This window comes from Miniopterus schreibersii, assembly GCF_964146895.1.
Source record: "Miniopterus schreibersii genome assembly, chromosome: 5".
NCBI classification, from domain to species: Eukaryota; Metazoa; Chordata; class Mammalia; order Chiroptera; family Miniopteridae; genus Miniopterus; species Miniopterus schreibersii.
The window spans coordinates 1,257,719-1,373,271 of NC_138106.1; the positions used below are offsets into that span (position 1 = coordinate 1,257,719).

At 55.9% G+C, this 115,553-nt stretch overlaps 3 protein-coding genes across 5 annotated transcripts; 1 reads left to right on the forward strand and 2 right to left on the reverse strand.

Annotated features, from left to right (window-relative positions):
• Nucleotides 1-26,850: 26,850 nt before the first annotated feature.
• MIS18A (MIS18 kinetochore protein A) lies at nt 26,851-44,635 on the reverse strand. 2 transcript variants are annotated; one of them, XM_081138461.1, is made up of 6 exons: nt 44,327-44,635; nt 42,635-42,701; nt 40,417-40,539; nt 38,250-38,346; nt 37,556-37,677; nt 26,851-27,220 (listed from the first exon to the last, which is right to left on the reverse strand). In XM_081138461.1, exons 1-6 carry the CDS (start codon nt 44,619-44,621, stop codon nt 27,187-27,189), a joined length of 738 nt encoding a protein of 245 aa, XP_080994587.1. In that variant the 5' UTR covers nt 44,622-44,635; the 3' UTR covers nt 26,851-27,186. The 2 variants fall into 2 exon arrangements, with proteins under 2 accessions (XP_080994587.1, XP_080994586.1); XM_081138460.1 differs by lacking the exon at nt 26,851-27,220 and adding an exon at nt 30,266-31,293.
• Nucleotides 44,636-50,284: 5,649 nt separating this feature from the next.
• On the forward strand, nt 50,285-58,563 carry MRAP (melanocortin 2 receptor accessory protein). The gene is made up of 3 exons (XM_081138325.1): nt 50,285-50,709; nt 57,097-57,196; nt 58,037-58,563. Exons 1-3 carry the CDS (start codon nt 50,604-50,606, stop codon nt 58,281-58,283), a joined length of 453 nt encoding a protein of 150 aa, XP_080994451.1. The 5' UTR covers nt 50,285-50,603; the 3' UTR covers nt 58,284-58,563.
• A 921-nt stretch (nt 58,564-59,484) lies between these two features.
• On the reverse strand, nt 59,485-106,531 carry URB1 (URB1 ribosome biogenesis homolog). 2 transcript variants are annotated; one of them, XM_081138138.1, is made up of 39 exons: nt 106,311-106,531; nt 103,653-103,792; nt 102,522-102,673; nt 101,298-101,430; nt 96,611-96,707; nt 96,153-96,238; nt 95,474-95,599; nt 94,176-94,300; nt 92,274-92,469; nt 90,953-91,090; nt 90,078-90,251; nt 89,382-89,511; nt 88,675-88,791; nt 87,478-87,590; nt 86,779-86,898; nt 85,519-85,635; nt 84,941-85,079; nt 84,081-84,251; nt 83,032-83,216; nt 82,467-82,685; nt 81,646-81,825; nt 80,483-81,338; nt 79,006-79,207; nt 78,201-78,387; nt 75,558-75,616; nt 73,531-73,724; nt 72,518-72,628; nt 72,351-72,414; nt 71,498-71,669; nt 70,944-71,046; nt 67,693-67,853; nt 67,053-67,164; nt 66,355-66,461; nt 65,368-65,511; nt 64,889-64,998; nt 63,344-63,541; nt 61,995-62,236; nt 61,031-61,624; nt 59,485-60,078 (listed from the first exon to the last, which is right to left on the reverse strand). In XM_081138138.1, exons 1-39 carry the CDS (start codon nt 106,450-106,452, stop codon nt 59,897-59,899), a joined length of 6,798 nt encoding a protein of 2,265 aa, XP_080994264.1. In that variant the 5' UTR covers nt 106,453-106,531; the 3' UTR covers nt 59,485-59,896. The 2 variants fall into 2 exon arrangements, with proteins under 2 accessions (XP_080994264.1, XP_080994263.1); XM_081138137.1 differs by having other exon boundaries at nt 94,176-94,309.
• Between the last annotated feature and the right edge of the window lie 9,022 nt (nt 106,532-115,553).

Below are 115,553 nucleotides of genomic sequence, written 5' to 3' on the forward strand. Positions count from 1 at the left end.
GTTTAATAGGACTCGGCTTCTCATTGGGGGAGTTCAGAAGCTTCTCACACACAAAGGGGCCCTGCCAGAGCCAAACACCACGCCGGGGGCAGAGCTGGCACGAACCAGGGAAATGACGATGCTGAAGATCTGCTCATTGCTTAGAGGTGAAACCCTAAGGCTTAGACGCTGGGGGGGGGGGGGGCTCACCTCCCAGGAGAGGTGGAAGGTTCCGGAAAGTGTCCTCTGCGCAGTGTTTGCCCATCAGGAAGACCGAGGCCTCCTCTTCGAGAAGGAAAAGCCCCTGATGCGACGACGAGAAGAGGCCCCTGCCAGGAAGACATGCAAAATATTTCACAGCTTGTGTGGGATGAGCCCGGCCCCTGGAATGGGCCCCGGCGTTACCTGAGACCCGGGGTCCTGCGAATTTCCCCGCCCGTCACGCACAGCAGCCGCGTCCTTCCCGGTCGCCAGGGCTGCTGGCTTCTCCAAAGCGCCGAACCCGTGGGTCCGGGAGAGGAAGGGGGCCGCCAGGCCGCCCTCCTTTCTGCGCCCCCGCCCCCCGGCTCCCTTCTTCCTCTGGCTCCGCAGTCTCATCAGGCCCCTGCCCCGGGCCCACGCCTCCCGGACGCGATCCCCCTGCCAGCTCCTGAACCGGCGGAGTCCACGCGTCTTCCGGGCTGCGCCTGCGAAGCGAGCCCGCCTGCTGGAAACGAGTCCCGCACAGACACAGGCGGCCGGATGCGGGAACCGGGGAGAGTCACTGTTTACCGCAGAACTTCATGCGGGATCCTGATGGACACGCAGGAGAGCAGGAGGCCCCTGAACTGCACGGAAGGAATTGGAGGGGACAGTTCTGCAGCTTTTATAGGACAAAGCTGGCGAACGCGAGAGGGAAATTAGATTTCCTGTTCTAGGTCTCCAATAGTGATCCAATTAACACTTGAGATAAATGCCATTTACAACGGTATCTTATTTCTTTAAACCTCAGATTAAATGTTGGAGACAAGCAGCAAAACCCAATCATTCGGGTCAATGGGCAAAGAGCTCAGTATGAGTCCATGAAAGGTAGAATTACAGAATATAATGAAAGAAACATAATTATATACTTCTAAGTATCCACATAGAAAAATTTAAAAATAGTAACCAAGCAGAGGTCTTATGGGTCGATTGTGATAAGTAGGCAATTTGCAGGTGGCATTTCATGCTATATTCATCTAAATTGGTGTTACTCAAGTGCTTTAATAAGGTGGAAAATAGCCTTGGCCAGTTTGTCCCAGTGGTTAGAGCGTCGGCCTGTGGACCGAAGGGTCCCAGGTTCGATCCCAGCCAAGGGCACGTACCTCGATTGCAGGCTCGATCCCCGGCCCTCAAGGAGTTCGCAGTCTACAGGGGATTCAAAATGACTACAAATTGGGGTGATAAGTGGCCTCCTGGGGGCTCTCAGAGAGCACTGAGTGGGGACATTCCCCTCTTCCCTAGCGAGCGAGCGCGCAGCAGGTCTGTCCCAGCCTCCTTGGAGGTGACACGTGGTGACGGGACTCAGCTCTCTCGGCGGAATGCACGCCAAAGTCCCACTGCCCACAGCTGGGTCTAGGGCTTAGCGGATGGGCATGCCTCCCGCACTCCCTCTCCCTCGGCACCGGGACAGAGTGGCCCAGCTTTGGCCGCAGATAAGGATAACGTCCCTGAGTCTGGGGAATGACGGAGCAATGACTTGACAGCTTGAAAAAATAGAGTCCCTGCCCACAGCCTGGCACCCCTGGTGAGCAGATGGAACGGAACTGCCCACGAGCCTGGCACACGTGCTTCGAAGCTGTTGCTCAAGGGGCAGAAAGAAAAACAACTATAATTTCAAAACCACTTTATGATGGAAGCTTTTAATTTATGTTTACTTTGAAAATTTTCAAATCTAGCAAAGCTAAAATTGTGCAGTGGATGTCTGTATGACCAGTTTGAATTCTGCCATCAATATTTTACTACACTTTTTAAAATTATTACAAATCTATCCACTTTCCACCCATCGATTCGTTTATCAGTTCTTATTTTTTGGACACGATTCAAAGTCTATGCAGACACTTTCCTCTGAGAACTTTGGGGTGCATGGTACTAACCAGGCCTGAATGACTGTTTTCCTCTTGGTGAAATATTTATGCCTAAGAAAGGCACCGATCTTAAGTTGAGTTTTGATAAATATTACACCCACGTAGCCCAAGTCCCTATTAATTTTTTAAAAAAATATATCTTTATTGATTTCAGAGAGAGGAAAGGAGAAGGAGAGAGAGAGAGAAACATCAATGATGAGAGAGTCATTGATCGAGCCCACAACCCGGGCATGTGCCCTGACTGGGAATCAAACCCCAATCGCCTGGATCCCAGGTCGACCCTCAACCGCTGAGCCACGCCCGGCTGGGCCCAAGCCCCTATTAAGATAAAGATCAATCCATTTCCCCAGATTTTCTATTAGGATATTTTTGTTACAGTTATAACATACAATACGCTATATTATAATATGATATATTGTATATTCTATAATATAATACAGATACTATATAATAATAACACTATAATAACATACTATAATATAAAGTTACATTAGCTTTACCCCAACTGGCATACAGAGTATCAATTTTAATAACAGCTCATTGAGTTGACCCTCTATTATGTTTCAGGAATATATATGTAATATGCGTATCTTATTTAATTTTCACACTAATGTTATGACGTAGGTATGATTAGCTCTGTCCTATAGGCGAACAAAACATGAAGGTTAAGAAATTGCTCACCCACCTGGTAAGTGGCAGAGGTGGGGCCTGCGTGGACGGGGCGGGTGTGGCTCCAAGGCCTGCGACTCCCTCCTCCTGGTGGCGGACCTGCCCGGGAGCTTAGCTTCCCGAGCCTCAGCCTCGAAGGCTGAGCCGAATCCACTCGCCAGGACACAGTGGGCGGGACGGGCAGGGACACACAGGGCAGCGGAGCGCGAGGCTGGGCGGCCTGAGAGCTGCTCCCGTCTCCCTCTGCCTGGAGCTTCGGGGGGCAAGGCAGGGGCGGCGGAGGGTCAGGGTTAAACGCTGGCGGGGCTCCGGGGCTCTGCTGAGAGCACTGGGCTTGGTCCTTCAGCAGCAGGGAGCCCCCAGAGGGGTTTAAGCAGGGGAGCGACATGATTCGATGTGCATTTTAGACTGTCGGTGATGCAGAAAAGTATACGGGCCCCAGCCAGCCTGGCTCAGTGGTTAGAGGGTCCGCCCATGGACTGAAGGGTCCTGGGTTCGCTTCGGGCCAAGGGCACGTACCTCGGCCGCAGGCTCGATCCCCGGCCCCAGTCGGGGCGCGTGCGGGAGGCAACCAATCCATGTGTCTCTCATATCGACGCTTCTCTCTCTCTCTTCCTTCCACTCTCTCCAAAAAGCAATGGGAAAAATAATCTCGAGTGGGGATTAAAAAATTCTACAAAAGAAAAAAGAAAACTGTATGGGAAGGAAACTGGGGCTAAGACCGGTTCTGAGGCAGGTGAGACAGTCCAGAGGCCCAAGGCCCAAGGCCCCAGCCTCGGGCGGTCGCTGTGAGGGCCACGGGCGCAGCTGGGAGCAGGGCAGGGCCGGGCAGGGCCCGCGGGCCGGACAAGCTTCCAGCCCTCCTGCCGCGCTCCGACGAAAGACACCCCTCCGTGTGTTGGGGGGGTAACTGCTGTCGTCTCCCACAACATCTTTTACTCCCTGCGGTGGTAACTGACGTCTCCGCTGGGCTAACCCAGGTGAAGACTGCGTCCCCTGCCCAGCCTCCCCTGCCGCTCAACAGGCCAACTGCGCGGTCGGGTTCAGACCTCGGGCCGTGAACAGAAGCAGCGTGGACTCTGGGTGCTCCCGTGTCCCTTCCTCCCTCTCCCCCTTCTCAGGGGCTGGAGTGTGGAGGTGCTGCAGAGCCCCCGGCCGTGTTCGAGGAGAAGCCCCTGTGGGTGGTAAGGTGACAAGAGGGAAAGACATTTTCACGGCTGGCTTGCGAGAAGCAGAGAAGCCGACCGCCTGCCTCCTCCCTCGCCTTTCTTTTCAGAGGAGCCGCTGGCTCTTGGTGGGGGGACGTCCCTCGGGGCTGGAATGCAAGCCCCCCCATCTCCTTCGAGGAGAGGAAACTATACTTGAGAAGAGCCCTCCCTGCCCCAGGGAAGGCCCCGGCTCCTGTTTCGTTCCCCCTGTGGCCTTTGATTTACTCTCTGATTTTCAATGAACAATCAAAGATTTTTCCAGATCTGGTCACAAAACCATCTGTAGGGGGAGATGAGCGCTTTTACTAGAGGGGATGTGGGGGCAGGTGAAGGAGGCCAGGGTGCAGAGAGTTCAGGGGAGTCTGGACGCACAGCCACCCCAGAGGAACAGGAGGCACCGTCCGGGGGCCCAGGAGCTGCCAGTGTCCCGCCACCCGCTGTGTCCTTGCCCTGGGCCCTCACCTCTTCGGCCCCCCGCCCCCAACAGTGAGCTTTTCACCCAGGACCCTCTCTGAGGCCATGGCCACTCAGCCCCAGGGGTCCCTCCTCCTTGGACCAGGATCGGCCAGCTCCAGTGCGGCGTCACCTTCTTCAAGGGCCCGTAGCCTTCACCCCAGAACCTCCTGTCTTTGTCTCCTAGGGCGGCTGTGACCGAGTGCCGTGCACTGGGAGCTCAGGACGACAGACCTGTCTCCTCACGGCTCTGCAGGCCAGAGTCCAAGACCGAGCTGCGAGCGGGCTCGCTCCCTCTGACGCCCGCAGGGAAGGGGCCCTTCCTGCCTCCTCCGGCTTCCGGGGGCTCCAGACGTTGCTGGGTTGTGTCCGCATCACTCCAATCGCTGTCCCATCCTCACAAGGCTGCTCCCTCCGTCTCTGTGTCATTTTAAAAGAACACCAGTCACGGAGGAGGGTCCACCCTGCTCCGGGGTTCCCTCCTCTTACCGACATCGGCAAGAGTCCTTTTCCCAAATGAGTTCACATTCTAGGGTCTGGGGGTTTAGGACTTCGCCATACACTTTTGGGGTGAGGTGGGGGGTACAATTTAACCACAACGCCTGGGGCGAGGAGGAGTTTGAATGGGGAAAGCCTGAGCCGGGGGCTGAGCTCACAGGACAACCAACCGCCCCCTTCCCTCCCTCCTCTCTTCCCTCCACACCTTCCCTCGCCGCCTCCCTCCCTCTGTCCTTCCGCATCAGGTCCTGTCCGCTCTTCCTTCTTCCCACTGCCCTTGCGCCCACCCCTCCCCGCTCCATCTGTCCATCCGTCCATCGCCCGTCTCCTCAGGGGCCCCGGTGACAAGCACAGATGTGACTGTCGGGCTGCCTGGAACGGCCCCAGCTGGACGCAGCTCGCAGGCAGCTCCAGGCCCGGGGAGGGGGGGTGGCCAGTCCCAGCCCGAATGTCCTTCTGCTTTGCAAACCTTGTCTCTGCTGCTGTTTTTAGCAGCAGCTTAACTTGCAGGGACGCTGCCGGGCCCTGGCTGTCATCCCCTGCAGGCGGTGCCTGGCCCTCCCTCTGTCACAGGACCTGCCCCCCTGCCGACAGCCAGGCTGCCTCTCTGACATTGCCAGGCATCTGCCGGGCAGCTGGGGACAGAGGGGAGGTTACTGTGGAGACCTGCGTGCCCTTGGGGACACTAACTGGACTTTGATCAACCGCTAGAAAGGCCCTGGAAGACCTTAGGGACAGTGGCCAGCCTTCTGTGTTAGGTCCTCTCCGGGGCCCGAGGGTGTCACTCACTCACCCTCAGAGGCCCAGCTTGCTTTCCTGGCGATGAGTGACCACACCTCATGGCCAGGTGAGTGGCCACCTGCCTGAAATGGGACAAGGGCGACATACAGAGCACACACACAGTCTGACATCTAAACGGATTGTCCTGCCCATGGGGCGGGGGGGGGGGGGGGCGCCTGTTCTGTTCTCCGTGGGGATGGGGTTACACCTGCAGAAAGAGGGGTGGGGGGGCAGGGAGTGCCTGGTCCCTCTGTGGTGCAAGAGGAGCAGGAAGGAAGCCGAGGGTCAGTTTTGGTGAGGGGCACTGGGGGTCTTGCAGCCCCAGGGTGCCCCTTCCCTGGGGACCCAGAAAATGCAGCAGGGGGAGGCCCCATGTCACAGTCCCTCTGCTCGTAGCTCAGGACCTCTGAGGGCTTTGGCGGCCCTGCGGGGAGGACTCTGGGACCAGGCAACGTGTGGCTGAGGGGCCCATTCACCAAGCGCAGCTCCCTCCCGGATCTGCACGCTGGTGAGAGGCCATGAAGCCCTTGGAGGTGCCACAGGGGGACCCAGGGCTGAGGACTGTCAGTCAGTTCCTTTCCCTTTGAGAAACTGTCGCCGTGGTAGTCACTAGCCGTAGCATCCTATATAGGGACTTTCACACATACAATTTTTTTTTATTGATTCATAGGGATGTTATCATTTACTGTTTACTGAGCATGGCTCCCAGAGTGCACCCCCCTTCCTCCTGGCAGGTGTGGTGCAGAACTGCCCAGGGGGACTACATTTCCCAGCATCCCTTGCAGCCAGCGTGGCCACGTGACTAGGTTTTAGCTAATAGGATGCTGTGGAAGTGACGGGCGCCGCCCAGGGTCCCGCCCCTCGGGGAAGTGGCTTGTCCTTCGCACCTGTATCCAGGCTGGAAGGTGGCCCTGGGGATGGTGGGCCAGGTCCCATGGGGGTGACCCCACAGGGCGCAGGGCGCAGGGCGCAGGGAGGACCTGGATCCCTGGCTGACCTGGAGATCAAGCCTTCCCCACCCTTCAAACTGCCCGGGACAGCTAAGACTTTAGACAAGAGAGAAATGAACCTCCTGTCTCCTTTAAGTTGCTCTCTGTTAAATCAGCTGAACCAAAATTCCCTAAGTGAATCAATAAGCAATTAGCTTTTTAAAAAAAATCCTCACCCAAAGATATTTTCCCCATTGGTTTTCAGAGAGGAAGCGGAGGGGGGAGAGAGAGACACTGATGTGAGAGACACACTGACCTCCCGCACAGGCCCGACGGGGCCGCGCATGCTCAGGAAGTTGGCCCAGACCCTTTAAAATGTTCAGATCGCCCTGGCTGGTCTGGCTCCGTGGTTAGAGCGTCAGCCTGTGGACTGAAGGGTCCCGGGTTCGATTCCGGGCCAAGGGCACGTACCTCGGTTGCAGGCTCGATCCCCAGCCCTGGTCGGGGCGCCTGTGGGAGGCGGCCAATCGATGTGTCTCTCACATTAATGTTTCTCTCTCTCTCCCCCTTCCTCTCTCTCTGACAAGCAATGGGAAAAATATCCTGGGGTGGGGATTAAATAACAATAATAATAATTAATAAATAAATAAAAATGCTCAGATTCTCAAATAGCTCATGGAGAGATCAACCCAGACAGTTCCGGTCCAGAGAGGGGCCCTCAGAGCGAACCTTGTTCCTAAGACTTGTAGGGAGCCCTGTGGGCTCCGAGACCTCATAGCCCAGATTTTATGACGATTTTAGTTTAAAATATTCTGGCCCGGCTCACATAGTGTTTGTGAGTGTGCACTGTGGCGTCTGGTGAAGAAATGTCATCACAGCGCCTACGGCCCCCAGCTGAATGCCCTCCCTTCGTGTCCTTGGGCCCTTCTGGTCCTGTGACTGCCAACCCGGGAGGCAGGAGCGCAGCCGGTGAGGACAGTTCCCTCGGGCCACGCACCCCCCCACTACTTTTTCTATTCTGAGACTTGAACTGAGCTGCACTTGTCTGCAGAGAAAAAAATTAAGCTCCTCTGGAGATTAAAGTTTGGCTCCCCCAGCTTCGCTAAGAGCGCAGAGTTTTAAAACCGGGTCATAGAAAAATAGTTGCTCCATTTTCTCACCAGACAATCGTAGCCCTAGGCAGAGCCAGGTCCTCCTCCCACCTCCTGGACTGTCCTGGCTGCCACCCCGCTCCTCCTGGGCCAAGGGCACTCACCTGTCACTTACCAGCCCAAGCTGCTCTGTCCCCTCTCCCTTGTCAACACTAATCTATGCCACGGGCCTCCAGGGGCCCCTCTGCTCCCTCTTCCCTGCCGCTCCTCCCCCCAGGACACACCAGGATCAAGGGCAAGGACATTTTATGGGTCACGGTGCTTGGCGCTGGGGTGGAACTTCCTGTCTGTCCCCAGGGCTTAACTCTTTGAGACTGTCATTGATGGCACTACTCTCTGAATCCTTCCTGAAGGACGTGGTTCTCTGCTGTCCCCCTCCCTGTCCCCAGCACCAGGCCTGGCACTGCCACTTGCTCTTGCCAACGAATGCAAGCGAACGCCACACGACCCGTGTCATCTCCAGGCAGAGAACCAGCACGGGGCTGTGTGTCTTTGCCCAGAAGAAGGCGGCACGAGTAGGGACGAGCTCAACCCATGACAGGCAGGCAGCTTGGGCAGGAAATGAACGTGGCGGCTGTGTGGCACCGTGGTCGGGAGTGGCTGTCACGGCGGTGTCGCAGTCTCTTCTGAGCGTCACAGAGCATGTGTGGCAACGGGCTCAGGCCCTTCTCTCGAGGAAGCCCTGGCCGGGGGCGTGGATGAGGCGCCAGGAGACGGTGCGGGGGCAGGTCAGCCCCCCTCTGCCCCCCCCCCCCCCGTCACAGCCCTGGCGTGACCTGGGTGTCTCGGTTCCCACGTGACTCAGTTTTCACTGCTGGTCCCCTTAAGGCAAGACACGGCCCCTCTCCCCGGCCCCAGGAAGAGGCCCTTACACCAGGAGAACCAAAGTGCGGTGTTGACGTCACTGCAGAGTCCCTGGGGCCGGGAGGGGAGGTCCCTCATCTGTCCTCACGGTTCTGCAGGACACAGGGCTCTGGAGCCGCACTCGCTGACCTGGGGCAAGTCGCCCAACGTCTGCGGCAGTTTCTCTTCTGTAAACTGGGGACAAGGCTTCCAGCCTATTAAGGTCTCGGAGAAGCGTGGAAGTTAGGCCTGAACGGACCTGCTTTGGGCTGAGACCTGTTTCTCCTTTACCTGACTTTTCCGGTAACGGGAGCGCCACGTCCACGAGGCCGGGCGGGAGTCCGATGCGGGACCCGCACACAGCGATGTTCGTCATGGTTGTCATTCCCTCTTTGCCCCCGAGTCCCCCGCAGGCCCGCCGCTCTCCTCGGCCCTTCCTCCCAGCGCGGTGCTGGGAAACCCGCCTTCCCGTTTACCTCCGGCCGTGTCCGGCCTCCTGAGCTGGGTTTTCGGGCCTCGTCTGCCGCTGGCGGCCGCTGGGCCTGGAAGCAGCACCCCCAGCACCCGCCGGAGCCGCCAGCAAAGGGCCGGGTGCCCGCTGTAGCTGTTACCAGCTTACCAGCGAGTCCCATCCCGAGTCGTGCCTGTTCCCCTAAAAACCCCTTCCATCTTCTAGCGCATTCTCCGGAGAAACAAGATCGAGGCTGCGTCTTCCTCCGCACGGCAGCCTTTGGTATTTCAGGGCCGCTGCTCTTTTTTTCAGCCTCCAGCTCCCTGGCCGAATACGGTCCGTTCTTTCAGCCGTTACTTCCGCAGGGTGGGTCTGAGGTCCTCGCCACTCAGGCGTCCCGATCGGGGTGCCCTCAGGTCGCCAGTGCTCCCCTCGTTAGTATTATTATTTTTGCTAATCTTCACCTGAGGATATTTTTCCCATTGATTTTGAGAGCGAGTGGAAGGGGGGGGAGAGAGAGAAACATGGATGTGAGAGACACACATTGATCGGTTGCCTCCCGCACGCGCCCCGACCGGGGCCATGGATCGAACCTGCAACCCAGGTACATGCCTTTGACCGGGAATCGAACCCGAGACCCTTGGGTGCCAGGGGTGGGGAACATCCGGCCCACGGAGGCTATACGGCGAAATCATTTGGTCTGGCCCTGCCAAGGCCTCACCAAAGAGAAGACGTTCCAGCCATCTCATTAGGGGTGAGCTAATTAAACGTTTGACCAAATATAGAAAGCTAATTTTTAAGCTGATAATTTTGTATGGCCCGCGCACGATGCTATAAATATCCAAAAGGCCTTGGCAGAAAAAGGTTCCCCACCCCCGGCACAGGAATGTTTGGCTCCCTCGGGGGAGACTATCAATAACGGTGTCGAGCAAAAGTGTTGGGAAGGTCATACGTGATTTACATGTTCTACCATCATCTCACATTCGTCACGGCCAAGGCTCTCTCCTTAAAGCGCTTCCCGCTATTCTCAGCAATGCTTTCCAGACCTTCTTCTGATAAGCAACAAAACTTGTTTTTCTCAAATGAACTTGTATTCAGCCCCCCCCCCCATATATAAAACAGATAAAAGTGCAACTTAAACGGAGGTCGTCACAGTCACAGAGGAGACACTGGACGTGACAGATTCCACTTTGCCGAGGCTCTGCCAGAGCAAGGACCAAACCCAGGTGCCGATGGGGACGCTGAGCCGAGCCGAGCCTGGGGCTGGCCTGTGGAAGTGAGGGGAAGGCCCGAGGGCAGGAGGAAGGAGGTTGGGAGAAAGGCCAGGGCGTGCCAGCCACAGAGCCCCTGCTCCCAGCCCTGGAGGACACCCCCAATCCCCCAACCCAGAGGAGCCTCCATGAAACTACACCCCCGGTCCAGGCAGGGTCACCCTGCAGCGAGGTGGAGGGGCCCCCACACGTCACACATCTGGTTCTCAGGACGGGAGACCCCTGCAAGTCGGAGGGGGTTGAATTTCCCAGAACAGCTGCCACCTCCTCGGTTTTCTCTCCCGAAGCCCTTCTCGCCCTCCCACGAGGAAGGGAAGCAGGCCCGCTCTCCGTCGGAAATGTGCTCTCAGCGACGCTCGCCATAGAATGAAAGCACGGCCGTCCCCCTGTTCTCATTCCCTGTGAATGGGACCCGCTCCCAGTGGGGCTGCGACTCAGCTGAAACAGAGCATCTCCTTCCGCAGGGGCTGCCTTGACCGGTCATCCTGGAACCCGTCGCGCTAAGAAAGACAGGATGTCCCACTGGGAGCCCAGATTCGGCCACACGTTCGTGGTGGGACCTCTACAGAGTGGGCTAGATGCCCTGCCCCGGAGTCCTCTCACCGGGCAGCCGAGGGCCAGGGTGGGGCTCGAACCCTCCAGAGTTTCCGTAACAAGCCCAAGCTTCAGGCTGCAGATTCCACTCTCCTCAGAGCAAGGAGCTTCCAGGCTGTCCGAGGAGGAGCTGCCCAGCTGCAGGGACCCGAGGCCGCTGCCAGTCTCCATCCCAGAGCCTCCGTGTGACGGTCCCCGTGTGTGTCCACTTGGCTGGGCTACAACACCCAGTGGTTTAATCACACGCTAATCTAGGAGCTGCTGGGAGGGGACTGTGTGGATGTCGTTCACAGCTGCAATCAATTGACTGAGGGAGACGGGTGGGCCGCATCTAATCAGTTGAAGGCCTTAAGAGGAGGGGAAAACCCTGAGATTTCCCAAAAGAAGAAGACATTCTGTCTCAAGACTGTAAATGAGCTGCCCCAAACTCGGGGCGGGCTCCTGGGATCACTTCTCTGATCAATGAGCTGCCCCAAGTCTATGCCTCAGGCTCTGCTTTCAAGGAAACCCAAAGGAGACTCATCCCCCCCTTCGTACAAATGAGGAAACTGAAGACGGAGAGGGGACTTCACAAGACTAGTTAATCCAGAATCCGGACCCAGGTGACACGAGTCCTACCTTCTTTCCTCCGGCTTCCTCTGTAAGGTCCCCACTGGGTCATTTCATACAGACCAGCATTCGTCCCAAACACAGGCCACTCACCTTTGTCAACAGCTTCCCGGCAGCCTCAGCGAACGTGAAGCACTGTAAACTCTCTCCTTTCCTTCTTTTGAGCTGTTAACTTAATGGTGGGGTCTCCTGGCTCCTTTCAAAGTCATTTCTTCCAGAGGGTCCTTTAGCTCCTGGTTTGGCCCAAGATTTGAGATTCGCTGGTGAGAAAGGAGCCTCGGAGGCTTTGGGAAGCCAGGGGCCTCTCTGATGACACACAACTTCATTGCAGGGCCCAGGGGGGCTTAGAAAGCTCCTTCAGATCACCCAGATGATTTCCCCAGGTAGAGATCTGGCCCAAAACACCCCCAGACCGTTCCCTGGGCACTTCTCAAAGCTCAGCTGTGGCCGGGGCAGTGATCTTAATGGGAAACGCAGCTGATGCTACATAACAGGGCTGGTACTTTCCTGCCGTGTGGAGGAAACTACCCAGTTTGTTGGGGAAGGGAATCAAAACTCATCAAACTTATTCCCATGCTCAGCCCCGACACTGACACTTTTTGCCCCAAGAATTCTTCAAAGTTGAGATGCCCCCTTGTTTCTGTCTCGGGTAGAAAGTGAGCATTTGGGGCTAGGAGTCAGGAGACCCAGATGATGGGGAAACTGGCAGGTCCTGATTGTGGGATGTTGGGCGAGTCACACCATCCATTGCTTTTCAGAGAGCGTGGGGGGGGGGGGGAGAGAGAAACATCCCTGTGAGAGAGACATCGGCTGGTTGCCTCCTGCGGGTGCCCTGACCGGGGCTGGGGATCGAGCCTGCAACTGAGGTGCATGCCCTTGACCGAGATTGAACCTGGGACCCTTCAGTCCGCAGGGAGACGCTCTAACCACTGAGCAAACCGGCCAGGGTGCTGAGTTTTAGTAACAGGAGTCCTACCAGCCACAGCTAACAAGGAGCCCGAGGAGAGTTTGGTCAAGAAGAGAATCTCAGTCAAGACAAACATGAAATGCCTCCAGCGTGGTTGCTGGGAAAGGCTGATATGAATGGAGAAACTGAGGCACCAACACCTCCGGGATCCCGTCCAACACCGACGTCCCTGCCAGTCCCTCCTTGCCCAGCGTGACGTCCACGCAGCACAGCTCTTCTCGCTCGGGCCTCAGGTGCCCCGGGACGCGCCTGGGGACTTACGTGCTGCTTCCGGATTCTGCGCCTAAGGGAACGGCGGAGCAGTGAAGCAGCCGGGGAGCACGCGGACCCCCGGTGCCTCCCCACCTGGACCGCAGGAACGCGGGGTCCCTCCCAGGAGACCCCGCTGGATTCCCACGTCGTCCCTGGGCTCGGGATTTTGCATCGTTTTGACAGGCAGGTATGTTTTAGACACACGCCTTTTGAAAGGCGAGCTGGGAACCCATTCATTCACCAAGGACGGCAGAGGCGGACTCGAGGTAACGTATCAAAGGAAGTGGCGTTTCCTCCTTCCTTCACCCCTCAGGCCACAGCAAATATGTCATCAAAGATGTCAGATGAAAACGCAAAGGTTTTGCTAGGACGGAGCGGAACAACGCAGCTCACGTGCAGTGCCAGCTGAGCGCTCCCTTCCCACCGGTGGCCTGTGCTCCCCAGCGCCCCCCACTTAGAGCAGCCGGAGGGGCCTGGAGAATTCACCCCAAAGAGAAAAACACGAGAGTCAGGCCTAGGTGGGGTATGGGAGAATTCGGTTTTCAGAGCAGAAAGGCCTCTGACCAGAGCTGCCGGAACTGCAGGCTGCCAGCTGCCCCTCGCGGGCGGTGACCGTGGGCTGCTCGCCTGCTGAACCGTGAGTGGCCCGGGGCTGCTGGCAGCCGGTCCTGCAGGTTAGGCGGGAGCTTATCACTCCCCCTCCCTGGCTCGGCCTCCAAGGCCTCACTCTGAGCTGCAATTAAACTTTTCAACTTGGAAGATAAACATCGGGGACCCAAAGGGATTGAGTCGGAGGCCCACGGAGACGGCTACGAGGCGGGCCTGGCAGCAGCCCCGAGAGGGGAGCGGCCGGTGGGCTAGAGGAAGGGCCGGGGAGGGTCTCAGTGTTTGAGAAACAGGAGAGGGGGGAGAGGGAGAGAGGGGGAGAGGGGGAGAGACAGGCCATGGGGAGAGGGGCCAGAAAGACCGGAACACAGAGGAGGGGGGACGTGGAGGAATCATTTGAGTTGTAGGGGACTCGTGAAGCCCCGGCCACACACACCTGCCCCCAATTCTTATTCTCTGAAAGGAGCAGCAGGCTTTCAGAAGTGGCCTCGAGCACAGCTTTTCTGTCTTTCTATGCTCACCCGAGGATATTTTTCCTTTGCTTTTCAGAGAGAGTGGAAGGGGAGAGAGAGAGAGAAACATCGATGGGAGAGAGACACATTGATGGGCTGCCTCCCCATGCGCCCCGACCGACCAGGGTTGGGATGGAGCCTGCAACTGAGGTACATGCCCTTGGCCGGGATCGAACCCGGGACCCTTCAGTCTTCAGGCCGACGCTCTAACCACTGAACCAAACCGGCGAGGCCCTGAGCACAGCTTTAATGGACTCTGCATTTGACAGCTGTCCGAAGGGGGTTCCTCTGGGCCCCAGACTCCACCCCAAATCTCTGTGGCTCCCCTTCCCCCAAAGCTGCTTTACGTCTTTTTAGAATATTAGTGTTTGCTCCGTGTCATTGCTCTGTCTGGGCCTTTCCGAAGGCCGAGGAGCCGCTCTTGCGTGAGTCCTGGACACGCTCCAGGTTCAACCGCAATCTGAGGCCAGAATCTGATCTCGGGAAGGAGGAGGGCCCTTGCGTAGAGAAACCTAAGGCCAAGCTATTAGCATCCTTTACGCATGAAAATTTAAAGTATATCACTTTCAGCCGAAGGGCCAAGCTCGGGTCCTGCTCTGCTCAATAGTTCTGCCCCCTGGGGATTCTCTTGTGTTCCAAGCATTCTCTTACTTTTCACGAGCTTTATACCTTTAGCGGAAAATGTTGCCCCAAAGGTGCCGGCAGGATTAAATGACCGCTTGGCGTTTCAAAGGGACTCCCAGTAATCCTCGACTCCCAGAGGGGCCGACACTCGATCTCTGAAAGGCCTCAGGCGGGTCCCCTGCTTTGAGGCTGGAATGGGCACCTGCCCCCAAACCCTCATTCCACAGGTCTCCTCACCAGTTTAAGGGGAAGGTGGGTTAGGGTTTTCACCTGCGGCCTTCCCAGGTCTCTGGCATCTGATACAATTAAACGTGCACATACAGTCCCATCCCCGTCTCTGCTTTTTGGCTGGGTGGTGACAAGCAGCGAGAGCTCTAGAGCCAACTGACCTCCGGTTTCATCGCTACTCCCATTTTACAGAAAAGCAAACAACTGGCCCCGAAACACATGGTCAGCGCGGGATGGATGAGCCAGGGTAGGGCCCAGGCCACCTGGCTCCGGAGTCCCCGCTGAGCAGCACTGGAGGTCCACGCCCAGGGCGGTGGCCCCGGAGAGCAGGTCCAGCTGGGCACCTGCAGCTGGCTGGGGCCTGTTGAGAAAGCTCCAGGGCAGAGGGAGGAGGGGTCTTCAGTGTGACTGAGGCTGCAGGATGCAGGCCACCCGGAGCCTTGGGGTGAGAAGCCAGGCTCCCCAAGGCCCCCCCCCCCCCCCGTGTCATTTCCTTGAATACACTCAGGGGAGCAGAGGGGTGGCCCAACCAGGCTGGAGTGTCACAGGGATCAGTCCAGTTGCTGCCTGGAGGGGAGGTAGCAGGGGCTGAAGCCCGGGCTCCAGGCCAGTGGGAGGCAGGTGAGAAACGGGGGTGCTTTGGACGTGGTGCAGCAGCTCAGACGGGAGGAGCGAGCGGACGCCAAGGAGATGTGGGAGGTAGGAGTGGGTGCTGGGTTGGGGGCGGGCGGTGAGGGAGTGGGTGGTATTGAGAGAGGCCCTGGGTTTCTCCCGGGCACCACAGGCAGGATGGCAGAGCCAGCCCCATTGGGAACTCAAGAAGGACCTGGGTTTGGGGGAAGAGGAACCAGGGTTTTGTTTAAAGTGACCACACTTCTCAGTTCCCCCAGGACGCCCACATTATGTCTGTTACCACAAAGCCTTGTCCAGAATGTGTTCATCCCCCAAATGCCCCGGTTTGGACGCACACTGTGACCTGAAAGGCCTATGAGACACGCAAGTGGAGGTTTTGCAAATGTCCGGCGAGAAGGGGTGAGGGGTGGACTGTGGGGAGCTTGAACATTTGAGGACCGAGGACCAGAGGCAGGAGCCCAGCAGGTCGGGCCGAAGGGAGGGGCCACCAGGAGAGGGTGGGTCTGCAGCAGCTGGGTGTCCTGGCAGGGCGTCCCTTGGAGCAGAGGTCGGCGGCATCTGGCTCTCCAGGCCCCCGCGTTTCTGTCGCGGCTCCCCAGCTGCGCTGTTGGGCCCGACGGCAGCCACGACATGTGTGGAGGGAGGCGCGTGGCCCTGCGCCAGTGAAACTCAATTACAGCAGGCGGGCGGCCAGGTTCTGCCCCGGGGAGTAGTCCGCTGACCCTCACGTTAGAATAACACTCCGCCTCTCTCTCCCTGCTCCTTCCCCGGGGAGGCCAGGGGGTGTTTTGCTGGAGAACTCGGGCCAGCCCCTCTTTGGGGGGGGTCCTGCCTGACGGGGGTGTGGGCACGATGCAAGGAGTTGTGCGGGCAGGACACTCGGGACGGATGCAGGACACTCGGGACGATGCCTGGGATCAGCTCCGTGGCCCAGCCGGAGTCTGCGGCGAGCTCCACGTGGCCCACTTGGCTGAGAGCTCACCGGGTCTCCAGACCTGCCTTTGTCAGACGTGGGAGTGATGTCGCGACTCCACCTGCCTCTCACCTCAGCTGCTCAGGACTTGGGGTCACCTCCCTGCCAGCCCCACAGCAGAGGGCAGGTCTCCACCCGTCCAGTGGCCACTGGGTTAGCTCTCTCGGTGTTGAAGGGTTACAGCTCTGTCAGGAAACCTTGGAAACTGCGTGGCCCCCGTGGAGGCTGGCACCACGAGGGCCTTGTGGGAAAGTCACGTGTCTCACGCCTGCGACGTCCCTGGAGGTCGGAAGTGGAGTTGGGTGAGATGTGAATGGGGACACGGACCTCACGTCTTTGGAGATGCTAAGGGGCTGCATACACGTGTTCCTGCCTCGTTTTCAGACGTCCACCCCCTCTCAGCACCAGCCGTAGGTTTGTACCGATTACCAAGTACTAGGCGTTCTTTTATCATTGTTATTATTACCAGAAAATATACAGGGGGGAATAAAATTCCCTTTGATTCCCCACCCAGCAGGTCCTCGACAGGCGACAAGCCCCGTGATGAGGGTGAACTGTCTGCCCGGCTGAAGAGAAAAACAAGGTACAAGGAAACAGAACGGCAGCGAGAGGACTCGGGAGACACCAATCTGACTCGAGAGTCTTGGCATCAGGGGAGAACTTGAGCCCGGCCAGCGTGGCTCAGCGGCTGAGCACCGACCTATGAACCAGGAGGTCGCAGTTCGATTCCCGGTCGGGGCACATGCCCAGGTTGTGGGCTCGATCCCCAGCCGGGGGCGGGCAGGAGGCAGCCGATCGATGACTCTCATCATGGATGTTTCTGTCTCTCCCTCTCCATCTCCCTTCCTCTCTCTGAAATCAATAAAGACATATTTTTAAAAAGGAGAGAATCTGAACTAGTGTTTGTTTAGCTGTGAACAAAAGGTGAGAGGCCCGTCCTAGATTTCGGCTCCGGGGCCTGGAATTCCTGTCTGTCCCCGTGAGCTGTGCAAATCGCGTCAGGACGGAGCCGCCATGAGCATCATCTAAGCCCTCCCCGGCTGCTGCTGGACCAGCCTGGGCCTGCTCTGTGTCAGAGGCGGTCTCCCGATGTCCCGGGAGAGAGCGCGAGGCCCTGTCAGCATCATTCGCAGGTGGAGGCCGCCCTTTCCCACAGCCCGAGTCTGGTGGGCGTCCCGCGGGGCCTTTAGAAGTCGGCCGACGGAAGGAGGGAGGAGTTCAAAAGGAACCCGGAGCTTTGAACCTCACTGCACAAGGGTTTCCTCCTGCACACTCAGGATGGTCTCGTCTGGGTTCCAGGGAGGCCGATCCAGTTCCAAGTGGGGCTGAGAGTCAGGTCTTCACAGGGGGCTTTCGAGGTCTCCTGGAGCGTCGGCCGCTGCACGAATGAGCCCTGGCAACGCGAGCCCCTTCCTCCTAAGACCCCCTTACACGTCACCATCCTGGTCTCGGATTTTTTTAACTGGTCTCTTCTTGGAGCACTTCAGCTGGAAGGTTCTCTCCCCTGCCTCGGGAACTGACGACCTGCGGGGAGACGCGAGGTGCGCTGGGGGGCTCCGGTTAAAGGAGGCCGAGCCCTGGCCTTCTCCGGAACAATCGCCTTTTGACGACGCCCTGCTCACTCCGCCCCAGTCCGTCCGCTCTGCACGTTTGGGTTTCATGGATTCGAGTTTCTTAAAACAGGGCTCACGGTCGGACCTCATTCAGGCCCCGAGACGGAGCGTGAGCCGGGTCCGCAGGGAGCCCTGTGAGCGAGCGGTGCGTCCTGACGGCGGCCACAGCCTCACGCTGGGCCCTAAATCAGAGCTCAGCCCGCTCTGCACTTTCCGTTTAAAAGCCACGCTGTGTTTTTGTTTCCAATTATAGGAGGAGGGAAACAGAGGCATCTGGAACTCATTACTGTCCCTGGATTCCACCCCATGACTTTAAGCAAAATAATCTCCCCCTAAAACGCTCAGGCAGAGAGGAAGCAATGTCTGCAGCTCGGGGCCCTCGGCCCAGCCCCCGGCCCCAGGGGCATCTCCGCAGCCACATTGCAAACACATGGAGTGTGGGGCTTAGGATGGGAACCTCGAAAACACGTCAGCTCCCGCAGAGGGGTGCTCGAGGGAGCCCCAGAGGCACCAGCTCCCCAGGCTGCTGCTATTCCTCACGAGCAACACTGGCCCCCAGCCCGAGAACCCACACCCGCAGGCTGAGCTTTGTCCCAAGGCATCGGCATGGGCTGCAAGGACCCTGCTCCCAGGAGCTCAAGACTCCATGGATGTTAAGGAGAAACCGGCCTGGAGAGCGGGCAAGCCCGTGTCGCCTTCAATGCCACCAAGAAAGAGCTTTGACATGACTCCCTGTGGCCTCAAGACTCCAACCCAGCTCCGGGGTTCGCCACCCAAGGCCCCCCCGTCTGCTCCCACCGCCGCCCTGACTCGCTGGCACACATTCTCCCCGAGGTGATAACTACGTCTCCAAACACACCACAGACATCCACGTCGTGGCTCAAGCAGCTCCCCGACCTCGGAAGGCATCCCTCAGTCCAGGTCTGTGCCTAGTAACTGTCTCCCCATTTTTGACCCATCAGTTCAAAAGGTGGCTGCCTTTAAAACGCTCTCAAAATAGCCACTGACCCCCAGCTACACGCTAAACGAGTGTGGGCACTGGGTCTACAAGGCACTAAGAGATGAGGTCCTTGTCCCTACGGGACTTGGAGGGGAGACCCGTCCAGCATGATTTTCAGCCACTGCCTAAGACCCGCCTGGCACTGTGGGGTCGTTAGTGTCCCGTGGCTGCTATGACCAATGCTCACAGACTCGGCGACTTAAAACACACACACTGACCGTCTTGTAGCTGTGTAGGCCAGAAATCCAACTGGGTCTTACGGGCTAAAATCAAGGGGTTGGTAAGGCTGCATGACTTCCTCAGGGTGCAAGGGGGGCCTGTTTCTCGCTTTGCCAGCTCCTAGAGGCCACGTGCTCTCCTTGGCTTGCGGCCCCTCCCTCTGACTTTACACCAAGGGACAGCTGCGGGCAGAGCCTTTTCCATGCCAGTCACGTGACTCCCGTCTGCCTCCCTCCCCTGCTTCCAAGGTCCTCGTGATTTCACCGGGCTCCCCCCGATCACCCAGCATAACTCCTTCGTCCTAAAGCTGGCAGGTGAGCAACGGGAAGTCCACCTGCAACCCTGGTTCTCCACCACCTGTACTGTAATCCAGTCGTAGGGCCTGGCTAGGACCTGGACATGGTCGGGGGGCCTGGCTAGGACCTGGACATGGTCGGGGGGGCCCGGTTAGGACCTGGACATGGTCGGGGGGCCTGGCTAGGACCTGGACATGGTCGGGGGGGGCCCGGTTAGGACCTGGACATGGTCGGGGGGGCCCGGTTAGGACCTGGACATGGTCGGGGGGCCTGGCTAGGACCTGGACATGGTCGGGGGGGCCCGGTTAGGACCTGGACATGGTCGGGGGGCCTGGCTAGGACCTGGACATGGTCGGGGGGCCTGGCTAGGACCTGGACATGGTCGGGGGGGCCCGGTTAGGACCTGGACATGGTCGGGGGGCCTGGCTAGGACCTGGACATGGTTGGGGGGGCCCGGTTAGGACCTGGACATGGTCGGGGGGGGCCCGGTTAGGACCTGGACATGGTCGGGGGGGCCCGGTTAGGACCTGGACATGGTCGGGGGGCCTGGTTAGGACCTGGACATGGTTGGGGGGGCCCGGTTAGGACCTGGACATGGTCGGGGGGTCCGGTTAGGACCTGGACATCGTCGGGGGGCCCGGTTAGGACCTGGACATGGTCGGGGGGGCCTGGTTAGGACCTGGACATGGTCGGGGGGCCTGGTTAGGACCTGGACATCGTCGGGGGGGCCCGGTTAGAACCTGGACATGGTTGGGGGGCCCGGTTAGGACCTGGACATGGTCGGGGGGCCCGGTTAGGACCTGGACATGGTCGGGGGGGCCTGGTTAGGACCTGGGCATGGTCGGGGGGGCCTGGTTAGGACCTGGACATGGTTGGGGGGCCTGGTTAGGACCTGGACATGGTCGGGGGGCCTGGTTAGGACCTGGACATGGTTGGGGGGCCACTGACTACCACAGAGAATACAAATCGGAAGGGGACACTGTCCCTTCCCTCAGCGAGACTTTTCCTTGTAAACACAGGCATGTCAGGACTCCTCTACGTTCATTCCCAGTGGACTTCTACGCCTTATAAATGTCGCTTTTACCACATTGAACTCACTTCAAGCAGTTTCCCCGAGTGGGGGACGAGTACTACTTGGTAGTTTGCTTTTAGTTTTAATATTTTGCATTTTAATAATGATGCATTTATTTTAATGTGAATTTGAAAAGCATACGTAGCATAATCCAACCTGTGATATGATCTTTCCTTTTAAATGAAATGGATCCAAGCTTTTGAAGAGTGATACGTAAATAAAATGTGAATTAGCAGCACATTTTGTACAGGCCAAGGCAAAAAAAAACAAGTGAGGGTGGCCCTGGCTGGTGTGGCTCAGTTGGCTGGGCACTGAGAGGTCACAGGTTCAATCTCTGGTCAGGGCACATGCCCGGCTTTGCAGGCTTGATCCCCAGTAGGGGATGTGTAGGAGGCAGCCGATCCATGTTTCTCTCCCTCTCCCTTCCTCTCTAAAATCAATAAAAACATATTTATTTAAAAAAATGTGAGGGTGGTACTTGAATGACTGCAATGCAGGAAAACCTCTCTCAGTTAACGTTTTCCAAAGAAACTCTGAGTTCCCCGAGGACAGAGAATTGTCTGTCTTCTTGTTACTGTGTCCTTGGATCCTAACAGAACTCCCAGCACAAAATCGTGGCTCGATAAATATTTGTTGAGTCTGCAAATAACTGATTAAATGACTGACCTGCGTGTTCCTCTCACTCCTTCAGGACACGAACTGTGCCTGTTCATTTTTATATTTCTGGAACCAGCACCTGTGATAGCTCAGGTGCTCACGTGTTTATCGATTGAATGACTAAAGTAGGCTTGAGTTGTGGGCTTGGCTTGTGATTCAAATTTATCTCTTTTAGGTTTAATTCCACATGTGGCAATGAAGCTAAAGAAACGATTAGATAATCAGAACCTGTGGTTTTAATTATTTCATTATAATGGGATTTGCTACCACGTAGGAAATCTCTGAGGGGGTGAGTATTGAAGATTAAGTGTAGCTGAGGCCCAGATCTTGGCAGTGGGTTAACAACTGAAAATTACGCGAACCACAGGAAGGTGGAAACTGATAAACACACACTCCCAGCGTTTCCCTCCTGGTTCCTGCATCTCTTAGTCGCATTGCCCTAGTTTGGTGGATGTTTCCCGAGTCACGTGGTTCATTAACTCATTCGTGCATTCAGCGTGGTGGCAGGGCCATTGTGTGCAGTGCTGGGCTGTCGGCGTAGGACACAAAAGGAACAAAACCCAGGCGCCACCTTACACAAGCTGACGGTCGGGAGGGCAGAGACCCACACTTGAACCTACTGTTACCATCCAGTTCTTACCGCCCCACCCGTGACAACAGGGCTCTGAGCATCGACGGGGAATTTGTAGTTTGAGTTCAACCAAATTAATTAGATTCTAAAACAAAGAGAGCAAAAGTAAATCCACTCTTCTTGAAAGAATATAACAGAATCCAGCATTCTGCAATAAACTTTGTAACACCCAGGCTATCATCAAAAACCACTCGACGTACCAAGAACCAAGGAAATGTCAGCCAACCTCAAGAGAAAAGGCGATCGAAGGAGACCAGGCAGGTGCTGAAATGAGCAGACCTGGACTGTGAAGCAGCCGCTGAACTACATTCACTCACTCACAGGAAAAGAGAGAACAGGAAACTAGTAAAACTCTCCTGCACTAACCTTGTGTACAGTCACTTACAAGCTTGTCATTGACTCAAAACTTCCCGATAAGTCCGTTTTCTTATTCGCTCTTTAAAAAAAAAAAAAACTTTACTGATTTCAGAGAGAGGAAGGGAGAGGGAGAGAGAGAAACATCAGTGATGAGAGTCGTTGATCGGCTTCCTCCCGCACGCCCGACGGGGTCGAGCCCACAACCCGGGCCTGTGCCCTGACTGGGAATCGAACCCTGACCTCCTGGATCCTACGTTGAGGCTCAACCTCTGAGCCACACCGGCCAGGCTCTTATACCCACTTTAAATAGTTAATACAAATTCTCTGAGATCAGGAACCATGCCTTGTTTTAATGGATTTTATTTTTTTAGAGCATTCTTACATTTACAGAAAAATTGAGAAATTGTACAGTTTCCATATACCTACCCCCCTCACACACACACACACTTTCCTCTGTTATTGACATCTCACGTTACTGAGGTACACTTGTTACAATTAATGAATCAAGATCAATACATTATTATTATTAAAGTCAATTTTTTTCTTAAGATTTTCTTGACTCTCACCTGACGTCCTCTCTGCTATCCTGTCTCCCTAGGCTCCTTTTGGCTGCGATAGTTCCTTAGAATTTTCCTTGTTTTTCATGACACTGATGGCTTTGAGGAGCACTGGTCAGGTGTTTTATAGGCTGCCCCGCTGTTGGAATATTTCTGATTTTTCTCTCACATTAGACTGGACTCGTGGGTGTTGGGGAGACTGTCTGGCTGCTCACAGATATGACCCCGCTACTAGCACAGGGCTGCACACAGACCCCTGGATGAACGTTTACTGAATAAGTGAAAGTCTACTGGTAAGAAAATTAGTTGAGAGAGGTTTTAAATGCACCAAAAGATGCCCATCTGGGCAGCAGCGAAGCTACACCCAGAACCCGGGTCTCTGTCTCAGAAACGCTCCTGTTTCCCGAGACATTCGATTAGCCTCACAGTAGTTACAACAATTCCAGGCACTTTACACGTGTTGCTTCTAACTCTCTCAACAGCACTTCAAGGGATGTGCTATGATCCCGTTTCCTGAAGCTCAGTGGATCTGGAAACTGCAGGTCCCAGTGGACTTGAACCATCTCCGGCTGCCCCCGAGTCCCGCTCACCCTGCTACATTACGGGGGCCTTTCAGAGACGGCCAAGTGACTTTCCCTCCTTAAAACTCTCCAGACGGAGGGGCTGCCCACCTTACTGCCTGGACCCCACGCTCTGGGTGGCCACGGGCAGATTCCCTGAAGAGCACACGGCTCCACGGGTCCTCACGCGGGCTGTCAGCCTGCTTGGACCACCTGCTCCAGCCTCCACGCCTCCGGGGGGGATCTTATTTAGGTTTCATCTCTCGGTTTCAACTCCTAACTCTGTGAAACAGACGTTCTCCGGCCATTCAGGCCGACCCCGTCCTCCCCACTGCGTGTCCCCAGGGTTCACCGTGCACAGCTCTGCGACCGCAGTGGTCGCCACGGTAACATTAGTAACAGCAGCGCCCACTCTCCAGGCCTCCTTTCAGCTCCTGATTTGTACCTGCCACACCCAGTACAGGGCCCAGCACATCACCATAACTAATGATGATGATGAATGAACGAATGAATGAATGAATGAATGAATGAATGAATGAATGAATGAACGAACGAACACGGAAACGCACACGTTAACCTTCCACCAGGGACAGAAAACTCCTGAGGATGAGCTGGACACTGCCCCCACTCCCCTCTGCAAGGCCGGGGGCACATGCCATCGTCTCTAGGAGTTTCCCATCTTGTTAATAATGCACCTTGTTGGGTCCGTGGCTGGGTAACGTCTGGAACCAGAGAGAGAAGAACTGGCCTAATCTCAGTACCTGCGTCGGTTAATGGGCCGGAAATCCAGCTGAGCCTCTTCTGGTATTTTGCAAAGAAAACGCAAGAAAAGCCTCATCAGAAAGGACCCTGAAGGCAAAATCTCTGGCCCATGAAGACGCTCCCATCAGCTGTACGTAAGAGCATCGGACGCGTGACTTCCTCCCTTTCCTGTTGCTGTGTCTGAGCAATTCCAAGCGGCGCGGAGACCTGGCCGTTTCCCGGTGAACGTGACCAGAGTAAACGATGAACCAGACCGTCAACGACGTTTGCCAAATTTCCACTTAGCTTTTCTGCTGGGTAGACGGAGCCCTGAGGCTACAGATGCATTTACAACAAATTGCCGGGTTTTCGTGGTGGATCCCCCGCACCTTGCATCTCACGTCTTCCGACCCCCCCGGCTCCTCCGTCACCTTAGAGTATGAGTGTCACAGGAGGCTCCGGCCCCGGCCCCTGACCTCACGCCTGGTTCTGCAGGAACCCGGTGGCCTCGCGTTGGGCAGGTCAACCCGGGCCAAGGGACACTGCCTTGTCGGCATCCAAAAGTGGCTGCTCTGTCCACCCTTTGTCACAGGAGCCAGGAGAAGGTCCCTTCCCACAGGCCATGCTGAATGTGACTTGTGGGAGCGGACCCCCTTCCTCTCCGAGGGTCACCTGCTGCCATTCTGAGGGGCTGGGAGAGGCCACATGTACTGCTCCCCCAAAGGTTAACGTCATTGATAGTAAGACGCATTGATAGCGTGTACCCCGATGTAATGTGATTAGAAAGGCACTCGCTGTAGAGACGGACAAAAACAAGTAGAGCCATATGAAAAACATGAGGTGACCCCGCACTGAGGGGTTCTGCTGGGGGTCCCCGGACTCCCAGGGCACGAAGCCGCCTGAACCCCAGGAAGGACAGGAAGGAGCCCCCCCACTCTGCCTCCCAATCTGCCGGGGCCTCGGGGGGCCTTCCACGGTCCACCCCCTTGGCCTCCCACCCTGCCCCACCCCCAAAGAGGCAGCAAGCCACCCAATAGTGGGGAGTAGGGGACCCTTCACCCCCAACCGCTATCCCCCCCATCTCCGGTGCCTCCAAACTGCCCACAGGAACAGGCCCGGGAAGGGAGGGGCAGCCGCGGGCGGAGGCCCAGCGCCCCCATCGCCTCCGCCTGAGCCGGACGACATCACACCAGGGCTGCCGCGGGCGGGGACGGGCAAGCCGTGGCTGTGTGAAAAGTGAGGGGAGACGGCAGGGCTCCTGTGTCCAGAATCTGCCTCGGGCTTTTACTTTGTGTCGTTTTATTTTAACACGAGCTGAAAGGCCCCCTAGACATCTCTGCCCCGGGTCTCCACCAGGGCGGTCGGCACAGTAACGGGGGGCGGTCAGGCGTGCGGTCAGTCCTCCGGGGGGAGAGAAAAGGTCTCCCAGGCCCGGCAGCGTCCACGGCAGAGCCCTGCACTCGGGGCTTCCAGCCACTGCAGGCTGGCGTCAGAGGCCCAGCGCCAGATCCCGCACCGGCATGTGAGTAGAAACTCGCATGTTTTGGCCCAAAGGGGACAATCTCATCCCATTTTACCAAAGTTCAGCAATTTGTTCTTGACATGATGGCAGATGACAGGCGGGGGGGGGGGGAGACTGGGTGACAATTTCAGCATATGCCCTGTGGACCTTTTCAGGGATGGGTACCTGACCCAAATATATTTAATTTTTAAAAAAAGAGAGAGAGAGAGAGCAAATGGCAGGGGTGCCAGAGAAGTCCTGGGAGGGGCCACTGTCTGGTGGGTGTGTTGATCCCAGCCCAGCGCATGCTGGGAGGACGGCGGGGCTGCAAGGCCAGGCTCCCAGGCTCCGGGTCGCTGGCTAGGCCACGAGCATCACCCGAGCCCCACCTAGAGCCAATCCGGGGCCTGACCTTTCTTCTCAGGCGACGCACCGATAGCAGAACTGCTCAGTCCCCATACTGACAAGAAACCCAAGTTCCAACACCCAGGCACAGGCCCTTCACCCGCAGCTCCCGCCCCCACAGCCGTGAAGCCAGGTGTCACCAGGCCACGGAGCTTTCAGCTGTGGCCTTGTCTCTAAAACACAACGCTGAAAAATGACAATAAAATAAAACATTGAAAACTCAGGGGCTGAGCACTCTCACCCAACACTGCATTTTCCTTCTGTGGGTAAAAACAAGCCGCGCAGCTTTCAGGAGAGTGAGGACAGGAAGCCCTGGGTGAAAGAAGACGCTGACGTGACGATCTACAAACCCAACCTGCTCGGCCTCCTGCTCCCGTCCCACCAGCTCTCTCCTCCCCGTTTCTGACCCACGTGCGGGTGGTTGGCAGTTAGACAGGTGCTGTCCAGCTACAGGGACTGCAAGATGCCTGGATCTGAATCTCCGCGTCTGTCGGTCAGTTCCAGCCACTGCCAAACAGAGAGCCCGGCAGAAGGACCAGAGAAGGAAGGCGTTTTTAAAAAATATATGTTTTTATTGATTTTTAGAGAGAAAGGGAGAGAGAGATACAAACATCGATGAGAGAGAAACATCACCCTGAACACCCCCTACTGGGGACGAGCCCACAACCCCAGGCACATGCCCTGACTGGGGGTCGAACCGGTGACCTCTTGGTTAATGGGTCAACACTCAGCCGCCGAGCCACACCGGCTGGGCTGAGAAGAAAGATAAATGTTTTAAAATCGACTTCATGCTTCTGGTTCACTTGCAGCATCTGAAGAAAGGTCTCCGCATCCCTGAGGCTGAGGCTGCATATTCTGGGTGACTTCACCCAAAATGAGATAAATCACAATTAGAAACGTTTAGATCAGTTCCGTACCAACCACTGCCCAGCAGAGCAGGGCTCCCTTGCCAGCTCTGCCTTCTCGTTCTGAGGGTGGGAAGCTGCCTCGAGGAGTCGGGAGCTCCGAGCCCAGGCGGGGACATCCATCGTGCCTGGATTCCGGGGCCAGATCCAGCCGCACGGCCGCCTCCGCCACACCGCGTGGTTGGCCCGAATCAGGCCTCGGCTGCTTTCAGTCCCCTGCGCTTCCAATTCCAGGGAAACGGCTGTTTTGCTTGGCTCTCCTTCCTCGCTCACGCGGTGAGACACGTCTCCACAGCCGCACGGCCGGGAGGGCGCAACGGGAGAGATTAGAAGCAGATCAGTCCCCGAGCAGGTGCCGAGCTAAGGCTGAACTAAATATAAAGGGGGCTCGTTAGCATCCTGGCCTCTCGCCTGCTCTTGGCGTCAACGTGGTTTAACTCTTGACGTTGTTCCCAGAACCCACAGGAAAGGGGAAGCAGGATCCCACGCTCCCGTGTTCAGGGTGCGTGTGCACATGTACGTGTGTGTGTGTAAGGTGTAAGGGTGTGTGTAAGGTAAGGGTGTGTGTACTATGCGTGTGAGGTATGTGTGTAAGGTGTGTAGGGTGTGTGTAAAGTGTGTGTGTAAAGTGTGTGTGTACAAGGTGTGTGTGAGGTAAGTGTGGTGTATGTGTAAGGTGTGTAGTGTTTAAGATGTGTGTGAGGTGTGAGGTGTGTAAGGGTGTGTGAGGGTGTGTAAGGTGTGTAAGGGTGTGTGTGAGGTGTGTGAGGGTGTGTGAGGGTGTGTGAGGGTGTGTAAGGTGTGTAAGGGTGTGTGTGAGGTGTGTGAGGGTGTGTGAGGGGGTGTGTGAGGGTGTGTGAGGGTGTGTGAGGGGGTGTAAGGTGTGTAAGGGTGTGTGAGGGTGTGTGAGGGGGTGTGAGGGGGTGTGTGAGGGTGTGTGAGGGTGTGTGAGGGGGTGTGTGAGGTGTGAGGGTGTGTGAGGGGGTGTGTGAGGGTGTGTAAGGGTGTGTGAGGGTGTGTAAGGTGTGTAAGGGTGTGTGTGAGGTGTGAGGTGTGTGAGGGTGTGTGAGGGGGTGTAAGGTGTGTAAGGGTGTGTGAGGGTGTGTGTGAGGTGTGTGAGGGTGTGTGAGGTGTGTAAGGGTGTGTGAGGGGGTGTGAGGGGGTGTGTGAGGGTGTGTGAGGGTGTGTGAGGGGGTGTGTGAGGTGTGAGGGTGTGTGAGGGGGTGTGTGAGGTGTGTAAGGGTGTGTGTGAGGTGTGAGGTGTGTAAGGGTGTGTGAGGGTGTGTAAGGTGTGTAAGGGTGTGTGTGAGGTGTGTGAGGGTGTGTGAGGTGTGTAAGGGTGTGTGAGGGTGTGTGAGGGGGTGTGTGAGGTGTGAGGGTGTGTGAGGGTGTGTGAGGTGTGAGGTGTGTGAGGGTGTGTGAGGGTGTGTAAGGTGTGTAAGGTGTGTGAGGGTGTGTGAGGTGTGTGTGTGTGAGGTGTGTGTGTGTGAGGGAAGTTGTTTCTGTAATAGAATTGAAGAGTCTCCTCCCAGTGAAGACGGAGGCAACGTTAGGCCCTCAGAAGGCAGAGCAGGACTAGAAACGCCAGGGGGAAGGGCGGTGCTGGCGCCCATCACAGCGCCCCCGGGCCCACCCCTGCCAACACTGGGGCCGATCCGAGCAACGGTGATGAGGGACCAGGCGACCGGCCGCGGGTGAGACCACGGTTCCATCCCCGAGGGCACAAGCCAGGCTCCTGGCTGCAAACAGGCCCCCTCGGCTCGCTGAAGCAGCAGCGAGGCTGGCCAATCGGTGTCGCTCCGGACTCCCCGAGGACCCCGCTGAGACACCACGGGCTGTCCAGTGGGTGCCCCGCGTCTCCAGGGCCCGTCCCATGCTGCAGCCAGCTCAGGACGCCGCGGACACCCGGGACCAGGGATCCAGCCTCGGCCCCTGCGGCCTCACGAAAGCCAGACGCCTCGTCCCCTGGCGCCAGACGACGCCTCCCCCTGCACGTCCCTTTCCTCACGGGCTCGATTCAGAACCAAAGCTGGAGTGTGCATCTGACTGATGAACCCTAAATCCCACCCCTGCACCCCAGCTGTAGGGAGGCCGAGAGTGCAGGTTCCACGGCTCCTATCGTGGGAAACCAGGGAATGACCAGAATAGAGGGTGTTCCAAAAATACTGAGACTCCACAAATAATAAACGTCTACTTTCCGAAGTCAACAGATCATGAAGAAAACCCATACATCCAGAAAGCACAGATGAGCAATATTTTTTCCGATATGTCTCCTCGGGCAAGAGAAACAAAGAAAAAATAAACAAATGGGACCACATCAAACTAAAATGTTTTTGCGCAGCAAAGGAAACCACCAACAAATGAAAGACAACCCGCTGACCGGGAGAACATACCCGCCAATGATACATCTGACAAGGGGTTAATATCCGAAATTTATAAAGAACTTATATTCAACACAAAAAACGACACAGCCACCTGCCCTGGCCGGGTGGCCCAGCTGGTTGGAGCGTCCTCGTGACACCAAAAGGCTGCAGGTTCGATTCCCAATTAGGGCGAGCGTGGGAGTCAACTGATCGATGTTTCTCTCTCACACTGATGTTTCTATCTTTCTTCCTCTCCTTCTCCAATCTACTTTAAAAGTAACAAAACATATCCTCAGGTGAGGGTTAAAAACATCCAATTGAAAAATGGACAAAGGACCTGCACAGACACGTCTCCAAAGAGGACATTCAGATGGTCAATAGACATGTGAAAAGATGCTCAACGTCGCTAATCATCAGAGATGCAAATAAAAACCACACGTGCTGGCGAGGGTGTGGGGCAGGGGGTGGGAATGCAGACGGGGCAGTCACTGTGCAAAGTGGTGCAGAGTTTCCATGAAAATTAAAAATGGAGCTGCCTTATGACCCAGCGATCCTACTTCTGGGAATATATCCAAGGAAACCCAAAACACTGACTCAAAAGAATATATGCACCCCTATATCCATAGAAGCATTATTTACAGCCCAAGTGCCCACCAGTAGACAAGTGGATAGAAAAGCTGTGGGACACTGACACAGTGGAATACTACGCAGCTGTGAAAAAGGAGGAAATCTTACCTTTTGCAACAGCACAGATGGACCTGGAGGGTGTTATGCGGAGTGAAATACACTTTTTGTGTCAGAGAAGGACAAGTACCACATGATCTCACTTATATGTGGAATCTAATGAACAAAATAAACTAACAAACAAAATAGAAACAGACTCATAGACACAGAGAACAGACTGACAGCTGTCGGAAGGGAGGGTGGTTGGGGGCTGCGTGAAAAAAGTGAAGGGATTAAGCAAAAAAACCAACAAAACAAAAAAAACCTCACAGACACAGACGAGAGTATGGTGATTACCAGAGGGAAAAGGGGGCTGGGGGGGGTAGAAGAGGGTATGGGGGGACTTGACTTGGGGTGGTGAACACACAATACAATATAGATGATGTATTCTAGAACTGCACACCTGAAACCTATATAACTTTATTAACCAGTGTCACTCCAATAAACTCAATTAAAAAATAAAATATGATTTTGAGATTACCAAACGTTTCCCAAAGCTGGGTATTATATTTCACAAGGCTGTAGTTTCAAAAACAGACCAGAGGAGCCCACCAGGCCTTTGCCTCCTGTGCCCCAGGCCGGCTTCACGGGCGTGTGGCCCGAGGGAAGGACCTGGGTGTTTAAGGCTCTGCAATCGCTGTCTCTGAGTCTTAATAACTTCTGAGCATGGGCCCCGCATCTTCACGTGGCACTGAGCTCTGCTAACCCTGCAGCCAGCCCTGCACGGGCTGAGGGCCCAGGACCAAATTCAAGGCTTGAACACAGAAGACACCCTAGGCGAGGTCTCGGTAGATTTCTCTCCTCTCTCCTCTCTCTCAGCCTCTCTCCACCAGATTCCTAATCTGGGGGCCTGAAATTGCTCACAAACTTCTCTGTGCATGTGCATTTTTCTGGAGAGCTCTTAACTTTCATCAGGTTCTAGAAAGTGCTGTACCCCCAAGCGTCTAAGAACCATCATTTCACATGAGCTCCGGCCTAGTTGTTTTCACGACGCCATGTAAATGTGCATTTCGCTCCACGTCGCCTCCGAGTTTTGTTGGCGGAAGGGGGCTCTGTAAGTGATAACCACACCCTGTGTCCACCCTGCGGCTGAACCAGGGCCCACATTTCTCACCACCAGGCCTCTGTCCAGTGAGGAGACGGCCCAGCCGGAGGCAGACCCCTTGGCTGGAATGACTGCTGATGACAAGATGCTCCTCCGATCCTCGGCTTAGGCAAAAATGTAGCTGCTTAAAGGCCAGGTTCGTGCCAGGCTCTGTTTTATTTAGCAAGCAGCTCGTCTAAGGAACAGCCACTGGATACAGTGTAGCTTTAAGAGTCACCCGCCTTCAATGGAACCCTCTGGATAATAATAAACGCTGGAAAAACAGAATCAGAGCGTGTTACATCTGGACGGGTTCCTGGGGACGATGGGAACGGCTCTCGCAAAGCGCTTAGCACATGTTAGAGCATTTTAGGGACAATTTGCCGAAGTTTATTTAGTCTTGTGATTGTGACGGTTTAAATGGACCCTTGGAGGTCTTTCTCCTTCAAACACACGAGCCAACCACCGGGCAGGACGTTTGTGTGGAGAAATGAGGGGTTGGGCAGCTCTTCCACCCAATCACGCCTCTTCCTCGGTTTCAATCAGGAGGGACCCGCACCCCCCGGCTGGATTCTGTAGCTGACACCCCAGGCATCGGTGACCCCTGAACGACGGGTTGTTTCCCGGGTCGCCACCACCTCCCGATGAGCCTGCAAGGTGCCCAGCGGACAGGTGAACTCAGCGCCGTCCCACCTCTGAGCTGCACGCAGGGAGACCCCGGCAGGCAGCCCGCGGCGGGCGTCTTGGGACAGGGCCCCTTTGGAGAGAGGATTCGAAACTCCTCTGCGTTTCCCGTTTCTGTGGCGGACCAGACACTTTCCTGACGGACTTCATAACAGCAAACTGCATCAGCAAAGCACAGAGGGGAAAGGAGGGCCGGACGCTATGTCCAAAGGGTGTAGCCAAAGCATGTGGTCCCGCCCCATCTGCTCTGAGTCACTTGAAATTTTTCAGACTCAGTATCTGGGAAGACCCGAGGCTCCCGCTCTCCCTTCCCACTACCCACGAAGACTAGCGGGGAAGCCAGGCTCCTGCTCCCGCACCTCCGGGAGAGCGGAGGTCCCCTCCGCCAGCCAGAGCCGGCTGCAGACAGCGTGACAGCCAGGGGCCGAGCGGAAGTCCTTTCTCCAAGGCTCCCCAACACGTGTGCTGCTTTGGCTGTGAAGGGCAGAAGTTTTAGTTTGGGGTTTTTGTTTTTTTGGGGGGGTGGGGGGTGGCCAGAAGAAAAAGAGACGAGTTGCTTTTGATCAAAATAGCCAGCCAGCCCTGGCTCCAGCCCAAACAGAGATTATGGGAAACACCCCGATCTGAGCCAGCACGAAGCCTTTCCCATGGCTCCGGCCAGCGGCAGTTACGCCCCCTCCCTGGCGCTCTGCCCGCAGCCAGGGCAGGCTGGAGTCGGAGTCCCCGGACCTCCGAGCCCACTCACCCGCCCACCCTCCCGTGTCACACCTGAGAAACCGACTCAGAAGGCGACCCCGTACCCTCCTGGCGAGGACCCCAGCCCCCCGAGTCCTGTGCTGCCTCCCTGAGGGCCGGGCTGGAGGGAAACGACCCCTTGCCCTTTTCTCTGCAATTTGGCTCCTGCTAAATCAATCTTCCCCCATTTAGTGACAAAAGTTATTTTTCCTGTGAGAATCCCGACTCTTGCTTCCTAATCAGCGTTAGATCGCCAGTGATTCGCGGACTGGTGGGCTGTGTACGTTTAAATGCGCTACAACCGCCCACACAACAGCTCCGTTCAGGCCCTCGTTTCAGGGCAGGAGGAAATGTGGTTAGGCTGTGTCCTTAGGGAGAAAAGACAGTCTGGGACCCGCGAAGCCTCGGGCACAGCCTGGCTCGCCCCTCCCCGGTTCTCATCAGAGCCGCGTCAGAAGATTCTCCCAGGGTTCCCTTCACGTGGGAGCCAACAGCGGTTGCCTTGGAAACTGCCGGGGGTGGCATCACGCGATGCTGCTCGCCCTGCCTGGTGGCAGACGTCCAGCCCTGACTCACTGAAGTCCTGTTTGGTCAGGGCTTTGCTCGGGGTGCGGTGACTGGGGCAGGGCACGGGGAACAGGAGAAGGTGGATGCCCACAGCAGGGCACAGATCTTTCCCGCTGACAGTGACTCAAGCAGGGACAAGAAATCACTGATGAACTTAAGAATTAACATCCTCGGTGGGATGTGGGTGACCAGAGAGGCTGCTAAATACAGTGTTCGCGTACCCATGTGAACACAATCCCTCAGCTGATGCAAGACCTTCAAGATGCCCTGGCCGGGTGGCGCCTCTGGTTGGAGCACCGGCCTGTGCACCAAAAAGGCCGAGAGTTTAATTCCCGGGCAGGGCACATGCCTAGGTTTGGGTTGGATCCCCAGTCGGGGTGCATACAGGAGGCAACCGATCGATGCTTCTCTCACATCGATGTCTCCCTCTCCCTTTCTCTCTAAAAATCAATAAAAACATATCATGGGGTGAAGATTAAAGAAAGAATATCTTCAAGACGTGCCACCGGCCAGCCACCTACAACTGCCAACTTGCTGGTGAATGTCGGCGGTGCCTCCACTGAAGCCTCCTTTGTGGTCTGGGCTCTCCAAGGGCAGAATATCGTCAATGCCCATTAGATTACGGAGGCTCTGTGAGCCTGACTCCCTGTTGATCAAGTTTTCCATTTCTAATCAATGCTTAATTAAAGCAGAACACTTCTGGTTGCTGTCAGTAGATTAATCGACAGAGGAGCTTTAGCAGGTCATGAGTCCAGCCGGCTCATTGTAAGGATGAGGCTGGGCTGGGGGATGGGGGCCAAGGGCATGAACTGCCTGGCCGGTCAGAGGGGCAGCAGGGCCTGGGGTCCCACTCTGGCCGAGCTCAAAGCATCACCTCTGCCTCTATACTCTGCCAAGTTAAATTATTTAATACACAAGTATATTTTTTTAATCTTCTGTTTTAGTGAATGGAAGGCTGACTTAAAATGTAATTGTCTGAATATACAGTATTCCCCCCATGGGTTTCACTTCTCACGGTTTCAGGCTCCCACAGTCAACCACAGTCAGAAAATATTAAATGGGCAGCTCCAGAAATAAGCAATTCGTAAGTTTTATAGTGCACACTATTCTGAGCAGCGTGATGAAAACTCACACCACCCAGCTCCATCCCACCCGGGGTCGTGGATGGTCCCTCTGTCCAGCGTCCCCGAGCTGTGTCTGCTCCCTAACCAGTTATCGGATGGAGTGTCAGGCCATCGCAGGACTTGTGCTCAAGTGACCCGTCTCACCTAACAATGCCCTCAACATGCATGAGTGGCGATGTGGCAACTCGGACAAGCCAGAGAAGCCTGGAAGCACCTCCTGTAAGTGAAAAGGTCTGTATATTTGGGGGGGGGGGAGCAGGACACAGGGGTGGGCAAAATCAAGTTTACAGTTACGAGCACACGGAAGTTTTATTAAATATTGCATTATTTTCCATACCAACAACTGTAAACCTCCTTTTGCCTGCCCGTTTACGGGGTTTGGTTTCAGGCACCCACTCAAGTCTCAGAACATGTCCCTGGATGGTAAGGGGGCACTACTGTACTTCGAGGTTCCAGAAATATTTTACTTAGAAAGAAATGCTTCCGATGCCTCATCTCATAGACAGCGGTTCCTTAATCTTTCTAAAGGAATGAATGGCACTAATACAGGTGGGCATTCCTGGGAAGTTGTCTCCTGAGTCAGACGTGGACATGTTCAGGCAGCTGGCACCTCACTTGGCAGTTTCCCACCAGCTGCAGACACAGCACTGAGCCCTCACAAAGCCCTGGCGGAGGGGGCTGAGTAACGAGCTGTCTCGGCAGCTCGAGAAACGGCTGAAAGAGAAACATGACTAGCTCCCGGTGTAAACTGACCTCGCGGGGAGCACGCGGGTGGGTGTCGGTACACACCGCTGGATAACCGGAGCTGCTGGCAGCCCAGTGGGGGTGGGGAGGCCCTGACTGGTGCTTAGCTAAGGAGCCTGATTACGAGAGAGCCCAAGGGGGCAAACTACAGGCTGAGACGAGGCACCTGCCTGCGCTCCCCACTGGGGGCGGCAACAGGCGACACCACGAATGTTTATGTGGTGAAATGCGCCCCCTTGTGGTCTGACTGGGAAAACAACGCAACTCAGAGCCGGAGAGGAACACCAGCCTAACAGGACAGGGGTCCAACAGGCTCTGAAAAATGACTGGTGTTCAGAGACATCAATAATCAGGACAGCACAGATGAACCTAGGAAGGTGCGTTGTCACTGTCCTCTAATCAGTGCCTCTCCAATCTGACCGTGCGCAGGGACCAACTGAAGGTCTTGGTGAACTCAGGTTCTGGTCCACAGCTTGTGAAGCAGGGCCTGGGGGTCTGCGTTTCTACCCAGTTCACAGTGCCCACCTGTGAGTCATGAGGGGCCGAAGGAAGGGCCCTTCCCTGTGGGTGGGCCAGGGCTGCTCCCTCAGATCCCCATCCTGGGGTTACAGTTCCTTCCCACACCCAGCCAGAGAACCCAGATAACCACTCTTTTGCTTCAAGCTCAAGGGCCTGTGCCCCCCCCCCCCCCCCCCCCGGCCCCAGGAAAGAGTTCAGAAGGCAAGGCCCGCCTCCCTGACCCCCTCCTAGCCTATCGAGGACCTTCTCATCCTGGAGATAACCACTTAGGATCGCCACAGGGAGCCTCGTGGTTTTCCTTCACTGCTTTCCTGACCACTAAAATCGGCAGGTTGTCTCCAACGCCGTTTACTTCCGAGCGTCCCGTGATGTGCACACCTGAACGGGGCACGTGTCTGTCCACGAGGCCTCTCACCCACGCCACCAGCACGCACTCTCATTCCACATCTTGTTTCGAGCGGTGGAGCTGCATTTACAGCCCCCACTTCAAGAACTCAAATTGTATTTGGTTAGGAAAAATTGTTAAATACAAAATATTTTTAACTTGATGTGGGAGGAGAAAGAACAGAGAAGACGGTAGAATGATCACAGGTGGGTAATTACCCATGTAAACAAGTTCAGGTTGGTAACTTTCCCCTGAAGTCCTATTTACATGGCTAACCCTGATTTCTAACCCCACACCGCACTGCATTTCAGGGTAGTTTCTTTTTATCAGAATCTGTCGACTCTGAACATGTCGATTCAATTCAAAAATGACTGCAAAGGAAAGTTCTTGGCTTGCTCACAGGCTCGGAACTGCCCAGCTATTTAGCTTACTCAGGAAGAAGAAAAAAGATTTATGGACACCGGCTACTGATACACTATCGGGTACAGCCAGACCCGGAGGGACACGCTACATTGTGGCCGACGTGTACCGTGCAGTAAGGCCTACGAGGGCCAACCCTGTCCTGAACAGACACACTTCTTGTCTTTATTCCCTGAGCGCGGCATAGCAATGGTTTCCACAGCACCTCCCCTGCACCAGGTATTACACGCGCTCCAGAGGTGCCGTCCAGTGCACGGCAGGGCCCCGCACGAGCGGCTCACCTGAGCGGCTCACCTGGCTGGCGTGCACCGAAAGGTGGCCGGTGCCATTCCGTCAGGGCACATACCAGGGTGGTGTGCAGGTTTGATCCCCGGTTGGGGCATGTACGGGAGACAACCGATCGATGTTTCTCTCTCACATCCATGACTCTCTGTCTGTCTCTCTCCCTTCCTCTCTAAGCATGTCGTCCGGTGAGGATTTAAAATAAGATAAAATAAAAACAAAGTATACAGGAGGGTATGTGTAGGTGATATGCAAACAAGGCTTTGGTATCCGAGGGGGTCCTGGAACCAACCCCTTGTGGATATTGAGCGACGATTACCGCACTTTCCTTTCCTCCAGAAGAGGTACAGAATGTGGCTGTGATCACTAAGGTGTTAAGATACAGCTTTTCGCCCTGGCCGCAATTCAGTTTCATAAAAATCAATCTTAAAGCACCGTTTTAATCTTTACTCTCTTCCTGATTATAAAATAACACGTGCTCACTGCAAGTCTCACATTACAGAAAACTGGGAAACTGAACACTTCCCAGAATCCTACCCCCAGAGATAACTCACTACTTCTCTCTTTGGTAAATATTCTTACAGATTTGGGGACAAACAGTAGTCAGTAAACAGGAACAAGTGGAATTCTCTTATTACTAGAACAGTCCTGACAGATAACCCAGCTGACCGATTCCTCCAGCGAACAGCCTGTGTTTATTTCAAAGAAGACAACCACACAGTGGGCCCAAAACCGCCAAGATCCTCTTACCATTCAACATTAAATATTACTCGAAGTATTAAAGATGGAAGAAAGTTAAAAAAGTACAAAATGAAGAATGAACTTGATACAAAGGAGAAAACAGTTCAGAAAATCAGGGCAGTTTCTTACCAGAATATAAACTCCTAAGTTCTATTTCCAGCAACTATCATGAAATGGGTTCAAAATTCAAACTTGGAAAATAGTCGTCTCTACCATGAAATACAGCCACAAAAGTAATTCTACAATTATTCTTATCTGATCAATACTCAGTTTGCAACGCACACAGAGTCCAGGTGAGGTAAATTGTAACAAGAACTGCTACACATAAAAATTACCCATTGGCAGGGAAGTCAAGGGTGGGAGACTGGGAACAGATGTCAGCTTGGGAACTGGCGAAGGAAAACTTTGTTTCCATGTCCCGCAGCTTCGTTTGTAATATTTTCAAAACATCTTCCATCTATTGCAGTGAAAAAAGATTATTAAAAAATACACATGATTATGATTAAAATCATACATGGTTAAGTGATTAAAATATACATCATCAATACAATTTCTGAATATATTACCCATTATGCAAGATATTCGATGTGTATTTAACGAAATTACTTAAACTAAATTTTATTTAAATAACACACGTCTATTAACAGTAGTTCTCAGCCTGATCGGCAGCCTTTTTATTCAGTCATCACTGTCCTGCCTCTCCAGCCATGAGCAGATGTTAACACGCAAAGCAAGACTGCTTACGCCATGAGAACGGGATCAAAAGAACCAGTGATGTGACTTAAACATATGCTTCTACTAGTGTAATAGTTTCAGAATATATACTACTTTGATTTGGCATGAAATGGCTTTATTACTTTTTTTTTGATAGAGCTTTAGCTTAATTTGTAGTTTGTCCCCAAAACTCAACCTTACTGAAGACTGAGACGGACCAAGTGCGCCAGGGTGACAGTCCCCAAGCAAAGCAGATGCCACATGAGGATGCCTCACCGACAGGAGTCACACAGAGAGAGAGCAGAGCAAAATTACCTGCTTCAGAGAGTTTTCTATTTCAGTTCTGCTCTCAAGATTGAAAACCTCCTTATCGTCTGACACAATCTTCTTTTCAGAGGACCCTAAAACATAACTGGACAGTACAAAGTTAGATATAAAAAGTGAGCAAATATTAAATTTGTGTCTGTTAATAATATTAAACTTCTAAGTATATTACACTGTATGTCAGTACCAAGTAAACACATAAAACAACTATTTTTGTTAACAGCTCCCTATGTAGAAAGCTGTGCTACATATAATCGTGTCTTCCTCCATAAAGCTTTGTCCAGATATTCCTACACATTTCCCAATGCTATAATCTTTTGTTATTGGGAATAAGCTGGGTGGCAAAACATCAACACTGATAGTTCAAAATTTTATTTTAAAGTTTCCTTATATAACATTTCGGGAACATGTATACTTTCACAGTTGACCTTTAGTAAATAATAATTTGTAGAGTCAACTCTTGATTACCCAAACTTGGGCAACTTCAACAGTCATCCTCCAAACTGCATTTTGCTGGACTCTCTGGGGTTGAGATGCTGTGGTTCAGAAAATACTGATGAGCATAAAGACTGGCCTGGCCATGGGAGGAGAGCAGGCCAGCGCTGGGAACTGAATAATATCTAAACAGTATTTCTCAAAGGAAAACCGGACTCGGTTGCATTTATTTAGTAGATTCTGTTATCACGTAGCAACTTCACTATGTGACTTCTTTTATCAACTTAGAACAGTCTTGTCTTGAAAACCCTGCTGATTGTATATCTAAAAATAGCACTAGAGGCAAAACTGCAGAAGGCAATTAACAACCTGTTTAGAGGGAAAAGATAAGATGCAGTGGGAAAATTAAACAGCACTGAGTAATTTATGAAACGATAAATAAACATCACAGAGGGTGTCCACTCCTGGTTCCACTCCTGGTGTCCAAACCAGGTTCCTCAGCATTAAAATTCTGCCCAAGAACAGCTTCTGTGCTGTGATCCCCAGTGGCAAAAGCCTCCACTCCTATTCTTTTGCACAGATGCCTCACTTTTTAAATTCTGTATCAACCCCACCACATGAGAGTTCATATCTTTTAGTTTCCTCTCCTCACTTAATTTCCACAAATCTCTGTCAAAGTCTAGAGGAGACTAGGGAGCACCTGCTCTGCTGGGCCTTCTATTCACATATGAAACCAAAGCAGATCTGCGCCCCCCAGACAGACCTGCTTTACAACAATGAACCGCACGTGTAGTGTTCTGTCTTTTGTGTGAGAGCTGCAAAAAGTTTGGTTTTAAAATTTTGATCCAAACCTTTCCAGTTTCAAAGAAGGTGGAAAAACTGCACTTATCAAACAATAGTTAGAAGAGAAATCATAATTATAATAAAAACAGGGATTTAATTATTTTGAGAGAAAAACAATCTAAGAACTACAACAGGTGACAAAACCCTTGAGTAATCAAGGTAGAAGCACGTTCTTTTTTCACAGGCAGTTCTTCTGTCCTGATTCGCAGGGATGTTAGGCGTCTTTAAAGCCTTGAGGGTTACACCTTTTCCAGGTTAAGTGGAAATACAGTGGGGTCAATTGATTTACCTAATTCTGTGTTTCCTGTAAAACATGGCCAATGAATCGGAGGGGCATTAAGATGCCTGACCTCGTCACCAGACCCTAACCCTCCTTGCTGCCTAACCCCTTCTAGAGAGGTCGGCGGGCGAAGGCACCTCCCTGCGTCTCTCGAAAGAGCGGGAGGCAGTTCTTTGCTGAACTCAAGACAGAAGCAGCTGGACTGTGCATCTCTACTTTCCCAGAACACCGAAGGGATTTCTTTACTAACCAGTTTGAAATTGCTACTTCTTCAGAATATTCTAGGAGACCAAGAACTGAGGAGGAAATAAAGTGGACAAAATGTACTGATCCACACAACTGCTTTAGAAAATCCTATTAAATTAAATTTGATTTTTAAGAACCACCGAACATATTTTTATTCTGAAAAATGTTCTCACAGTGTTTTCTCCTTACAATGCAAATGTCTGACCTTCCCAATCTCTGGCGTCACTGTCAGAAATTATTACTTGAAAACACATACTAACTGAAGTGTGGATTTAGTTTTGCTGTTTTCCTACTAACTTCTCTGCAAACTTTCTGAGAACTATTATGAGGTGCTTGTTTATACGTCAAAATTACCTCTCAGTGGCTTCCACCTTGAGGCAGAACAAGTCCCTCTTGTAATCCAGGTGGTTGGGGGTGCACCTGTAGACGTAGCCGAGGGCGAGCGAGCATCCCGCGCAGTGCAGAGTCTCCAGGATGCTGCGCAGAGAGACCCACTGCTTTAGCAAACAGAGCAGCAACTTGTTACAGCAAAGCCGCACTGTTAACACCCACCGGCTGAAACGATGACTTGCTAAAGTCTGTAATTCCCACCCTACTAAACCACACGCATAAAGACGGGGAATGTTTATATGAGGGATGCAGACGGTCACTCCCAGGACACACTGCCGTAAGCACCTAGCGACAAGGGGCACATATGAGTGACAACAGAGGATACTAAGGTGGTGTTTGGGGGAATGTAAATGCCTCAATCTGGTAAACTTTTTTAAAACATATTTTTATTGATTTCAGAGAGGAAGGGAGGAGGAGAGAGAGAAACATCAATGATGAGAGAGTTAATTATCAGCTGCTTCCTGCACACTCCCTTCTGGGGATCGAGCCCACAACCCAGGCATGTGCCCTGACCAGGAATCGAAAGGTGACCTCCTGGTTCATAGGTTGATGCTCAACCACTGAGCCAAGCCGGCTGGGCTCAATCTGATAATTTTTAAAAAAGTATCTAGTTATGCCCTGGCTGATATGGCTCAACTGGATGGGCCTCATCCTGTGTACTGAAAGGTTCGATTCCCGGTCAGGGCACATGACCAGGTTTCCAGCTCAATCCCCAGTGGGGGGCATGCAGGGGGCAGCCGATCAATGTTTTGATATCATATCAATGTTTCTCTCTCTCTTCCTCCTCTCTCCCTCCCCCTCTCCCTTCCTCTCTCTAAAATCCAATAAAAAAATCTTTAAAAATAAAATAAAAACTACCTAGTTATAGCAAATGATACATTTATGGCAGTAATATAAAAATTCTGAGTCAATAAATGAAAAATATTAAGTACATGACACACGGCTGGTACACGCATTATGACAACAACGGTGAGGGTAATATCAAAACAACCAGAGCGGGGAAGCCCAGAAGAAAGAGCACTCTGCAGGAAACGAGGAGACTCAGGCACCATCCTGGCTCCTACGACTAAGTGGTCCTGTGGCCTCAGCTAAGTCCTGACCTCCCAGGCCTTGCCTCCTTCACCTGCAAAATGAGAGACACTCCAAGGCTGGGTTTCCCAGTGCCAATCACCTGCAGGCCAGAGCACTTTCTGTTACATCCACAGACTGCCTGTATCAGGAGTCTCATTCTCCTTAAATAGAGTAATTTTTAATTGGAATATACTTTGACTATGACAGTCTAGCATTATAAACATGAAAAACCAGTATTTTAAAATACACTTAGCCTGGCCGGGCGTGGCTCAGCGGTTGAGCGTCGACCTGGGATCCAGGCGATCGGGGTTCGATTCCCGGTCAGGGCACATGCCCGGGTTGCGGGCTCAGTCAATGACTCTCTCATCATTGATGTTTCTGTCTCTCTCTCTCCCTCTCCCTTCCTCTCTCTGAAATCAATAAAGATATATTTAAAATATATATATATTTATATAAAATACACTTAAAATATATATGATTATTTATTTGCTTCATTGTTTGTGCGCCACCTGAAGTTATTCCATACACGCCAGTAGGACATGCTCCGGGCAACAATGACTAAGGCGGAGCTGCCCGTTTGGTTTGCTGAGGATGCCACTCACAGCAGATGGAGGCAATGTGCCGAGGGGACGATCCCGGCAGCCTGTGGAGTGGCCCCGTGCTGCCATCGCTGGCCCCGTGTAGCCCTGTCTATTTACTGCAGCAGCCGTGTGCGTGTATGGACGTGACCATGTGATATTAGCACTTTCTACAGGTGCCAACACATGAAAAAGGTGGGGGCACTGGTCTAAGGCACCCTCTGGCCCTGAGAGCTCAAGATACAGACACTTTCTTTTTCTATATTTATTTTCGATTTTCTCCAGCACCATGCCCACCGACCTCAAAAGGGGATGTCATAATGTGCCTTTAGAAACTTACAGACTCTTCCACCTCAGTGCCTAAAGGAGGCCACCACCACCCCAGAACCGGTAAGTTACAAGGACTAATTTTATACTGATGACCAGGGAAAATGTTTTATCCCAAGTGCTCTTACTGGTAACGATCTTCTTGAACATTTTTATCTGAAAACTATCTCTCACATTCACACTCACACAGACGCGGCCTCACTCACCACCCGTCTTCATTTTCTCGTTTGGACAGTATCTGTTCCTCATCCACAGAAACATTGCAGGAGACGCCTGGAAAACAGGGCGCTGATTAGTGTGGTCAGTCAGAACTCGCAGGCAGACTCTGAAAGAGCTTCTCGTTCAACTTTTATTTTAGAACTCAAAGCACCAGAAAAAATAAGAGCCCAAAGTATCTCTCATGCACATGCACTCACACGCACACTCACACGCATACAAACACCCACACACGTGCATTCATGCACACACTCAACACACACACACGCACTAATATGGGAAAATATTCAGAATATATGTGTGGAATTTAAAAAGCATGCTTCACGTATAAATTATATAACCTCAAGTGTGTCTTTAAAATGTTACATGTTTAAATACGCTGATACACGCATGGAGCCTACTAGAGAAGTATAAATGAGAACAGGGCATGTTAACTCTGGGGCTGCAACAGGGTCAGGGGTAAGTCCTTCACTTTCACACCATCCAGCACTATTTGATTTCAGTAGATCGAAGGGTTAATCCAAATAAACTACTGCAGGAAACGTTCTTAGGCTTATGTTTGACAACTAAAAAGGCCTCAGCAATTACTGTTAATGAACTGATGTATCCTTACAGAAAACAGCAGGTATCCAAGTTTCAGGCAACGGTGGACACTGCTGTTCTCCTTTCTTCCCAATATTTTACTCCAGGAAACTTCAACTTGAAACCCACAAGCCCCAAAGAAAATAGCCATTTTTACACCAATTCAGAAAAAAATATACATAAACCACTCCCCTAAGCAAATATGGTAAAAACAACAAAACGAGGGAAGGGCAAGAAAACACACAGGTCACCGGTGGGGCCAAGATTAAAAGCTTGGCCTCCCGCCCTCTAACTCTTCTACTGGACCCTCCTTCCTCTCCAATGCTCCTGGGGTTATTGGTGCTCTCACTGCAAGTTCCCTTCCTAATATTTTTCTATTGTTACTGACTTTTGGTGAGAGAGGGACAGACAGAAACACCAAGGGTGAGAGTCACATCATGGATGGGCTGCCTCCCAGACGCCCCCTACTGGGGACCCAGCCGGCACCCCCCGCAGGTGCCAGGGCCAGAATTCGAACCGGCGACCTCCCGGTTCACGGGTCCACCCTCAACCGCTGAGCCGCACCTGCCGGGCGCAAGTTCCCTTTTTAAAAAAATTTTTGTAGCGTTGTGCTCTGTCTACTCTATGGTGGGAACACGAGGCTGTGAAGGCGGCGGCTGATACAGCGGATAAGGCGTGATAAAATCGATCCTGACATCAGCCTGCAGGACGCAGGCAGCCGACGGGCTTCAATTCCCCAAATAAACCACGTGCAATATTATTTGCCACTGAACGGCCTGCTGATTGCTGTGGGGGGGGGGGGGGCACAGAGCGGCCGCACCCCAAACGCTGGCAATTCGGTTGGTTATTTATTTTTTTTTTGATGCTCACAACTCGGCAGCTGCAGCATCTGCTGATGGATGGGGGACCGCGGGAAGGGCCTGTCGCTCGCGGGCCCACGGGGCGGGGAGGCGACCGGCGCCCCCTCTTTTCCCGGGACGGCTCCCGCGCCCCGATTTCTGCCCGTCAGGACCCCGCGCGGCCCCGGGGCCCCGCCCCCCCACCCGGCCGCCAGGCGCGCCCCCGGGGAGCGCAGCCCCGCCCGCCGCCCGGCCACTGACTTCGCAGCAGGATGCAGCCGGGGTCCGGGCCGCGCACCCAGCTCAGCGAGTCGCCCAGCGGCCGCCGGCAGCCGGCGCACAGGAACACGAGCGGCCGGGCCCCGCCGCGCGCGGGCGCCGCCCCGCTCAGGGAGCTGCAGGTGCCCGTCCACTCCTCCAGCAGCTGGTGTTGCACCGCGTCCTCCGACAGGCGCTGGCTCAGCAGCGAGGGCTCGCGCCACGTGCCCCCGTCGCCGCAGGCGCAGCTGGTGGCCGAGCAGCCGCGGCAGCTCCGCTGCGACGAAACTCCCGCCATCTCCGCGCCCGGGCCGCCGCGGGGCACCACGGGAGACACGCCGCCTCTGCGCCTGCGCGGGGCGGGGCGTGGGCGGGGCGAGGAGGCGTGAGGGGCGGGGCCTGGCTGACGCACGGCGGCGAGCAGCCAGCTGACGCCAGGCTCGCCGCGGGGCGGGGCCGGGCTGGAGGGCGCCGCCTGTGCGGGCGTGAGGCCGGCTGCGCTGCACCGGGGCTGGAGGGCGCCGCCTGTGCGGGGCGTGCGGTCCGCTGCGCTGCACCGGGGCTGGAGGGCGCCGCCTGTGCGGGGCGTGCGGTCCGCTGCGCTGCACCGGGGCTGGAGGGCGCCACCTGTGCGCGGCGTGCGGTCCGCTGCGCTGCACCGGGGCTGGAGGGCGCCATCTGTGCGGGGCGTGCGGCCGCCTGCGCTGCACGGGGGCTGGAGGGCGCCACCTGTGCGGGGCGTGCGGCCGCCTGCGCTGCACGGGGGCTGGAGGGCGCCACCTGTGCGGGGCGTGCGGCCCGCTGCGCTGCACCGGGGCTGGAGGGCGCCACCTGTGCGGGGCGTGCGGCCGCCTGCGCTGCACCGGGGCTGGAGGGCGCCATCTGTGCGGGGCGTGCGGCCCGCTGCGCTGCACCTGGGGTGGTCTGAGAAACTGACGCGCCTGCGCTGTCCGCAGCCCCTCCCGAGACCGCCACAGCGGTTCCAAAGCGGGTGTGCCGCTCCACGCAGCACGCGGAGGTGGAGGAGCTGGGGCACACCTGCCTTCCCCCCCCCCCGCCAGGTGCCTAAGTGACCTGCGAGCTGGTTAAAGCACCGACTGCTCGGCCCGCCGTCCCAGACGCGGTTCAGCGAGTCGGTGGGGGCTGAGAAGGAACAGGAAAAAGGGGAGAAGACAGGAATGAGACCTTGACAATTTTGCTGGAAGGATTGGTCGCTCTTTAAAAGTGCTCTGGCGGTTGGAGAGCTTGGGAAATTAATGGCTCTGATTACGCGGATTTGATTGTAATTGCACGCACTTCCTCGCACTTACCCACAGGGAGGACAGTGAGGTGTGCTTACAGGAGTGAGGCGTGTGTCCCCTTTAGCGTTGAGAGCGCTGGGTGCAGCTGCATTTGAGGACCATGTGGTCCAACTCTTACTGGAAGAGAGATGTCAGGGAGGCCTGGCACCCCCAGCTGCCTTCCCCTGCCAGCTGGCACCCAGAGGATGCTGCCCCCCACACTGAGGCCTCAGGGACCCACCACAGTCAGCCCTCCTCAGGGGTAGCATGTGCTGTGGGAAGAGTGTGGGTGGATATTTATATCTGTTCCAGGGGTGGATATTTATGCTGCACCTTTTTAAAAATCCTGAGGCAGGATGTCCTTTAAATAGTCTGTTTCCCTCTGCTGGTTAATGTGTGGAATCACGATTTTCCTGTCTTTAACAGGGATGTTTCATCCGCCTGCAAGTTGGAAAAGAGTAAAAACATGGGATTTTCAGAAAAACTGTAATACATTTGAGCTTGGAGGGAGTCATCGAGATGCTGAATCCACGAGTCTCACTCTGCAGATAGGAAAGCTGAGACCCAGTGTGGTTCAGAGGACATCGGTCCTGTTAGTTGCAGAGATGTGTGGACACCTGGTCTGCTACATACTCAGCACCCTTCCTCTCTTGTTGGGAAAAGGGTTCCACCCCCATCTCCAAGGCTGGCTCCTGGCATTGCTCACCAAGTGCACCTGAAACGACACAATGGGTCTGGGCTGCCTGTCACCACTTTAGCCAATTAAGCAGAGACAGGGTTGAATTGTATATGAGTGTTTGTTCCAATATTGCCTGCAGCATGGGCGAGCAGCAGGATCCGACTACATAAAAATTGTCCTACTGCCCCGCATAAGCCAGCTGCTTATATTGGGTAGATTACATGGGAAAGATTACATGGGAAAGTAGGAATTACAGGCATGGGGAAGTAGGCAAGGCAAAATGCTCACAGGTTACAGGCAGTGCGGGTTGGGGGTCACAAAGGGCAGGCACCTCTGGGACTCCATCATTTTGGCAGCAAGGTTGTTAATCTTCTCATGATGATGGGCATTTCTCAGATAAAGAGAATGGACCCCATACTAAAGATAATTCCCGTGTCCTGGGTGTACAACATTCAGCCAGGTCGGAGTGTGCTTTCTGAAATCAGAACAGAACAATCACGGTTAACAGAGCATGATTAGTATTGCTTATAACTACAGCTAGTCCCCACTATTCTATTTCTGCCCCAACACACCTGACACAGAGCTGGCCCTGGGCGCTGTTCACTAAGTGCATCTAACACAGGGCTGGCCCCGGGCACTGTTCACTAAGTGCATCTAACACAGGGCTGGCCCCGGGCACTGTTCACTAAGTGCATCTAACACAGGGCTGGCCCCGGGCACTGTTCACTAAGTGCATCTAACACAGGGCTGGCCCCGGGCACTGTTCACTAAGTGCATCTAACACAGGGCTGGCCCTGGGCACTGTTCCCAAAGCATTTGTTTTCCTCCCTTTCAGGTTTCTCCCCCCACCCCCACCCTCACCCCTGGCACCCCTGCAGTCAATCCACAGTCACCAGAACAGCTAAGAAGCACCCACACCCCCTGTAAAAGAAAGCACCCTAGAAAAACAACCTCACCTTCAAGCTTTGGGTTATAAATCAAAGTGGGAAGAAAAACAGTGCTCACGGTCAAGGTCTTCGAGGTATTTGTTCATATAAATGTGTCATTATTATCGAGACTTGGCCTTCACGGGGGTATTAGCTCATACTAATGTTGAAGAAGAACCTTTATTTTGTTTTTATTTATTTTTTTTAATCCTCATTAGAGGATATTTTTTCCATTGCTTTTCAGAGAGAGTGGAGGGAGAGAGGGAGAGAGAGAAACTTCAATGTGAGAGAGACACATGGATTGGTTGCCTCCTACACACCCCCCGACTGGGGCCAGGATCAAGCCTGCAACCGAATTATCAGGTACGTGCCCCTGGCTGGAATCAACCCACAGGACACTCTAACCACTGAGCCAAACCGGCAAGGCCTCAAAGGAGAATTTTTATTTATTTTATTTTATTATTATTTTAAAAATATATATATTTTGCCTGGCTGGGCACGGCTCAATGGTTGAGCGTCAACCTGGCATCTAGGAGATTGTGGTTTGATTTCAGAGAGAGGAAGGGAGAGGGAGAGAGAGAAACATCAATGATGAGAGAGTTGTCATTGATCGGCTGCCTCCTGCACGCCCCCCACTGGGGGTCAAGCTGCCAACCCAGGCATGTGCCCCAACCGGGAATCGAACCTCGATCTCCTGGATCCCAGTTGACACTCAACCGCTGAGCCATGCCAGCCGGGCAATGTCAAAGGAGAACTTTTAAATCTGTTTTCCTACCAGGGCACTTTCATGGGTATTTTAAAGTCAAGGTTATTATCAGAGTAATAAGTTCATTTTCACAATCAGTATTTTGTCAGGTAGAAGTGAAAATTCCAAACAAATGGAATTAAATTATGTTCTATTGGAAAATGCAGCAAGGAAGGAAGGGAGGGAGGAAGCAAGGGTTGGGGGAGGGAAGGATGAAGTAGAAAGGGCTGGGGGAGGGAGGAAGGTTAGCTTTACTGTCAACTTGACTGGGTCACGGGTGCCAGGTATCTGGCTGAGCACTGTTCCTGGGCATGCCTGTGAGGTGTTTCCGGAGGAGACGAGCATTTGAACCAGGGGCCTGAGTAAAGCAGGGGCCCTCCCCAGAGCGCATGGGCCTCACCAGTGTACTGAGGGCCTGACTAGAACAAGAAGGTTGACCCCTCTCTGCTGGACTTCCTGAGCTGGGACACGCGTTCTCCTGCCTGGCCTCAGCCTTCAGACTGGAGTGTACCCCTTGGGCTCTCTGGCTCCCAGGTCCTTAAACTACCCCCGGTGTTCCCAGGCCTCCGGCTTGCATTCTGTGAGTGCATTCCTGATAGTAATAGTCCTCTGTGTGTGCGTGCACGCGTGTGGGTGGGGGCGCCCGTGGGTGGGGGCGCAGGCTGCAGGAGGGCGGTGATGGTAGCTGGAGGTGGGACACTTTTCTCGAGGGGCTCTCCAAAAGGCCGGTGCAGGGAGCTGCAGAGCACGGAGAGCTGGAGGCAAGAAATGACATGTTCCTCTGCATCCACGGCTGGCACTGTCCCGGGAAGTGACGGATGGATTGAGAGGGCGGAAGTAACGCAGGAGAGGAGGGGAGCCAGATGGAGGGTGGGAAAGGGGAGCGGTGAGGTGGGAGGCAAGGCCACCTCGCTGGCAGGCGGCAGTGACAGCTTGTATTAATGGATGAGGTGCTGCTGTGCCTGGTTGTCCACCTGTGTCCTGCCAACCGCCCTGGGCGACCCCTGTGAGGGTCCTGCCATCTCACCATGAGGAGAACCCCGCTGCAGGGAGGAGGTGGGGTCACCTGTCCAGGCCACACAACTGCAGAAGGCGGAGCCAGCATCCAGGTCGGCTGTCTGGCTCCAGCTCCATGCGCTGTCCCCCCACTCTACTGCCCCTGACTGAGTATGCGGGGAGCGAGGCAGACGGGTGCGTGCAGGGTGCCGGGACTGTCTCCTCCTGGAGGCAGGGCTGGGTGTGCAGGCTCCACCCAGGGGAGGCCAGGTGACCTGGGCTGGCTGTCTACACTGTCAGTACCTAGCTCCACTCTGGCGGTGTAGACCCGTATCAGGGATGCTAGAAAGCTGGTGTATTGGAGGGAAAGTCCCCATAATTCTGAGTATTTTAACTTCCTGACTCTCAAAGGCTCGATTCCAGGGTTCCTCTCGCATTTATTCCTGCTCCTTCAAACATTTAAAATGCTCCTCTTGACTGCATCTGCGACTCCTAGAGCAGCGAGTGTGTAACTTGGAGACAGGCCCTAACGGAACCCAGAAGCACCCTTGTCACACTTGTCCTCACCCAAGAGCTGGGTCAACCATGGGGCCCTATTTCCCAAGATCTCGATCCACCCATGTGGGACCTCGGCCCAGACAAACAGCCTCGTCCGTCTAAACCCATGCAGCCCACTGGCTGGGTCTTGGGGGCTTAGATAAAAATGGGGGGAGGATACTCAACAGGGGTGGGGGTTCCTTTGGCATGAGAGAGGTTACATGCTCAGGGCCGACGTCACAGTTTCCACCCTCGGATGATGAATCTCAGCCAGTGATCTGTTGGTTGCTCAACGGCACCAAGTACTTACTGCCTGAATGTGGGCCAAGGGCACTGCTAGGCTTTCGTTTTGGTGTTATTAACCCTTTTATATACAGGGTGTCCCCCAAAAATGTATACACACTTTGCCTGGCCGATGTGGCTCAGTGGTTGAGCGTCAACCCATGAACCAGGAGGTCACCGTTCGATTCCTGGTCAGGGCACATGCCAGGTTGCAGGCCTGATCCCCAGTAGGGGGCATGCAGGAGGCAGCCGATCCAGGGCTCTCATCATTGATGTTTCTCTCTCTCCCTCTCCTTCTCCCTTCCCTCTAACAAAATCAATAAAGACATATTTAAAATGCAAACCAAAAAAAATTTTTTTTAAATTTTAAATGTATATACGTTAACAGCTGATAGCTCAATTTTGAAAATGGAATGTATTTAATAAACACTGCCTTCATAATTATTCAAAGTGTGTGTATACAGTTTTGGGGGACACCCTGTATTTAAGGCCTCGCTCAGCATCCCGTCTTCCCAGGGGCCCAGGATCTGTTGTCCCGGCCACACGGAGGGGCAACCCCAGGCTGCCCGGTGACCACCTCAGCCTCGCAGCTCCGCTTGTCTTGGAGGCTTGCCAGGAAGGGGCCGATGGACTGCTCCAGTGCGTGCCCAGCGGCTGAGGCACGTCCCCCGCCCAGCCCCCCACCCCGACCTTTCTCCAGCCAATGACTCCGGCCCGTGGGTGGCCTTGAGCCTGTAGACCCACAGACACACTTGGACGGCTTTACGGAGATCGTTGACCAATCTGCTCCGCGGGCGGCCAGTAGCTCGGATGTGCTGCTCCCGGCGCCGCAGACATGGCCAACGGGACCAACGCCTCCACCCCGCACTACAGCTACGAATACTACCTGGACTACCTGGACCTCATCCCTGTGGACGAAAAGAAGCTGAGAGCCCACAAATGTGAGTCCTGACCGGGGGAGCGGCCCCACAGAGGCTGGGGTGGCCTCATGACGGGTTTTCTGTTCACTCGACAGCTGTCCCGGGGGTGCCGGGACCTGACCCCACACCCCAGGGTGTGAGTGAGTGGGGGGACGGGGGGAGGCTGTCATTGTCTGTGAAAAGCTTGGACTCACCTCCTAAGAAACAGACACTCTGGGAGCAGAATATGCTTTTCAGAGAGATTTCTTGATACAGTTTCTTTGATCCGGGGTTCCAGTAAGTGAGGCGAATTTCTTCACGTTGTAGATTTTGGGTTTTCTGTTGTCTGGGTGCAGATTTGGGAGAGTTATTTTGTTTGTCCCCTAAGATTTATGACTTAATTTCTATTAAAATACCCATCAATGGCCCTGGCCGGTATGTTCAGTGGTTAGAGCGTTGGCCTTTGCACCGAAAAGGTCATAAGCTCGATTCCCGGTCAAGGGCACGTACCTGGGTTGCAGGTTCCATCCCCGGCCGGGTCGGGGCCAGTGTGAGAGGCAACCGACCGATGTGTCTCTCCCACATCGATGTTCTCTCTCTCTCTCTCCCCTTCCCTCCCTCCACTCTCTAAATAAATAAATAGAAAAAGTAGCCTCAAGTTAGGAACAATAAATAAATAAAATAAGATAAAATAAAATAAAATAAAATACCCACCGATGTTTAACCTCATGGTCTCCGGAAGGACAACCGGACCGAGTTCACGCCTCTTGCTCAGCTTCCTTCCAGTCTTAGTCTCTTGGGTAACTTGGCACTTTGTCAACAATCTCCTCTGACCATTCCAGCTACTCAGGCAAGACAAGAAGTTAGCTGAGGGGATGAACGAGCAGGACAAACAAAACAAAACCCCTCGGCCCTGGGAACCCACCCCCTGCCGTCTCTGAGGTCTCGGGTTCCTTGGGTGTTTGATCAAACGACAGTCACAATATCTGTTGAAAAGCAAATGCAGTCGCCAATGGTGCAGGAGCTTTCATATGAAGAGAAAGATGGTCTGTTACCCACCGGCTCAAACCAAAATCGTGTGGCGTCCTAATTTAACGATGGGGGGCCGGACCCCAGCGCAGCCCCGGGGGAGTGGGCCGGGGTGTCCTGCTAGGACGCCCTCCTGGCTCCAGGTCCCTTGACAACTCCCAAGAGCCAAACGCAGGCACCCATCCGTGTTTGCTGAGGACCTGCCGGGTCCCAGCACCTACGAAGGTTTCCGGAGCTCAGTAGGTGTCGAGTGTGTTTCCTGACGCAAGGCACATAATCATAAAACCGCAGTGCGGAGTTTTGCACATACAGCCCACAGTGAGGGAGGCGGGTGTAAGGAAGAGGGTGCCGGGTAGAAATAAACGCCTACTCGCATACATTGTCAAAGTCCAGACTTCGGGGCGCGCAATGCTCTGGACATGTGGATCTGCCTCCAGGAAAGCTTCTTTTAGAATGAACATAACTGAATAAAATTCTGGGTCCTGACATTGTGCTTCAACCCTACCTGGGACCCAAAGCTTCTCCCGCTGCCTTGGGTCGGTCTCAGGAACCCCCCCCCCCCGCCTCAACCTTTGCTCCCCTATGAAGAGTAACATCTATTGGTATTTTACGAGAAGTCATTCAAGTTATACATCCCGGGGGATGGACAAAATCACTCTCTTCCCAATCCTCACACAATCGGTGGAAAACATGGTCTATGATCTCACCCAGCACGTCGGAACCCCAAACAAATAGACTAAACTCTATCAAGAAACCCATCATAGAAGAATATGTGATTTCAGAAGCATCTTAGTTTCTTAGGAAATTCATTCTGAGTTTACGACAGAGGCTGTCGGATACTATTTTACATACAGACCCATAGGCGACACCCACAGCGACAGGTGTACCTGGGCCGCCTTTATTCCTGTTGTATCCCAGGTGCCCCAGGCTTCAAGTCTTACCTGAATTTAATTTCTACTTTCTCTGAAAAAAGTTTGGGGTTAGACAATACTGTGTCCCCAGGGTGTTTAAGCCCTGCGTAGGTAGTTGTCTACTTGTTCCCTGGGGGCCAGCCGGGAGGCAGCGCCCATGCAGGGGCCGGGCGCACACCTGAGCTCTGCCACTGACTGCACAGTGACCTTGAGCACGTAAGTTACCAAGGCCAGGCCACCATCAGGAGGAGGAGCACAGCCCAGAGAATTCAGTGTAAAGAATGAACAAAGAGCCCATATAACTCTCTCGCTCAGAGTAATCCATTTCCAGTTACAGCTTTAGCCATGACTTCTAATTCCCCAGCAAATGGTGCATCCTGTGGGCATTTCAGGGCAGTGACAGGAATTTCTAAAGACATAGGAGAGCGTTTACTTGGACCCAAGTTCCCGTCAAGGTGGCTCCATGTGGAGGTGTGACTCTCGATTGATTCTGCTGTTGCTCAAAACCTTGGGACTCTTCTTTCGGAACCGACTTTGCTGGCCACAGCTCATTCTATGACATATCTACGGTGATAAATTACGTATATTTTTTGAGGGTGAATTTGCTTTTGGGAAATAGTTAAGAATCATAAAGAAACCAATCAGGTGGATGAAATTAAGCCAGTACGACCGAGGGGGGAAAAATAAACTAGGAACCTTGTAACGTAGCAAAACTGGTGTGTGTCCCTGAAGGAAATTCCAAAAGGAGAATTTATAAATGTTTATGAGTGTTTGATCCATACATGCATTTTAGAAACATTGACATGATTCTAAGGTATAGAGAGAATGATTATTTTGAAGGTCAGAATTCATTTGGATTTGTAAGTTTGGGTACATTTATTTATTTTTACTGATTCACTAAAGAAAATTGGCCACAATTGACAGCACCGGGTGGAACAGAAGTTGATTTCTCCCTCATGTGAAAGTCTGCAGGGGGGGCGCTGGGTTGGCTCCATGAAATACTCAGGATCCCGCTTCATCCGGCTCACTGCTCTGCCATCCCTGGGACGGGTCCCTCATCCTCATGTTCCCAGCCACGCTCTGGGCAGAAAACGTGGTAAGAGAATAAGAAGGGATGGATACAAAGTAGCAGAAGTCCAGCAGTCTGCACAGAAAGACTCCAAGAAACTGCCCAGTAACAGTTCCGTTCACGTCTCATTGGCCGGAACCTTGTCACATGACTACACCTAGCTGCAAGGGAGGCTGGGAACTGTAGTCTTTCTCCCCGGCAGCCGCGTGCCCCTGAAGGCAGAGGTTATCTTACCAGGGGGTGCCTGGCAGCAGGCAGGATGGACACCCAGCCATCTGTGCTGCAGCTGCTCTCACCTTACAGTCGCGTGAGCTGGTGTGGTCACTCGCCGCAAACCCTCTAAACAGAAATAACGTAGTTCTACTTACGGGTGATTTCACGACCAGTAAACAAGGAACGGTGCCATATGCGTTATACATACATATTATCTTATTTAATCTGCGTGATAGTCTACATAACACATACCATCACCCCCATTTAACAGATGAGGAAACAGGTTTAGAGATGCAAAAACCCCAGACCGTCTGAGATCACATAGCTAGAAAACGGCGGAGTCAGAATTTGAACACAAAACCACCCACCTCTGGAGCCTCGGGCCTTAACCGCATTGTCAGTCCCCCGAGAAGGCAAAAGCCTTGGAGTGAATCTTCTACTAGGACCTGGGACTCCAATGTGAGTAGCATTTGGAGGAATGTTAAAACTGAGGCTTAGCAGTCTTCACGCAACAAAACTGGGGTGCCTACCATGAAGAGGAAGTATTTTAATTAATTTGCTACCTCCAAGCTCTGATGAGAAATCCCCCAGCATGACCTGCCTCCCAACCATGCCATCCAGGACCTTCTCTTGTCAACCCACTGTGGCCGCCTCACTCCCCTCAGTCAGCCAGCATGGCCCCAGAAGGGAAGGAAGGAAAGGGAAGGGAGGAAAGGGAAGGGAGGAAAGGGAAGGGAGGGTGTGGAGAAGAGGGAAGGGAGTCAGTGAGGGGGAGGGAGGGGGAAGTCCCCGTGGGCTGGACCAGTCCCTTCTCCAGCCCTCAGCTCCGGTCTCATTGTTGTGAAAACAAGCCCTGGGTGTGTGACCTTTCCCAGCACCCGGGGTGACAGATTTGTCCTGGGACAGAACGTTCTCTCCAGCGAGCGCAGAGCCCTGAGGCAGAACCTTCTGCAGGAAATGGAAAAGAACCCCGTTTTCTTGGCTGCCTTTCCCAGCAGAACACGTCCAAAGCATTTAATACAGGAAACAGCTACCGATCGCCCTTCTGGTGGGACAGAACTCACATTCACGTCCGCAGGGCTGTGCTCTGAGAGAGGTGTTGTCTCACGTCCTGCTCCGGGTGGGGGACAGTGGCCCAGGGCAGGAGCAGAAGGGGGGGGGCAGTTGAAGCCATTTCCTTAGAGGCACTGATCTAGGAGCTAAAGTCTCCAACCCTGTGTTGTTATTATTTATTTTTTTGTTAATCTTCACCTAAGGATATTTTTTCCATTGCTTTTCAGAGAGAGTGGAGAGGAGGGAGGGAGGGAGGGAGAAACCCTGATGTGAGAGAGACACAGCGACTGGTTGCCTCCTGCTGGTCGGCCTGGAAGGGAGATTGGGGGGGGGGGACTGGGGCGAGCCCAAAACCAAGGTACGTGCCCTTGACTGGGAATTGAACCCTCGACCCTTTGGTGCACGGCTGACGCTCTAACCACTGAGAACACCGGCCAGGGCGAACCCTGCATTACTTCTATGAAGGAAAAAGCACATTAGTGTCTGCAGAAATCTAACCCCCTTACAGAACCGAATCCCCACCCACATTTTCTGAACGCTTACAAACACTCGCCCTTCGAGGGTGTAAGTACGTTGTGCCTCTCAGGGACAGAGCTGAACCGAAGCAGGCCAGGCAGGCCCCGGAACGCACGTCACCCGGCATTCCTTGCCGAGGGTCAGAGAGGGAGCGTTTGAGAGCTCGCTCCCCGCATATGCTGTCAGTTCGGCTCAGATAAACTCATAAAAATTCTCAAAAGAAAAAAAAAGTGGACGTCTTTGCAAAGTCCTTAAGCTTAGGACAGACGGCAACAACCCCGTTCGCATTGCCCAGGAGCCCAGGAGGTCCCCTCAAACAGCTCAGTGCTCAGGGGCCACCGGGGTCCTCAGCCCAGGGACTGAGTGGAGGGGATGTGGGAGCAGCCAGGGTCTCCCCTGTCCTTGCCCCTCGGAGCCCGATGCCAAGCTGCGGCTGCGCAGGGGGCGGTGGGGACTCCGACCCCTTTCACAGGGCTGCGTCTTAGGGCAGAGGTGACACTACTCAAATGCCGTGAATCACCCCACAAGTGACCACGTATCCCTGACACCCCCTCATTTGCTCACTCATTTGTTGACTTCCTAAGCGTCTTCCATTTGGACAGAACACATGGGCGGCAGGGCAGGGGCGGCCCTGGAGGCATCGAGGGCTTCAGAGGGGGAGGCTGGCAGGACGCCAGCTCCCGAGGGCCAGGCTGGCCCCTCCGAATCCTAAGAGCTGCCAGCAGAGCCTGGCTCGGCAGGTGCTTAACACGCCTGTCGGTCACCATCCTTCAGCAGCCTCTTTGGTCACTTCTGTCGGTGTGCAGCGTTCCCCGGTTTGGGGCACCTTGTCCTGGCCCACGAGCGTGTCTGAGATGCGAAAGGTGCAGACACTAACTGCGAGCCCGGTGCTCTGTGCCCACAGCGCCAGCCACCCAATGGGAACCCTGCCACATGCAACGGTTCCCTGGCAACCTACCGAATGTTCCTGAACTGGAGCCCGAAGAAGGGCACTTCCCGACCTGCTGGTCTTCCCAGGGCCCAGGAGCATCCAGGCGTGTTTCCTGCCCCCTCCGCCCCCCCGGCCACAAACACAGCCATCATGGTCACTGCAAATGTGCCTTTTCCTCCTGCCACAGCCCCCAGCTGGCCTGTCCACCTGAAGGAGGGACAAGCTCTTTCCAAGTCCTCAGTCCTGGCCAGGGCAGGGCTCCGTTAACATCCCCCGGGGGAAGGGATTGCCCTGCCAGGGGCACGTGCTCCGGCCCAGGCTCTCACTCCTGGGCGCTGCTCACCAAAGCCCCCTGCAGCCCTCTTGGGGGGGGGGAGGCCGCCCTGCCACACGAGCTGCCCCAGGCCCGTCTTCTCCCTCCCAAGGAAAAAGGAAGGAGGGGAATCCATCTTCTGAGCAGCAGTAACAGCTAAAAAAAAGCGCATCCGCACCTGATTTTTACTGCTTCCCCTGAGCAGACAACCCCTCCACACCGACCCAGCGGCTGGGGGCTCTGGGAAAAGTCACTTTCCTCTGCCCTGTTCCTGCCCAGCAGCCGAGAGGCTGGGAAAGGGTGGAGCACCCACCCTGCCCTGTCCCGCAGCTCTGGGCCCCTCCCTGCGCCGGGTCCGAGTCACACGACACTGACACGCCTCTCGCTCCTGCAGACTCCGTGGTCATCGCCTTCTGGGTGAGCCTGGCGGCCTTCGTGGTTCTCCTGTTTCTCATCCTCCTCTACATGTCCTGGCCGAGCTCCCCACAGGCCAGGTGAGCGGGGCGGGCGTGGGGACGCGGGTGATGCATGCGGCTCAGTGGGGAGGAACCCATGCTCCTCCTGACTGGCGGTGCTCACGGAGGACACCGTTGCCCAAGCACTTGGTGCCCGACGTGAGACGCTCAGGACAGTACCAAGGGTCCTGAGTAAGACTCAGGAAAGAGAACTGTCCAGCTGCTCCCTGATGAGCTGCTCTTTCCATGCAAAAGAATAAATAAATAAGGTCAGCTAGCATCTTCTGCAAGGAGGGCTCTGGTCCCTGGGTCCTTCCCTGACCCTCCATACACACTAACGTTATAGTCACAGGGAAACGGTTCTCCAACTTAGCCACTTGTCAACAGGTCTCATGTCACCCTAGGATACCTGAGGTGACCATCACCTCGTCACTGGTGAGACAGAGGGCAGGCGGGGCATAGTGGCCGTCAGCCGGGCGGTGTCCACCTCCCCCAGCACCTGAGCACAGGAGGCCACCCAGGGCGGGCGGGCTGCTAAGACGCGGCCTGAGGTCTGAGTTCAAGATGAGCTCACTCTGATCTGTGGGCGGACGCTAGACCAACCTGTGCCCCACCCCCATGTCCCCAGCTGCTAATGGACACACAAGGAAAGCGACCTGGAGGGAAAGACCGAGGACCAGGTCGCCACCAAGCACCTCCTCTTGTCTCCATTTCTCCACCTGTTGGGCTGGGCTGGCCCTCAGGTGTCCGCTCTCTGCAGAGGTGCTGGAGCTCCGTGGGGCCTTCCCTGTGGGCTCGGACAAGCAGGAGGGTGGGACACAAAGCCCTGGAGGGACTGTCCTGGGGCAGCTTTGACGCCTGCCTCATCTTTTTCCATAGGAATGCCCAGCACCGCTCCACGTGCCCCTGGAGCCTCCACCTCGACCTCCCCCTCTGCGTCCGGAGGCACCTTCTGCTGCACAGGGCCTCCCAGGGGACCCCACAGGCCTCACTGAGCTCAGCTGGGGATGGGGAGCCAGGCAGCAGAGCATCCGACGCCTCCGCCTCAACCCCTACTGCCCCGGAGGCCCACCCTGCCCTCCTGTGGGACCAGGCCCTCGATGGGGACCCCCACAGCATCAGCTGACGTGGGCCACAGGCCCAGCCGGCCTCCAGCTGGAGACAGTACTGACAGTGCGACAAGCCACAGCCACTGTACGCAGCGGACGCGCAGCTGTGTCAAGGACCACCGCAAGGAGGCATGGTGACGTGTCCGTGACGTGATCCGAGGCCGCAACAGCCCACCCGGCAGGGGGAGCAGCCCAAGACTGCAGCTCTCGTGCACCCGGCCGCTTACCCACTGCCTGTGCTTGCTTTGGGAAGGGCAGGAAATAATATCCATAAATAAAGATTTGAAATAGTCACCCACTCATCTTTCCTATGCCACTTTTGAGCTTCAAGGTTGCTGCTGCAACATTGTATCGACCGTGAGTTCGCTTGGCTGCTCGCTTGGCTGCTCTGTACCTTTCTTGGACGCCCAGGTCCGAGTGTGGCCTTGCCAGGTGGGGGACAGCGGGTCATAAGGGAAGACAAGGGGAGACTGAGTTGGAGATGCAGGAAAGGGGGGAGGAAGGAACACGTCCTTTCCGACTCGGATCTGCATGTAGGACAGACTGCAGAATACTCTTGAAGGACATTGCTGTCGGTGTTTGGGGGGGACAGGAGAGGGGGTGACTGCTCTTTGCCTCCAGATGATGAGCCCTCTTTGTAGTTAAGAGGAACTAGATGCAGATAAACCCACTCTGTCTTGGTTAAAAATCTTATTAAGAAAAACAGGAGAACCTAGAGAACACTGGAGGTACAAGGGAGTAAACGTGAGGCTGAAACCGCTCTCAATGGGGTGTGTTACACAGGCAAACAAGCCGCCACCTCCCAGGTGACGGGCACGGGTGCCACTGAGCTGACGGTGACGATGGCCGAGAGCCCCGGGAGCCCTGGTGTGCGGGGTGTGGGAACACGCAGAGCTTTGGATGAACAGGCTAAAATTCTGTACCGTAAACTGCTACGTTTCACTGCCCACATTTGTCAACTATGACACCAATTAACGCAGGATCTTAAAAGTCAAACCCTGGCCTCCAACATGCAGGTCTTGGTGGAATAAAAATAGCCTTTAACATCAATTAAGTAAAACACAAAAACTTAACAAAATAGACATTTATTATCAAGTTATAAAATTCAAAATCCTGTCTTTGGAACACAATTTAAAAATTACAGGCCGCCTTCTCAGCAGAGGTCAAATTGATTTCATCCTGTAAAGATCTGCTGCAACACCCTTTTATTTAATAAAATAATTAAACTGGCAGGAGCGGATATATCTACAAAGTTACACAGAGCTGTTGCTTCTTACAGAGACAGCTTTAAACGCCTCTGTTCAGACTCTTTTATGTGCCATACTGGGGATGTTTCAGCTTTAACGTTAACACAGGAACCCCTCATGAGCTCAGTGTTACCTCTGAGGTGTTCCCTCTGAAGGACGGCCCCCCGAGAGGAAGGGTGGGCCCCACTCATTGCTGGATGGGCCTCATGGCCCTGAAGGACCCATGGCCACCATAACACCGACCACGTCACAGTCCCTTGAGTCTGTATATTGGTCAAATAAATAAAGTCAACCTTTCTTGCCAGGAAACTGAGCCCACACACTTGTCCCTCGCACAACTTCTATGGAAAGTGGCTCAAACGGAGGCGCCAGCTGGCAGGGTGTCACACGTCTGGGGCCAGGGCAGCGATGTCCTTGCAGAGCCCAACGATGGCCTCCTGGTCACCACCCGGAGCATCCTCCACAGCATCACACACCATCTGGACGTGGGTGAGGAGGGCGTCTGGCTGCTGGGCCCCCAGCCAGACGTCCTTGATGTACAGGGACAGCAGGAAGGCCGCGGAGGCTGAGGAAGAGGGGACAGCAGGGATGTCAGGACGCACGTCTACTCAGCCAGAGAGCATGTCATCCCTCCACACCCAGGGACACGGGCGTTGCAAAGCGCCAGTGAACTGGGCACACGCCTGCGGCCGCCGAGGCAAACAGGTGGGTAAAACAAACTAATTTTGTTCTTGCTTAACTTTTGGGTTAATCATTTTTGTACCCTGAAAAACCATCTTTTTATTTGATGAATGTAGAAAAACTCTTGGTCTGACTCCCCGCCCCAGACCCAGACTGAGGTCAAGGAATCACCCCCCACCCCGTCCTTCCCTCCAAGGCACGGGGGGGAGGGGGGCCTTCCAGGCACAGACTCAGTTCCCCAACTGCAGCCAGACGAGAGGACAGACCTGCTACCAGGTGGGTAGCGGCCCCTCGCTGCTCCCGGTGTCCTGGGAAAGGGCCCAGCCTCCCAGGTGGAGGGGCCACATGAGGATGCACACCGCTCCTCTTGGGCTCTTGCTCAGGCTTCAAAGCCTTTGCTGTTCATTCTTCATTCGTCCATCCAAACCCTTACTAGGCACCTGCTGATGCCAAGCACGTAAATGTGTGTATCTGTACTTGTGTGCATACCTGTACACACGTGTGCACACACGCACACGTTTGTACACTCGTGTGCACCTGACCACCATGTGGAATGTAATCCTTCGCTTAGGAAATGGTGGACACTTAGGAAAGCCACTGGCCTGCGGGAGGGACAGTCCCCGGTGGGTCAGGAGGTTCTGGGGTGAGCCCTCCCACACTGTGAAACGATGGTCACTAAAGGTCTCACCCACAGGCAAAGGCACTGGCTTCCCCACCCTTCACGTTCAGGGCCCAATGGGGACTTCACGGTCCCCGGAGCTGTGCTGAGAGGCTGCCCCCACCCCCGCCCAGGGCACCTCCTCAGCTTGACTCCCAAGCCGGCGTCCCAGCATCACCTCGCGTGGCTTCCTCCTCATGGTCCAGAGAAGAGAGGCGGAGGGTCTCCACGGCGGCGGGGAGAGGAGTCCCTGCAGGGCACAGGGCGACCACCAGCGGCAGCATGACCATGTTGAGCAGGGTGGGCACACCAGGCTCGGGCTCCCCCAGCCCTTCCTGGCCACAGAGCCGGCTGTACAGCTGAAAGAGGCCACTCCGCACTCTGCTGTCCCTCAGCAGCTCGGCCACCACTGCTGGCTGGGGCACAATGTGGCTCTGAAGCCAGCGGAGGAGGCCTGAGGCCTCAGCCCTGCTCAGCGGGTGCTGGGCTGCTGACCGCAGCACCCAGCTGACCACCAGGGTGGCGACGGCATACATGGGGCTGGCCTCATCACTCTGCGGGGTGGCTAGGTCCTCAGGGTCCTGATCGGGCGCAGGGCCGGGGAACACCGGCCCCCAGTGGGTCAGTATGGACCTCAGGAGGCCCCTGCACGTCTCCAAGCTGGACGCCTGCAGCTCGGGGCTGGCCGTCTCCTCCACCTCCCCAGGCTTCCTCTTCCGGCCCCGAGGGCCTCGGGCTGGCACAGTGGGCTTGTTCCTGTCCTTGAGCATTTCTGTCAGAGAGAGAAGATGGGTGAGACTGATGTCCCCACAGACTGGGCGGTGGGCGCGCGATGGGGGGGCGGGCGGAGAAGGCTCACAGGCACTGAGTGGCCGGCTCTGCCCCACAGGCCATGCTGCCTGGGGCACAGCGAGCGCGGGTACTGGACCGGGATTGGTGTCACTGCTATGACAGGGAGCTAGCTCCCTGGCGGGACAGAGCTGACACAGAGCCAGGCCCCCCAAGCCCCCCTCTAGGCAACAACGATGGAGAGGCACCTCTAAGTCTCGTCCGCCACGGGGACGCTGCTCAGAGGGAAGGACATGGCTGCTCAGGGAAACAGGGCAGCAGGGAACCGCGACCACACCGTGGGCCCCACGCACTCAGCAGCTCCCTGACGTGAAGCTTCTCCGCAGCGGCTCGCAGGGCCTCCTGCAGCTCGGCGTCTCTCTCGATGAGGCTCCACTTGTGCAGGAGAACAAGGGCGTCCCTGGTGGACAGCACCGTCTCGTTCACGGTGAAGCGGGCCATGTCCCTGAAGGCCTGCAGGACGGTGGCCCGGTACCTCAGCACGGACTCGAGCGCCCCGAAGAAGTCGGTCAGCTGGGCGGAGGCCAAGGTGGGCCTGTCGGGAGGACCGAATGAGCAGAGCTGCCTCCTTGTCCAGCCCCGGACGGGGCGCCAGTCATGCCGCAGAGCAGCGGCGCCCACAGGCCACCCCCCAGCTGCTTCCCTTCACAGCCAGGACGGCAAGAGCCGGGTGCTTGGGACGGCAGCAAGGGGGCCGGGCCGGACTCCATCCTGGGGGCACAGACGTCTCCAGAAACCACGGCTGATGGATAGCTGGGCAGAGCCTGAGGGCCAGGTGTGGGCTGCCGGACACTCATTCATGACTGCCCACTCCTGTCTCATCAACTCGGACTCAGTGGGAGGCCCAGAGCGCCTGGGACACACTGCCCACGGCCAGTGCTACCGGGGGTCGCCGGGAGGAATTTAAAATCCAACACTATCCACTCCCCGCCACCTTAAAACTACGTTATTTCTGAAAGCACAGTTCTGAGAGACCAGTGTCCTTCAATGACCCTAGGTAAGGATCACACGACCGGCACGGACGTCAGGACTAGTTCAGAGCATAAAACCAAGAGCCTGCCCTGATCAGTTTCCATTCTGAGACTCAGTCTGCTTGGCCGACCTCCTGGGTCCAACCGCACACCTGCCCCAGCTCAGACAGGCAGGCGCGCAGTACACTGCCTGACCCACAGGCCCGAGGGCTCGCGCTCCTGGGGGAGCCAAGAGCACTCCACGGGGCAGGTGGAAAATGCTCGTTTCCAAGGCAATTCATGGGTGAGGGGCCCGTGCGGGCTGAGGCAGGGGCAAGCCTGGGAACACCCGCCTTTCCCAGGTCAAGGTCACGGGAAACACAGTCTCTCTACAAAAGTCCTCTGTGTGCTTGAACGAGGACATCGAGGTGGACGGCTGCCTGCTAAGTGACCTGGGACACGCTTTCGGTTTCCAGGGCGTGGAAGGAACCCCACGAAGCTGAAGTGGAAAGGAGGAAGCAGCTGCACACAGAGGGTTCCCGACCTCGCCCACACTGGTGGCAGCTCTGGCCCAGCTCACACCAGGCTGACCACTGACAGGAGCTCGGGCCCAGAATGGAGTCGTGACCAAAGGGACAGAGAGAGGACAGCCGCAGTGGCCACCCAGGGGCCAGGCCGGGGGGCGGGCATACCTCAGGTGCTTGGCGAGCACTAGAAGGACATACAGGAACTCGTTGACCAGGTGCAGGGCCAGCAGCTTCGGGGGCTTCTGGGGCCCTGGTGGGCGTGGTGGCTGGCCGCCCCACTCTGCCCCTTTGTCCCCCAGGCTGGTCACCCACAGTGTGCGCAACAAGCAGGTGATGCTGGACAGCAGCTGTGTCTCCAGGAACCTGCGACGGAGCACAGGACCCTCCTGTCACAGCCCTCCTTCCGCCACTGGCATCGGCCAGGGGGTGGGCAGGAACCACAGGATGACTCCGATGCGGGGCGGGCCGGGCGGCGGCCACGCTTCCTCGCCCCTAACAGCTCCATCCACTTAGTCCCCCACTGCAGCTACCAGACAGGCACAGGCTCCGAGTAAGAGCGGGTGCTGCTACAGACCCAGCCTAACACACGAGGGGCCCACTCCTGTCTGACCGACGACCTCCAGGGGCCCCGGCCAGAGCAGCCCTGCAGCCGCTGCCGGGGCTTCAGGAGAACAAATCGACGCCAAACAGAAAGTTAACAGCCACCTACACCTTCTATGAATCAGAAACAGGCTGGGCGCCGATGCCCAAAGACACAGTCTAGATTCAGGATACTGCTTTCTCTTAGAGAAATTTTAAAAAATACTTTTTAAACATGCACAATGGGCCTGGGTACCCCTGGCTTCTTAGAATGTTTGTTCTTTGCAAGCAAGCCCCCCCCAGGAAGCGCTGTCTGCCGAGACAGGCTGTCGTCCTCCAGACAGCCGCAAGTTTAGATGATTAGGAATCAAAACAGATCATGCTATGGACGGAACTGCACTTCCCTCAGCCCCCGCAATTCGTCTCTGGAGGTCCTGACCCACAGCGAGGCTGTAGTTGGAGATGGAGCCTCTGGGAGGTGCTCAGCTCAGGGGAGGTCATGATGGTGGGGCCCCCGTGATGGGATTAGTGCCCTTCTAAGGACAGGAGGGCAGCAGAGTTCCCTCCCCTCCTCCCAGGGAGGACACAGCGAGAAGGCGGGGACGGAGCTCCCACCGGACCCCACCCACACTGCCCCCCTTGCCCCGACCTCAGGCTTGCAGCCCCAGGGCTGTGACACATTTAATGCTTGCTGTTTGAGCCCCTCCGTTCTGTGGTGAATCATCGCAGCCCCCCGAGGACTAAGACAGGCACCCCCTGGGGCACCGCACCCTGGCGGACGGGGGACGGCTGTCGCCCACCAGCACGTGAGGCCGCAGCCTCAAAGCCTTAGACGGTGGCGGCACTCCAGGGAAGGCCTGGACTGCGGGACAGGGCCAGCCGGTGGAGCTGCCCAGTGCAAGCAGCAGCTGCGCCCGTTGCCCACTCGGACACTCAGACGTACGGTGAGGGGAGCCACGTCGGCAGCACCAGGAGCTGGTTACCGACCTATGGTGGCGTTTAGGCGTGTGTTTCGGACCACGCGTGTCCTCCTGGGCACTTCCAGTGGGCGCTGCTGCTGCAGTGGACACCACGGTCCCCTTACACCCGCTCCCTGCCCGACGTACCCCCCACACGACACGAGGGGCTCACCTGCTCTCGAGGACGTGCAGGACCCACGTTAGGAGGCTGTAGTCCCGCAGGAGCTTGTAGGCAGACCTGGCATCCTGGGCAGCGTTCTGCAGAATTTCTAGAACCCAATTCTGAAAACCCAGAACAGAAAGTCAGTTTTGATGACTGGCAGCTCCCAGGCATTACTGGGAATCGGGGGGTTCGAGAGGGTCTCAGCCTGAGCACCTTGGTCGTTTGTGGGGTGATTTGTTTCTAACCCCTCAGCCAGTTCCGAGGCCCATGATTACCGATTAGCGCGAGTGCTGACACCCACTCACACCGCAAGCACCGCGCACACCTGTGAAGTCTCACTTTCCTGCCTTGAAGGTCAGGTTGATGCCAACCGAGCAGGTCGGTCACACCCAGGCTGGGTGGGAATTCAAATGAACGTTGACTTCCAGGTAAACCCTGAGAAAGCCTAGGCTTTCAGCCGTGCATGGGCCGGGGGGGCGGGTGCCTACCTGGGCTGTGGGGTCGCACAGTGGGCTGTGGAAGAAGGACAGGACAATGTGGAAGATGCCCCGCCTGGCGTACAGCTCGTAGCAGTGCTTGTCCCGCATCCCCTGCCGCAGGAGCTGGAACAGCCACTCCCGCTCGGTGCTTTGCTGGAACCAGGCAAACAAACAGCAAGCACTGTCAGTCAGAGCCCTGGCTGGCACCACCGTTTCCCGACATAAACACTGTCAGTCAGAGCCCCAGCTGGCACCACCGTTTCCGAGACAAACACTGTCAGTCAGAGCCCCGGCTGGCACCAGTTTCCCGAGACAAACACTGTCAGTCAGAGCCCCGGCTGGCACCACCGTTTCCCGACACAAACACTGTCAGTCAGAGCCCTGGCTGGCACCACCGTTTCCCGACACAAACACTGTCAGTCAGAGCCCCGGCTGGCACCACCGTTTCCCGACACAAACACTGTCAGTCAGAGCCCCAGCTGGCACCACCGTTTCCGAGACAAACACTGTCAGTCAGAGCCCCGGCTGGCACCAGTTTCCCGAGACAAACACTGTCAGTCAGAGCCCCGGCTGGCACCACCGTTTCCCACGGGGGCAGAGACCACAGCACGGCCTGATCGTTACTGAAAATCCTCACTATTATCTTCGACTTGGCCTCAAGTCACGTCTGAACACTGCGCTGTGTTGACTCAGGCAGGCGATTTATAAAATAGTGTGTAACCGCTACGCTGTGACTCAGGGAGGAGATGTAAGAACACTGCAAAACGCAGACCGTGAGGCGGGTATGTAAGTGGAGAAGCGGCCTGGAGGTGGACACATGAACGGACAGCACTCCCACACGCAGCCCACGCAAACCCACACCGTCCCGGCCTCCCCCACGGCGGGGCCGGTGAGTGGGCTCTGCAAACAGCACCGAGAGAACAGCCCAGTGCTGCATCACCGGTCGCAGGGCTGAGTCACCTCAGGAGGCCTCTGCCCGGGCCCCGGGAGCCTGACCTGGAAGTCCGAGCTGTAGAAGAACTGGTAGAAGCCGGGCACTTTGCTCATGTTCAGGTGCTCGTGGGACAGCAGGAACTTGTTGATCTTCAGGTACATGTGCTCCTCTGAGAAAGGCAGACAGTCACTTACAACAGGCACCACAGGACAGCCTGGCCTGGGGCAGCCGGGCAGTGTGGGTGCGGGGGTCAGACATGGGTCTCAGCCCTGTGGGGCTCTGCACTCATATCCTAGTTATTAGCTCTCGAGAACGGAGTACAGTTAGACGCTGGGTCTACACTGCACACAGGCTGTCTCGGGGCTCAGAAACCACCCCAGGGACACCCCCACCCATCATCAGCTACCGCAGAAGTGTGGATCCGCCCGGGGCCGAGTGAACTCAGGCCCCACACCCACACCCAAGGGCCTCTCACTGAAGGGACTGCCCACCAAAGGGCTCGAACGCTCTGGGTCACTTGGCTCTGGAAGGCAGCGGGGCCAATGAGGGCAGACTCTGCACCCGGCCTTTTCACTTAGTTTTTCCTGGATTTCGTCCCATAGGGGCCCCTAAAGCGCTTCTTCACAGCCACCAATTATTTACTGTCCGCCGCGGAGACCAGCCCTGGACACCCCGACCCGTCCTCTCCCACACGTGGCGGATCCCACCTGCTCAGCCCCCACATTTCCATCTCACCTCAACCTCGTCCCATCAGCAGTACCTGGTTTCAGAATCTGCAGGGCTGCTTTGGCAATGAAGAGCGCCAAGGTAAAGGTGAGCCTCATGTTCTGAGTCCGGATCCCGTTCCGGACTACATCCAACAGGTAAAGCACCTTAAGGCAGGAAGAGAAATGAGCACCTTCAGACCCGTCACCAGCCCTGCCTCACGCAGCCTCAGTCAGCCTTGCATGGTGCCTGCTCCACACGCCCCAGGGCCACCAAGGGTGATGCTCCTAAGAGTCACATCCTTGCTCTCGAGAGCACTTTCTGCCGTTCCTTGAAGAGCCAGGCATGTGGCCAAAGGCAAAGAGAACCCTGCACCCACAGCCTGACAATCCAACCTGCTCCTGTCCCTGCCTCCCCAGGGCACCGTGGCGGGGTGACATGGAGAACAGCCAACTTAACCATTAAATTTAAACCAAAGAAAGAGCGGGCAGAAATGAAACCGCTTTGCCCACCCACAACACGAGAGTGTGTAGGGGACCCCTCACTCAGCTGCCCCGGGGCTGGGGGACAGAGGCAGCCTCCAGCAACACCGGCAGGAGGGGACAGCGGGCTCCCAGCAGCTCGGAGACCCGTCCAGCAGGCCAGGCGGAGAGCAGAGCAGCCCCGCAGCCCCAGCGCACCCTCAGCCCACTTGCCTGGGGCTGCTCGCGGAACCGGGCCCCCTCCACGTGCGAGTAGTAGGCTGCCAGCACGGAGTACGCTGCGGCTCGCATCGGGGGGTCGTAGCTGCTGAGGGCCGTGACAGTCAGGCCCAGAGCATTTGAATCCAAAAATTTTCGACAATCCAACACAAATTCTATGAGAAATAAAATATAGCATTAAATACACACACACACACTCACACACACTCATGCACATACACATTGTAGCTAAAAGCCAAAGAAGATAAAATAATCGTATCAATAATCGCATTACATACATTCCAATTAAAAGGCACAGGTATTAGGTCAAATAAACAGAACCAAACCCATGTGCATCGTCCACAGGAAACCACTTTTAATGTCAAGATGCAGGTTAGAAGTAAAAGGATAACCGGACTTCTGAGCTCCAGAAGCTCAGGGGCTATGTTTTCTCATTTGTAACAAGAGACTTTTAAAAAGATATGTATTTTTATTGACCTTTAGAGAGAGAGGAAGGGAGAGGGAGAGAGAAACACACCCCCTACTGGGGAACTGAGGCTGAAACCTGGGCATGTGCCCCAACCGGGAATGGAACCGGGAACCTCCGGGCACAGGGGACGACACCCAACCACTGAGTCACACAAGCCAGGACAATGAGTGAGTTTCTGATGGGAGGGGAAACAAGTTGAAAGCTTTAGGAAGCATCAAACTGTGGAATAAAATGATGTTGCTTTGGAAAAGATGTGCTTAAGGTACACTGAGATACCTACCTAACAAATACACGTAAACGGGTACCTCTGGGAAAGAGAACAGTCCACACACTTACTGTCATACTCACTAAAAATAGTGCTCAGCTGGCTGGGGCAGTTTGTCACCACCGACATTCTCTAAGACAAATGGATTTTCCATGTGTCCACGAGGAAGTCAGTAATGTTTTGTGTTCACCCTGTTACTCTGTGAAGTCTTGGCTTTGAGACACTTAAGGAAAGAGCTGCCCTTGGGTGTTGAAAATATAAAGGCTGTTACAAAACAGCAACAAATGACATTCTCTTTGTTTCAGGACATCATAAATAGCAATTTGGCCTTCTAGCCAGGACAATGATCCAGGATTAAAATAAAAAGCACCCCATTTTATGGGCTTTCGTGGGAGCTGTGTGGCTGGAGCACTAAGGACCCTTCCTTGCGCCTCTGACAGTTTCCTCAGGCGGCCTGTGCTCTGCGGCAGGTGTGAATTACGAGGGGAAGGTTTCAGCCTGGTTCTGTTGAGAACAGAATTTGCTGTGGAAAACGCATCTGCCACGGGCACTGCCGACAGCCTCAGCTGCCCTGATCCTCAGCCAAGGACTCGAAGGGAAGTCGTAAGGAAGCAGGTTCGGTTTTCAGCAAAGGGCTGGGATGCAGCCCTGAGACTAGTTTCTCTGAAGACAGGCAACCACGCAAAAGTGAACCGTCCACCCGATTTCAAATGGTGAATGCTTCGCAACACTCAGGCCGGGTGCCGCCGCAGGACGTGAACACAGGCTGATGAACATGTCTGCGCACACGTCTCACACGTGTGATGTGGGATAAACGGGGCTGAAGCAGGTCCAACCACAGGACATGGTCCCTGCTGGGAGGGGGGACAGCCCAGGGAGGGCCTGGGGTGCTGAAGACCACGTTCTGTCCCTGATCCAGCTGGTGGTTTCTCCAAACTCAAGCCACACATACCAGATCTAAGTTTCTATACATCACACTTCAATAAAAAGTTGCTCAGTACACTGTCCACGCCGACTGCTTCACCAGGCAAAAGCCAAAGGAACAATACATTTAAAAATAATCCAAAAAACATTCACGATAACTTGGCACATAAACTGAGCCCACACTAGCATCACGCCGTTCAGAGGTCTGTGTGTTCAACTTATCATTTCACTGCCGTATTTCCCTCTCCCGGCACTGGCAGCTTCCTTTAACCAGACAAAACGTGTTTAAGACGCCACGCTTCCCTTTTTGTCTGGATGACAAGTGGCCCGGGGCAAAACCTAATAAATCTAGTTTTTCTTTTTCCCCCGTATCCACTTCCATGCTTTTAAAAATCTCCCACTTCAATGTGATTTCAGTGCAACTGGTGTTTTAAGCCACCACAAATCCTGTCTAAACATGCTCTGCAAATGCTTCCAGCTGCATTAGAGCAGCGAAACGCTTAAAGGGGGGCTGTACGTGGAGGTTTCCCTCACCCGAAAGACCATTTACTAGTCACCTCTTCATGAAGGCCTCCTGGGCCCTGTCCCTCTGCCCATAAAAAGCAATATTCAAGACTTTGAGAAAAACACCGTGTCCTGATTTTACTATTTTTCTATCAAGCGTTTTCCAAGCCTTTGCCTCGTTTCCTAAAAGCTCTATTGAGAGACTGGGCAGCTGACTAAAGATTTGTTATGACTCAGAGATCACCTCGTATTTTCAGACTGTGCAAAACCTATATTCAAGTTGAGGAGAAACAGACTTAGCCAGTGGCCAGGCCACGCGCAGCAGCAGAGCGTCCCGGCCACGCGCTGGGGCAGGCGCGACTCCACCGGTCTGCTGCCAACAGTCGCCAGGGCGACGCAGACACCGCCGGCGGACGACCTGCCAGCTGCGGAACTGCTCCTGGAGGGGCAGCTGTGGTGGGCGCCCCCTCGGCACCCCAGCCCTCGCGTTGGCAGGAATACGGGCAGTGGTGGGGCCAGTAAGTGTCACAAGGAGACGAGTTCGGGGTGGAAAGGGGAGAAAAAGGACAACGGGTGAGTCGGTCGCCCCAGGCAGCGCCGTGTGCACCGCTGAGCCCGGTGGGGGGGCCCTGGGAGCCCTCTCAGCACCTGCTGGCCCAGCGGTGACCAGGCAGAGCCCACTCCTATTCCTTCTTTCTCCACACCCAGCATCCCCAGGCCCCTGGACACAAAGTGCGACTTCAAACACACGCAGAACCAGAAAGGCCGAGCTCAGCGGCTCTCGCTCCTCAGGTAAGTCCGCCGGAAGCGACACCACCTGGCGAAGCCTCGGAAAAGCTCGCCACTGAGAACCAGGATGAACGTCAGGGAGAATGGCACGTCACAAACGTACAAATGGTTTTAAGAAAACCACCACTGTATCTTTGAAATGGCAACTGTTACTTTGCTGAAAGTCACTGGACTGACAGGTGAGAAGGCGGCTGAGGTCTTAGTAATAACCCTGCAGCAGCCACGGCTACGGTGAGAGCCCGACTCCGGGCCCAGCAGGAGCGGCTCTCCCACCCCGCCCGCGGCCGCAGCTACCTGGCCTGGTCAGCTCACTGAAGAGGTGAAGGAGGAAGCAGGGGTCATACAGGCCATCGAGGTCCGCTGGGCTCCCGTCTGTGAACAGTGGGTCCTGTGCCTCCTGCAAGAGCCCGAAACAGGAAACGTGCCAAATGCTCAGCCTCCAACATAGCATCAGGCAGACGCTCACCACTGAATCGGGTTCAAACTGCTCTGAAGACTCGAGAGCATTAGAAATGACTCTGTGAAGCACGGGGCTTGCACACGCACCACTGTGATCCCTGGGGACAAGTCACAAATGATACAAGTGCTGGTAACTGTTGGAGCCGAGTGGTGGGTATCAGGGTCCTACGTGGATGGGCACACGGGGTCCTGTGTGGGTATATGGGGGGCAGTGTTCTGTGTGGGTGGGTACATGGGGTCTTGTCCCTGGACCTCTGTGTGTGGATGTGACTTAGTAAGAAGTTAACAAGAAACACTGTGCCTGTACTTTAGTCCACGGAAGCCGATGGCGACCTTGGAGCCCCCCCGCGCTGTGTGCTCCCTGGTGGCTCCGCCCCGGCCTCCCGCACCTCGGGGGGCAGCAGCCTCCGGTTCTGGGGGAAGTGGAGGATGGTGGTCATCATCCGGTCGTGGTCCAGCAGGCGGAGGATGTCCCCGGCACTCGGCTGCTGCCACAGTGACTTGCCCAGGCTCCGGCACGTCTTGTGGTGCTCCACGGCGGCCGGGCCCCACAGCAGCACCCTGGGCGGGAGCAGGGAGAAGACGGGTCACAGGCACAGAACTGACGATGATGATGACGGTAACGACCGTCACAGGCAGCTCTGCCGAGCAGCTGGCACGGCCCAGGCACCGCTGAGCACGTGGCGTGTGTCCTGTCATTTCGTCTCCATCCTGATGTGGGGAGACGGGGAGGAGGGCGATGCCGACACTGTGAGGGTGGGATGGTGTCCGTGATGATGACAGAGGACAACACCCAACTGGGGCTTACGGCCTGCCAGGCACTGTCCTAGGCCCTGCACAAGTGTGAACTCACTGACCCGCACGACGGCTGGCTAGGCGCCGGGGGAGCGCAGCACCGCCAGCCGGCACTCCTCTCCTCCCCCAAACCCCCCCTCACAAGCCAGTCCTATCACAAGCAAAACGGTTTTCAGAAAAGGCCACTCCACTCGAGCGACACGGCAGCTGTGGGGAGTGTGGGGGCCGGTGCCTGACAGACACGCAGCCCCGGCCAGCAGGGCGGCGGCCCCCGCAGGCCCCGCACACAGAGCAGCCTGCGCGGCGCCCGGGAGACAGGGCGCTGCACCCGCCCCGCCCTGAGCACCGAAAGCAGCGGGAGGAACTCTCGGGGCTGCTGTGGGGACTGAGCCCGCCTCGGGTGGCACCCTCAGGGCCTGCCCCTCACACCCACGGCCCCGCACCCACCTGAAGCTGACGAGGCTGAGGCTGCTCTGCTCATACGCCCGCAGGAGAAGCAAAATCTTCTGGTCTGCGGGTCAGCGGAAGGTCAAGCTGGAGAACTGCCAACCCTTACATACCCCCAGCCCCGCCACACCGCTCGTCCCCACCCACACTCTCCGTCGCCCGCTCACCCAGGACGCTGAGCGAGGCCCCGTAGGCCCCCAGGAGCACGGCGAGGTGGCTGCTCTCGCAGACGGAGGGGCACATCCTCACCAGCCCCGACATCAGGTCCACCAGCGCCTCTGGGGGAAACAGCAGTGAGTGTCGGGGGGGGGGGCGTTCAGAATGAGAGAGGGGACGTTGCAGGGAACAATGAGAGTGACCGGTCTTCTCTGAGCAGGACTGGGCTCGGGACACACCCAGCTTCAGAGCCGTCCCCTCCTTGGTCTGTCTGACGAGGCTGCTCTCAGGCCCACTGCCCCTCCCAAGCTTCAAGCCACCAAGGAATTTACAGCTTAGTCACCCCCCCAGGGCCACGTTACCACCTCTAACATCGCTCCTCTGGCCTGACTAGGAGGCTGCAGCCTTTCCACTTCCACCCGGCACACCACTAATTGGGGTGTGTTTATTACACGCCCTCGTATGACCGCTCACGGTTTGGGGTGTCAATTCTGTCTCTAAACAGAACATGGTTTCAAGAGGGCAGGGCCTTCAGACCACCTCCTTGACGTCTCTACAGCCCACGCCAAAGCTGGGATCTCGGGTGCTGGAGTAAGTGCACCGACCCAGGGCCGGCCCTGAGACTTGAACCTTCCAAGTCCCAGCAGGGGCCTGTCTACAGGGAAGCCTGAACCCTTGGCTCCGACAAAAGTTTCCATCGTCCCATTGAGACATTTCATGCAACTAAACAATTTCTCTCGGGTCGGACGCCCCCTAACGCCCAGGTTTTAACATGTGCCCACAGCACGGTCATACGACCAGGAACACAACTCCCCTGAGCGAGAACGGGCTTTGAAGAGAGGCCTGCGCTGCCGCCTGACCCGACATCAGACCTCCGCGAGCTGCGATTCCACGGAAACGAAACGTTCCGCCCTGGGTGCAGCTCCCTCAGCCCTGCCGCTAGGGGGCGCTGAGCTTCCGCGCACAGCAGCCCCGAGAGTCAGGCACCAGGGGCTGCCCTGGACGGGAGGGTGGGGCAGGTCACCTTTCACTGGACCACAGGGGGCGTCCTCCCCTTCGGACGTCAGCAGGGTGGGCAGGAACAGCGAGTGCTGGGTGAGCATCATGTGGACCACCGGGAGCGGGACGAGCCCGGTGCGCACGGGGCTCTCGAGACGGTACAGGAGCTGCACGGCCGCGTCGAGCGCCTTCAAGAATGCGGGGTCCTGATACCGAAATCTAGGAGGTAAGAGCCAAAGGGGAAAGAGCTTCATAAAGGGGAATTTCATTTAACAGGAAAAACACTTTTTCTCGGCATTTTATTTTTTTAAATGTTTTTATTGATTTTAGAGAGAGAAGGGAGAGGGAGAGAGAGAAATGACCAATGAGAGAGAGTCACTGACAGGCTGCCTTCTGCACGGCCCCTACCGGAGACCGAGCCCAGCACCCGGGCATGTGCCCCGACCGGAAATCGAACCAGTGACCTCTTGGCTCACAGACTGATGCTCAACCACTGAGCAAAACAGCCAGGCTTGGCATTTTATTAAGAAACTCTTCCAATAGTGCACAACGTTGGGAAGGTTACAGAGCACACGGTGCACCCATCACCTTGCACTACCACCCACCTGACACCATCTCAGGAGGCACAAGAAAATGGGGGGGAGGGGTGCAGAGCGCCCGTGCCCTCGACAGCACAAACGCCAGGCTTCTTGCTGGCTGAAATGCCCGGAGGCGGAAAGGCGCCGTACTGAGATGACATCACCGCCCCGCCCGCCCGCCCGCCCGGTCAGCCTACCTCCTCCCCAACTTCAGCTACTCAACACCCCACCCCACGCTTCAGACCCCGTCTCTTAAATCCCTGCAGAACCCACTGAGGGAGCAAATGCTTCCTGTTCCAGAAAAAATAGTTTCAGCCATACGTGAATACTGTTAAGTCACGCGGCGCAGGGGACGTCCGAGAAACACAGATTACGCAAAGATGGGAAGCAGCGTCCCACTGCATGCTGGCCCTCACAGCTGTCCTGAGCCTGCAGCCCACCCTCACTCCTCTCTCTCCTCTTGGATGAAGTAACTTTTCCGTTTCAAGTTGAATGACCAGGGAAATGAAAACTACAGGCACAAGGCAACACTGCTCCCGACTGCCTGGCCGCCAGCAGGGGAGCCTGACCGTACGAGTGAGCGAGGAGGAGGGAGAGTGAGCTCCCCCCGCGAGCGCAGCTCAGCCCTGGAGGACGAGGCGAAGGTGCAGAAAGCGGAAGCTGCGTCCACACCAGCGGCCAGCCAGGGCCCCTCCCCGAGAAAACCCGGCGCCTGCAGCTTTCGCCACGGGGGTGGCAGGGGCGTGGGGGAGGAGGTGGCTGCCCGCCTGCAGGGCTGGCTCGGGCACTGACCCGGTGCAGGCAAGAGACAGGACACACACCGCAGTAAAAATGAATGACCGGCAGCTATGTGTATCCACAGGGGCGACCCAGCAACACCTGAGTGCAGCAGGATACACAGAGAACGAAACGCCTACGCACAGCTGCTATTGACAGGCCAAAGCTCGACCGCGACAGGGACGCTCTCGGGCAAGGCAGGGCAGGGAACGGAGCAGGACAACACGGGCCGCCGCCGGCATTTACTACACGTGAGGGCTGCCGCGTTAGTCTCGGCACATCTCTGGTTTTAAAAAATACTTCGCGTTTCTGAGGCTGCCTCTCATCATCGTCAGCGGTGCCCTGCGCCAGCGGGCGGGCCTGTAACCCCCGCCTCCCGCGCCTCGTGTCCCTGACGTGGGAACAGCACCGCCCGCTCCCCACGAGGGGCTCTGCATCGTCAGTGACGTCCGCGCTGAGAAAATAAAATGGCCCTGCCCAGTGTGGCTCAGCTGGCTGGAGCGTCACCCTGTGCCCCAAAGGGGCACACACCCAGGTTGTGGGTTGGACCCCCGCTCGGGGCACGTACAGGAGGAAACCAACTGACGTTTCTCTCTCACATCAATGCTCTCTCTCTCCCTGTCCCTTCTTCTCGCTCTAAAATCAATAAAAGCATATCCTCCTGTGAGAATTAAAAATAAAAACAATATTGACTTACTTGAGTCCAGTCTTCACAAACTTCTGCCAATCACCAGGATCCACGTCATTAAGTGAACTCTGTGAGTAAAGTAAGTGAGAAATACACATAAAACACCTCAATTTAGAAGAGAGAACGTGGAACTGAAATTAGAGCTGTTCCGTAAATGTGGAAGGCAGTTACCCAAACAGGCGAGAAAACACGCCCTTGCTTATTACTTTGGTTTTTAAAATTGTCTCACAGGCGTGCCTGCCGCCGTGTAACACACCCTGCTCGCCACGGGGGAAGGGGTCTCCCAGAGCCCTGGTGCGTCCCCGTCTGCCTTCCCAGCCAGCGCTCAGGTCTGGCCCACGGCTGTTTCCATCCGTGTGCCCGGGGAGGCCATGCCACCCCACAGGCCCCGTGTGGGTCACAGTCCCTGACGTGCATGAACCTCCAAATGTGCTCTGATGTTAGCCCGGGGGAGGGAGGGGACTGACGCGGACAGAGCACAGGGACTCTCCAGAGGACGAGGGTCTTGGGCAGAAGTGCGGGTGCCAGGGCAGGCGCCCCAGCACTGAGCTGTGCACCTAGGAGCTTATGTCACACAGGAAAGCACACGTCGGGCCCTGGCCGTGGGGCTCGGCTGGGTGCCGTCCTGACATACCGAGGACTGGGGCTCGATCCCCAGTCGGGGCACATACAAGAATCAACGACGATTGCACAAACGGGTGGAACAACAAGTCGACGTCTGTCTTTCTCTCCAAAGTCAATTTTTAAAAGAGAAAATATAATTCTATTACAAGAAAAGGGGTGGGGGGGTGTTGGTGGTGGGGGAGGCTGTGTGTGTTGGTGGGGTTGGGGCAGAGAGTAAATGGAAAATCTCTATACTTTACATTCAATTTTGCTGTGGACCTAAAACTGCTCTGGGAAGGGGGGTGGGGAGGCCTAATAAAAAGGAAAAAAAGGAGAGAAATAGAGTGGGGTGAGGAGGGAGGCAGGCCGGGAGCACACAGGCCGCTAAGAGCACAGCCTGTCCCTCGGCCGGCCGGCGGCTGAGGGCTGACGGAGGAGCCGCGGAGGGACGTTCGCTGTGACAGTGTCCGTGGGCCCCCTGCTCCTCCACAGCTCACATCTCCCCAGACTCGGGGACGCCCCTCCTCCTCCCAGTCGCCATGTGGGTGGTTGCGAGCCAGCCTTACATGCACGAGCCCGCAACCCACGAGTCGAGGCTGAAATACAGGCGATAACTCCTCTTATACCAATATGCAGACACACGGCTTCATCTGTAGCCTACGAATACGTTTACCCTCACTTAACTCACCCGGGTCATGTTCCTGAGGATCACCTTTTATGTCTTGGGTTCAGAGTTTAAACATAAGTCACAGATTTTATGACTTCTTTTTTTTAGATTTTATGACTTTTAACAGAATTTTCACTGTGCCCTGAGGTGTAACTCATGTTAGCTTTCAGAATGCTAATTATTTCCATGCAAAAATATAACATTAAAAAAAAACCCACTCCAATAGAAGGGTATATGGTCAAAAATAAATATTTCCACATTTTATGGAAACTCTAAATTCAGAGACAACAAGCTCGCTGAACCCAAAGCTCAGGAAACTTGAACTACACTAAGGCACATCATATTTAAATTGCTTTGACCACTATAAAATTCTAAAAGCCGCCAGAGAAAAAGGGCATAATATAGAGGAACAAAGAAAAGAATGATGGATTTCTCATCAAAAGCAATGCACACCAGACGACAACACAGCAACACCTTTAAAATGCTTACAGAAAACAGAAAACCTAGAATTTTATACCCGGTGAGACTCTTCCCAACACATTCTGAGGGCAGTGTTACCTGACCCTAAAACCAAACAAAGACGTTGCAAGAAGTTAAAATTAAAAGTATCCCTCATACACACGGACGCAAAAGTTCTTAATTAAACACTAGCACATCAAGTCCAACAATATCTAAAAACAGTAATTCCCCAGGACCCCAGGAATGCAAGGTTGGTTTAACATTTAAAGATCAATTGGTATAATTCACCTTACTGACAGACTAAGCAAAAAGAATAAACCAAATAACCATCTCAGGAGATGCACCAAAGTGACCACGTCAACATCCAGTCCTGAGGACTCCTGGCCGCAGGGGTTGCCCCACCGGCCACCGGGCCTCCCAGACACAGTGCCTCTTATTCTCCACCAGCCACAGTCATGGCCCCTGGTTACAGTATATCTGTCAGCCTCCCAGACACAGTGCCTCTTATTCTCCACCAGCCTCACTCATGGCCCCTGGTTACAGTGTATCTGTCAGCCTCCCAGACACAGTGCCTCTTATTCTCCACCAGCCACACTCATGGCCCCTGGTTACAGTGTATCTGTCAGCCTTGGTCTGTCTTTCTCTGTCCCTTAAATATTTAACCAGGCCCGGCCGGGTGTGGCTCACGGCTGAGCATCGACCTGGGATCCAGGAGACTGAGGTCTGATTCCGGGTCAGGGCACAGGCCCGGGTTGCAGACTCGATCCCCAGCAGGGGGCGTGCAGGAGGCAGCCGGTCTATGACTCTCATCATTGATGTTTCTCTCTCTCCCTCTCCCTTCCTCTCACCGAAATCAATAAAGGTATATTAGAAAAAAAAAAAATTTAACCAAGACTCTAAGGAAAGGCAGGAAGGACACCTACCAACAGCTGGTTTAGCCTCAGCAGCATCTGCTCCTCCTGACTCTGGGCACCGTCTTGGTCTCGCTGACGGCCACTGAAGGACCCAACCAGCCACTTCATACAGGACTCCAGCAGCGTCTCCTTCCAGACGTGCAGCTCTTCTGCCGACCCCTCCAGGGCGGCTGAGACAGAGTCGGCCAGGATCCAACTGCAGCAGAAGACGAGTCTCAGAGTCAAAGAAGGTGGCCCATACCTCTAGCTTTAAGTATAACCCACGTGACAATGGGCTGGACGCCCGCGTCCTGCTCCCTGTGCTACCCAAGCGCAGGGCTAGGTCTTCCCCTGCCCCTTGTCAAATATCACAGATGGGCCAGAGCTCACAGCCGGGGGAGCGATACGAGCCCACCAGAGAAAGGACAGTGTCCAGACTCTGTCTAAGTCAGGCTGACTCAGCCTCAGCACTCCTGACACCTAGAGACAGGTCATTCCTTCTTGCAGGGGGAGGGAGGGTAAGTGGGGCTGTCCGACGCATTATGGGACATTCGGCAGCACCTTTGGCTTCCACCCTCCTGATGTCAGAAGCAACACCCCCACCTGTGGTAATAAAACACGTCAGACATTGCCCACTTGCCCCTGGAGGGGCCGAAACCACCCCTGGCTGAGAACCACTATTCCCAGGGAATCTGGAAGATTCCTGGGATGGCTGGAAGGTTCCTCAGGAACTGGCGTCTCCCAGGCCAGCACCACAACGACCTCTCACCAGCTCACACGTGCCACAGGGCAAAGGCAGCTGGGGAGTGGCCCCCAAACACCCTGAGCCCTGTACCTCCTGGGACTGTCTGGAGTCTGAAGTAAGCTGGGCAAACGGTCCCTGAGTACACCAAGGTCCTTGGCTCTTGCAAATGGGACCAGCTGGGCCAGGATTTCCGGATGCAGCCCAGACTCTGGGGGCCCATCGGCACTGAGGAGCCTCGTCTGCAGCGGCCTCCACAGGGCCTTCCTCAGGATCAGGAGGACAGCCGAGGGCACTGGCAGACACAGGGAGAGACTGTCACACGGGGTGTGCGGAGACAGGGTGCAACGGCTCTGAGAGCCCACGGTTAGGCCCCAGGAATCTCGTGACTTGGCAGATGTCACACGGTAGCCTGAGACCGGCCGTGGCAGGAGGGGTGGCCGTGGAGACTGGCAGATGCTACGTGTTGGTGCCCCCACCCCCCACCCCGGGAGCCAGCTCTAAGGCGTTAGCAGCACCACTGTCCAGCCCTCTGACAGGGACTCTTCAACCCAGGGGCCGCGGTGTCACCCCAGCTCAAAGCCCACAGTCAGGCTGGGAGCACGAACGCTCTGGGCTCACACAGACCCACTGGGCAGAGCACAGGGATGGGGGCTACGTGACGGGTGCATAAAGAACCACCGACTGGACAGCCCGTTCTCGGGGCCCGAACCTTAAAAACACCTGTCGTCGCTGATACGAAATTACTGAAGACAGAAGCAGCGCAGTGAGTGAAAACCACCCACTCGTACAAAGGAATTAACTCTGAGGTGATCAAAAGGTGCCTCCATTTACACAGCGGAATACTATGCAGCTGTGAAAAAGATTTCTTACTCTTCGCAACAGTATGAAAAACCTACAGATTATTATGCTGCGTGAAATAAGCCAGTCAGAAAAAGACAAACATCACGTGACCTCATTTATACGTGGAATCTAACAAACAAAATAAACTGATCAACAGAACAGGTCCAGAGGCACGGAAGCACGGAACAGGCTGAGGGATCTCAGGAAAGGGGGCGTGGGGGTGGGAAGAGATGAACAAAGAACCTGTCTGTATATTCACAAACCCATGAACCGACAACATGTGAGGAAGGCCCGGGGGGGGGGGGTAACACCTATAATACCCTCAACAGCAACAAAAAGTGCCCTGACCTGGAACCCAAGCCGGTGGAGAAAGGAGAGCTGGGCCCGAAATGCCTCGACTCAGTACCACCCACAGTCCTGATGGTAGGGACGGCGGGACAGGACAGGGACCATCACCCGAGTGACGCCTTAGCCTAACAAGACCCAGCCCGCGTACTGGTCCTCCGGATGGGCCCCAGCTACTGCCCACACCTCAGGCCACAGGTCAAAAGTCAGGGACGGTGGTGCTGAGCACAAATTTCTCACTTTCCTGCATCTGCAAAGCTGAGTCAGACGCTGGAAGAGAGAACTGAACCACCCCCAGCACACCCAGGGTTCCAGGGTCTAGAACTGGACAGGCCCATCCTGGCATCAGGTTCCCAGCCGCCCAGAGCGCCCTCTCCCATACCTGCTGCTGGGCGGGTGAAGTGCCCCCGGGTCCGGCGCTGGAGGTACACGTGCACAAGGGGGAGGAAGTCCTCGAGGCCCTCCTGCAGGCGGAGCCCCGCGCCCGGCTGTCGGCACCACAGCTCCAGCCGCAGCAGGTGGGTCCAGCTCTGCTGCACCAGCAGGGCGGCAATGCCCAGGGCTGCCTGTGTGCGCCGGGCCAGGCAGTAGTCGAGCAGACTGACCCGGACCACGGGGGCCAGCTCCGGCTCTCTCTGCAGTGACTGCAGGAACACGGTGTCCAGCTCATCCACCGCCAACGTGGGCAGCAGAGCCCCCAAGCCTTTCACGTACTCAGAGGCCCAGAGGAGCTCGCTGCTCAGCAGTGGACCCTGGGGGCTGCTCGTCAACAGCTGGACCAGGGTCTTGCCGAGAGTGCTCAAACGTCTCTCCTTCCCGGGGGATGTCGTGGGGCGCTGGGCCACCAGGTGGGCCTCGGGCAGGCTCAGCAGGGCCAGGGTGACCTCTCGGAGCTGGGCGCCCTCCATGTACAAGTGCAGCCCCTGCAGGGCCTCCAGCTGTGGGAAGGCCTTTGGTGGCGACGTGGCCAGGCCCTCCTTTCTCTTCCGCAGCTCTTTCAACACACTCTGGGTGATGGCGTCCGAGTACCGGGCCAGGAGGCCCAGCTGGCCGAGGCTCTGAAGGATGGGGGCGCTAACCATCAGCAGAGGCAGGAGCCCCGCACTGAGTTGGGCCGCCAGCAGCTTCACGAGGACAGGGCTAAGCGAGTGCGGGGGAAGGGCCTGCTGCTCCAGGGCCAGGTACCAGCCCTCCAGCGTGGGGTGTCGGAGGGTGGCCACCAGCACCTCCTCCAGGGTCTGAAAGACAGAGACAGGCAGACCTCACAGGCAACCCAGGGCCAGCGGAGCTTCTCGGAGCACCCACAGCGCTCGGTGGGGGACTGCTTGCAGGCAGGGTGACTGTGAGCACAGAGGTGACTGGGAAGACGACGCCCGAGGTCACCATGCTTGCCTCTGGGGGAGGGTCGGGGTGGCTTTACGTCTCCTACATTCCCTGCACATCCCTGTTTCCCTGCAGGGGACACACATTTGCTTTAATCGGGAGTGAGGGGCCGCAGGTGACGGACTTCCCAGGAAAGGCCAACGGGCAGGAGACACACGGTACCTTGTCGTCGGCCAGCTCCAGCAAGGCCATGGACTCCATGTCCAGGAAGAGGTCGGACTCAGCCTGCACGGCTGCGTATTTCTGCCGGTTCTGGGTGTCCAGCTGCTTGCAGTGCAGGACCAGGTGCCGCAGGAGGTCCAGGAACAGCTGCAGGAGGGGTGGCCCTGTGCCTCTGCCCAGCTGTGGGATGAGCCACACAACCCTCAGACCGGGGAGGGGCTGCAGGTCACCAGTCAGTGCCAGGCCCCTCTATGACCAGAAGGTGCGATGTCACCACTAACAAGGGCCAAGGACAGAGTGGCAACTGCTCAAAAAACGCTGAAAACCAAAAATTCGTTTCCCAATAAGACTTGGCCCCTACATCCTGGTGAAACGCACAGGTTTATTTTACCAAACGAGAAGGCCCACCGGAAACCTAAGCTAGAGCTCTGTGACCCACATCGGGGAAGAAAGCTCACTGACAAACTACTGAAGGGGAACTTCTAACAGAGGGAACCCTGGCAGTGCCTCGGGCCCACCCCAGGGAGGAAGGGCCTGTCCTGCCCAGCAGCTGCCCAGGGACAAGGCTCAGCGGCATGTGGCTCCTGTCTGCAGCTGACGAGGGGCTCGCTGGGTTTGCAAGTGAGGCCTGGAGAAAAAGTGCACAACCCGTGTCTGTGTCACTACACGTCTGCCCAGGGGAAGAGGCAGCTGGGACGGGCGCTGAACCAGCTCCCCAGGCCTCGAGGGGCGGCCTGACCCGCAGCCCTGCGTGGACGGGGCGGCGTGTGGCCCCAGGGCTCCCCGGGGCTGCCAGTGGGGGCCCGCCGGAGGGAGCTCACCTGGCCGAAGCGCTCCACGGTGCTCCGCAGGCACAGCAGCACGTGCGTCACCGCGCGCAGGACGCGGTGCAGGGGGAGGCGGGGGACGGCGGCCCGCAGCTCTGCCTGCACCCCCGCGTCCAGCAGCGCACCCTCGCGCCGGAAGGCCGCCTGCAGCAGGGCCCCAAAGGAGCAGGCGGAGGGGGCCTGGGGCGCAGGGCTGCCCGGCGTCCGAGGCGGCTTGGGGGAGAGGAGAGACGAGTGAGCACAGAGCCAGGGGTGCACAGCCCGGGGAACAGGTGCGGGCGACGCCGGTGACAAGGGACGCCCCGGCAACCACGCCCTCCTGCTAGAGCACACGACCGCGCGGCACGTAAGCACGGCGAGTCCGCGCTTGGTCACAGGGACTTCCCTGGGGCGCGCTGGTGCGGAGGCCCGCGTCGGAAGGTGCCCGACACTGAGAACTGACGCTGCCTAGGACGGGGCGACGGCTCCCCAGCAGTCACTGCGCCTGCTCTCCGACAGGAGGCACATCCGCAGGGCGCCGGCTGAGGGCAGTGAGGTGAGGCGGCGGCTGGGCACTCACCACGGCCCCCCGGGCGGGCTCTGGGATCCAGAGGCTGTAGTAGCTGCTGAAGCAGGACAGCTGCTGGCAGCAAGGCAGGACCACCTTGTCATAGGACTGAAGCAGGAGGCACAGGGCCAGTGGGTCCCTCTGGCTGTGCAACAGGTCTGTGAGCACGGCCACCAGGTACGCCAAGATGCTGTCCCCTGCGAGCAACCGAGATGCGTGCGCAGGGCTCACTGGACGGCCCGTGACCCACCAGCGCAACTCCCATGTTCAAACCAGGGAGATTCACACCAGCTCCACCAGGGGTCACCAACTGCACTGGAAGGCAGATGCCACCACGGGTGCAAGGGCTGCTTCATTACAGCCGGACGCCAGGCTCCGAGGCCAGACATACAGACCCAGGCAAGAGGTGAGGCAAGGCCGCCCATCCCCTTCCTCCTCGGCACGCGAGCCTCCCTGGCACTTAGCCGGGACCACGTGACAGGAATACCCCCCACGCCCGGCAGAGGCCCTGTTGACCACACCCTCTCTTCTGCCAGCGTGCCCTGGGAGGTCATACGTGGAGATGAAAGCAGCCTGGATCCAGGCACCATCCCCTGGGGGACAGCTGTCCAGAGCCACCTGCCTGACCTGGACCATCACAAGGTCAAGAAAGAGACCTTTGCTCCTTAAACCGCTGACCTGCTGGGGCTTACTCATTCCTGAAGCAAAGCCTAAGCAATCCTGACTGATGACACATGGTGACCTGTGAGCACCCAGCAAATACAAAGAACTCACACCTTGGCATCAAGGGGCCAAGAAACAAATACTGACGAGATCGGTGTCACGGCAGGGGTCTGTGCAGCCAGGCAAACGTGTGACTTCAGATTCACCCTCCCAACAACCCCTCCCCCAGCAGCCCTGCCAGCCCCTAGATTCCTCCCCCGCACGCTGGGCTCTCCGCTGGGGAGCGCTCACATGGGGGGCTTTCACCAATGATTTCCAGAGCCCCTGGGATCCCACCTCCCACCCTGCACAGACCCAGCTGGCCTGATGCCCCCACCACACCTGCCCACACAAGGCACCTGCTTCGCTTTCTGTCCCCAAGAGCAGCTTGTTCCTGGCTTCCAGGGCCGCGGGGACGATGGGGCTGAACGGGAACGTGGGCAGGACCATGTCCTCGCTCAGTGGGCACCCAATTTCCTCATCGAGGCCTTCGCTGCCCTCCACCAGCACGTCCACCATGTCCAGCACGTCTGAGGCAGAGGGGTTGAGCCCAGGCAAGAGCCACCAGAGGGAGGAAGGGCAAAAAGACAGGGAGACACAGGCAGAGACAGAATCAACACTCAGCTTCTCGGGGGAAAACGCTTAACATAAAGCTCAAATCTGAACAGACAAGGACATTCCCAGCTCAGGTGGTAACAGGCTGGAGTTTCCTCGGGGGCAACGAGCAGCCCGGAAACCTTCCCCTGGACACTCAGACAAACAAGCCAAGACCTGGGCAGCTGAAGAGTGGGAGCGCCGGAGCAAGGAGCGGGGCCAGAGCCCCTGGGTTCGAGTCCTGACTCTGCTGAGGATCGGCTGAGCGAGGCTGCCCAGGTCCCTTACCCTCTGTGCCCCTGTGGCCTCACTAATTCACAAAGTGAGGCTAATGACACTCCTCTAGGGTCGTCTATGAGGTTATCTACTTAAGGTTTGTGAAGAGCTCAGGTTAGCACCTGGTAAAGCAAACACTGCACAGGCACAAACAGCGCAGCCAACAAGCTCCACACACATCCCCGTTACGTAAACAAACAGGATTTTCGTCTCATGGTAGGCTGGCCTCTGATGCCCAGTCATGGGACGTTTGCACTCGGCAGAGCCTTGAATGCAGCTCCTGCTCTGTCTCTAACAGGCCGCCACAGCTCATCTCAAACCCAGGGACCACGGCAGGGAGGGCACTGACCGTCGATGTGGGAGATCGGGATGCTGATGTCGTCCGCGTCCCGCTTGGTGGCGGTGGCCTGCAGTGTGCTGGCCTCCTGGACAAAGTCAGATGCTTTGTCTGTGTATGAATAGGGACTGGCCACCAACGTCAGTAAGACCTGGGCATTAAGGAGCCAAGCGGAAAACAGTTACGTGGTCACAAATGAAATGGAAAAAAAAATGCCCCAAAACATCACTGGTAAATAAAATAAGGGGAAGGGCTAAAATGCTAAGAGGGCTTCATAAGAACAATTTTTCTGCAAAAGTTTTAAAAATTTTTTGTTGTAGAATTTAAAAAGAACTCCTTTTAGCATATATAGTCACTTGCGATAACATCACTTAATATACCAGTATTCTGTGCAAAAATAATTCCTAAAAGGAAACTGAAGAGCACACGGTAGCCTATTCCTGCCTCACAGACTCCCAGTGTGGGCAGGAATCAGGACGTAGGCCAGGAAGAGGCCTGCGGGCGCTGGGGCATCGGAAACGCCTGGCTTGGCTCAGGATCCCTCAGCGGGATTCTCCGCAACATGCTCTTTACACGGGGACGGTGCTCACTCGTTCCAGAAACTGGAGGACGGCCTCCTGTTGGTCTTCCCCAGGGTCATGCAGGTGCTCCAGCCACAGCTCCAGCTCCTTCCACGTGTACTCGAACACACCCGTGTCCCGCAGGATCTGTCCAAGCAGACGGTGGGCCAGTCAGCGGGACCTCGAATTGTGGGGCTGCCCGGGGAGACGGGGCCCTGACGGGATGCGGACACCCAGGGACACCCAGGGACACCCAGGGTCCAAGTTTCACCTACAGCTTCACTCTAAACGCTTTCTCTCAAACATCCCCACTGCCGAGGGGACAGAAGAGCATCCTGACCTCTGGGAGAGAGAACATGACCCCGTCTTGCTGCTGTTACTCCTTCCTTTTAACTCCTCACAGTAAACGGGGAAACGTCCACCTGCGACTCAGGCATCCGACTCTCCACCTGGATCCTCACAGGGTCCCAGGTACTTGTGCTCGACTTGGCCCCTCACAGTTGCTCAGCTCCCAGCCTGACATTCTTTCGGATGGGACATGTCACATGCTCTCGGGGCGGCCCCTCGAGACTCAGACCTGGGGCGAGGAGCACTCACCATGTCTAAGAGAACCGGATCTGCCATGAGGCAGGACCTGAACCTGGGGTGAGTCAACGACATCCCCAAAGGGCCTGACGACAGAGACCAGGGTCTAAGCAGCCCCACAGCATGGGCCCGGCAGTGAGTGCACCCCTGGGGAGCCTGACTGTCCCAGTTTCACACACGTGCAGTGATGCTGACACCTGGCTGGGGCCAAGCTCACACCTGCACGACCTGTAAGGAACCGTTCACGTCCCTTAAGCAGCCTAGGTGAGGCTAAAGGGCAGCAGGATCACCAGCTCTTCAAAGAAAGATAAAATCCCTGCACCCTGAAGGTGAGGGAGGAGGCACCGCCCATCACAGCCCCAAAAGCCAGAAACCTGCGTCTACTGCGCCCAGAGGCACAGCCTGCACCTTCTCACACGTCCTCTCCCCCTTTAGCCTACACCTGTTCCCCCCCACTCACTGGGAAACCAGCTCAGAGAGGTTAGGTAACCTGCGCAGGGCGCCCAGGAGGTGAGAGCAGGACCCAAACCCAGGAGCCGATTCAAGCTCAGCTGCTTTCCCCACCGCAGGCTGGTCTAGGGGACGCGTTCACGGTTAAGAACCACCCACTGACACCCGAGACACCCTTAATTCCGCAGCTGCTGACGAGGCACCTGCTGTGAGGCCCGCGCACAGCGTGAGAGCTGGGAGCTGGGAGTCGCTCACCTTCATGATGAGCAGCTTGGTGGACGACTTAAGCTGGGAGTGGGTGCTGGTCACAAACATCTTCATCAGCAGGTAAAACACGGACCGCTCCCCTCCGATGATCTCCGCCTCGGGGCCCTCCTGGGTGTGGGCAGAGCAACGTCAACGTAAACGCCCCCCCCCCCCCCCGCGCCTGTCTTCCCCATGGGTCCTGGCAGTGACCTCATGGTGGGGAACAAAGGTGGGGAGCTGGAGTTTTCCTCATGAGTCAACATCACATTCTCCACGAAGTCCCACAAGACATTACTAAAGTCACAGAAAAAATGCCAGCGATCTGCTGACTTTCCACCAGCTCAACCTCCTGCTGGCTTGGTACCCATTCCTCTCTCTGTTTTAAGTTCTTTCAGGGTGCAAAGGAGAAGGCATATATTTTATTTTGTTTTCAAAAGGTTTTAAAATGAGCAAAAAAAAAAAAAAGTCAAGATGAGAACTCCCAGCATCCAATAAAAACACATTTTCACTTAAGCACCTCACTTTGCGAAAGCCGAGTGGCGGGCCTCCCGGTTCACAAACCAGGATCCGCCTTGCTCTGGGCGCGTCTCCCTAAAATGAGGATCCTCACGTCACGCTCGGGCCCCCCGTCAGGGTCGCGACCCAGTTAGAAAGCCCAGCAAGCCCGCAGGTGCCCTAGGAACAAGAGCAGAGCCCTCTGTGTCCCACCTGCCCCTTCAGCCAGGAGAACTTGCAGGCGGGCAGCTCCAGGGCCACCTGCAGGATGTGGTGCTGCAGGATGGGAGGCACCTCCTCCCGAAGGCCCTGCTCCGAGATGACACCTGCGGCAGAGACGGAAACAGTCACGTCACGAGGAGGCGGGCGCCCAGCACTGCTGTCCTGGCCAAAGGACCAGACAGGGGGCTCTGTGTCCAGAGACTAGGGCAAACGCAGGGTCCCACAGCCGGTCCTGAGTCCTCCTCACACAGGCCGTGCCCACTGCTCGGCGCAGTCACCCCTCACCTGACTCGTGTGCCCCTCCCGAGGCCTACCCTGCACAATTCTGAGCTGCCACTAGGCCTGCTGACCTCCCCCTTCAGCTCGATGCCACGTCACCCTGCTCCTCTCCAGCAGCGGCCTCCCACCAGCGTCAGCCCTGGCGTGGGCACAGGCCTTGCTCCCCAGATAGACCACAAGCGTTTTGTGTGCAGGCAGTGGCCACGGAGTCTAGGTCCTTTCCCTCTGGCCTGATTCCCAGGTTTCTCTTTGCTTGGGAAGAACACAGCCACTAAATACAAATGGCCACATTCTAGAAAATTTTCTATTCTCACAGCAAAGAGAACCTCTCACCTCCAACAACTGGAAAGTTAACTGCAGCGTGGACCAGGATACCCTCACAGCTTATACAAATCCAGGAACCGTATTTCTGCCAGGCTCGCTCCACAGGCCCAGGGAGAGTCAATTTCATTAGGCAAACTTTCCATCAAGGAAACGTGACCAGACAGGCGAATTATTTACAAGAAGTGGTTTGGCGCAGCCTGGCCAGGTAAATGAGCCGCGATGTATGGGTGCCTCTGCGTGGGCGGGGCGTGGACGGGGCGTGGGCGGGGCGTGAACGGACGGCCTCCGCACCCTCAGAAAGACGCTTTGGAGTGAACGTCACGTGATCACTCGCTGACCGTCTACGGCAGGCAGCGCAGGCTGGCTTCCCCGTCTCCTCTCGCTGCGGCTGTGTCCACCTAACGCTTACTTAAGGGGGATGGCTACTGAAACGATATTGGTCCAAATAAGAGCCAGTGGGCTGGAGGAGCACACGTCGGCCCAGCTGCCCCCTGCCTTCCCTGGCTCCGGGCAGGGCCCTGCTCGGTCTACCCACGTCCTTCACCCGCTGGCACACAGCTGGGGGGGCTACGTCCTGAGACGCACCTTTCAGGAGCTTGCTGAAGTCGAAGCTGCACTGTGTGACCACGTGGGGGACCACCCTCTGGTACAGGCAGATGACCTGGAGCAGGACGGCCTTCAGAAGGATGGTTTCTGCATCGTCTGAACCAAACGAAACAGCTTCTATTAGGAAACACTGCTCTTTGTCTTCCATCAGCAACCGCTGGGCGGTCGGGCCTCGGTGACACATCACAGCCAACTGCACGCGGAGCCCAAGGCTTCAGCAGACACCCACAGACAGACAGAAGGACCCATGTGGTAAATGTCACGGCTGTTCACACAGCAGGACTCACATCCCCATTCCAGTGCTGTGACCTAGGAGAGGTCAGTGCTGCCGTCCTGTGCCTCAGTGTCCTCAAACGGTGGGCACACAGCAGGCCGACCCTCCTAGGGACGCCGTGAGGGTGAACAGGACACAGACCTGAGATTAACCACCGCCCGGCTAACGAGGACTGAGTCACCAGGGTCTGTGCAGCCACCTCCACCTGTATAGCACAGGGGAGGCGCCCGTCCCACCCCACTGACCGGGCGCCCACTGCTCAAGTCTTCAGGCAGAGCCTGGCACACCTGTGACGCACGCCCAGAATCCGATGCACAACCCCCAACTCCTCCCTCTGAGCAAGGACACGGATCCCTCACGGCCTGTCCACGTGGCTCTGTCTGCAGGCAGCAGACGCCCCTCGAGCCCTCACCGCAAAGGGGAGCCTCGCAGGCCGCAGGAGTCCCATTGCCCCTCTTCTTTCCCTCCTCGGCATCCTGTTTGGTGTCTTGCTTTTTAAGTGACTGCCAGACCCACACGACGGTGTTCAAATCTGGTACGATCTGAAGGGAAAACAAAAGAAAGGAGGAGTCGTGTAGGAAAGGGAAACGAGTGAACTGAATCCGACAAGAAGCACAAAACAGGGAAGGGGGCAAGTGCGCCATGCGTGGAGACGGGAGGGCGGGACCAGGCCCCAGCCTTGGCCGGCTCCGTCCTGAGGAACAGTTCCCAGAACCGTGCAAACGGATTTGGTGGAAAACCAGAGCCGGTGATTAAAACAAGCCCCTTAAGATTCATTCTGAGCAAGACACATCCTTACGACCGTCTAGGGGACCCATCCAGGTTGACCTTGGCTCCTTCAGGGCAGCCGGCCAGTCTGCAGACGACGGGCCTTCCTGACTCACGAGAACCACCCTCAGGGGGATGAGGGGCTTCCCAGCGGCCCCCCCCAAGTGCGGCCCGTCCAGTGTGCGTGCAGCGTGGGGCAGGGGCGGGCACAGCAGTTCCTGACGGGACGCAGGCCCCGTGCGTCCCGAGACGGCCTCTTCCAGCCAGTGCGCTGACTGGGACACCGTATGGAGAGCCCTGGAAGCTTCTCCGGGGGGCCACGCCTGGCCTCGGCGCCTACCTTGCTCAGGGCTTCTCTGAAGAGCCGCACGAAGTCCTCCATCATCGGGGCGGTGTACACGCCGGGCTCCTGCCACACCCCCCCGCTCAGGCAGTAGTCGACGGTTTTTAACGCTCTCTTCAGGATGACGGAGAGAAGGGACAGGGCCGTGTGCTTCACTGACTTGCTGTCCAACTGGGAAGAAAAGTTAAACCCACCGCTGTCCTTAGACTGCACTGCGGGCGCACCGACCTCCAAGGCCGGGCTTGGCCGGCGCCAGCCCCTTCTGGGGCCACCCCAGGGAAAGCCACGAGACGGTGGCTGAGAGAGGAGGTGCCCGGGGATCTGCCCGCTCTGACCTCCTGCAAATCCGACCTCAGCAGTTGCCAGGAGACAGTTATTAAAAAAAGAGCCTGAGTTACTTTTTATTTGTTTCACTGTCTGCTTTTCTAAGTCTCCTCTGGTAACAACTCAGCTTGTTGGGATCATCTAGGTCAACAAAAGCTAAGGTGTCAGCAGCCCCCAGCTGTCCCGAGGAAGCCACCCCGGCAGGACTCCGCGGGGGCGATGGCAGGAAAGGGAAGCAGGTGCTCCAGCAGGAGGAACCGGCTCTGTGCCGGGTTAGTGAACAGCCCCGATCGCAGGCAGGGTCTTTGCTGTGCTCAGAGTAACCACAGAAGGCGTCCAAGTCCTCAGTCACTGCAGGGAGCGCCATGCGCCACCTCAGGCCCCAACAGCGTGGGGGGACCAGGGCCCTGCTCGTGCTGGGGCAGGGCACTCATCGCCCCCCCGGCAAGGATGTCCCTTCACAGGCGAGTGGACACAGAAAGCCTCCGAGGCTCCCTGACAAATTGCACTCCAATACATCCTGCATGGCCAGGGAGGCGAGCACTCACATTCAACGCCTGGGTGAACATGCTCTTATTGCACACCAGGGGCACAGTGGTCACCATCACTATCGCCAGGAGCCGGGGCAGGGGGATGAACTCTCTGGTCTGGAACGCCCGGGAAATGTCCGGCTGGGCCTCATAGATCTATGGAGAGGAGAGAGAGAGTGAGCTGGTGCTGGAGGTTGAGTTTTACACCTGAGGCTGACTGTCGGCACCCAACAGGGCTCCCGGGCCAATGACACAGTAAAAGTGCTAAATGTCCCAGGCTCGGGAGATCAGCCCCCAGACCCATGTGTTAGAGGTCAGGTCAGAAGGCCGGCCGTCACTGGGGTAGTGATCTGCAGAACTGAGCTCGGACTGTGGTCTGGGAGCCTCTTAAAACCTCCGGTGGCAGATAAGTTGCGGCCAGAATTAACGATATCACCCCTCAGGTGCCATGCTTGGTGGGCACCTGACAAATAATGTCACCTTTCAGTGCTTCATGACAATCCTACGGGGTGGGGATATTTTATGTTAAAATAAAAAACATTTACAGGTGACAGAATTAGACTCCCGTGAAGTTAAGGAATTTCCTTCAGGACACACGGAAAGTGCGCCAAGCAGTGAGGACCCACGTCTCGGCCTACAAGGGCCGGGAGCCACACCAGAGCAGCGTCCGGCAGGGTGCTGGCCACAGGGCTTCCTTCTCAGAATGGAGGAGCAGACACACAGACACTCAAGGAAAATGCACAGACAACAAGGACAGAGGCTTGTTTTACAGAAAAGCCTGCTGAGGTCGGGGCAGAAGAAAACCCTCCCAGGCGTTTCAGCAGCAGGCAGGCCGTCCTGAGGGAGGGAGGGAGGGAGAGAGGGAGGGAGGGAGGGAGGGAGGGAGGGAGGGAGGGGGACCTGCGGACGGGCTTGCTGTGGGCCGTCACTGACAGATGAGGGCACGTTAACGGCTTCGATCGGAAGGGTGTTAATACACATCCTCCCAACGCAGCAGGCCACCCCACAGCTAGATTCCAGTCGGTGTAAGTACCTGAAGCAGCAGCGTTTGAAAACTACCCTACAGTGAAGAAATCTCCCTAATTCCAGCCTAACTCTGCCGAACTCATGAAGCTCAGTCTGCAAACCCGGGAGAAAGATTAGATGGGCTCAACCACTCAGAAGGCTCATTTAACCTCCCAGTGCAGCCCCGTGAACAGCAGGCGCCCAGCCAAGAGGGCAGCAGTCACGGACCCACAGTACCCCCAAGGACGGGGAAAGTCCCCACGTCACAGGCCGCCACAGGTCACCCCCTCCCCGCCCGCCCATCCGTCAGACCCTGAGGTTCCCAGGTGTCCACCTTGTTCAGCAGCCTGATGTTGTTTGACCACGTGGACTTGGCTCGCGGGAGGAAGGAGAAGGTGACCTCCCTGAAGTACTTGTTCAGCAGGTCGGGGCACACCCTGAGGATGCTCACCACCAGCTCAGCCACCAGCTCGTCCTCAGCGGCTGTTTTCAAGCCCAACAGGAAGTGCAGCAGCGTCAGGTTCCCCCCTCTGCAGAGAAGGGGGGCCGGGGGAACGGTCACAGCGCAGAGCCAGGTGATGACACATCCCCCTCGTGGCATAAAACGGTGTCCTCACGGCACAGGGGGTGCCACTACCGGGCGTGAACTTCACTTCACTCTGTCCTTCCCCGTCGCCCCTCCCTCCCTTGAGTTCAACCTGACCTGAAAGGAAGAGGGAGAGACCCCGTCTACCGGGCCTACCTGTCTGCCCCAAAGTCAGGCCGGTGTAAGGAAAGGGCCAAACCCCAAGTCAGCGAGAGGGCCCCACTGCCGACCGCGGCCGGCGCTACAAGGCCTCGCTGTCACCAAGCACCTACCACACACCAGGCTCTGTTCTCATTCTCGCCCATCAGGTAACAGACAAGCAAACAAACCAACATGCAGAGCCCCGGCCAGAAGCAGAGCCAGGCAAAAGGACACGGATGCTGGGCTTTCCCAGAGAGGCCACTGGGGAAGGCTCCCTGAGGGGACGTCGGCATGGACACCTCACGAATCAAGAAAGGGAGACTCTGAACTGTTAGGACATGAATTTCAACTTCCTCCAAGCTTTCCATCAACGTCCCCACACGCAAAACTCCCTTCCTTTCCCCGAAGCATAAACATTCCTCTTTTGCTCACAGCTTCAAAAAAGGTAAAGCACAGCTCATTTGAACAGACCCACAAGCTGATTCAATATGCTCACTTAATGATCACCTAGTTTACGGATCTACTTAGGGGGAAATGCGTGTGATCTAAGCACGGAATTACATCATATTAGACTATAAAAGTCTGCTTCAACACTGTAGCAGGAAATTACACTTGTTCTAACTGATGAGAAAAAGAAATGCTGTGGCAACTTAATCCTAACAATCTCAGAACCAACCCACAGCCCATCACAAGCAGGGAGGAAAATCCCCACCGTGCCATCCCACCTCCTGACTGGTAAAAACCAAATCACACGATCTTCATTCCTATAATGAAATGCCAAGGGGGGAAACTAGGAGCCACCCACAATGACCATACGTCCAACACTCTCACTGTCAACTAGAAACGAGCAAGTTGAAGAACAGTGTATCTAATCATAGGCCACTTTGGTTGTTACAAAATAACATGGATGTGCGTTACAGTTACAGAACTGCAAAGAGAAAGTCTAAAGGAGCACAGTCTAAACTGTTAGCTCTGGGCTGTATATGAAATATTATCAAAATTGTGAAATATGAAACAAAGTGGACAAATAAAATTCTGAAACCCTAACTGTTCAGTAGCCAACTGTTGAGCTGATATGAGGCTGAATGTGGAACCAGACATCCTGGGGTCAAATCTGAGCCCTGCCTCGCACACGGGGGAGTGACCCGGCCTCTACACAAAACCGAGCAGCAATGACCCCCCCGGGACGGTGCTAAGGCCCACTGCAGGCAGCCTCTGTGGGAAGGCAAATCAAGACCTATCCTCAGGTCCGGCCTCCGAGGAAACACGCAGCGCCTCCCTGGTGACATGTCCTGGCTCCGTGTTCACATCGGCAGCTGCCCCGAGACCTTCTCCCCAAGAGCCCACGACTGGGAGCTGTCTGGGCTCTAACGCTCGTCCCGGAAACAGGTCAGACAGCGTCTGTTTCCAGTTCTAACCCACGACTCCACCCTGCAACAGGCTCACTGCACAGCATGGAGGAGGCGGCTTCCGAGGACACCGCTGCGCTCATGGGAGCGCGACCCTCACCTGCCGGAGGTTCCCAGAGACGGGTCGTAAAAGTTAATCCCGTGCTTGAGCGAACAGCAGAGGTCCAGCAGGAAGCGATGGACGAGCTCCCGCACCATGGTTTTCCCCGCGTCCTCGGCAGGCGCCTGGGAGGGCTTCAGAGAAGTCAGAGAGAATTCGGAGGTGACAAACCTTAGTAACAGCTACAGAGTACACGTGACAGTGCCACATGCCAGATGACAACGCAGAAGACATTTCCAATTAAACACTTGGTACCGTTTAAAAAAAAATTAACAAAAAACCAGAAACACCAATTGAGAATAAAAAATTATTCCTAAGAGAGACATGTTTAAACTTGAATTTTTAAACAATTTAAGAATGGCTTGATTTCGCTTGCTCTTTTCAATAAAATTCCATGTTTGGGAGTGTTCTTATTAAGCCCCCGAGGTTCCCTGGTAATAGAGGGCAGAAAACATGTTCAAAAACAGAGGAGACGGGCACGTCGGGGAGACAAAAGGAAATACAACAGCGGCTCGAAGGGGTAATTACTGTTAACAGGAAGTCTGAGCCACCACGACTCTGGCCACATCCACGTTTGGAAACACCCCGAGGAATTTCAGAGAGGGGGAGGTAAGAGACACCGGCCGTGGGTGAAGGTGAGCGACTGTTCGAGTTAGGACGTCAGTGACTACGACCGAGCCAGCTGTCCATGTCAGCAGGAGAGGAAACGGGTGCCCCAGGTGCTGGGGGTCCTGAATTAAAAGCAAGGAGCCCGGAAACTCCAAAAGCCAGATTTGAAAAAACGGAAGAAAGGGAAAGAGGCGAATGGGAGGAGGCAGAGCCTGGAGCAGCCCTGTCCCTCCCCTGCAAGCGCTCAGCTAAAGGGAACAGTTTTCTTATTAAACAAAAAGTTTAGCCTCAGCCAGAGTGGCTCGGTTGGCCGAGTGCTGTCCTGTCCACTGACAGGTCGCCGGTTCGAGTCCCGGTCAGGGCACCGCCCGGGGGTGGGCTCACCCCCAGCAGGGGCGTGCGGGAGGCAGCCGGCCGGTGATTCTCTCTCATCATGGATGTTTCTCTCTCCCCCCTTCTCCTCTCTATAAAAAACTTTAAAAAAAAGTCTAGTATCCTGATACCACAGAGTATCTTACTGTAAAGTAACATTTTTAAAACATACTGAATCTAAGGGGAAAACTAATATAACCACAAGCCAGAAGACACTGGCCAAACGGGGAGACGCTGTGAAGGCGGGTGCATGCGCCCGTCTGGGTCCGGCTGTGGGGCTCCCACAGGGACCACGAGGCCGCTCACGGCCACCGTACCTCGGCGTTCCCCAGGTCCACGTCCACGACCCCGTTCCAGCTGTACAGAGACGCTATGTGGGTCAGCAGCTGCCCCGTGAAGAATCGCACCTTCTGGGTTTTTGTGATATTTTTATTGTGAACCACCTGAAAACAATGAAACAAAGCAATTGCAAGGAATTCCATTTTAAATATAGCGTTTATTTTTGTCAAATTACAAAAATAATGTAGATTTAAGACAAAACATTTTGACCAAAAAAGGGAAACAATATGAAGAAAAACCAAAATTCACCAACATTCCCACCACCCGAGGCTACCTACTTAGCAGGCATTTGGTACATTTCCCTCAAGGTGCATCTGGATTAAAGGCAGAGAGCCTCGGAGGAGGTCTCACAATTCCCGTCAGGTGCTCGTGGCAGACAGAACACGCGAGAGGACACAAACCACATGCCCTCGGTCGTAGGTGAAGCCGACTGGTCACTCACAGCCCACAGCGACCGCAACGCTCCCAGGGAAGGGGACGCCGCGGCTGCAGGGCCGCTCGCCCCCAACACCACCCTCCTGGGAAACAGCTCTCATTCCGACCCGCGTGACGACCGGCGCAGCGAGCGGTCGGCCTCAGCCAGCGCGGCACAGCCGGCCCCACGTCCTGCGCGACGCCTGGGAAGGCGGAGGGAGGACACCAGGAGCAGACACGTACCTTTGTTTTCAGCGTGGATAACAAAATATTGACGGTAGAAATCCTATCCTCCTTGACTCCCGAGGCAAAAATGCACGGAATAAACTCTGCAAGTAGAAGTTCAGAGCATTACACGCAGCATAAGCTGCCTCCTAAACCCGACAGCACAGGAGGCCCCGCCTGCTGGTTTAAAGTTCTGTCTATTTAATGATACGATGGCGCCACTTTTGTGCGCAGGGAAATAACTATTAATGAAGCCCCGCTGCTCTTTAGCTCTGTTTTACTTTTCATTTCTCACGGTCACTTCGGTGAAATTAACTTAACATTGAGTGTTTCAGAGAGAATATGTTATGATCATAGTTTTCCAAACTTTCTCTGCTCAGACTTGCTCAGAGATGTATTTAAAGCGACGGTGGCCATTCACTGACGCGGACCTTCGGAGCAGACGCGGACGGTGCTGCTCCGCAGGGCACACCCACCTTTCAGCTCCAGCACTTGCGCCACGGTGCTGTCGTCGCCGGCGATCAGAAAGGAGAGCGCAAACTGGATGTAGGCCAGCCGGACGTCGTGCACGCCCTGGGGAGAGGGAGACTAGGGTCATCCGCGCACCCACACATGCCGAGGAAGCAGTGCCACGCATGCCCCTCCCGTCCTAACGTCAGAGGCCTCCTGAGCTTATCTAAAACCCATGGCATCGCTCTGGTTTTTAAAAAAAATATATGTCTTTATTGATTTCAGAGAGACAAAGGGAGAGGGAGAGAGAGAGAAACATCAATGATGAGAGCCATTGATCGGCTGCCTCCTGCACGCCCGACTGGGGATCGAGCCCACACCCCGGGCCTGTGCCCTGACCGGGAATCGAACCCCGATCTCCTGGATCCTAGATCAACACTCAGCCAACCCCTGAGCCACGCCAGCGGGCCCCGTGGCATCTTTTTATGCAAAGGTGTCCCCTTTGCTCTTCCCCTCAGTCCTCTACACGCCCTTCTTTCGAGCGCTTTCTGAATCCAAAAGCATGGACAATACCGTGTCCCCGCTTCCCAGACTGTGACAGAGGCGTTTTTAGTTTCTTAGCTGCCTAGACACCGGCCACTCCCCCTGGCCAATGACATCATGTCCCTACGTGTTTGAAAACCCAGAGATAACGGGAGGGCGGGTGCCGCTTTTGCTGAGACGCCAACGAGGTGACGTCTGGTTTGTATCAGATTATAAACTCACACCAGACACCAACGCACAGAGGTGGCCCTGTCCCAGCCCAGCACGGCCCCCCAGGACTGTGCTCGGACCCGGCCCAGGCGTCAGCCATGACCGGGGACAGTGAACATCCCCGACCGGGGCCATCTGATGGGTGGTCCCTCTCGGGAACTTCAAGACAGACCCTGACTCGCCATCCTGTTTACATCCACACGCGTGGTCACACAGGTCCCCGTGGGCCGTCCCAGAACGAGCACAAACGCTCAGACCCTCCACCCAAGATGGAAAACTTTCCTACTCCAGTTATCCCAGGTGCCTTAATTAGCCACCAAGAAACCAGCGAGCACCATGGAGAATCACCGCCCTCGGTGCCTGCCACGATCTCGGAGTCTCCGCCTTCCAGACGGCTCCGGCCTCTCAGTGACGGTGACGTCCAGTGACGTTTCCTGAGCACTCACCGCGCCAGACACCATGACAAATGCTGCCCAGCTGCCATCGTGCTGACTCCTCACAGCCGCCTGGGGCAGAGACGCCCACCGCACCCATTTCACAGAGGGGGAAGCTGAGGCTGCGAAGAGCTCGCTCAAGGTCACACAGCTGCTCAGTGAGTAAGCCCTGGAACGGGCTGGGAATGACCGTACGACACGGGCTTCACGGGCGGCTTCCCGTTTGACTGGAGTCTTTCCTCCCGGGCTCCTGGAGCGTTTCCCCGTCTCAGTTCTCAAGGTGCCCCCGAGGCCTCTATGTGGGTGTTTGATGGATCCTGCCTCGTCTTGTTGGGGACACACCTCCCCTGGAGGGACATCTGAGCTGGGCCTGGGTGTCTGCATGGCGGGTGTGCCCATCACGTGTCTGTGGGGCCGTCTCTCCGCCTCGGTGAGACCTGATCAGACCACAGCTGGTTCCTCCCGAACAGGAAGAGCCCCGAGCCCTCACCCCTGCTGGGGACCAGCGTGGGGCCTCTGCACAACACGGAGTTTGGGGACGATGACAGCGAAAGGCTTGACGGCGAGCTGCGTTTGCTTAGTGTCAGCAATGCCCCGGTGCCGTCACGGTTTATCCAACACCGAGTACACCCAGGATGCCGTGACCGCAGCCTGGGAGAGGAACCAGGATGCCTGAGACAGTCCCCGTCTGCCCTCAGGAGGCTCACAGCAACTGTCCCCCAGCTCTCCAGATGCCTCACCCATCAGAGAAACACGGACCCAACCAAGTGTGGCTGCCTGTCACCCTGGCCTGTGCCAAGCGCTGGAACGATGCTCACACTGCCTGGTCAGCTTCGTTAGGTTCTGTCCTTTCCCAGGTAGTTGGAAAGGTTCCACCGTTTTGGGGTTTTTGTCCTCTGAAGTACTGGGAGTCAGGGCCCCGGAAGCTGGCCCCCGTTCCCTGCGATTCTAGATCCTTCCAGCCTGCTTGGACACAGGGGAGTTGGCACAGACGCTCAAGGGTCCCTCCAGCAGGGAACTCTGAGCTGGAATGTAGTTCTCCCCTCCCCTCCCGCACCCATCCCGACTCCAGGTCCCCAACACTGGAGGTACAAACCCTCCAGACAGGGAACCACAGCCGAGGCCCTGCCTCCAACTCAGCCTGACCAGACGTCCCTCACAGCCCCGGCCTCCGCCCTCTGGCCAGCAAACTCCATCAAAGGCAAGGGGGCCCACGCGCACTGCTCATTCCTACCCTGTGACTTCACAGGGCTATTACCCCAGGAAGAGTGCGTCCTGAACACCACAGTTTGTTCCAAAACACTGTCTAAAATAGGCCAAAACATATTTGGTAAACTGCTCCCCGGCACAGGGTTTTTCAGTGCTTTCCTTGGCTGGATGAGAAACATCCACAATCCCCTCTCTTCACGAAGCTTCAATAATTCCCTCCACAAGGGGGGGAGCAGAAAACTAAAAAGATGCAAAAAGATTTAAGAAACTCAGACACCAAATATGTGTGGCCCTGGTCTGGACCCCGATTTGAACCGCGAAGGGTAAAGTCATGTCTGAGACGGTTGGGAAAAAACAGACCACCTGGGCCTCAGGTGACACTGAGAAATTATTGATGGGTTGGGTGTGACGTGGTTTTATTTTTTAAAGGTCGTTTTCTGGAGGACACACACTGAAATATTCATGGTGATATATGATGCACAAGTGGGATTTGCTGGAACAGGCTGCCCCAAACAAGCCAGAAGGTGGGAGGGGACAGAGTCCGGAGCTGTGACAGGCTCGGGAGGGGGGTCACCAGGCTATTTCTGAACATCCCTGACACTCCCTACATGAAAAAAAATTTTTTTTCAATGCCTAGAAACCGTTTCCTGCAACATACAAAGTATTTAAGATACTTGGTACAGAACACACAACAGAATAAAAACCCCGCGGGCTTGCCCTCAAGTCCCAGTGGGTGGCCTGGGCTGTGGTTAGAGGTCAAGGGTGACAGGTGGGAGGGGAGGGGCCCCGATGGATCATTACTGCCTGACCCACGGCCAGGCTGAACCAGGAACGGACACACTTGCCCAGGTGAGCAAAGAGCACATGGATCTTCCTGCCAGAAATGCCTCTAAACATCAGGAGCCTAATTCACGGGGCGGAATCTGTTGACATTAAGGAAGCACAGTACCCACGAGATGCCTTCCCTCAGAAAACAACTTATTTGCAATTCCAGGAAAGCCCTCAAAGCTGGGCCACCTCACAGAGCCATCAAGTCACCAGGTGTCCTATGATGAGCCGTCGGTCCACATTACCTGGCGCTGTGGAACCTCACTTCCCAGCAAGTTGGAGAACATCTGGACGCAGAAGACAGTCCCTCTAATGCGGTTCCCCACCTGGGCAGACAGGTGGGTGCCGGTCTGCTCCCCACGCTCAGGACAGGGGCAGAGCCGACTCCTGGCTGTTCCCTGGCCCAGGACGGGGGCAGAGCCGACTCCTGGCTGTTCCCTGGCTCAGGTCGGGGGGCAGAGCCGACTCCTGGCTGTTCCCTGGCTCAGGTCGGGGGGCAGAGCCGACTCCTGGCTGTTCCCTGGCTCAGGTCGGGGGGCAGAGCCGACTCCTGGCTGTTCCCTGGCTCAGGTCGGGGGGCAGAGCCGACTCCTGGCTGTTCCCTGGCTCAGGTCGGGGGGCAGAGCCGACTCCTGGCTGTTCCCTGGCTCAGGTCGGGGGGCAGAGCCGACTCCTGGCTGTTCCCTGGCTCAGGTCGGGGGGCAGAGCCGACTCCTGGCTGTTCCCTGGCTCAGGTCGGGGGGCAGAGCCGACTCCTGGCTGTTCCCTGGCTCAGGTCGGGGGGCAGAGCCGACTCCTGCCTGTTCACGGCCCTGTAGCGCCAGAAGGGAGTGGACCTGTCCCTCGGAAGGCAGGACACGCTTTGACAACCTGCGGCTGGCACACACCAGGAGGACATCCTCTCAGCTCTGAGCCCCCAGACCTGTGCTTTCTCCTCGGGAACCTCCCAAGCCTACATGAAACACCTAGAGCCTCCTGGGGGCATTTTTCTAACAGCCCCCAACACCCATCTTCACACTTCCATCTCTCTGGAAGAATCCTGCCCCTTCGCATTCCAAGAAATATTTGGGAGGCAAGAAAATCATTAAAAAGCCATAAACGTCCTCTCTGATGTCACTGGCTTTGACTGCCAAGGGTTTTCTCCAGAGTGGACGGAACATGAGCAAGAGCACTGGGACCCTGCCCCCCAGGGTGCACACCTCAGGGCATGGAAATTATTTCACCTGCTCACAAGCTACGTCACCGCACAGGCAGGAAGGCACTGACGCTGAGCCCCCAAGAAGCTGGCCTCAGGGTCCCTGTCACTCGGGCTCCGCCAGGTGACTGGGCCCCGCACTGATCCAGGCCTGCCCTCCGCCCAGGCCCCGGTGGCAGCCAGGGCGCACAACTCTCCACACGGAGGCCTCTGCCTCCAGGTTCTCGAGGACAAAGGGCTCATCCTCCGCGGGGAAAGGAAACACGGGGGAGGCGGGAGATGCCGGGGGCTCACCTTTGAATCCCTCTTGGTTGCCAGGCTGTACAAGGTCTTTTTATTCAAATCGAAGTGGCTGCAGACGTCCCTGGCGGCCTCGGGGCCCTGAGTCACCATGGCGGCCATCAGGGTGAGGCAGGCTCGAGCCACCCTGCACAGGGACAACCAACGGGAATCAGGACGGCAGAAGGGCAGGCGCAGAGCCGCCTGCTCACCGGCCGTGGTCCACTGGCCCCAAACCAAGAGGGGAGGAAGCAGATATGAGGACATGCTTGTAAAAAAACTAAATAAATAGTAACAAAAACTACAAATAAAGTAAAAAACCTGAGTCTGAGGGGGACCCAAGGACACAAGACGGTCGCCTCTCTGTCCAGTTAGTCGTCTTGTGTGTGGCGAGCCCAGCCCACCCTGCCTCTGGGGGCAGAGGGCCTCCCCGCAGGGCCACCTCCTCTCCGCAGGCACCCACACCCATGGTCTGCTGAGCACCCAGGCCTGTTTCGGGCGCTGGGGAGACGGCATCGTGTAAGACCGTCCGTGCCCCACCTGCACGCGCCCTGCATTCGAGCAGAGGGAGAGCGCGGCCAGCAGGCCGACGGGAACGCGACGCTGAGTGCACAGCTGCACACGTACCCGCACGAGCGGGGCTTCCCTACAGGCCAAGGGGCAGACAGCGGACACGGGACGGTCAAAACAGGACTCCCTGAGCCCTGGCCGGAGCTGCTCCGTGGTCAGAGCGTCAGCCCAGGCACGGAAGGGTCTCGGGTTTGATTCCCAGTCGAGGGCATGAGCCTGGGTTGCAGGCTCCATCCCCCGTCCCGGTCGGGGTGTGTGCGGGAGGCAACCAATCGATGTCTCTCTCTCACATCAATGTCTCCCTTCCCCCCCCACAACACCCTCCCCCCATTCTCTCTAACAATCAGGATTAATCACAAAAAACAAAAAAGGCCTCCAAGAGAGAACACTTCTGCAAAGCCCTGAAGGCAGAGAGGGAAAGAGCCACGCTGATCTCCGGGCAGGGCGAGCAATGTCCAGGAGGACCGGTGTCCCCCGCACAGCAGGGAGAGCGGCAGGGCAGCTGGGGGAGGCACAGGGGGAGGGTCAGGGAGAGCAGGGGCCCTCAGCAGGAGGAGGGGCCGACCCGGGTCACAGGCCGCGTGTCCTGAGAGGAGGAGAGGTGAAAGGTGCGCCAGGGGAGCCGGACGGAGCGGCTGGGGCCCAGTCCCGCCAAGGGGGGGCGCTCACCTGTACCCCGAGGCGTACAGGGACTCGCAGAGGAGCTTCATGTGGTTATTCAGCAGCTTCTTCACGATGTTGGTTCCCACCATGTGAAAATGGGAAAGATCGCTTGCTGTCCGCAACAATATGGCCTCAAAAGCTTGAAATATTAACAGCAGCTGCAAACAGAGGATTGAAACGCTAGGAATCTTCTTATTTCTTCCCCCTCTACAGACCTGCTCCTGTCTCGGCCACGGTCACTCGCAGGATGAGACCTCCCCAGACCCTGGGCCAAAGGCAGGAAGGCAGCTGCCCCGCCAGGCCCTGGGCTCTGGAGTCGGTCTTATCCCCACAGTCGAGCTGAAGAGAGAGTCGCCCGCTTACAACCACAGAGTGAAAGGAAGAGAGAAACCTCCATTTACGCCCGGGCCTCACCGCTGTGGGGACGTTCGTGTCCCCAGCCTTCCCACCGTCATCCTGAGATTCAACAGGTTCCTAAACACCCCCGATTTTGAGCCTCTCTGGAACCAGGAAGGAAGTAACGCAGTGTGTCTGCATCTGAGACACACAGTTTTTACCTCTTTCCCTTGTGTTAAAACAAACCCCACTGAAACCCAGTGCCGTGGGTGAAGAATCCACGATCGGGCCCCAGCCGGCGTGGCTCAGTGGACAGGGCTGGCCTGCGGACTGAAGGGCTGCAGGTTCGAGTCCCAGTCGAGCGCAGGTACCTCAGCTGCAGGCGCGACCCCACCCGGGTCGGGGGGTGTGGGGGCGGCGACCAATCCAGGTGCCTCTCACATGGGTGTTTCTCTCTCTCCCATCCTCCCTCCCCTCCAATTTCTCTAAAAAAAAAAAATTAAAGGAAAAAATATCCTCAGGTGAGGGTTAAAAAAAAAGTATCTAGGACCCTTCCTTCTGGAGTTACTCGCGGACACGGACTTAGCGCTTCCCACTAAAATACATGCTCTCGGTGCTCCCGGTGCTCCCGGAGCTGCGGTGCAGAAACGCACGGTGCGCTCCTCCGGCGCAGGGCGGAGGCGGGGCCCTCGGCAGAAGCGGGGCTGCCCTGGAAAGCCGCATCGCCCTTCACGCTCCTCCTCAGGCTAACAGGAGGCAGCGGGACTGCAGTGTCTCCCCGGCCAGGCAGGAAGGACATACCTCCCCCTCGGGCCGCTTCTCCCCACTCAGGAGCTGGAACACCTCGGCACACTCCACGGAAATCTTGATGTAGCCTTCCACCACGTCGCACGCGTCCTCCCGCGGCAGCTTCTTGGAGGCAGAGACAAACGCTTCCAAGGCTGCAAGAGCCACGGTCACAGGTTAACAAGGCAGACAGCAGCAACGTGGAGACGGGGCATCGAGGTCACGACCCTGCCTCTTCTCCATCGCCGCTGAGGGCCTGGGAGCTGGTCCACACAGAGCAGAGCCCTTCCCCCTCCAGGGGTCCTCCCCGATGCCCACACTGACCCACTCCTGAGCACCCTGGGTCTTCACCAATCCAACCCCCTGGCGCTCTGCTCTTCTCCCCACCCCCACACAAAGGGGGTGCAATGAGAGAATGAATATAGAAAATGTGGGATACCTATATTTATCTATATGTAGGTGTCCCAAAAGATGTATACACACTTTGAATAATTATTAATTTCAAGGGGTTAAATCTGAAAAGCAAGAAACACTAATTGAGCGATCAGCTGTTAAGTGTGTATACATCCTGTGTATCTACACACACACAGGAATACGACTCAGCCTAAAAAGGAAATCCTGCCGTCTGCAACATGTATAGACCGTGAGGGTATTAAGTTAAATAAGTCAGACAGAGAAAGACAAATAGTGTATGTTCTCATTTATATGTGGAATCTAAAAAGGCTGAACTCATAGAAGCAGAGAGTAGAAAGGAGGTGGCCGGGGGTAGGGGTGGGGGGAATGGGGAGATGCTGGTCACAGGGTGCAAACCTCCAGCGACAAGATGAGTAAGTTTTAGGATCTGATGTACAGCAATGGTGACCACAGTTAACAGTACTGTGTTATGCACCTGAAAGTCGTTAAGAGAGTAGATCGTAAATGCAAGAAGTCCCCAAGAATGTATGCACTCTAACAGCTGATAGCTCAATTTTGAAAATGAAATGTATTTTAATAAACACCACCTTTGTAATTATTCAAAGTGTGTGTATACATTTTTGGGAGGATACCCTATATTATCACCACACATAAAAAAGGTAATTATGTGAGGGGACGGGGGTGTTAACTAACCTTATGTGGTCATTTCATAGTATATACGTGTATCAAATCATTACACTAATCACCTTAAACTTACATGCATGTCAATACTATCTCAATAAAGCTGGAAACAACACCTTCCCTGATGCCCCTAACATCTACCACCTCCTTGTGAGGCGATCCTATCACAGGAAGTTATGAGAACACATTGAAAGGGAGAGAGAATCCAAGACAGAGACCAGACTCAAACACAAGACCAACACAGCCTCACAGGAGATACACACTTTCACCCCCGGCCACGTCTTCCAACGACTTAACCTGCACTCATCTGGTCAACCGGGGTTTCCATCCGAAACCTGTTCAAATGCAGCAACCTGAAGGTTAACAAGCTCTCCTAGCAAAACCACGAATACGTCCACGGCTGCCATCTTTTAAACAAACACGCTTTCTTCTGCCACAGGGCTCCTGTCCCTGCCCCATCCTGCACCTCTGCAGAAAAGCCACTTCCTCGGGGAGCCTTCTTGGATCCCCAAGGTTAGATACAGGCCCGCAGGATCCAGGGCTGTTCACCCGTGATTTTACTGATGGACACCTGCCTTTGGCACTTGACTGTGTGCAAGCTGACAACGGCAGGGCCCCGGTCTGACTTCTACTCACCATTTTATCTCTCCCCTAGCAAATAACAGCTGCTAATAAATAACAAGCAGGTGGATGAACGAGTGAAATGTATAATTCTGCGCTAAAGCAGGCATCATCTTCCCCGCACTGCCTAGGGGTTGCAGGTGTCAAACATTTGAAAACAGAATCTGTGGGAGACAAGCTGGTGACTGAGGCTACTCCGGCCTTGAGGGTACTTCTTTAGCCGGGGAGCAACACTGTCGCCGTTTCATTCTGACACAGAGCAGCCTGTGCAACTGTTTCCCCCCATCACCTAAGCTCTTCCTAGTGGATGACACAACACTGTCGCCGTTTCATTCTGACACAGAGCAGCCTGTGCAACTATGTTTCCCCCCATCACCTAAGCTCTTCCTAGCGGACGACACAACACTGTTGCCGTTTCATTCTGACACAGAGTAGCCTGTGCAACTGTGTTTCCCCCCATCACCTACGCTCTTCACACTCTTCAAAACGTGGTTACGAATCTGCTCCTGTCCATTGCCAGGTCAGTCTCAGGAGACTGACCAGCCCCGTGGAGGCTTCAGGTGAGTGATGGAGGCTCACGCGGCCGACGACAGCGCCCACGGCCGCAGCAGGGGCGAGCTGACCCGCAGCCGGGCCTCCAGCACTGCTTGCTGAGAACTCGGCCCCTTACTCACTTGCGGAACAACCGCAATGAGAAGGTGAGAGTCCGCGGAGGGGTGCTGCCGCGCGAGGGCGGCGTGCGGGAGCCAGGAGCGCCGCGCCCAGCAAGCCGGCTCCGCGTCCCGCCGCCCGGGGCAGGGAGGTGCGGGGCGCAGTCCCGGGGCGGGCCGGGCCCTGGGCGCGCTGCCCGCGGGGCTCGGTTCCCTCCCTTAAGCTGGTGACCGCTAAGCCGCAGGAAAGACGGGCCGCGTCTGGTGCTGGGGGACCCGTCCTACACCCCGGCCCCGCCGCACTCACCCGGCCCCGCGCCCTGCGGGTCCCGCAGCTGAGCCTTGAAGCGCACGCCCGTGAGCTCTTCGGGGCGGGCCCGCTTGGCCGCGCCCGCGGGGGACGCCGCGCCGTCCTGGCCGCCGTCGGCCTTCCTCTTGGGGACCCCCATGCCGAGGGCCGGGGTCGCGCCGGGGTCCACGCCTGCGGGCCTGAGGAGCAGACCCAATGCAGCCCACACGTGCTCCGGAAGGGGCGGGAGCGGCGGAAGAGGCGGGGCCTAGGGGGAAGAAAGGCAGGCGGAAGAGGAGGGCCTAAGTCGGGACGGGCGGAACGGAGGTCTCTGGGCGGGGCTGTGGGCGGGGCCTGTCTAAGGGGCGGGCCCGGTGGGCGGGGCCGGTAGAAGGGGCGGGGCCTGTGGAAGGGAGCGGCGGGCGCGCAGAGGGTCGCGCAGCAGGCGGTCCCCGCCGTCGCGTCCCGGGCACCCGGCGTCGCTGCCGCCCCCGCTGGCTCGCTCGCGGCCGGGACGAGCGGACACTGCGCGACACCCCCGCCCGGCCGCGACGGGGAGGAGCCCACTGGACACCGCCGGGGCCTCTGCGGGCGCGGGGCACCGGGCCGGGCGCGTCGGAGCGGCGCCCGCAGCCCAGACCGCCTGCGGCGTGAAGACGCGCCTGGCTCGCCCCGGGGAGGCCCCGCGGGTTGGCCGGCAGGGCCCCCGTGCCCTGACCCCTGGCGCATCTCACAACCAGAGCGGGACTGACCTCCACCCCGGGCGCCCCCAAACGGATGGGAAGACGTGAGCCCCTTGGGCGCGCAGGTGGGAGGAGAGGCTCGAACGCGGGGCGTGGCGTCTGCGGATCCGCGGCGCGGCGGCCTCCACGGCCACGGTCCCGCCCTCAGGCGGAGACGCCCAGCCCGCGACCTGCTGGCGGGGCCGCGGAGGCGGTGCCCTGGGGCCGCGCTGAGAGTTTACGGGATTGCGCGATGTCACTGGCCGGAGCGGCGCCTCAAAGGCGCTGCAGTCCATGGAGGTGTGAGTGAGTGGACACAGGCCGGCCGGCTTTTATGGCCTCGCCGATGCTGGCTGTGTGTCCCAGTAATTCGTGAACCAGCTCGCAGACGGCCCTCGGTGATTCCCGGGGCCCTCTGCCAGGCGCCCCGTTTGGAGGAAACACTGTCCTGTTCTCAGCGGGCGCCTGCGGGCGGGGCCTTGTGCGACCCGCGGGGCTCCAGGGTCCGTAGCGGAACAGCCGGGTGCTGAGCCCGAGCCCCTGGCCTGGGACCGCTGTGCCCGTGGACATGCTGGGCTGTGGGGCCGGCAGAGCCAGGAGAGGCGGAGTGCCTCCCTCAATGCTGTGCACGTTCCCATCGCTTTAGTGGTGAACGTTTTAGTGTCGCATTTGCTGAGACCAGGACAGTCCCATTATCTGCTCACTTAGCGTGAGAACAAAGCATTCTTTCAAGGACAGTCGTGTGAACTCAGAGAAGGACACTGAGCTGGAAAAGATGTAAACTTACAGCTTTGAATTCAGTCCACAGAACATCAATATTTGCTGTGCGCTTTGCATGGTACAACGGGTCATAATAGACTAAAAGAAGTAGTCTCAGACCAGACCACCCAAAAACACTAGCTATTGCCCTGGCCAGCGGGCTCAGTGGTTAGAACGTCGCCCACGCCCTGAAGGGTCTGGGTTTGATTCCCAGTCAAGGGCACCGGCCTCGGCTGTGGGTTTGCTTCCCACTCCTGGTCCGGGCGTATGCGGGAGGCAACCAGTCTATGTGTCTCTCTCACGTGATGTTTCTCTCGCTCCCTCCCTCCCTGAAAGCAATGGAAAAAATATCCTCAGGTGACGATTAACACACACACACAAATACTAGGGTGTTGAGTTGCTGGCCTTACGCTTTGAACAGCAAAATATGGAGACGTGTACCCAACTTATACATTAAGACATGAAAGCTACTGTGAAGACTGGGCTAACATCTTAGTCTCTAGAGAGAAATATGAAAAATATAGAAAATTTGAATAACACTGTATTCAAATTAATAGTGAGAGAACTTTATACCCACAAACAGGATCCATGTTCTTTTTAAATAACATGGAACAGAGATAAAAACTGACTACGTTCTAGGCCACCAAGGAGGCCCCAATAAATTCCAGAAAAACCAACGTCATGCAGAACACGTTCTCTGACCAGCAAGCAATAAAATTAGACCATGATAATACGAGGATAAGGCTTTTAACATCCCATAAGCCTGGGAGGAGAGTCAGCTGGAGCAATTCTTGCAGTTCTTGTTGACAAGTTCAGTCTTTGGGGCATTTAAATGGTCTGAATTTGCAGTTCCCAAACCTGATGTCACAGGGCCCGGAGCACCACAGGAAACGCACAGGCTGCCTTGGAATATCCGTATAAGTTCGGGGAAACACAGCCATTCCTGACTCAATCCACTGCAAACTCTTAACTCAAGATAGTTCCCAGTTTCAGCATTAGATTGGGTACTTTTCTTCGATGATACCACGGCTTTGCAAAGCTGGGATTTCTGTGGTTACCGTGGAAATGAAGGTGGCGGTATCCAATCCGATTTAAGGCTGGAGAACGTTAAACATGCCCAGTGGGGCACACACCCCATTAGTAAACAATTGTGGTTATTTAAGAATGAAATAAAAATATTTTTTCTCTCTATTTATGTGTATTTTATTTCAAGCAGCTATTTAATTGTTAGAACATAAGTACTTATTAAGTTGTTTGGATCTAACGATTTAATGAATGTGAAAGCTCAGGCTTTTTGGATTTTGTTTTGTTTTGGTTTTTGCCTAGTGACACGGTAAGAAACCAAGGATGCCCTGAACTGAGAGAGTTTGGGAACCTCTGTCCTATACGCTTAATCGGAACTCAGCTTGGTTGATTCTGAACTCCTTTCAATGGGCTTTGGTTTGTTTCCTTTTTGGTAGTTTTAAGCTTCCCTGGGAAATTATTGTTAAACATTTTTAAATATTCTCTTACACCCATGATCCAAGCAGTGTTATTCACAAAAGCCAAGAGCTAGAAGCAACCCAGGTGTCCACGGGCAGGTAAATGGATAAACATGTGGCATATACATACACTGGAATATTATTCAGCCTCAAAAAGCAAAGGAATTCTTACACATGCTATGATGTGAATGAAACTTGAAGACGTTGTGCTACGTGAAAAAAGCCAGTCACAAAAGGACAAAGACTGTAGAAGTCCACTTATATGAGGCACCTAGAGTGGCCAAAGTCATGGTCTCCAGGGACTAGAGGAGGAGGACTGGGGGAGGGGGGCTGGGAAGCCAGTGTTTAATGGGGACAGAGTTTCCCTTCTGCAAGAAGAAAAAGTTCTGGGTTTGGACGGTCATGTTACACATTACTGTGAATGTACTTAATGCCAATGAACTGTACACTTAAAATGGTTAAAATGGTAAATTTTATGTTCCGTATATTTTACATTAAATTTTTTATTTTTATTTTTTGGAATTCATGGGCCACTGTCACCATTCCTACGACATAAATTGAGATTCTCGCCTACAGAGGGCACCGTTGACATCTGCTAGTGGCATTCCCGGTTGGCTGTGCAGAAGCTAAGGGTCCCGAAGCTCCAGGTTCCTGCCTTCTCGGGCACCTGTGCAACAGCCCCGGGCCTCCCAGCCTCTCCCCTCCCTTCTGAGGCTTCTGCCGAAGGGTTTTTACCTGTGTTGACCAAGAAGAAACCAGCTGGACATACACGTGAGCGCCCTTGTCTTTTCTCCCTCCTGGGAGAGAGAATCACTAGAGCCACCCATGTGGTCTCTACATACAGAGGAATGTCACGCAGCCTTAGAAAAGAAGGAAGTCCTGACACATGGGTGAACCGTGAGGACAGCAGGCCAGGTGAAAGGCGCCGGTCACAGAAGGACAAACACTAGGATTCCACTCAGGTGGGGCACCTGGTGTCGTCAAGCCCGTAAAGACAGAAGGAACAGTGGTGCCAGGAGGGGACCCTCCACGCTGAGAATCCCCGAGGTCAGAATCCAACCCCTCACAGTGCCCCGAGAACCCCCAACAGTGTGTTTGTGCTGTGTTTTACTGCAAAGGAAAAAATGTGAATATCATAGAAACAAATTGAGGGCATACACACAAAAATAAAAAGATGTGTTTAAGAAAACATAAAGGAATGTCAAGGAATTAGCATAGATTTCACCAATTTTCTGACATCTAATTTAAATAGATTACATTTAAATTTAAAGCCAAAATGGGCCTCAGAGTCTGACCTTTTCACTTTGCAGATGCGAAGAAATGAGAGGCCGGGAGGTCCGATGCCTCTGTGGGTAGCTGGCCACCGGCCGCAGAACAGGGACGCCCGCACTGGCTGCCTTTGACCTCGGGTGGCGGCCACACACACACACACCAGCTCTGCCCGCTTGTTCTTCAAGGCCCCCTCCTGTGGGCTTTTGAAATCAGCCTTTCTAGCTGCCCAGCTTTCCCGCTCAGCGAGCAGGCTCTTTGCTGTCGCTGTGGCTCTTTGGTGCCAGCTCCACAAACAAACCACCATTTGTTGCACTCTAAAAATAAGCCTTTTTAGCTCTGGACCACATTTGGCCTCACTCTCCCGGGCTGAAAGGTTGGTTTCTTTGCGGCTGACAAATGGTGGTTTATATCTCCCCAGCAGGGCCGCGGCCCGTCTTTGTTGCGAGCCCGCAGCCTTACCTGGATGGCGCAGGTGAGGGGAGCGGCCCCGGCCTGGAGTCTGGGCACAAGGCACATGAACATCTTTCAAGACAGGCGTGGAAGGAGGGACTGGGATGTCGTGTAGAGCTGGGAAGATGGGACAGGGTTGCTTCAAAATTAAAAAAAAACAAAGGCAGGAATTAAGATATGAAAATAGGAAGTGTACAGTCGTCCCCCCTTATCCGTGACGGATTCATTCCCAGACCCCAGTGGACGCCTGAGCCCGCAGATGGCTCCCAACCCCATGTATGCTAATGTTCTTTCCTATACACACGGACTTACAGTAAAATTTAATTTATAAATCAGGCACAGTAAGAAATTAACAATAACTAATAATAAAATAGAACAATTGTGACAATATACTGTAATAAAAGTTATGCAGATGTGGTCTCTCTCTTGTACAGGCGGCTCTGGAGATGCTGGACAAAGTGATGATTCACATTCCAAGCTCCCAGGGATGGAGCAGATGGCATAGATTTCACCACAATGCTGCTCAGAGCAGCACATAACTGAAAACTTATGAATTGTTTATTTCTGGAATTTTCCATTTAATATTTCCAGACTGTGATTGATCGCAGGTAACTGTAACTACGGAAAACAAAACTCAAATAAGAGTGAACAACGGTCCTTTAGATTTCCCAGAAGGGCACCTCTCCCACACAGAGTGAGTGTTGTGGGTACAGAGGCGCATCTCGAACTCGCGTGCAGGAAGGGGCAAGATCACCCAGGGGGCCACCACACAGCGGACGCTTTCATGTGACTCCGTCTCAGTGTCCCTCCTTAATTTTGGTGTCTTAGCAGTTTAAGGGGGTTTCAAGTCCTGCCTCAGGCGATCCGTGGGAGTCTGTGCCATCCATCCCCACATCTGAGACACGGAGATGGTGGTGGCACCCGCTTCGTGGGAGTGTCACCCGCGCAGTACCTCAGGTCCTGTGCTCAGAGACCCTGCTCGACTCAATGCTCTTGAAAAAATATATGTTGAAAAAATATATATTTTCAAGATATGATATATCTTGAAAAAATATATATTTTGGGGTTAATCTTCACTCAAGGATATTTTCTCCATTGATATTTACAGGGAGTGGGAGGGAGGGAGGGAGGGAGAGAGAAACATAGATGTGAGAGAGACACATCAATTGGTTGCCTCTCACACACGCCCCAACCAGGACTGGGGATCAAACCTGCACCCCAGACACGTGCTCTTGACCGAGAGTCCACCCCGAGACTCTCTGGTGTGCAGGCTGATGCTCTAACCATTGAGCCACACCGGCCAGGGCTGTCTTGAAATTCTTAGTAGTTTTTTAACAAGGAGCTCCACATCCTCATTTTGCAGTAAGTTGTGGAGCTGGTTCTGGTTCGCACCCATCTCAAAGGGTTGCTGTGAATATTAATATTTGGGGAGCACTTTATTATTTGGCTCGCCCTTCATCCGACTGTGACTCCGGTGCCTGTAGCTCTGCCGAGTCATGGTGGAGCCACGTATGACTGCTTTTGGTTCTTTGAATCCCATCAAGAAAGGGAAAGCTAGCACCTCGGTGGGAAAGATCACACCTCTTGATGCCCCAGATTGATTTTACTAGGGGTTCTCCTTCTTTGAAGTGCGGCTGCCTCCCGTTTCCCTGTCCCACAAGTTTCTATAGTGCCCCAGAGTTTAGGAATTTGATTGTATAATAACTAGAGACCGAGGAATGGGAGGGGTGGTAATTGGTGTCCGTTTGGTTGGGGTCACCAAGGCCCTTGGAACCAAGGGCTCCAGAGAGGACGATAAATGGAATTATTTCATTTTCTTGCATGATTTAAACATTCTTAAAGAGATGTGATTAGGACTAAAATCTGATTTAACAGTGAGCAGCTGAGGGGCAAAGCAGAGGGAAGCCAGGCCTCCCTCGAGTCCCACGAAAATCTGGCGGCACCCTGCTGTCCACCCCTCCCAAACGTCTCCCCCATTTGGCCGCTCAGCTCGTCTCTCGGGGCCAGCAAAGCCCCAGCCCGACGCAGAGCCATAGCCTCCCGGCCACACCCAGACTGTGACCACCTCCCTGGACACCCTTCGCCGTTACTGTTTGATGTCTTAAAAACAGCTTTAGGGAGCTATAATTCACATACCACACAGCCCACCCATTTCAAGCGTACAGCTCAGTGGTTTTCGGATTATTACATTGTTAATGTTTTGAGGTTGTGGTCAATACATGCAACACAAAATCTGCCATTTTAGGTGTAGAGTTCAGTGTGTTAGCGACATTCACAGCACTGTGCGCCCATCGCTCACCACTCTCTATTTCCAGAATATTTTCATCACCCGGAAGGGAGAAACTGTCTCCCTTCTCCCAGTCTTGGTGACCCCTGCCTCCCCTCTCTGAGCCTGCCGATTCTGGATATTTCACGTAAGCGGAACCGTACAATGTTTATGGTTCTGTGTCTGGCGTATGGTGCTGAGTAGGATACTTTCAAGATTCAGCCACAATGTAGCATCGCAAGTCCATTCCTTTTCACGGCTGAATACTATTCCGCACCTTCTCTATCCTTCCTCCGTCCGAGGACACTTGGGTCGCTCCCACCTCTAGGCTGTTGGGAACAGTGCTGCAGTGGACATGGACCTGTCCTGGTCCCTGCTTTCCATTCTTTGGGGTACATGACCTCTGAACCCCCTGTGACCCTCTGGCCCAGTGGCACTCGGCAGCGGAGCATCTTCCACCAGCACACACCTGATTTCGCCACTCCCGTGTTTACAGTTCTTTGCTGGCTTAAGGCTGGATGGAAGTGTTGGCTGGTTGTCCGGGTGCTGAGCTCCAGCTGGTGACGCTGGGCACCACCCGGCCTGCCCTTTGCTCTCCCCGCTGCCCACTCCCTCTGCCTAAACTCTTCCCCCACCCACCCTGTCCTCTGCCTTCTCTCACTCCTCCGGGGAGCCCTGCTTCTGGATTTCACACATGCTGGTCCCTTGTCCTAAAAGGGTCACCCTTCCCAAGCACCTGGCTTTTGCTTGGCCCACCTGTCCCGTCTCTCATCCATCTTGCCCGAAAAGGTCCCCAACACCCACCTCCCTCCCTCCTCGGGCTCAGCTCCCCTCTGCCCCACTGGCCCCTGTTCCCCAGGCTCCGCCTGTCCAAAGCCTGCCGGCCTCGCTGCAGCACTGACCGGTGCTGACCAGCGCCCCCCAGTCCCAGGCCGTCCGGCCGCAGCCCCGCGTCTTCTCATTACAGACTCAGGACGGGCTTGGGGGCTTCACGGAGGAGGCCTGGGGGGGGCCGGCACAGTCAGTAGCCGTGCCCACAGGGCACCGGGAAGCCGGGCCATGCCTACCGGGCGGCAGCACCCAGGCCCCGGAGCGTCCGAACGGGGGGGGGGGGGGGCGGAGTGCGGGTGGAATGAAAGCCCACGAGGGACCCGAGTTCCGGGGACGCGTCCCTTATACCGAGGGGCTCCCTCCCCACCTCCCAGCCTCAGTTTCCCCACCCGGGAAGGGCGCGAACAATTTCCGAGGGGGAGCGAGAAGGGGAGCGTTTCAAGGCAGAGTTTGAAAATCACTGAGCCTCGCAGACGGGGTCCCACCCCACAAACACTGAGCGGCCCGGACCCCGTGCCCCCCCCCCCCCGCGGGCGCACGTGTGGGACCCGCGTCGTCCGTCCCTCCGGGCCCCGCGCCGCCCGCCTCGGAGAGGGTCGCGCAGGCAGGCGCCGCGGTCTCCGCGTCTCCTCACTTTTCTCTCGCTGCCCCCGCCCCCCAGCGCCCCCCTGTCCCCCCCTTCCCCCCCCTCCGCCTCCCCGTGCGCTTCTCGCGGAGCCGCTCGGAGCCGCTGGGCAGGGCGCCCGGTCCCGCCCCCGGGGCTCAGTGTCTACGTTTCCGCGGAGGCCCGCCCCCCGCGAGCTGGGCAGGGCTCCCCGCGGGCTGGGCAGGGCTCCCCGCGGGTTCCGGGACGCCCCGTGCCGAGCCCCCGCCGCCGCCCCGCCCGCCTCCCCGCGCGGTCCGCGGGTGCGGGTCTCTGGGGCCCAGGCTCCCGCAGCCGGCGCGCCCACGGAGCCCCGCACGCTCGTCTGCGGGTCCCTCCAGTCCGGCCCCTCTGTGCGCTCCTCGTCCACGGGCTGCGCAGGTCCACGCGTGGGACACGCCGCGCGTCCCCAGAGGCTCGGAAAGGCGCTGGGCCCCCTTGGGAAGGACGCGCGGCCCTAGCGCTCGGGGCCGTCCGGGTGGCCGTGCACTCGGCCCGGTGTCAGCCTCCCGGCGCCGCGCGGCCAGTCCCGGGGGAGGCGTGTGTCCCTCGGAGCCCAAGGCAACCGGCCCCGGGCCGCGGGAGCCGCTCCGAGACCCCGTGCCCCCCCCCCCGCCGCGCAAACTCCCGCGGGCTCGGGCCTCGGTCCCCCGTGGGGCGCGGACAGCTGCGCGCTCGGCGAGGCCGCACGTGGAGCGAGGCGGCCCGTAGGCGCGTCAGTGTCGCACCTCCAGGTCCCCACCCCCTGGGGCCCCCGCCCCGGCCTCGCCCCGCCCCGGCCGCCCAGACTCCCCGCGCGGCGCCGGCTCCAAAGTGCGTCACGGGCACCGGGCGCGC

What these genes read in the sequence shown, in the direction of transcription:
- MIS18A (XM_081138460.1), bottom strand. Translation starts at nt 44,621, where the DNA reads ATGGCGGGAGTTTCGTCGCAGCGGAGCTGCCGCGGCTGCTCGGCCACC. An exon ending in CGGCTGCATCCTGCTGCGAA is followed by an intron (nt 42,702 to 44,326) that starts GTCAGTGGCCGG and finishes CCTGTTTTCCAG; the next exon opens with GCGTCTCCTGCAATGTTTCT. An exon ending in CTTGACTTCCCTGCCAATGG is followed by an intron (nt 31,294 to 37,555) that starts GTAATTTTTATG and finishes CTGTTTTTCCAG; the next exon opens with CGTTTATTATTATCCAGAGG.
- URB1 (XM_081138137.1), bottom strand. Translation starts at nt 106,452, where the DNA reads ATGGGGGTCCCCAAGAGGAAGGCCGACGGCGGCCAGGACGGCGCGGCG. An exon ending in CCTGCAGATTCTGAAACCAG is followed by an intron (nt 66,462 to 67,052) that starts GTACTGCTGATG and finishes TGCCTTTCTCAG; the next exon opens with AGGAGCACATGTACCTGAAG. An exon ending in GTGCTCGCCAAGCACCTGAG is followed by an intron (nt 62,237 to 63,343) that starts GTATGCCCGCCC and finishes TCCTCCCGACAG; the next exon opens with GCCCACCTTGGCCTCCGCCC.
- MRAP (XM_081138325.1), top strand. Translation starts at nt 50,604, where the DNA reads ATGGCCAACGGGACCAACGCCTCCACCCCGCACTACAGCTACGAATAC. An exon ending in GAAGCTGAGAGCCCACAAAT is followed by an intron (nt 50,710 to 57,096) that starts GTGAGTCCTGAC and finishes TCGCTCCTGCAG; the next exon opens with ACTCCGTGGTCATCGCCTTC. An exon ending in CCGAGCTCCCCACAGGCCAG is followed by an intron (nt 57,197 to 58,036) that starts GTGAGCGGGGCG and finishes CTTTTTCCATAG; the next exon opens with GAATGCCCAGCACCGCTCCA.